Here is a 144,179-nt window from a genome sequence, read left to right as displayed (position 1 = left end):
TATACATAATAATATCTTGAAAAAATATTAAAAAACAAAAAAGTTGAAAATTGACCAAACGCAAGTTCACTTCCGATTCGGACAGGAAGTACCGGAAACACACGAAAACAACTTCGAAACAAAGACAATGTCATGATCTAATACTCCTGTAAATTTCACATCTTTACCTCAAACCGTTTCCGAGAAAAATTCCGGACAAAAGTCCATTTAAAAATTGGAAATTCGGCCGTAACTTCGGACCGGAAGTGAATTTTTCAAAAAACGGAATTTTATATAAACTTCATATATCGGCCTACTATCATGTGAAAAACTGTGAAAATCTATCCAACCATTTCTGAGTAATCGCGCTCACAAAATTTGGGAGGAATAATAATAATAATAATAATAATAATAATAAAAAGAAACAATACAATCACTATAAGTCTTCCGTTGTGAACGGAAGACTTAATAATAATAATAAAAAGAAACAATACAATCACTATAGGTCTTCCGTTGTGAACGGAAGACCTAATAATAAAAAGAAACAATACAATCACTATAAGTCTTCCGTTGTGAACGGAAGACTTAATAATAAAAAGAAACAATACAAACACTATAAGTCTTCCGTTGTGAACGGAAGACTTAAAAAGAAACAATACAATCACTATAGGTCTTCCGTTGTGAACGGAAGACCTAATAATAATAATAAGAAGAAGAAGAAACAATAGAATCACTATAAGGTCTTCCGTGGAGACGGAAGACCTTAAAAAAATCTGCTGGTGAAGAATAGCAGGGTCATAATTGATTCAGGTGAGCATTGTGGCCCATGGGCCTCTAGTTTTCGTTTACTTGGGTATTGCTCATTGCTGGAGTAAAACTACTTTGTTAAGGTTCTTGGGCTGTATTGGGAAAGGACAGACTTTTTCTTCAGACCACTCATCTCAGGGATCTAGTTCCTTAGTGACTCGATGACTATTAGAGTGTCTTGGTGAGTTTGTGTCTCTGTGACTTGTTAAAGTACAGGTGTTTTGGTGACTTTCTTAGAGTGTGTTTTTAGGTCACCTGAGTCACTCAGGTGACCTATTGCTATCTGTTTTCGTCCGTCGTCGTCCGTCGTGCGTCGTGTGTTAACATTTTCAGCTTCTTCTCTGAAACCGCTGAACCAATTTCAGCCAATTTTAGCATATGGCATCTATGTGTGAAGGGGAACAAAATTTGTGAATTTCATGGTCCCTGCCCCCCCCCCCCCGGGGCCTGAGGGGTGGGGCTAAAACCACCAAAATTAATGCAATCTTTAAAAATCTTCTTCTTTACTCCTGGACATCAAGCAGTCAAACTGTTGGCATGATTGTAATAAGCATTGAGCCCTCTACCAAAATTGTGAAATTTATGGCCCCAGGGTCAGGGGTTCTGGTGCTAGGGTGGGGCTATATAGATCATATAGTAAAAGTGCATTATTTCTTTGAAAATCTTCTTCTCTACTCCTGGGTATTATTTAAACAAATTAAATATATAGTTATGATAAGGAAGAGTAACTCTACCAAAATTGTGAAATTCATAGCCCCAGGGTCAGGGGTTCTGGTGCTAGGGCGGGGCTATATAGATCATAGAGTGAAAGTGCAATATTTCTTTGAAAATCTTCTTCTCTACTACTGGGTATTATTTAAACAAATTAAATACATAGTTATAATAAGCAAGGATGTTTCTTCCAAAATTTTGAATTTCATGGCCCAAGGATCAGGGGTACTGGTGTTAGGGCGGGGCTATATAGATCTTATAGTGAAAATGCATTTATGCTTTAAAAATCTTCTTCTCTACTCCTGGGTATTATTTAAGCAAAATAAATACATAGTTATGATAAGCAAGGATGCCTCTTCCAAAATTGTGAAATTCATGGCCCAAGGATCTGGGGTTCTGGTGTTAGGGTGGGGCTATATAGATCCTAAAGTGAAGGTGAATTATTTCTTTGAAAATTTTTTTCTCTGCCTTTGGGTATTATTTAAACAAATTAAGTATATTGTTATGATATGCAAGGATGCCTCTTCCAAAATTGTGAATTTCATGGCCCCAGGGTCAAGGGTTCTGGTGAAGAGGGGGGAGGGCTCTATTGATTATATAGTGAAAAACCAAAATTTCTTTGAAAATATTCTTTTCTGCTCCTGGTTAAAAAGCAAAGAAGCTAAGTGTATAGTTATGATGAGCAAGGTGCTTCTTCCAGAGTAGTGAATTGCATGACCCCTGGGTCAGATGTACTGGTGTAAGTCTGGGGCTCTTGATAATATAGTGAAAATGCATTAATTCTCTTAAATAATCCTGTCTGCTCTTAGTGTTAAGCAGATAAACAAAGTGATTACTTATGATGAGCAAACTTCTGGTCCCAGGGTGAGATGCTCTGGTGTTTCTCGCTGGGGAGGGGGGGGGGGCTCTATTGATAATATAGTGGATCTGTAATAAAAATGCATTATTTCTTTAAAAATCTTCTCTGCACCTGGGCATATCAGAGGCAAAAAGAGTAAAAGTTTTTTAAGGAAGAGTATTTTTACCAGATTTTTGAACATCTGGACCATTTGGTCAAGTGTTCTGGTCCTGGCCAGGGCTCTATTAATTTGTATTCTACTGAGAGGAGTTATTCCCCTTTGCCATTTACTTTTGATAATTGATCACTGTAAATAATGTACTAGAAAGGTTAATAGAATAAGAGAATTATGCAAGAATTTTTATTGTATAATAGAAAAAGTACTTTTATAGTTTTAATGATCAGGTAGACTTGTAAGTAATAGATAAATAAAAATGAGACAAAAATAACTTGTTTTTTTAAATGTTCAGCAAAGACCAAGAGAGGCCAATGTAAGAGATTTCAACAAAGAATTAAAATAGTACAGAAGCACTGATAGTTTGTTGATATACTGTATGGTGATAGTGATAAATTGGGAACAGATTAGAACCTAATTTATGAACTGTTAATGAATACGAGACTTATTATTTTGTTGATCAAGATCACCCTATTTTTCTTGCTTTTGGGCAACAAAGCTTCACCTTTCAGTTCATTTTATACTCTATGGATCCTCTAAATTGTTGTATTATACTCAGGTGACCGTTTAGGCCCTTGGGCCTCTTGTTTAAGTAGCAGTAGATTGTATCGGGAAACAACAGAAATGTTTGTTTAACCACTCATTCTGCAGCTTGAGGGACAAGGTTGGCATCTTTGGTTAAATTACAGTTGACTCTTTTGTTATAATTCTTTGTTTGACAATCATTATCCAGAAAGGACCTAGGAAAATTATTATATTCTGGGTTTTGGCTATTTTGTCATTGTTAGTGTCTCGTCTAGTTCGTACGTCTGATGGGGGTTGACGTGAGTTCGTTTTGGTTTTATATCATAAGCGTGATTCTTAGGAAGAAAATCTAAGCAAAGCCAAATTAACAACCATTTGTATGAAATAAAAAGGTTACAATATTAATTCAGTTCAAGTAATAATTAATCCCAGTTATTCTATAAATTTTAGATAGATTAAGTACATTGTACGAAAACGGCATTGAGACACCAGTTTAACATTTGATAATCCATAGCTCAGATTACAAGAGCCATTGTCAATTTTCAAGATTTGGTTCAAAACCAACTTTTATTCATGTGCGAGAAAGTATCCTTGAGGGTTTTTTTTACTTTCAAAACATTCATTTAATTGAATTTTTATGATACATATTTCCTTAGTCGCTAACATTAGTAGTCGTTGTTGGATTTCAAACTGACAAATCGTGAATAAAACTTTAACAACAGTATAATAATACATGTAGTAGATTTATAGTATTGAAAATAAATTTAATTGACTAACCTAGTTCGATTTAACTCAATGCATGAGGAATGAGCATGCAACAATATCTGAATGTCAAAATTTCTGTAAAATGAATTCTTAAGCTTCCAATATTTTTTATAAGGAAAACAACTTTGGAATACAACTGCTGTCCATTTCTTGTGTGTACCTGTTATTTACAGATGATTAATATCTTGTTTTCCTATGACGTATTTTGCCTCGGAGTTATTTCCCTTGGCTTGGTCGCCATCTTGTAGGTCAAAGCAGTGAATTTTTCTCTTTGAGCAACCAATTTTAAACATGCATGCCAGAAATGTATGGGAAAAATATTACCAATTTTGAAATTATGAATTAAAAGAGGCTTTTACAAACGTATTTTCACAAGAAAAAAGTGTTATCTTCACTTGCCCAGTATATAGCAAATTGAACTTGGTTGAATAATGAAGGGATCTGGGAATGTTGACCTACAATATGGCGGCCATGGGGAAATAATTCTTGCTTAAATCACCTCGATGGAAAACCATCTATTTCTGATGTCAACCTAATGCTGAATACTTTGCATACAGATGATCTAGAGAGTGGAGACTGGCTTGTTGTAGGTGACTTTGCTGTGTTAGAGAGAATAAGATTGAACGATGGATTAGACGAATACGTACAGCTCACCCAATGCAGCTTTTCAAAAATTTGAAGATTTATAGGTACGCTTTAACCTTACTATTATCAGGATTAAATTTTTCTTAAAAGACTAAAGAAAAGTTTCCGGAATGATGCAGAGGTTCTGAGTTAACGAAGATATTATTTTACAGGCAGATGTAGCATTTGCTTTTCAACTACGAACCCTATACATATTATGGCCACGCCTTTCTGATGGCTGACTCTAAATGTGGATTGTTACAGAAAGGATACAGCAAGCCTTTGTTACTCCTACATCCGTTGGGTGACCCAGCGTCAGTTTCTTTGTTTGGGTTCGTTATAATTTAAGCAATGTTTATTGAATCTGAATCGAGGAAACCAGAATATCTGTACAAAACAAGATATGTGGTAAAATAATGTAAATGTAAGCGCAAAATTACTGTACACCTACTTTAGCAATAAAAATATTTATGCACCTTTTGAAGCTGCTTCATGTCCGCTAATTTATGTACACACTAAAAATTGATTTAAGCATTATGGTATATTTGTCCTTTTCAAGACTCAAGTGCGCTAATTTACAATTGCGCTAATCATTGAAGAGGAAGATCGCGCTTATTTATATCGTTTTATATCCTAGACAACTGCTTCTTCAATAAATACGGAACTCGGAAACTTTTATATCTTGTGATTGGCCATTAACAAAATTGCTTTGTTAAAAATCACTATGATTCTACACATAAGTATTATGAAATTAATTATAGAAACGCCTACATGTAGATATGGCGTGTAAAACTTTACATTGTTATACTTTTTTGTTATTCCTATCCAAAATTTTGTTATTCTTATTCTAAAAAAATAATTTACGTTTTCAAATAGGAATAACAAGTTTATTGCATATAAATCAAATAATTATCTAATAAGAATGACAAAATTATTGAATAGGAATCACATATTATTCGATTATGAATAATAATATATTTTGGAAAAGGAATCATATTTCTTCCAATAGGAATAACTTATCGAATAGAAATGACAAATTATGGAATAGGAATCATATATTTGCGAATAGGGATAACACTTATCGATTAGGAATCACATTTTATAGAATAGGAATGATATGTTTAAGAATAAGAATAATAAAGTCTTTGAATAAGAAGGACAAAAAAGTACATGTATAATAATGCAACGTTTTACACGCCATACTTAAATGTACATGTAACATTTATCAAAACTAAACAAAACGAATTTTAAAAGTCACAAAAATTCAAGAAACCACAGGTTTGTCTAGAATTAAACTAATATGCTTTAAATTCAAGTGGAGGATAAATAAGAACATAGAGTGTTGTAGAAAAATTAGCACCACGACCAAGGTAAATATTAGGCTGTGTAAAGACTGATGGTGGGCACCATAGCCTTCATAAAATCTAGTGTCAAAAAAAATTGCTATATATCTCTTCGAAACTATTTATATTCAAAACCTGTCTGTACTTAAAGGTAAGTACATCAATTTGCATCGTCGCATACTTAAATAATAACTCACTGAATTGATTTACCTGCTACATGTATCGCCATGTTGGAGTTCCTCATTGACAATTAATATCTATGTATAGTCTTTGGATACCATGTTTTCCAACAAACTGTTGGAATTCCAATGGGCACTGATTGTGTTCTTTTATTACCATTTTTTTTTATTAATTCCTGTGAAGCACATTTTATTGAAAATCTTCCACATGAGAAGAAAACACTGGCAGTGGCCTTCAACTCCACATTTTATCAACGACGTTTTATCAATCAAAAATCAGTTGTTTCCATTCAGATGTCGACTCGATATTTCCCAGTGAACTCGAAATAGATACCACAGAGTCTGCAACATTTGTTTCATATTTGGATGTTTTACTGACTATAAAGGATAAGAACCAACTAACAACTAAATTGTATGACAAACGAGATGACTTAGATTTTCCATCGTCAAGGTCCATTACAGGAGGATGGACAAAGGATGATGATGCCATTTTTAGCTTTTCATTATTATATTCCTACATTGCAATCACACACTTTGGTAAGGTGTTTCAATGTTTCCAACATTTTCTTTTTTTTCTCCTAATTTATTTGATAGTTTTTAATTTATTTATAGTTTTCTATCTTAAACATTTGCACCCAGTTTATTTTCCTGCTACAAATTAAAATTATAATTTTATTTCTTTATAAGAACTTAAAAAGTGGTACATTTTCAGTGTACTATGTAGAGTATCTTTATTAATAGTGTATTTTTTTCTTTAAAAAATAGGGAAAAAAATAGCGAAAGATAACTTGCTGAAGGTCAAATTATTTTTTAAACAACGTAATATTCTGACTTAAAGAGCATCGCTTCATTAAGTTTTGTGATGTGAATTTAATATGTAATACACTAAATGTTATTTTATACATACCACATATTTTAATATTATGTTGTGATAATAAATTGGTGCTCTTTCTATTTACTGTGTAAAGTTTTCTTCTTAACGGTGTAAACTTAAAATTAATTTTGGATAAAGTAGGACTCGCTTTTTACCTCAAACCCTTTTCCCTTAGAATCTAATGTATGATCGAATCAAGAGATATATAGGTTTTTGTTTTACTCTGTCTGAGTTAATGACTGGAATTATTATTAAGACAGGTCTGTCTGAGGGTATATCACACAGTGCTTAAATTTTCTCTAACTGTAAACCAACTTATATTCGAGTGCGTGAAATAGCCGCGAGTTTCGCGACCTTCTTTAACTCGCAAATATTAATCGCCGCGAACCATTTATTTTTGCTTTGTATTTGTAGGGAATGTTTTCTTAATAGCGAAGATTTATCGTCGTGTATTGATTTCAAACTGACGAATCGCAAATAAAAGATGACGCGAATAATCGTTGGTTTACAGTATCTAGAGACGGGACTGGGTAAGGTACTACCTGCACCATGTTTCTCCCCTAGGTTCCTATTGATAGATAAGAACCAGGTGTCTCAAGCTTCTTCAAATTAACTACACCCAGAACTTAACATCAGTTCCTTAGGATATTTGTCACTGGTGTTTATAACTTTTATACTTTTATTTTGCTCTTACCCTTAAGGTTTTCCATCCTCTATCCTTAAATGTCCATGACATATATAATACTCTGATATTAATTCAAAGCATTTTACAGTAGAAAAGGGTTTACCAAGAGAAAGCTTCATAAATGTAATTAACTAAGCAGTAATTAATTAACAAAGATAGCATTGAAGTCTCTGGGGACAAGCGATTTTTAAAAAATAAAATATCAAATAATAAGAATATCAATAAATACTGTGGTAGAAAGATGCATTAAAACATTAGAAATAGGATGAATTGAAAACGATTTTTTTTTACAAGATTAGTTTTTTAAAATTTATTTTTTTATTATTTAAAAACAGAGGGAGATAACTCTTACCAAAATTCAAGGTCATAAATAAGAACACATCCCTCCCTTACATGCTAAGAGTAATGAATTGGAATTGTGTCTTAATAAACTGAGTATTCAACACCTACACATCTGTTATGTATTCAATTTCTTTGAATCCGTTGCTAGTAGGGATGGAATACCTTAACTTTCTTTATTGACGATTCAAAATCCAACTTCTTCAGCTAGCTTCTGAATGCCTGATCTTCCCAAAGCTTTGCCTTATTTACCCTTTGGTTTGGCTAGTCCATTCCAAGGGTTGTCAGGTCACCATTATTTGAAATCTTCAATGCGTTCAATCCTCAAATGCCCCTTACACCATTACACCTACATGTATATACCCTATGTATGTAAAACTTTGTCCCACTGCTTTAGCCCCGCCCTACCACCGGGGGGTCATGATTTGAACAAACTTGAATCTACACTACCTGAGGATACTTCTGTATTAATATAACTAATAATGGCTCAGCTATTCTTGAGAAGAAGATTTTTAAAGACATTTTCTTTATATTCCTATGGTAAACTTTGACACCCTGTTGTGGCCCTGCCCTACCCCCGGGGGTCATGATTTGAATAAACTTGAATCTACACTACCTGATGATACTTCCATTATAATATGACTAATCATAGCTTTGCTGTTCTCAAGAAGATCTTTAAAGACATTTCCTATATATTCCTATGTAAAACTTCGATCCCCTTTTGTGGCCCTGCCCTACCCCTGGGGGTTATGATATGACAAACTTGAATCTAGTGTATGTAATGAAGCTTTCACATAAGTTTCCTCCTCTCTTGCCCAGTGGTTCTTGAGAAGATGTTTAAAAGATGCCAATAAATTTTCACGAATTCTTAATTATCTCCACTTGATAGAGGGCGTGGCACTTCCTCTGAACAAACTTTAACCCCCTTCACCCAAAAATGCTTTGTTGCAAGTTTGGTTAAAATTGACCTCGTGGTTATTGAGAAGTCGAAAATGTGAAAAGTTTACAGACGACAGACGACGCCGGACACTCTTCGATCAGAAAGCTCACCTGAGACTTCAGCTCAAGTGAGCTAAAAAAAAAAAAACACCTCAAAACACGCCCAAATGCGTGACTTCCTACAAGGACATCCCTGTTTCATAGTAGTAGCCGCAATTGTGACCACCAATGCTTCGACAACATCGTCCATTGACTCTAACATTCCCACATCACATGCAAATCTTCATTTAGAGGAAACTACCTTACTTCCGGGAAGACGTTATTTAGTCATCCAGGGATCGTTAGCTCAATCAACACCCCTGCAGCCTGTTAATGAGAGTGTAGATGGCCTTACCCCTGTTGTTCAGTCTGTACTCACCCAGCAGACAGCGGAGGCACAGTTGCATGTACCAGAAGTTAACACTGCATCAGGCAATTCTTTTACAAGTCCTAACTTTACACCTTGATTCAACACTTCAGAACCAGTATGTGCCTTCTCAGACAGTGGCAGCACGCCCTCTAGTAGCAAAGACTGAGACTGAGAAGCACCTGTATATCTCAAAATCCTTACAGGATGCAGGTCAGTATCTTCCGACACCATACCATTAAATACAAAAGGCAAATTCTTCTTTAAGACATCAGATTCTAGCTTCACTTTTGTGTTGTTAAACTGACTACAGACAATCATACCTTGGAAAGATGGCACTGGACTTGGTTGGGCATCAGTTCTTACCAGCTTTTTCTTCTGTAATGCCCAACAATAAGACTTAATGTAACGACTCTTCTTACAATAATTATAAGTTAGGACTTGCTTTAATGTTTCACTATTCTTGTCCTTACCTTTCATATCAGAGTAGGAAAACTTTTGATGATGAATTACCTGGTTCTGGTTTCTGGTCGAGAACCATCAGAGGTGGTAATCCTCTGTTGACTAACTGGGTTTTAAAAAAAAAGATACCTTATGAGTTAGTTCATAGTCATCAGCTGCATTCTCACCTTGTTCTAGATTTTCAACTTTCTGTTCATCTAAATATTTTCTAATTTTAGGATGAATACAGTTTTTGAATTCCTCGATCAAGATTATCTTTTCAACCTTTCAAAGTTGATCCAACATTTTCAAAAGTGCACCGTCTCTCAAACATATTTTGTTTCCCTCTAGCAAATTCAACATGAGATTGTTTATTTTTGTATATAGGATTCTGATACAAGTTCATATGCTTTTAAGTTTGTTTAATAACATCATACTCTGTACTACGAGGAAGTGAGAACGCATCATAGACTTCTCTAGCTATTGCAGACATACTAGTGGCCAGAATTCCTTTGGCGATTTTAAATTCTCTGCCCTTTTCTTAAAATAAATAAACTGTCAATATCTTTCTCTTGAATTTTGGGGACAATTCTTATTACTTTGTTACACCAAAGTCAGATTTTGATCAAGTCCTAGTCTCAAGTTCTCATTCATGTTTTACTTTTGAGTCTCAAGTTCTTTTTTTTAATCTATAACTCGTGTTCTTGATCATGTACACTTCTCTCTCTTTCATATTCTCTTTTCTTCTTCACATTTTTCTCTTTCTCTTCATATACACGTCTTCCTCTCTCTTGTACAATTTCTAGTTTCTTAAGTTCTAATTCATACTCAATTTTTTTTTTTTCAATTTCAGCATGCACTAATCATCTAATATATCCTGTTTGATTAAATACTGTACCACAGCGTTCTGATCTCTACTTTACGAGCACTTTCCGAGCACTACGCTTAACATTCCAATGAAACTTTGTCACAAATTCAAACAGTTCGTCTTTTTTCGAGTTTGAAGCAAACGCGCATCTAGCACTCCGAAAAAATACTCCAGGTTAAAAACCATTTTGACTGGTGTGTACAATAGTAAAATAAAGAACTGCTAACGATAGTATTGTTCTCCCGCCTACCTCCAAGCATCCTCGCAAGCCAGGGGTCCTGATTCAACACGTTGCCGTTGGACCCCTGGCATATTTCATTCAATATTTGTGGGCTGACTGTAGCGACGTCTTTCGGAAAAATTACAAATTTTAATTGTTTTTCTTATCTCTCAACCAATCACATTAAGCCATTCTAACTTGTAACACGTGTAACACGTGCATTTGAGGTGTCAACTGAATCCTTATCTAACTATTTATGAAAGCTTTAATTTGATTGGTGCTTCTCAATGAGAGAAGCAAACCCACGAATATTGAATGAAATATGCCAGGGGTCCAACGGCAACGTGTTGACTCAGGACTCCTAGCTAGCTTGCGAGGATGACCTCCAAGTCAATTTTCAAAAGTTAACACATTTGAATGATTTTTCATATCTATATAGATATTTATATGAATTTTAATAAAACGTTACTTTTTTGGTAAAACAAAGAGAGATAACTGTAAAATTTTGGTAAAACTTGTGTTTTTCACTATAGAAATCAACGGAAAACGGAAAATATTTTTAAAACATCTCCTCCCCCCCCCCCCCCGTGAAACAAAAATTCCTTTTTACAGGTAATATGGACTGGCATTTCACAAATTCATACCAAAGCTTTTTGTGTTTCACGGGGGGGAACATATGTTTACAGACAAAAAACTACAAAAATGTTTATTTTTTCACCAATTCCAAAGGGGTTAACAACTAAAACATTGTATTTTATTAATAATATATGTTTAATTTTATATGAGTAAAACATAAAAAAAGATTCAAGGAACATTTATTCATATCCAAGAATATTTTGAAATGTGTTGATGCTTTAAGGCCCGATTTCAATGAAAAATATCGTCTACCCCCCTTATTCAAAGAGCTGGAGTTAGGGGTAATTAACTATTGAACACTGGAAATAAAATTATTAGTCAATTTCCATTGAACTGTTCTTCGCATTCAACAAAGATTTTACGGCCAAATTGCCATTAGTATTGAATTAAATGGGTGTAAAATGTAGGCGGGAATCGAGAGTTAGCGTGCGTAGTTCTTCCCAAATTTAATTTTGTGATCAAATATCTCCCGAGATATCGTTTTTGAAAATTACCCACAAAACGCCAAATGTTCGATAATCCAGGACGAGCCCCCAATTTGTAACGTGTACCGAATACATAAATCTATACTTGGCTCGAGGTGACACACTTATAACAACACCTCCAGTCAAAACAAATTATTTTTTACAGATTTTAATTATAAATACAAAAAATCACAATGAATAAACAAACACAATTTAAGACAAAATATACATTACAGACATTTTTTACTCAGCTACATGTAACTATAATAGTTTTAAAATCCAAGGTCGTCGATCAGCTCTGTGGACGTCGAGTTACGAGATTGACGGTAATAGTTGATCAGGCGCGGACATCTCCACGGTTTAACCGGGCTGGATTACGAAGTGCCCACCTATCTTGTCTCCTCTCTTAGCAAACGATCGCGTGCTTCCATTCCTGCAATCGTGACAACTGACGATCCACGAAGGGTAACGAATGACGTCACAAACTCCAAAACAGCTGAGGCACTACTACTATTTTTGCCATAGTTTCTAGTCCTCTTCCTTTGGTATAAATGTACAAGTCAGAGGTCTTGTCTGTCATCGAGCGGAACACTCACTCGTTTCTCATATAAAGAGTCGTTTCAAGTTTTATACGTCATTTAAGTTATACAGTAAACTACAGTTAAATTTATAATGAAGTCACTGCGGCCTGTAAAATCCGTAATTCGTTATATCTATATAAGGAATTTGTTAAATTTACATAGCTTGGGATCAAAAAAAAGCATTCGCTATATCCGTGAATTCGCAATATCCGTGTTCGTACTAAACGAGTAATACTGTATTTAGAGTACGAGTTTCCTACTGTATCGGAGATACAGGGTGGGGCTGAGGGCGAGAGCGATAGCTCAAGCTGGCCCCGCCCTGTATCTCCGATACGATAGGAAAGAGTATTCTAAATGACTTGTGTAATGACCTTTCTTATGTCCTCACTAATTTACATGTGAATTTTGATATATATTTATATCTATATATATCTCAACCAATCAGATATTTCTGCAGCAAGTTGAATTATAACCCCATTTTTAGCAGTCGCAAGTGAAATGCCGAGTGAGGTGGACGTGCAGTTAACAGATTGACTTTATCACTCTATAATAATTATAATTGTGAGATGCGTTACATGTATATAATCCTAGCATTGAATTTAAATTTGATTGTGTGGGGTTTTTTTTTTCTATTTTGCATTTACTCTCATTTTTATAATTAAATTTATAAATTTAGTGCAAATCATTTTGATACATAAGAATTATGTGGAAATGTATTTGAGGCAAAAATGTTTCGGGGAGATTGTATTTTGGGGTATAATCGGAGGAATTTCCGACAATGTCATCCACGGGTCGACATACATGTACAGTATTCTTGGCTCAAAACCAAACAAAATATGAAAAAAGAGGGGGGGGGGGTCATTTTACCTTCATGTTTGAAACAAAATGTAGAGTAGTACCCAAAGACGGATCAAGCACCGGCGCGCCTCAGGCACCCCCTTGTGTATTTTTTATTGCTTTCATATATTATGTTTGTTTAACTTGTATATACTTTTCAGACACGTAGTATCAGGGCTGATTCTGAACCTACCCCTCCCTCCCAGTACGATTTTCGATTTCTTTTTTTTTCTTTTCCTTTGATAAAGAAAATCATCCGTGATCACCTCCCCCAACCCCTCTCCGATTTAATTTTTTTGGATTTATTGGTAACCACTGGTAACTATACAGTTTAAAATGTTATCCTAAATTCACTTCAATTTTTTTGTAAACACTAACAGCGCTATTACGCAGTTTGAATGATTCTTATGTCTGTCTCATTTAAGATAATTATGGATACAGCTTTCCATAATCGCTAAAAATAAACCGTGCTGTATGTAGATATTTTGTAGTTATTGTATGGTTCTGCTCATTTGCATAACGAAACGCCCACAAAGTGTTCTGTATCGCAAAGATAGACTCGCCGGGTCATATTACAATCATACGGTGGCATATTTCTCCCCCCTGCATGCAAGATATATTATGTTAACATGCAAGAAAAGTATGTCAACATACAAGATAATTATGTCAACATGCAAAATAATTCTGTTGACATGTAAGTTACCAATCTTTTCTTTTTTAGGGAATCTAATTTTAATGTTGGTAGAATTACTTACTTATACATCATATAATAAGTTTGCATCAGAATTATGTTGACATGCGACTTATTCAAGTTAACATGCAAGATGATTGTGTTAACATGAAAGATATTTATGTCAACATGCGACTTATTAATGTTAACATGCAACACTATTATGTACACATATGGCTTGTTTATGTCAACATGCAAGATAATTATGTTAACATGTAACTTATTTGTGTTAACATGTGACTTATTTATGTCCACATGCGAGTTATATTTTAACATGCAAAGTATTTATGTCAACATGCAAGATAATAAGTTGCATGTTAACATACATATCTCGCATGTTAACATAATTAACTCGCATGTTAACATAATTATCTTGCATGTTGACATAAATAAGTTGCATGTTTACATAATTACCTTGCATGTTGACATAATAAGTCGCATGTGTACATAATTATCTAGCATGTTAACATAAATAAGTCGCATATCAACATAATCCTGTTGTATCTTGCTTGTATGATTTCATATAATGTCGTTAGTAAGTTAACCAAATTAAAATTAGATTCTCTAAAGAGATTGGTAACTTGCATGTCAACATATGTATTTTGCATGTTGACATAAATAAGTCGCATGTCTACATAATAATGTTGCATGTCAACATAATTTTTTTTGCATGTTCGGGGCAGAAATATGCCACCATACAATCAGGACTCAAATATTGACATATCCTGACTCATTTAAATCCCGGTACATAGCCCTGACTCATTAAAAATGCCGATAAATATTTCATGCATGCTCATATGAGTAATTTAATTTCCTTTTCCTCTTTCAAATTTCAACACGATAAAAATATATAATGTGTTAATGAATATTTATTTTTGACGTACATGATAAATTTAATGTAAATATACTACTAACTGACTATTCAGTTTTCAACATTCATACATACATGCAATCTAATAGAACAATTAATTACTTGAGCTTAATTGCTCTTTTTTTCCCAGATGTATATCAAATTGACATGTATATATGAAAACAACTTCAAAACGCCAAACACTTGAACAAACTCGACTTTCATTAATTTTTGATACTTGATACTTTTGTTCTTATTACAGGAAATATACATGTACGTATTTTGAAAGTAAGACACCCATATACAAATATAAGAATTATAACTTAAACCACAAACTAATTCCATATTTTAAGTAAAAGAATATCTTCGTACTCGCTCCTTTGCAAATTTTAGAATTTCTATGTCTTCCTGGAATATTTTAAATGCGCGTGTGCTGATGCAATTTTCCAAATTAAATTTTAAAAATCCCCGTTCAACTTTGTTTCGTAAGTGTTCTAAATCAGATTTCAGCTGACTGCAATATCTATATCCGAAATCCGCTTTGTAATCCAATAAAATTTTGACCTTGTTGGCTCTGTCTTTAGCATTTTCGTCATGAATCATTGTATACAACAAAGAGCGCACCTTTTCTTTAGTATGTGTATCATTATCATCGTCAAATAAGTAATTTTCCTCTTCACTTTCATCATATTTTTCATCATACATTGCAGTAGCAATAGGGGCATATATATTTGTATTTTGCTTGATAACCCCACCATAAGCACCAGTGTCTTCATCAGTTTTTGCATCATTAAATAAAATAAGCTGATTAGGATTTAATCCTATTGTCAGTAGCCACTTTAAATCAGCACATGATCCCGAGCTTATTATGTCCAAAAACTCGGATGGTGGAGAGTGAGGCCTTTTATTAACTGTGCATACACCATTTTTACCATATCTTTCACCAAGCACAGCGTCAGAATGCCTGAGTTCAACCAAATGTGTGAAAAGCTCTTTATTTCGTTCACATTTCTCATCTCTGGATATATTTTTCACATATTTTCGCAAAAGATTGGTATGTTTTTTCCTAAGAGCAGTTTCAGTGGGCGTAACTCCTTCTATGGTTGTACTGGAAAAATCGGCACCCTCATCAAGTAATTCTTTAAACAGCAACCAATGACCACTGAAACATGCAATATGAAGTGGGGTAACATTTTCAAGGTTACGTATATTTACACGTGCTCCTTTGGAAATTAAAAACTTAACAACATCTAATCGACCGCGTTTTGAGGCCAAGTGCAACGCAGAAAGATTGTTGTAACCCTGCTGATTAACATTCGCACCATTTTTAACTAAAACTTTAACTATTTCTAAGGACCCTTGATCCGATGCGGACATCAATGCTGCGTACTGAAAACCATCTGGTTGATATACATCGGCTCCATTTTTTAGAAGCAACTCCACAATTTCACGATGACACCTCCAGCAAGACGCTGTTAAGGGTGTTAAGCTTCTGCATGATATACCAAGAGTGTTTTTCTTTTTAATCTCCGACGTACAATTGATAGTATTTTTATATATCCAAGTTTTAGGAAAGTTATCAAGAATCAATTGCACAAGGTTTGGTTTCCCAGTACAGCACCCAAGTGTCAGAATGCGAACAAGTTCATCTTCATTTAGAGAAAAAAACAAAAAACTTGACAAATCTTGCTTAGAGAATACTTCAAAAATATACTTTTGCAGTTTTGAAAATACGTTGATACTTTCACATGCCTGATTCATGACGCTTTTGGTTTTTTTTCAGCAGATATTTGAGAATGGCTTCATGACCATAATAAACAATCCAGCTAACAACCCGTATTTTTATGACTTCTTTCTTAGAATCATCAGACATACGCAATCCAAACAACAACTCGTACTCCCATAGCTCAGCATAAATATTTTTACTCTTCGTTCTTTGTATATATGTCAGTATGTTCTCAAAGACATCTTGTTCAGTAGAGTCGATTTCAAAATTTTTTACAAATGTTTCAATTAACTCTTTTCCTGGTATTTCATAGAGCATTGTAATAAAAGCTATGAGAAATTCGGAACAATTCAAGCATCTGCTATTGAAAATATTAAACAGTTTATTAGGATCGCGAGATGAGATATCCACTTAAAAGCGTTTAACAAGCAAACTGTAGAGGGGTCTTGCAATTTTGACAGCAAAAAGAGAGTCACTGGTCATGTCTTCAAGACAAATACTGTTGCAAACATAATCCGAAGGCATATGTTTCAAAATCTGTTCTGGAAACAATGAACCATAACAGCAAGCTAGTACGTCTGCAATATCATCATGCTTGAAAACATATTCGTTTTCGCCTAGCTCTGTGACATATTCATCATTCATGCTTCGCAAAGACTGCATGGTAGAAAAATCGGTGACGGTATTTGTCTCCACGCAGCAATTTATTATGTCTGTCTTTTTGCGGTTGTTTGCATCTTTTGCAAGTATGTGGTATGTCAATTTCCTATCATCTTGCATCAACAGCAAAACCAGAGACGCAAAATGTACTGGCTTAGAATCCCTTAAGATTTTTAACTCCTCCATAAGGAAATAATATGGATTATCAAAAAAGATTTGCCCTAAAATTTGGAAATCTTTTCTTTTTGAAAACTTTTCACAGAGATATGGAAACATCTCGATATGTGAATCAAGTGAAAGTTTTGCAAATGAGTGTTCATCGACATTAAACGGTTTGCAATGGTTTTGCAATATGTTGAATTTTTCTTCAACGTTGAGAGTGTTTTCCGGGTCCTCTATATCTATACATTGAATAACTTTCCTGTCAAAAATATCATGTTGTGAGAGTTTCTGAAAGATGTTTGGTATGCATGTTATTATAACTTTTGATTTCTGTAAATGTTGCAAAATACCATGCTTTAATGAAAGAAAGGATAATATATCCTGGTTATATCTCAGGTTATTTTTAAAAACATCTTCTAATAAAAACAGTTGGTCTACGTCCCTGTCTCTATACGCCAAAACTTGTTCGAAAGATAACACCGGGACGATCTCGTACTTTTGAAAATTTCCAGAGCTAAATGTCGAGCCAATGCAGATTTACCCATGCCCTTGCCTCCAACTATCAGCAACATATCACATGACCGAAGAAGATCGAAGGCTTTGAAACAATATCTGGTTTCTGCAAAGATTTTGTCATCTTCCATCCATCTCTTTATAAGTTGAAAATGCTGGTCTGTAAAAGAGAGTATATCTAGATTTACTGTGAAATCACTTATTTTCGTGAACTATAATTTTCGTTGTTATCGAGGTATGTAGAGACCCACGAATTCATGTCCAAAACGAAATGTAATATTTCATATACCTAATTACTCATCATTTCTCAATCCCCACACATCAATATTTATTCCTCAAACATCTAAAATTTGAGTCCACGAAAATATGTGATTTTACAGTAATATACATTTTAATTATACATTGAATGACGAAAAAATAAGATTTTGCAAATAGGGGAATAATATCATATCTTCTTGTCAACTTAATAAGAATGAATATATCTTTAAAAGTATTCAAAGGAAATGGACCTTACTTCTAATTTCGGTTGGAATAACCATCTGTACTCTGGGCACAGACTTATCCAATGGAATAGCCTGATACTCAGGAAAATGTTTGTTCAGTTTTCTTCTTGAAAGTCTCGATATAGCCTATAAAATTAAAGTAACATGCAATTATTTCTTGTCTTTGAAATAAATTAATCCTGTCTTTGAAATTTACTCAAATCAATCTTGTCTTTAAAATTGAATTTCGAAAAATGTATAATAATGATATAAAAAAAAGTTCTCTTAAGAAGATAATATTCACGTGTTCACGTGTTTTACAAGTATGAATTTTTATATATAGCTTCCAAAGATATTCCAAGACTTTTCTAATGGTCTCAATTTTTGTTGTTGAGCTTTCAAATTAAATATTTATTTTATCTTATCTCTCAACGTAAAATCCATTTGCAACTACTGCTCTTCATTAATAAAAATATGTTATCTAGAAACATTTTTCTTAAAATATTTTTGAAACTCCTTTCATATAACAAAAAAGTATAGACTTCTCCACTGGTTAGCCATACTGTTAATATGTAAATCTCAAAATTGTTATGAGCTGAATAAAAATAGTGATCCTGATCCTCAACTTTGTCTTAAAAATTCTTGATTTTTTCTTATAAACTGAGGATAGTAAATTGACGAGCTGACACACGACAAGGTTGATGACCCAAATTGATTACACCTGCTTTTGCTCGACTGGTGAGTAGAGGAAAAGTAGACATTGATTTGTTGGTAAATCAAAAGGAAATTACATGTATGTATTTTTCTCCCTCAGTGCTACATGCTACATAATTTCAATAAACAGTAATTAAAAGACGGGGGAAGGGAATGCGGCAAATATATTGTGAACAAATTTTGTAGCGGTGCTGCACTTACTTTTTCCAAAGTTTTCCACATGTTTCTGAAATCGGTCTCATCTATTTCGCCTGCATTATTGTGGACGATTTTATTCCTTATTTCACGCATCCTTCTCAATTCTGCTACATCGGAGTGGTCGTTTATTTGCAACTCTTTAATCCATTCATTATCAATTTGCTTTTTGTCTTGAGATAGTTTTTTTGACAGCTGCACTACTGCTGTTATATCCAGCTCTTCGTAAATGACCACAACTGTCATAAGAAATGTCTAAAAATATATTGGCTAAAACTATCTGTATTTTTAGCTACATTCATATGTAAAATGTACACTGTATCTAATCACAACTGTTCATAATCTATTGCAAAGATTTTAAAAGCGAAAACTGTTTCATAGCATTATAGGATCCTAAGGATGTTCACCACACATTCAAGACAGACCAATAACTATTAAAACAAGAAGTCTGTGAGCTAATGCTCACTAGTAATACCCCCCGCTTTGATGTGAGTATACACTCTGATGTGAATATACACATGTTCTGTTACGGACAGACACAGGGATGAACAGGAAGTTGACATCAGATTCGTACAAAAAATGATCCCATCATATGGCATGCCTCAACAAAGAGTATGAAAAAAATTCATGCATCTGCAATGAGTAGTAGCTGAGAAAACTGCCACAAAAATTTGTTATGCATGGTACAGACAGACGCATGGATAAACAGGAAGTTGACATCGGATTCATACAAAAATGAATCCCACCATATGGCATGCCTCAACAAAGAGTGTGCTAAAATTTCAAGCATCTGCGATGAGAAGTGGCTCTCTAAAAGGATATTTTCCCTATACAATGATGCTCATTGAAGTTGTAAAATTTTCTGTTTGAATGGAACGTTTTGAGCTTTCTTTTGAATGTTAATGAGTATATAACTCATAACTTTATAACTCTCTCTCTCTCTCTTATAACTTCATAAAATCTCCATTTCAGCAAAACTCATGTTCTCACGATCCTCAACCAAGAAGGATAACTCTTAAAATTATTATTTGATTAAAAGTATCTCAACATGAAGCTTGAAATTAAAACATTTTCATGCAAGAATTTTCATGATGCATCTTAATATGATTCAAGGTTCTTTGAAGTCTAAAAAGGGCAAAAAGTAAAAAAAAAATGACATTTGTACCCTATAAAAGTCAAAAATACATACAGTTTTAGAGAAATGGGATTTTCTTAATTGTAGTTTAATTTATCAATGCTTTTTAGCATGATATGAAATTAGAAGTGATTTCTGATGACTTGCAATGATAGCACAAGATTTTTACACTATGTATTATAGCGACGTGAAGACCGGTCCTTCGGATGAGACCGTATAAACCGAGGTCCCATGTCGCAGTAGATACTGGCACGAAAAAGATCCCTCACTGCTCAATGGCCCTCAGTGCCTAGTATAGATCAAAATTTGTAGCTCTGGTGGCGTCACCATATGAGTGAAAAGCTCTCAAGAGGGACGTTAAACAACAAACAAACAAACAATGTACATGTATTATATAATAATTGAAGGAAATAGATGACCTAGAATACAAAATAAGCATAAAACACGTCACGCAAATTTCTCTGAATGCCTGGAAACCAAGAGTTCTTTAACCTAAAATTTAAATATATTTGTTGATCAATTTTCAATTAGAAAATGCATAGTTGATGTTTCTATTCGCTTTTCCTGGATATATATTGGAGATTTGATAATTTTCCCTATATAATATGATTTACTACAACTACTAACTTTGAAGAAATACTGTAGATAAATATATATTACTTTGTTGTGAACTCAGAGATATTTTCGTGAGCATTTTCGATTACTTAACTGCTGATTTTATGAACCTGAGGATCGGACTACCTTAGACAATATTAAGAATCAAAAAAATGAATTCATTAAATGACTTGAATACCAGTCTAATGGAGCATTCCTAACATTTCAGCGAATTTTGTATCGTGAGTGAATTTGTTATGTTGGACCATGTATATTTCATATTACCCTAAATGTATTTTTCTATCAATAAAATGATGCTATCATCCATCTTATCTAATATCTTCAAAAATAGTCAACGTTCAATACTCAGAAAAAAGCATCTTAAATAAGTATATTTCAGTGAACTTTAAAGTTTTAATTTACTTACTTCCCTCGGCTGATTCATGAAGAAATTTATTTTCTTGGGGCAATTTAGTCAATCCTTCCATCACCTCCTTTAGTTTTTTCTGTTTTTTCTTCAATTTTAATTTCGGGTACTTCGACTTAAACTACCTTATAGCAGCCTCATTTCCTAAACTACTGATGAAATAGCAGAGTTTCATGAAATTTGCTACTTTTTCAGATATAAGACCATGTGACCTCGTGGCGGGTTCTGGCAAACATCTATTGAACTGGCTGCCTAGTTCTTGATGATTTGTATTACTATCTGCTTTTTCATGCATTGACGGGGTCGAATCTGACGTTTCTTGATCTTCTCTTTCTGAATCTATTCTTTCTTCTAAATGGTTCTGTTTTTTGGCAGATTCTTTTTCCTTTTTTATATTAGATCTTGTTGTGTTTTTATGTTTAGGATTTTCCTCAAGTTCTTGATGAGGTAATTCCTGAGAGAATATTTCTTCCATACTTTTATTCGTTTTGATCTGATGAGGTACTCTATCTTGATTTTCTTCAGAGGAGGTATTAGAAATTCTCGTCTTCTTAGAACTTCTTGTTCTTCTGCCTTGATCTGAGCCCTCGGCTGCCCGACTATGCATTCGTTTCTTTCCTTGCTTTGGCATTTTCCTGCTGTATGTCAATAGCTTGGTAGATTATAATATTTTTTCATTTGATTTTTAGTCTTGAAAAAGCACATGTAAATATAAAAATTATACTTTGACAAAACTGCAACATAAAGTTATAAATTATACAACATACATGTATAAAAACGTGTCAAAAAAGGAAAAGTAACCTTAGCTTTGTAGTAGACATGATTTCTTTCGGTTTTAAAACTTTAATCGATGGGGTTTATTTCTTCAAAAATTTATTGCCAAAGCTTGCTGGATTTGATAGGACAAGCATGAAAATATGCTTTTGTGGATCAAATCCCATTCCTCCGATTTCAGTTTTAATATGACCTGACCAAAGTCGTATCTGCAGGAATTCAAATCAGTATGGTGCTTTATTGCAACTTAAATCATTTACATAATATTATATTATAATTCATATTATAACATTCTTTCTGCCACGTATTCATGAGTTGTTTCTGTAAGATGATTTTTCTTATCTGCCCTCTACTTTAATAGGTTAAGTAATGAATAGAAAAAGGTACTATATGAATGATGTTTCGGAAAAGTTTCTGCCTGTATATACTGTAAGGCTTTAAAACTTTATTAATAAAGAGAACAAATTGCAAACTTGATATGTAACTCATCAAGATAGACTCACATTCCAAAAATCAGTTCAGTATCTGCAAGCATGTAGAAAAAAAGTCGAGAAGACCAAGTGGAACTGACTGAAGGACAAACAGATAGAGAGAAAACTTAGAATCCACCACCCAAGTTTCACCGGTACATATAGTGAACTGATTAATGAGAGAGATTGATGAGTAATTTCACAACTTATTTTTTGTTGTTCCTGGATAAAGAGTTTTTAAAGATTTTTTTCAAATATTTCTTTATAGGACTTTGATTCCTGATAGCAATTTATGGCTTAGGAATTTTGATCTTTAATTATCTTCAAGCAGCTGGGATGCCTGCATATTAATTTGATAATTTGTATCATGTTACTTATTGAGATTTTTAAACGGATTTTTCTAATATATTAACACTACGGACTACGTAAACTTTTGGATGATCACTTCTGTCAACATACAGTCCCTGACAATATACTACACGTTTTAAAAAAAGTCTTCACTTATAATTTCTTGCCCAGCGATTTAACTCTGTTTTTTCTCTATTTCTTTTGTTCATATCTTGGTAAGGGTTTCATTTGAACAATATAACCAGATAACAGGGTTCACTGGTCATGCCAGTTGAATTTATTTATCTTGATCAAGATTTTCGCAAAATGCACAAAAATAATCTTAAGTTTTACAGTCAAGTTTACTGTTCAAGTTTTTTTTTTTTTATTTAACAGTGAAAGTTGTTCAGAAATTCTCTAAAACAAAACTACATGTTCAAACTTAAGATGTGATACATGCAATAAAAGTCCCCAGAGAAGATTTTATAACATAGAAATTTAATGGCTTTTTGAAACATTCTGTAATCGTACCCATTAATAAATAAATGAATTTTAAAACTATACATATATAGATCTGTACATGATGTTATTTATATTCTTTAATTGTAAATTACATGTACTTATCATCTAACAGGATAATGTGGTTACCTTAGACATTTTGTCGCCCGCGTCGAATGTAGTGTTTATCTAGAACGCTTGCTCTAGATTCGCGGAGTAAGGAGTCGATCCTTACGTTGTGGGTTTGAATCCCACAGCGGGACGTAGAGACCGGTCCTCCGGATGAGACCGTATAAACCGAGGTCCCGTGTCGCAGTTAGTGCTGGCATGAAAAATATCCCTCACTGCTCAAAGGTCGTAAGTGCTGAGTATAGGTCTAAATTGCAGCCCTCCACTGGCAAGTAGTGGCGTCTCAATATGAGCGAAAAATTCTCGAAGTGAAATCTTAGGCATTTTTACTATTATGACCATTTTACCCAGCCGTAGTGTGTGCAAGCTGATATTTAAAAAAATTATTATATAGTCTATAAATAGTCCCTATATAATCCATACAAACGCAAACAGTTCATAATACTACATATTCACTGGATTTGAAGCCGTATTCACCGGAGGGTTAGTGCGCGTGCAGCGGCATTGTGACGCCACAATCAATACCTTAAATAACATCGAAAACAATCGTTGCAACTACCGGAGCCAGCTGTGTAATATGAGCAGGAAAATTGTTAGGCAAGTTTATCGCAGGATTATTTTCCAAACATTTCAATGTTTTACACACAGCGAAAGGGAAACACGGAAGTTATAATTTGTAATCTGGACATTTTTTTTTTTATTTTTCTACGACAGAAGTTACATGTAGTTAATGAACATGGAATTAATATTGCCATGCAGCCTTCAGTGTCTGATTCATTCAAATCCTGACTATATAATAAAACAGTTATGGACTCTTTCGGTGGTGAATATGGTTTGTAATTCACCATATTCACCACCGAAAGAGTCCATAACTGTTTATTAGCTAGGAGATTTTAGGTAACAGACCTCCAAGTTAGTTAAAATAACCAGTTCTAGTAAATTTGTTATAAACCTCATTAAAGCAGGATGAATTAATGGATACAACATTTTGAATATTTAATATGTTTGCCAAGGTCATGCACAGAGACAAGAACTGGATTATTGAGTTTGGCTTATTTGATTTGTTAATAACAATGAGAGTTTGCGATATGCGGTGAAATTCTGATTTGGGGAGGGGGTAGGAGGGATTTGTCAAATCTCTCATGTGTTGTGGTAAGATGGACTAACAATAATTCGGAGTTGAAAGAAATTTTTAAGCAATATATTTAAACTTCTAACTTGTTTAAAAGCTACATATACTTTTTATTAGGATTTACGTAAACATGCCTACCTTTTGAAGGTTTCACTTCCTTGTCAATAAATAAGGTAGCTTGCAAGTGACAGATGAATTATATTATTTTTTGCGCATGCTCTTCTTTTTTCCCTAAGCGGGGGGCATAAATTCTCTGAATTTATTTATTGTATTAAAAGTCGCTTGGCACTATTTTTAGCACAGGAGCATGTGGAGAGTTATTACGTTAATACAGGTTGTCGGCGGACTTTATATTCTAATTACATCTATTAGAACTGTTTAGTAAAGGCTAAATTAGACAACACTAGATGAAATCCCGCGCAAGCGCGGGGAAATGAATCTATATATATACCACTACCGACAGAAAATATAATGTAGTTTCTACTGACAGCCTACAGGCTTATAGCAGGACTTTGTTCAAAATCCCGCACGAAGTTGATGTACGTCTCCACCCCCCTCCCCCCTCTTTTGTAAAAACTTTTATTGTGAAACCTGTTATACTATGTTATGGATATTGTACTTCATATGCTCTTATTTCATTTTCGTCAAGGATAAAAGCAGCGAATATGCACATTTTACTGATAAATTGATTTTTTTTTTGGGGGGGGGGGGAGGGGGTAAAAATTCATAGGTACTTGGGTCTTGGTTTATAAATAAGTTTGTACCTTATTGATATGTAAAAAAAAATGTACTTTACTTTTTTTTTACATATCAATAAGGTACATACATATTTATAAACCAATACCCAAGTACCTGTTTAAAAATTAGGTTGTAACACCCTATGAATAGGCGGAGTATTTGATACAAAATACTGTATTCAGAAAAAACAAAATAAATGTATTGATTAAAGCACAAAATTTTACATCTTTAATTGTATTTGAACAATACCTTCTTCATTAACTTTCTCTTTTCATGTAAGCAACTTTATTACGAAGTACAAATTGTACTTCGGGGTTCGTTTCCACGATGCTCTCCGTATCGAATATATACAAATTTTACCGATAAATTTATCAGGAAAACCTACTACATACATGTCTATGTAATAGTCTTTCGATATATAAATATATTCACAACTTATAGTGTTATCAATGATTTACCATTATTTCAATGACCATTCAAACACAAGTTTTTTTTTATAAAAAAAAAATATGCAGGTATAATCGGCTCGTTTTTCTTTTTAACATCGGGCTTGATGCTATATAATGTTCTAGAAGCTTCCGTCAATATTATAATTTACGTTCCGGATACTTAAAATCATAATATTGGTTCCAGGTTTTACTGTAAGTTTGGTTCCGGCCATGGCTTCAATCTTCGAATGAGATTAGAGATGCTTTGAATCGCGATATCTCACTATCTGTCAATATTATCTGCTAGTTCCCATTCTACATTGAACCATGGAAGTAGTGTTTTTCTTGAGGTTTTAGCATGTCGCAGCGGCATGCCATTTTCGTGTGGCGCAATGTTCTTTTTATACGGCGTTATCAGCCTGGTTATGCTCTTTTTATGTGCAGTCTTTTCTTTTTATTTTTATTTTTTAAAATAAATGAATAATAGCGTAGACGAAAGTTGTGAAATACGCTTTCTGGTACATGTACACCAAACAAACTGTAGTTGCATGAAAGGCTAACTCCTTTGTTTATCCAATGGATACAAATGAAGTCCATGTATTTAGTGCATGCCAAGTGTGAATTTCTCGCTTGAACAGAATTAATGACCCGGTATTTAACAGTTGAACAGGTGAAGAGGACCGAAGATAAACTAAACTGAAAACACAGAAAAGCCTAATTTGGAGAAACACAGTATCAAAGATTAATTTGATTTGTAAATTTTAATTTTATCATTTGATAAAGTAAAGAAATGGTATGTATTAACAGACAGTCATGTATTTTCCGTTCAGATGATATTACCAGGGACCTATATACTAACATAGTATATAGGTCCCTGATATTACACGTATTACAATTTCCACAATGTCGAGTTATAACTACATGGCTTCCTTTCCTCAAAGAAATTATTAAAATAGCATGAAATTATGGTTTAATCTGTTAGAAATAAACAAAAAATAATTACAAGGTTTATTTTTTTATAAATTAACCATGAATACTTTTTGAAAATATGGTTTATTCCGTAATGAAACAAACATGAATACATGACGACATGGTTTATTCGCCTATTAATAAACAAACATACATAATTAATGAAAATTAGGTGTGTTTAAGACCATAGGGAAAAAAAATTAAGGTTGAACGACGAAAATAATTTGCACATTTCCCTTTTTCATCGATTATCACAACTTATTTCTTTTATATTATTTAAATCAAGTATTGATTGAATAATTCAGTGATGACGTTTTATGAAATGAATAAACGATTAATTGCTTGTTTTCAGTTTTATTAAATATTATACAATTATGGATTCTTTTACTGGTGAATATGGTTTGTTATTCACCAGAAAAATATCAATATTGACCGAGGCGAAGCCGAGGTCAATATTGATATTTTTCTGGTGAATAACAATTCACCAGTAAAAGAGTCCATAATTGTTTTATTATATAGTCCGGATTTGAATAAATAAGACATTGGAGGCTGCATGCCGATACCTTTTTTTCATTAACGAACCTCTGTCGTAAAATAATAACAATAAAAAAAAAGCAGATTACAACTTATAACTTTCGTGATTTCATTTCGCTGTGTGTAAGATAACGAAATGTTTGGAAAAATAATCATGCGATAGGCTTGCCTAACATTTTTCCTGCTCAGACACACAGCTGGCTCCGGCCGTTGTAACCATATTGTTTTCAACGTTGGGGTATTGATTGTGACGTCACAATGCCGCTGCACGCGCACTGACCCTGAATACGGCTTCAAAACCAGTGAAAATGTAGTGTTATAAACCGTTTGCGTTTGTATAGATTATATAGGGGCTATTTATAGACTATATATTAATAATGTCAGTAACTTAGATCCGCCAACCGGAAACACCACCGTACTCACGTTTTTGCTATTTCATGGCTGTTTATAGAAAATGAAAGTAGACTTTTAATTAATGTACGATACTTACTATGCGAGTGAAATCTAAATATAGTTTACGGACATCATCTTGTATCTATTGTATTGTTAAAAGAGTAAGTAGGAACTCTGGTGTACCCATTTCGGAGTTTATTTGCAAAATTTATTAATTTATAAGTATAAATAGATGTATTGTGTAAAATTTTAACAATATCGAACGTGAACATAAATATTATATGTGACCTAATGTTTGAATTTAATCTGCTATAAAATCAAGTGTCTCCGTGGTATAGGGGTATGATGCTGGCTTAGCAAACGAAAGACCCGGGTTCAAATCCCGTACAATCCTTTTTTTATTATTTTTTTTTATTAACTAAATGATAGTATTCAACATGTGAAATGAAAAAGTTATGACGTCTGGTGTTTACAAACTCATAAAATCATTATTTCAGTGTGATAAATATTCTATATAAAACGAATCTTCTATACACATTTTAAAGAAAAAGCAATCAAATCTTTATATCCTTATTGGCATTTTTTATATGCTCCAATATAAATGTATACATTTAATAATTCTACAAATCCAGGGGGGGGGGGGTCCGACCCCCACCCCCCAGAACTGCGCATGCTCTTCTTTTTTCCCTAAGCGAGGGACACAAATTCTCTGAATTAGTTCAGTGTTTCAATTGTAGCTATCTTCAATTCATTTAGAGATAGGTTCAATTATTTGAAGATAGGTACAATTATTTGAAGATAGGTTCAAATATTTGAATATATATTAATTTGGCGTTCCATAAATCTCTGGCCGTTCTACAGAAAATCGACCTCGCCTTTTGAACCCCTTTTTATGTCTGTTTCAAATGCCGGTCTATGAATTTTTTTTAATACCGTTTTTTTTATTGTGTACATATAATTTGCCCAACCTTTGCAAAAATTCTGAACACTATGTTGGCAATCCTTTTGTTCTTTCTTTAAAAAGTAGCTAAAACGTATGCCATCATATTCTGTATTTTACCGAAATATTGTTCAAGTCTACTTTTGAGGCCTAATATATAGCTCCTACATAATTCATATTCGGAAGTAGATCAAATGGTCAAAACATTGTCAAATACGAAAGCTATATATTTCATATGAACAACGAGATATAAAATTACTTTTTATGTTCATGATCGTCAGAGTCTCATCTTATGATAATTTGTTGCAAACTTTATTTCAGTCAGACTTTAAAAAACAAATTCGTCATCATTAATTTACATTTTTCACATCTTTATAGAAGCGAAAATCCTATGAATTAAGTAGATTAGTATTAACTTATAAACAAGCCGATATAGAAAGAAAATATAAATGCGCAGAATATTTTGCACATTCTTTTTTTTTTTTTTTTTTTTTTGCTTGCTTGCTTTATGATGTCTCCAAAACCTAGAAAAATCAAAAGAAAGTTATTAGTCCCCTACCGGTGAAACCGGAGGGGACTATAGGTTTCCTCTGAGTCTGTCTGTCCGTCCGTCTGTCTGTCTGTCTGTCTGTCCGTCTGTCTGTCTGTCTGTCTGTCTGTCTGTCCCTCTGTCTGTCTGTCAGTCTGTCCCACTTAGTTTTCCGCACTTTTTTCCTAAACGCTTGCAGATATTGAGCTGATTTTTGGTATGTGAGTGTATCTTGATGAGTTACAGATCAAGTTTGCATTTCGTTCCGCTTCATTGATTTTTGACGGAATTACGGCCTTTTCAATTTTTACGGGTTTTCCGCAATTTTCTTCTAAACGCTTTCAGATATTGAGCTGATTTTTGGTAAGTCACTTTACCTTGATTAGTTATAGGTCAAGTTTGCATTTCGTCCCGCTTTATTAATTTTTGACGGAATTATGGCATTTTCAATTCTTAACGGGAACCAGATTACACTTGCCGGTAGGGGACTAGTATTGCTAATGCAATACTCTCAGAATGCTTGTTTTAAAATATATCTGTTTAACTAACAGGCTTATTTACGGAAGCGTATGTATGGGTTTTCCAGTTTTATGAAAAGATAAAGACCATCTTTGATTTCTCTCTTTTTTTTTATTGCGTAATTTTGTTAAATATTTAGCTGATTTGAAACTGTAACATTCTAGGTGGAGATGTTATATCTATCAGGTATCCTGTTTAGAGAAAAGGCATCCTGCACGGACTATTTAAAAATTACAATTTTTGTTTTAAGGCAACAGACTGTTCCCATTGTAAGTACATCAAACACTCATACATTGAGCTGATATTGTGATTCAAATAACTACAAGTTTTTTGTAGTTTTGTATAGGCCAGTAAGAAGTAATTTCAGTTTAAGGGAGGGGGGCAACCAAACATTTTCAGTTTGGGATGGGTGGGGTTAAACATATTTATTGAGGGGCACATCCATAAAGTATCTTTGTTTTCTATAGCATACTATATATCGGCAAAATTATTTGGAGCAAAGCTCCCCGTGCCCTCCTTCCTCGTTTCAAGGACTATGTTTTGTGCTTAAATTAACAGGATGAAAAGTGTATAATTTGTATCACTTCTTCCCATTATCATGAAAAAGAATTTGATGGAGGAAAACAAATCAACCAACATTCGGTTGGAGCACAATCAAGTTTCTTGCATTTCAAATCGATGATAATTAATTAATTAAGCTACCAAAATAAATATTGACAATTAATTGATACTTAATCATGCTTTCAGGAGCATCTAGGAGTTCAAATGATTCATCAGGCAATATTTGATTCAGGTGTACACATATGTACCATGATTGTTTTGCATAAAAGTTGCCGACAATTCAGGACATTTTTACCATTATCGCGTACACAACAACCAGTAAGATATATACCCCAAACGAGATACAGAAACATGCAATGTCAAAATTTTGCCTGAATCGCTCCCAGGTCATTGGTAATTGTTCCTGATCTAAGATTTCGTCATTTGGAATCCTCCCATTGGGTCGTGTTTCTCGATCATTCCTAAATATACCAGACCTAAGACCCGTTAATCTTGTTATGCGACTTATAAACTTTGGCATTTGTTCATTTTCCTTCTTGAAGAAAATCCGAAGTCCAACAATAGTGAGTATCACAATAATTCCACTTTCAAACGTCATTATCGTCAGTATGTAACACAAAATTGGAACAGGGTCGGAGTTTTTCGGGAGTGTTGCACTGAATATTGTCATAAAAACAGCAAACGAGAGTAAAACCGTCATGGCGAAGGAAACGCGTTCTCCAGATTCTGGGGGAATTAAGAACACACAAGCATTTAAGATACCCAAGCAAATGATTGGTACACATGTATTTAGCACCGAAAATTCTGACCGCCTTCTGACAGTGATCTCAAAAACACAAGAAGGAAAGACGTCAAAATAGGAGGAATATGCTTTCATGCTATGTATATCCCATTCTCCATGTTTTTCATAAATTGCAGACTTAATTCCTGTTTCCATTCTGAGCTCGTTTCCAATTCGATCAATGGTTAAAAATTTAGCGTAACATTTATGCTCATCAAAGGGGTAAAACTTAACGTTAGGCCGGCAGGTTACACTAACGGTTCCTCCCTTGATCCAAATAACTTGACCGTTTGCGTAAAGTCTAACTGGGAAAGAATCTTCCGGAAACACTGGAATTCTGTCTATTGGATTAGCCAGCGTGATAACTGGTGTCCACACGTGATCTTCGGGTACTACCAAATGTGACACGTTGCCATACTTTAAAGGGTTCCATTTCAAAAATCCGTCAATCCAACGTACATCTAGACCCATTGCAATAGACAATTGTCCGTTCACCTCATTAAATTCGCTGATTCCTCGTGGAAGAAATGTTACCTTCAATGCAAGGGTATCATTGTCGTTAAGGGTCGGAATGATTACTTTATTGTAAGACGTGTTTTTAAATAAATTATTGTATATTTGTGGACTGTATTTTTCTCCATTTACACACACAAAGACCACCAACAGTAAATACAAACGATCCATCACCACCGTAAAGTCGAATGAGCTTTTATCAATAATTATGCATGTCTGCTTTAACATATTGGTTAAAAGATACTAGAACGCTTGATAGGCAAGAAATCAAAATGTGGAAATACCCAACAGGGACGGCGGTCTCAGGCACGTTCACGCAAAACACTAAATGCTTATGATCTGTCATATTTATTTTATTCTATATGAAACATCTCATTAAATTTATCGTTTCCAAGAAAATTTGAAAAAAAACGAACCAGAATTCCCTGAAATATTTCGTAATTCTCACTGTTCTCATACTTTAATTGCTGGGGTTAAAATTTTTACAGTTATCTCTTTATCTGCAGGTGCACCATTTTAAGACAGACAATTGAAGATAAAACTGAGATGTGATGGATTCCAATCAAATCAAGCACGCCGTATCAATTTCTGTTGCAATTGTCTACACGAATCACGCAGCATGAAACTTTATATTTGAATTTGTTATTGTCTTACATAATCATATTTGATGAAAGGGAAAAAGCAAGGCTAAGGAATCACTTATGCGTCACCATATGATATTTAATAGTATAGTGTGAACCGATGCAAGAAGCTTATGCAGGTATTTCTCTAGTTTTCGTTATATATTGTAATTTATTAATTACCTGGGTCTTTTTTCATGAATGAGTTTCAAAGTTTAAGTCATGCACAATGAAAATTCCCAGCGATAGCAACTAGATGCATTATATTCAACAAGGAAATATTGATGAAGAAACAAAGGACTTACAAATTACTTGAGTAATAAGAAAACTTGTGGTAAAAGTTGATTTTCATAATATGAAACGAAACTTAAAATCACTTTTTCCCAGTCAATTTATTTTCTTTTATTACTGAATTCTGACAACCTCCTGTCATTGACTGTAGGTAAAGAACTTCTCCCAGGCATTTCTATATTTCGTGTTATACTTGCATCTTGGAAATTTCAAACCACTCCGATAATACTAAGCATGTCAGAGATCGCATTCAAACCGAACACTGCTTCATCTCACCCTTAAAAAAGACAGCACTTGCAAGATAAGGTTTAACTACAGGTTCTGAAAATCTCTGCAATACGATAGATAATTTTTACGAAGGTCACATCATTTGATATCTCTTTAAAAGCTTAGATTCTTACCGAGGGCTTGAATTTGGTCTTATCTCTAACAGGCTTTATTGCAGCTAGGTTGCAATCTGGTGAAATTTTCAAATTGAGTTATAGGGAGCTGCATTCCTCTTAAATGGTGAAACTGTTCCTGATCCATTTCATTTTGTTTTCAATGAATGTAACATAATGATCGGCGAGAAATTCATTATCAACGCGAAATCTTTTCTTCTTTACTTGTTCATATCTTAATTCTGTAGCTCTGAGTGACTTGATTTAAAACAAAAAAAGAAAAAAAACCGAAATAACAAATAAAGGGGACGAAAAAAAAGAATTATTCAATAGTTACATGTAAAATGAACCACAGCTGTTAGAACTAGATCTAACACGACATGCATGTATACAAGCAATAACCCACCCGTTTTCAACTTTACATTTTGATTACAGGACCAGTTTTAAATGGATCTTTGTTTGTAGTGGAATATCTTAATTTTTAACATAATTGGAAATAAAATATAGTAAGTACAAGAAGCAATTTCTTTATATTTTTAATTACTAGTACTCAAAGTATTCCCTGTTAACCTTAATACATGTCTAAAGTTTTTATACCTATGACCTGAAAACCTCAGCATGCTCATCTTTGGGATGCGCAAAAGACACTGATGAATAGCACTCTCAATGACATACATTAAATTGTAAAGTCGTCTTTTGATTGTTTTCTTGAGTTTTTGAATTTAGAAAAAATCTCACAATTACTAATATTTCGCGAATACGAGGATGGCTAAGATGTGTAAATGTTCTTTTCTTCAAAATTTCATTTACATCTCCAGGGTTATTTGCAGTGCTCAGCGTTGTAAGACGCAAGGAAATTAACCCCAGGACCGGTATTTGGACTTCCCTCACAGAAAAAACTGAAGAATTTTCCTCAATGCAATTTTAACATGAAACAACCATTGATTTTCCTTCCTTTGGGTGTAGGTTCATGTAATACTGGACCTCTTGACTAAAGAGAAAACCTGTATAAGAAATGTTTGGAGCTCTGGCTTTTCTTTGCAATAATAAAACGACAGCTTTCTCTCTGTTTCCACTTTTTGTAATTGTTCTTCCTTTTTGGCTGTAAAAAATGTACCAATGTTTTAAAATTCATAACCCAAATTAGCATACCTTTTTTGTAATAATATTTATTTTTTACTAGACCTTTGGCGCAATTAACAGGCATCTGTAAGGAAATAAGGCACCCATCTGATAAAGAAATATTTCTAGATACATTTTTCCTTTGTCAGAAATCTATAAACTGTGATGATGAATTGTTTAGTGTCTTAGCAATTTCTTTCACTGTAAATCTTTGGTGTTCCTACAGATTTTGATCAACCAGTTCAACTGCAATCTTGTAATACTCCATTTCCATTTTTGGATTTCTTAATCCATCTCAACACTGTCTAGTTTTAAGGCTTGTCTTTCCAGATATCAAAACCATATCTTTCATATTGGTTCTTCAGCGATATTTGTAACGAATCGCAGTTTTTACATACGCCCTCATGTCATCTTCTTCAAGTAGACCATTTTTAAACGGTTTTCAGCTCAGAATAGTGACCATGCATACTTTAAAAATGAATTTCTTTGCAAAGGGAGTAGGAAAAAGCATACGGTTTTGGTGATTGTGAGATTTTAAATAGTACTTCTCGACTGTGAAAAAATAAAATTAATTGCTTCTACATTTATTATGATAAACCGTATGTTGCATTACTTACTGAACGACCCTCGTATCATCATCTTTAAACTTATAAATTTTACTTCACTTATCACATTTGACATTTTTACATAGTAAAAATCACTCGCATCGATTTAATACTTTAAATTCCACAACGTATATACATGTATTTAAAACATTAACGACTTCTTTGTCATGCAGGTTGTTTTTCATGATGTTATACTTGAATGAATTAATTAAAGAAAGTGATTTTATTTAGAGAGTTTTACTTGAAAAATTCAAACAACTGTTTAATAAAATTTAAATGATTATTAAAACACTGTGAAAAAATAATGCACATTTATATAAATGTCACTACTGAACGGGAAAACTTTGCACGAAATACATGTATATTGATGTTTTCAAAGGCTTTTGGCTAAATGGCACAAATTCCATCCATGTTTTAAAAGAGGAATTTATCAAATTTTGTTGCCACTAGTCCTAATTGATGAACATTCCCCATTTTGAACCATTATTATATGAGTTTTACAAAATTCTGTGCATATAGTACTTCAGATATTCTATGCAAACTTTCTAGACAACGTAACAATTTTTAGGTCTGACTGCTTTGAAACAAACGTTTTTAAAAGAACATGTACATAGAGCTAGCTTTGTGAGTGCAGCAATGATGGTATTCCTCCTCCAGCTTATCTCAACAATACACCATAGTTATATCATTAATATTTATTTATTATACCCCCGCTTGAAAAGCGGGGAATATATATAGGTATGGGAGTGCCCATCGATACGACCTTCTATACGTCCAACCGTACGTCCGTAACACTTGGAGGTACCCATCTCTAATCCGCAACTCCTCCTATAACACTTAATTGAATTCAATGAGACTTCCAAAAATCTTTACTATATAGTGCCATTGTGCACCTCCTCCTTTATATGTTTGATAGGACGGATATTTTGGGTTTCCCATAGCAGAACAAAGACACTGACATTCTTTCTATAACTTTAGGGGGTATCCAATTAAAATTATAGCCAATTCCTCCTATACCACTAATTAACATTTAATGAAACTTTCACAGAATCTTTATTTACATGGTGCCATTGTGCACCTCCTATTTTTCGTGTCGATCAGACAAATATTTGAGGTTTTCCATACTAAAACAATGGACACTGCCATTCTTTCTCTATTGTGCCATTGTGCACCTTCTATTGACAGATATGTGAGGTTTCCCATAGGAAAGAAATGGGACTTTGTCATTATACTCATATGGAAGCGGGGGTATCATTTTGTAAGCGCTGTGCTTACAACACCTCTAGCTTATAGTTTATTTATATTTTTCTATTTATCCATTATGATTATTTTATGTTAAACTAAAACATTGCAGACTCCGGAACTTCGAATATGGAGATAAATTAATAGAGGATATTCAATGTTTTGTAGATGAATATGGAATTTATTTCACGAGTGGGACGAGTGAAAATATCAAAAAATCCTGTCTCACGAGTGAAATAAAATCCATATTCATCTACAAAACATTGAATTTTCTGTTTATTACATTTTCTTTGATTTTCCCTTTGACTCTGTCTTTTCGCAACAGGGTGTCATAGGCTGTGACGTCATAGTTGACCGATTGAGACGTCATATGATAGCTATAAGCGATTGCGAGATTGGAAAACGGATTTTAACAACATATTTGGAGAAACTTTGGCAGTTTTAGTCTCTATCATGACGGTTTAGTTACTATCTCTATCTTATGACAGGCCAGAAATTATCTTTTTACCTACTTTGATATCCTTTCACACTGTGAGAGAATATCACTTTGGTATCCTTTCACACTGTGAGAGAATATCACTTTTATTCAATAAATAAATCACAGTATTTCATTATTGAAAATGTAATAATACAAGTTATCTCTCTTTGTCCGTACTTAACAATTCAAGCAATGATTGCCATCTGAAGCAGAATAGGTATGCGTTAACCAATCTGATAAAATTAACACGTATACAAACTTTACCCTTTATGTGTAAATGAAATTTTTGCGAAGAGTTCAAACTGTGTGTAAATCAGTATAAAGTAGGTAATTTACAGGCATTCTGTTAAATATTTTAGGGGTATTTTTTTTTAATTGTCTGATCACATTTCGTCTGGCGTCCGTCTGTCTAGCTGTCTGTCCTTCTGTCTGTCCGTCTGTAAACTTTTCACATTTTCGACTTCTTCTCAAGAACCACTGAGCCAATTTCGACCAAACTAGCCAAAAAGCATCCTTGGGTGAAGGGGATTTAAGTTTTGTTCAAATAAAGGACCACGCTTTCTTTCAGGGGAGATAATTAAGAATTAGTAAAAAATTTTGCGTCATCTTTCAAAAATCTTCAAGTTTGTTCAAATCATGACCCCTGGGGATAGGGTGGGGCCACAATGGGAATCAAAGTTTTACATACATGTAGGATTATACACTAGACAAAATCGCTAACGCACCACTTGATATTCTTGTATGTGAATTGAACATTTGCCTAACTGGTACTAGTATGTCTTATTTGCTATCTTTCCCAATACAGTGGAATTGACAAATGCATTGGTGTCATGACAAGACCCTTAAATGACCTTCTTGCCCGAAAACCAATTTCCCGACGTGCACCGCACACCGTTTTTTGCCCAGATATGAAGTTGGTGACCATCGATGGTGGTCCCGAGAGGATGCACCAGAAGCAGTCTCCCGGTTAGAAATCAACTAATATACAGCAATTGACTATCATATAGCCTAGTATCCATCCAGTGCCTTGGTGTCCATACCCAGTCCACCCAACTTCCGGTTGCCCCAATTTTGTGGAACAATCTAGAAATTGCCGTGTGGTGCTTACGTAATGCCGTGACTATCTATAATAAACATTTTTGTTTGTTAATCTATTTGCAACAACTTTTTACTAGAGGCATGCATATTTTTTTAATTGTTTCAAATTTTTACAAAATTATCCGAAGGATCCCCTGAAGATACCATACTGATTGCTTTAGCACGCTCTTCAAGGGTCAAACACCGCATACAGTGGAATATTTTTTCTGAGTTTTTAATTAGTACACAGATAAATAACACAAACAAAAAGAATAAAATAGAAATTTATTCCTCCAAAAAGGTATGGACACGATTTTCATTTTTTCTATGAAATGATTACGCTTCAATTAACATTGAAGTTATTTATCAGTTAACATATTTTAATGCTTCATTTTGTACTGAGGTACCATTATTATACATCAAATACATCATTAACAAGTCTAAAAAGTAAAATATTAATTTTCTTTGGTGGTGCGTTAGCAATTTTGTCTAGTGTATATGAAAAAAACTTTAAAAATCTTCTTCTCAAAATTTTACAAAGGAATACATAGGAATTTTTTTTGCAAAATCTTCTAAAGAACAGCAAAACCATGATTAGTCATTTTGATATGGAAGCATCCTCAGATAGTATAGATTCACGTTTGTTCAAATCATGACCCCGGGGATAGGGTAGGATCACAATGGGGGATCAAAGTTTTACATAGAGATATATAGGGAAAAAAACTAAAAATTCTCTTCATATTCTCTAAAACTGCAAAGCCATTACATGTATTAGTCATTTTGATATGGAAGCATACTCAGGTAGTGTAGATTCATGTTTATTCAAATCATGATCCCCGGGGGTAGGGTGGGGCCACAATGGGGGATCAAAGTTTTACATAGGAATATAAAGGAAAAAAATCTTCTCGAGAACAGAAAAGCCATGTTTAGTCATATTGATTTGGAATCATCATCAGGTAGTGTAGATTCAAGTTTGTTTAAATCATGACCCCCGGGGGGTGGGGCCACAATGGGGGATCAAAGTTTTACATAGGAATATATCTTTTAGGAAAAAATCTTCTTCTCAAGAACAGAAATACCATGTTTAGTCTAATTTATATGAAAGCATCCTCGGGTAGTGTTGATTCATTTTTTTCAAATGATGAACCCCGGGGATAGGGAGGGGCCACAATGGGGGATAAAAATATACAAAGGGAAAACATTTTCTGCTCAAGAACAGCAAAGCCATTTGTTATGCTGATATGGAAGCATCCTCAGGTAGTTTAAGATTCAAGTCCCCATCCTGTAAACTTTTCAATATTTAACTGATTTATGCTTTTTCCTAGCCAATGTGCTCAGGTGAGCGATGTGGCCCATATACCTCTTGTTTTTTTCTAATGCATACATATGTACTAAGAACAACGTTTGTTTGTTCATCTAATTTTCGCCATTTCTAATTTAAGTTATATTTGAACTGCTCTTTCTATTATATGAAAGGGTGCAATTTTTAACCTTTTAATGCAACATTTTTTTTTTAGACAATTTCAATATCTGCACGAGTGTAAATATTGCTAAGCTTTCACATGGTTGAATGGAAATACATCAGGAGTAAATTAATACTCATATGCTTAAAAGTTAATTTTCACCTAGTCTGACTAGATGTAAATTTTGCACTAGGAGTAAAATAGACATGTGCAAATCTTGGGTACGTACCCTCCTTTCACATGCCCCAAAATACACCTGGCTGCACAATTTGTGTACATGTACAGGAATATATCACATTTGTACACTTCAAATGTATAAAAAAAAATCATAATCAATCTGTGAATTTAGCATTAACTCATACTATAGCACAATTTTTCGATATGAGTGGGTCTTTGCTCTATTTTTTCGAAGGATTGTCCTCAGGAGCTGCGTAGCGTAGTACCGGTAGTTAGCGTGTTACTCTCGAAGGAAAATGTTACTCAGGATTTTTATTGCTAGGCTTCGAATCCACAAATACCGCATTATTTTTTAATAACATAATAATTTTGCCAAGAAAATTTTCCTCAGAAAAGTTTTGTTTTTCTTTACTAGTATTTCATTTTCAATATTGAGAACTTAACTCTAAATGCGTGCTAAATTCACACATTGAATATGATTTTTATATATATGAAGCTATATGCATTCCATACGCCTTGTTCACCCATCTCCTTTTACAAATTCGCATTTTGCACCTATTTGTATTTACACACATGTGCAGATTTTTGAATTGCACCATTTCTTGATAAATTGCATCCAGATCTATATTACAAGGAGAACCAGCCCTCTGCTTCGTCAGTATATTATACATTTTAAGTAGAAGTTGAATAAAAACGGCGAGGAGAACGGGAACTACAAGGACAGTTGAAGAAACAAATATTCCCCAGGTACATGGGAAGAACATGGCATTGAAGAAAAAAAGTAGAAAAGTCCAAAACAAAATCTACAGAAATGCATGGAAATTGCTAACTTGATACTGATTTACACAGTTTGCTAGTGTATGTGAACTCATCTAATGAAATATGGAGGTAACGAACATTACCTCAGGTCATAGTCCATCAAAACGAAACAAATCGGGAGCAGAGCAAACACGGATCTCCAAAAACATCAGAGGCGCGATCAGATGCCATGGAGAAGTAAGCACCCTCTGTCGACCGGTCACATCCATAAGGTGCTCCTTGTCATGATCGCGTAAAGGGAAAAATCCGTAAAAAAAATCCAGTGTGTAAATAATGACCTAACAATTGCATGTAACATGACAAACGTCAGTCAGCATTTGACCTATAATGATAGATTGTATTTGCTGATAAGGTCATTGTATCGACCATAGAACTTGCAAAATGATGACTTCAAACGAGACTGTTGAAATCCTTGTTTCATCAACTTGTTAGTTAATAGCTTGCTCCGTTTTAAAAATTGATCGTACGTAGATTATTCTCTTGCGTATCGAATCAACTGGGAGACATAAACCCCATTATGCAGAATGATGATAAGGGTATGTTGCTACATAAGTAAGGGAAGTTGACTATAGAAAAGTTGAAGTAATCACGTTTATCATAAAGTTTTGTTGTTCGTTTAACCATGAACGTCTTTTTTAAAGTAAAATATCCAAATATGAAACAGATGTGTCAGACTCTGTTATATTCTTTATTTCAAGTTCACTAGGATATATCGAATCGACTTGTGAATGAAAGTAACTATTGTTAATTGATAATACTCGAAAAAAAATCTCATTTGTACACCAGGAGTTAAATGTGCATACATTTAAAAAAATATAAAATTTACACCTGCATGTGAGTAAATAGGGGGCTTTATTTTTCATTTTTAGAACTCTAAATAAGACAAAATACATGTATAATGTTTATCCATAATTCACAAATTTACATAAATTATTAAAATACAGAGAGGGAAAAATATGTCATAACAGCAGATGATTCATTCACTAATCTGCAGGCACTGAATTTAATTCTTATATATATTATGCAATAACTATTGAATTATGTAATTCTGCATTTATTCCGTACTTAAATGCAAGTACGAAATGGTATAATATTGGATAAAAAGGCAATGACTGGTATTGTCTGCTTATTCTAATTCTGGTAAATTAAAAGAATTAAATGTAGATATTTATCATTGAAAACAGGATGAAATAAGCCACAGCTTTCAATAATCTAATCACAGACGGCGTTCGTGCACTTTCTGTAAACATAGAAAAAAAATTTTGTGTATCAAGTAGCACGTTGTGGTTGGAGCGTTAAATTAAGGAACTTGACTGATAGGTTCATATTAAATCGAGATGAGAATCTATCGGAGGGATTTCTTCTCCCGAATTATTTTAATCTTTATGTTTATTTGTTTGTACGCGAAGGCTTCGCCTGATGCTAAAAGACTCGTAGATGATCTGTTTAAAGGCTACAGCAACATGATTATGCCAATAAGCCAACACAATGATGTCTTGAATGTAACGGTGCGGTTTATACCAAGGGGGATAACTGAATTTAATGAAGTGACGAGTCAAATTTCCATAGCAATGGGAGTAGATGTTCGATGGACGGATATATATTTACATTGGAATCCAAAAAAATATGGCAATGTGACTCACCTTGTGGTTCCCGAGGATAAAGTGTGGACCCCCGACATCTCTCTAGCTAACCCGACAGACCGCATTCCAATTTTTCCTGAGGACTTATTTTCCGTCAGAATTTATTACAATGGTCTAGCTATTTGGCTTAAAGGAGGAACTGTTAGAAGCACGTGCAAACCAAACTTACGGTATTACCCATTTGATGTACACACTTGTTATGTGAAGTTTATTACTCTCGATCATGTGTTCAAAGAAATTAACCTTATAGCTGAATTAAAATTAAATGTTTATGCCAATTTTGGAGAATGGGATATTTTTGATAATTCGGCATATTCTGAGCCATTTGATTTTTCAAGTGCTGTCTATAAATTCAAAATCAAGAGGCGCCCCGAGTTTTCGATTTTAAGTATATGCATTCCGATTCTGTGTTTAGGGTTGCTGAACGCTTGTGCATTTCTGATCCCTCCAGAATGTGGGGAGCGGATCTCATTCGCCATAACGGTCCTCCTCTCATTTGCGGTTTTCATGACAATTGTGAGTGCAACGATGCCGAAAAATACCGCCCCTGTTCCGATTCTCTGCTACATCCTCATGCTGATGTTGTTAGAGAGCGGGATAATTGTTGTGGTGTCCATTCTGGGACTTCGTCTTTACTATAAGCCTGACCACCTAAAACCCCCAGACTGGCTAAAAGGAGTCGTGAAAACTCTTGCTGGTTCTAAAAGAAGAAGCGCGCCCCCTTCGTCAACATATAGGGAAGTTATTGACAACAATCAAACGTTATCTGTTCAAGAGAACATGGAATATGAACATATAAAATGGGTTGACGTTGGACATGCTTTTGACTATTTTTGCTTTACTGTATCGTTCTTTGCATTTATCATAACTGTCTGTGCATATGCAATCATTGTTATGGCTAACTAGTGTTTGTTAGAACATATACTTTATTGTGTTATGTTATGATTTGCCTAAGAAACAACTTTATAATGTTTCCCATTTGTTTCATATGTGCATAGTTTTAATTGCATGGTTTATGTACATTTAGCATATACACTATTTTATGTTCTTTATTAGAAAATTAATTTCCTTTTGTTTGGAAATTTAAAATGATTAATTTTGGTGTCTTTTATTTACCGTTAATCAATCAAATTCTGCAATATGACTACTGTAATTATTTGATGAAATAAAATCTACATTCAGAACATCAGTACAAGTACTAATTTCTGGAGAGAAAAATATTTTCCCAAAACCAAATTAAAAATCAATTTTCACGAAAAAAGTTACATGTGTATATGAATAGCTATTTAGTATACATTCAATTTGTTTTTGTGTATATCAATTGTACGATTGATAGAAACCAGATTTTCCTCCTACAAGAGTGTGTTATACTGTATATGAAAACTGTATTTGCTTCTTCTGTTTATAAATTTCCCTTTCCACCGGGAGATAAAGACCGAGATATGTGGCAGCAGATTTACTTATTCACCAAATACTCAGTGAACGAATAACAAGGGTCTGAATTAACGTTTTCCAATGCTAAACACAATGTTCTGTCTTAAAGCTCTTGTCACTTTGTTGTTTTGCGTTAAAGTGTCAAAGTCGGAATATTCTACTGCAGATGCACTTTATCTAAGACAGACCGCCAATTTACAGGACGTTTTGCTGAATAGAAGTGACGAAAGGTCAAGTTACAGAAAGAATATTCCACCATCTATAATGGTAACCATTGGACTTTATTTTGAATTGTTGAGTCTCAACGAATTTGATGAAATACGGGGTCGATTTGAATGTAACGGGATGCTTCGGTTAAATTGGTCTGATAGACGTTTATCCTGGGACCCACTGAAGTTTAATAATACAATGCTGATACCTTTTACGTCGTCAGAAGTCTGAAAGCCCCAAATATCACTTTTAAATACTTTCTCTAAATTCATCATCATCAACGACAAAAAGGAAGAATTTGCCATTTGGTACACAAATGATGGAACTGCTAATTTGCTTATCGCCGGAGTGTTTGACGTCACGTGTGATCCGAACGTAAAATATTTTCCATTCGATTCCCACGAGTGTGTTCTTCTATTCATTCCATTTGAAAATTTTCTGTTTCCGGAATATGCCTCGCCATTTACGATAGATATAATGAAGGATCCCATTATCAAAGAAAACTTCGAAGAAAGAGATGACGACGGAAAGTGGACGTACCGGACAACGAATCCGTGCATAGTCAAAATACCAAATCGGGAACTGTTTGCTGTGGCATTTCCTGTTACAATACATCGACGATCTACCTTTGCCCTCGTGAACATTATTCTTCCAGTGATGATGCTTGGGTTTCTTAATCTTACCGTTTTCTTCCAGCCTGTCCAGGCAGGGGAAAGAGTTTCTTTCTCAATAACAGTTCTCCTGTCTTTCACGGTATTTATGGTTTATATAGGGGAGATAATTCCTGAAACTTCAAACCCAATGCCGTTGCTAAGTTACGTACTTGTTTTTAAACTGGGATGTAGCACCTGCATAGTAATAGCCGTTACCATAGTGACGCGTCTTTTCCACAGAGAAAAAAGAAAAGTGTCGCCATGTGTACAAAAACTTGTGTCTAAATTTTTGAACATAGGTTCACCTTTTTCTTGCAAAAAAAGAGATGATGATTTGTCAAACATAACAGACAGACAGAATACGTCACGTGACGATGACCGTGGAAGCTGTGATGTGACACAAAGTTTAGACGAACCAAAGGACGATTGGGGCAGAATGTGTTTGGCCCTAGATAAACTCTTTTTCTTAGTCTTTCTTGTTCTTCTGCTAATGGAATCCGTCTCTTACGTCATAGCTTATCTTGTGATGTCAGGAGAGAGAGGAAATAAAGATATGACCTCTCAGACGTGTACCAGTGGAATTGAATAATTTGTAATAAACGTGTTCTTCGGATGCTTCATACGTGTACTAGTATATTAAGGATGTCCTACCCTTAACCAGGAACAGTAACTATTGAAATTATTATTTATTTATTTAAATAAGTCTGAAAATGATTCATTCATGCTGCTTAATAATGATCCAAAGATAGTATGAGGTTTAACTTTTTGAAACAGTCTTGTAAATAGTTAAAAGGTGCTTCCTTAAAAAAGGACAATCAATTGACAATTTCAGAGACATCCTTTAAGCTTGCCTTATATACCAATGCTTATTGGTATGAAATTGATTTGGAAGTTATTTGTAGTATCTTGTTTTTTTTTTTGTTTTTTTTTTAATTTGTTTGTTTTAATAAACTGATAAAATGTTTGTTAATCAGTTTTCAACAGGAAATGTTTAATTTATGTGTTTAGTGATATTTCCTTAAATATTATTTGTGATTTTTTTCTGTATGAATATTGATACATTTAATTATGTTGCTGCGAAAAAAATGGCATGGGTAGATACACATTCCTTTGTGAATTCAATCACTTTTTGGTGAGCATTTTCAGTTACTTCACTGCTGATTTTTAGAACCCGAAGGATGGACAAGCTAATGAAAGTAAAGAGATTCATCGAATGTTGACTAAATTGTGAAAGGTACATGACACATCTGTACATTATAGGGTGAGTTTAATGTACAGCACTTCAGTTGGAATATATCTGCGTACGTATAGACTTACAGAATGCATGTACCTTAATTAATTTTTTTTTTTAAAGTTTGTTTAATTTATTCTTGTTAATTATTTCCTCTGTGAAGGTAATTCCTTTGTAATTCAATGTAATTGTTGTCAATATATAGCTGTGATAAAAGCAGTGTTGCTATACTTAACTAGTTTATATGCTGCTTTAAGTGAAACTTTGCAAGCAGTTTTAGGTACAATCAGAATATATGTACAAAAAGTTATATATCACCTCTCGAATCTCTGATTATTTCCACAATGGTTATAAAAATAACTTTTCCTTACATTTGCATTGGGAAATATTAACCAAAGCCTATGCACTTTATTTGTCAGTATGCAAAAAAATTACTTTCGTGTATATGTTTAGATGAAATTTACTTTTGTAAAACAAATAATTCGACAATAAGCATGTGTGGAAATGAAGTATAGGTCACCATTCCACAATCTGAAATTGTTGAAGTAATTGTTCATAAATATATATCACCAATTGCAATAATTGATCAATCTTTAGTCTGAAATAACGTGATGATGAAAATAATTCAGGGAGCCATTTGAGGACACGCACACAGAAGCTGATTGTGAACGCCGTCAGAGGAAAAAAAATTAAGTGTGCAACTGAAAAGCTGTTCGTTTTGTATTAAAATTTTACTTTTTAAGGTATTACTGGGATTAAATTTTTGAACTTGAAACATGAGAAAACTATTGATTTGATGAATATTTCTTAAAGAATATTTTACCAGTAAATCAGTTTGAGTAAAATATAAAATGGTGCTTGGCACATGGAATTTGAAAGGGAATATATTTAAGAAATATTTTAATATTATCTGTTTACAGACTGCAATAAATAAAGTCTTATATCTTCACATTAACTCGGCTTCGTATGATCAGTGTCAACAGTTCGTAATTGTATATTTTGTATATTTACAGACCGTATAAGTATTATTACAAATACCAACGCGTTTTCTTTGCAAAGTATATTCATAGAAAAATTGTAAATTCTAATAACTTTGTTCAAATTTCTGCCTCTGACACTGTTCATAGCAGTGCCACTTTTGTGCTTACTTTGCTGATTAGTGATTTCTATATAACAAAAAAAGTTGAAAAGGGGGGGGGTTACGACATGGATCCCTGGTTCAAATGTTAACTGTTTAAATACGTGATCAAATCTACATACAAGCCTCCCTCCTCTTAAGTTAAAATCCTTAATGGTGAGCATCTTTAACGTGAGCGAAACGTTTTAATTGACACCTCGTGACCATTTCACTCTTTTATTTAATATTCTTCTGCCACATAATATTAAAATTTATGGTTTTAAATTTACTTTCACCACATTTTAACACTGCGACGCAACCTTTAAAAAATAAACGCCACTTCTTGGTGATGTGAATATCTGTTCATTCTGTCTTGACTGTGTATATGTGCTTATCTGATGAGGAATATTTTTGAAACAGGTTTGAAGCTGCTGATGCTAGTGTAGAAAGCTTTAAGTGATAATTTGTTTGTATGGGGGTCTCAAAAAACTTTTTTCCCTAGAAACATATGACTGCTTCTGACTTTTCCTGTGCATGTTCATCCATTTTTGAAACTAATTGTTCTATCTACATAGTTTTGAAAATAAATTATCTGTTCCTGATTCAGCAGAAGAAATAAGTTGATCTCCATAATACATACTCCTATTATTAAGTGTACTTGTTGAGTGATTGCAATTTTTTTCGGCAACTTTTAGTTATTCATAAATTTTAGGCATGTCACTATTTCAAAAATCTTTTACCTTTTTTTTTGAAAAAAAATGTGCATAATTGACGTTAATAATACTTTTCATACATGTAGTAATAATTTGGTCTAAAAAAATTAGTATTTCTTCGTGAAATAACCTTTTTGAATATAGTTAAGATTTTCTAGTTTTGAATAAAAAAAAAAAACAAATGCTGTTCTTCAGAGTACAACAATTGGTGGCAGCAGATATGATTTTAGGAGAGATCTTTCATTTAAGCGGATAATTCATTCTGGCACAGGCATACAGTACATCAATCATTTTTCAGTTAAATTTTCTAAAACAGAATCTTCCTCTTGCTGAGCATTGCGTATTTGACAAAAAATCTAGAAATATATAAGTATGTATGAAGAATCAGTTCTATTCATCTACAGTGTTTCTCAAATAAGAGTACATTTTAAGCCTTCTTGAATCGATTCTTCACACGCAGCGAGCAATGCCTGGTACATGTATCTACACTACATCAGCAACTGGGTTAAAAACTGGAATGCTTTTAATATAAATATTTTTCTGAACATTAATAAGCTTTTCATCGAAAATTCATGTATATATCTATGCCTAAACATATTTTTGGGAGGAAAAACTGTTAACTGTCCCACAACCTCCCTATCTTATCTTATGGAAAGCCCACCAAAATACCAAACCAAATTTCACTGGAAGTTATTATAAAGTTTATATTATATATATTTTAGTTTGTTAATGACATTAGAAGGAAAGACAGGTTTGTGGAACAAAGGAAGTGACATACAGTAATTGCATGTATGTGCATGGCTAGATAAATAAATTGAAAGAGGTTTAATTAAATTCCACGAACTACAATTACTAGAAAGATAATGTTAGAAATGTTAATAGTAATATGCTTAGTATTTTTTGTTTTGGAATTACATAGAGAAGACCGATCCGATCGTTTGATGTTAAGTAAAGAAATTTAAATGGAAAGAGTACCATATTTGTATTAATATTAGCGGATCAAAATTTCGATAAAGAGACTTGGGCTTCCCCGATAAAATGAATCCCCATAAAAAATGTTAAAAAAGAATGTGTTAGGGAGCGGGTGTACAACAAACATTAATTTGAAATTTTAAGGAAGGGAGTTTGTCCATTCATCATTTACTCTGTCTTGCCATACTCCATACTGTCTACGCAAGTTTCAGAATAAAACTGATATATTTTAGGTCATCACATGTAAATGCCTGCATGGAGTTCAGTTACCCTATTGAGAAAACATGGGAATTGGACCCAGAAAAAAATCTTGATCCTATCTTTACCTTGAATTTTGAGAAGGTATTAATTTTTGTCCATCCATCATTGTTCAACGGAAAGAGCCTTAGACAAGCATCCATAGATGCAAGATTTTGAAGTTTTATCGTATCTTGTATAGGAAGTACTTTTATTATGGTGGCATATTACTGCAATTACCACTTGTCAAATGTTTGCGTTGACTTGTGAGATGTTTATGTTGACTTTTCAGAGAAAAATATCGACTTGTCAAAGTTTTTTGTTGACATGCCCTGTTTAAAAATTCAACATGAAAACGAGTTCATGCCCATTTTGTCTTCTGCCACCACATGTCAGATAACTTTGTCGACTTGTCAGATCATTATGTCGACTTGTCAGATCATTATCTCAGATAATTATGTTGACTTGTCAGTTTTTTGTTGTTGTTGTTGTTTTTTTTTTGGTTGATTTGTCATTTATTCACGTGTCTTAAAATTCAACAAGAAAATGTGTCCATGGCAAGCTTGTACCATCCAGTTGACATCTTATTTTACTGACAAGTCGACAATAGGAACTGACAAATCATCATAACTATCTGACAAGTCGACATAAAAATACGACAGGTCAACATATTTATCTGACAAGTTGACGAAACATTCGACAAGTTGACATCCTTATCCGACAAGTCGACTTAACATCTGACAAGTCGACGTGTCAGAAAATTATGATGATTTATCAGAAAATTATATCGACTTGTCAGATGTTATGATATGAAATAGATGTCAGTTAGCGGCATTATCAAGCTTTAATATCAAGATACCGAGTTCCTAATCATGAGGATTATTATCTGTCAAGTCAACATAAATGTGTGACAAGTTGACTTAAGAATCTAACAAGTTGACATAAAGATCTGACAAGTCGTCATAATTATCTGATAAGTGGTTGGAGAAATAAGCCACCAAATTTCATGTCTTGACCAAGCAAACTCTATACATGCATGTACATTAAAAACCCTTTGTCTAGAAAAACTGCCAGCTTTGGATAATTTTCTGGACTTACTGAATTGTTTAACATCTTTGGTAACTTACTTGGACCTTCTTTTTTTATTATTAAACTTGTTAAACTACTCTGTGTGAATTCTCAATTGATCCTATAAAACTTTGAATAAATTTATGTTAATTATATACTAAACGATCAATTGGATTTATTCCACTTTGGATAAACTTAGACATGATTAAACATATCTTTACTTAAACCGTGTAACAATTTCTTAACTCTCTGCACGTAACGATATTTAAGACTTTAATTTTCAATCTGCACTCTTTTTCGAGACGGTCATATTGATATTTTCCCATCAAATAGATCACAGGTTTACCGCTTTTTCTCCTCAGTACATACAAGTAAGCACTTCATGGCAATTTCCCAAAACATCATGCCCTTAACTCAAGCACTTTAGAATGTTTGAACGATTTAATGAGGAACCAACACATTTGATAGGAAATTACCACCAAGAACGCAGTGATAAATCATAATTTATTAGATTTTTATTGCACGATCGCTTTTTTATTCAAAATAGCTGTTCTAAGTCATTTGATTGAAACATTTAAAGATTCGACAACCCATCAAGTCATTTTATGAATATGTGCTTACTTAATCGATTGAATTGATTTAAAAGATATTTGTCTTGGTGGGTTCAGTTTAAAATTCAGCATTCTGGTTCCTATTTGTGACAAAAGGATATTTAAAGGAAAACTGTGTGTATTCAAAACTTATCTCGGGAGGAAATGTAAACAGTATATATCAATAAATAAGTAATAGAATTTTAAAACGCAAAATAAAAACAGAACAAAGGGAAAAGTTGTCCCTTATAGTGCATAGGGATTATTTAGGAATTGCCATGAGCGAAGTGAAATTGTACATTCAGTCAAAGGAAGACGCCGTAGATTTCAGCGATTCGGATTTTTCGGATGATGACGATCTAGGGTTAGATTTAGACTTGGAGGAACATGATATACCGTACATAACCTCCCCTGTGTTTCCGGCCATGCCGAAATTGAAGGACGGAAGTACTCCCTGGAAAGTGAATGCGAATGGAATTCAAATCTGTGATGTTGGTGTCGGCAATGATTTCGATTTTGCAGAGATGAAAGAAATTGGTGTGCAAATCAGTTGCAGAAACTCGCGAGAAAATTCTGCGGAACTGAGAGAAGCAGACGATCAGTTATGTTTGAATGTTCTTGAAGTGAACTCAGTGGAAAATAAATCATTTCAGGAAGGAGATGTCAGTAAAGAAACTAACGACGAACTAGATGAAGGGTGTTCTAAAGCGAAGACTACGGATAAGGACAATGATTTAATCCAACAGGTATATGTAGAGAATATAGATCCAAATAATTCTCTTGCTTCTCAAGGACTGCAGAAAAATTCGAACAGTTTTGGAATAAGTGATGATTCTGAGAATTCTTTATCAGAGACAGATTTAGAATATGACGAGGATTCGTCAGAAGATGAATTCTGGCCACAGCATGAAACAGACAGAAGCCGTTGGATTGGGGTGTCGCCTGCAAAGTTCAGATTACTTCGCAAATGGTTTTATGACTAACTCCCCGCGAAGTAAGGCATTGGAAGTTGTGATATCTCCCAAGTCTTTAATTCTTCAAAGAACTAAAACGAATTTTTACACATACAGTATCTTTTGAACTAAAAAAAAAAGCCATAAGATCATCGTAAATTCCTGTTACTAATTAGGAAGACTGTGAATATATATACCTGCAAAACAAAAAATATTTTACATGGCTGTATATCTTAAAATGTATGCAAATCTAGCTTTGTCTGAATTTATCATTTCATGTTCGAAAGTATTTTCATTTACACAGTTCGTTTCATCAAATATGAGTAAATAATTAGTGATCTTTCGTTCATGAGGACTTATAAAATCTAATAAGTAAAATCACTCAAGAATTAATTAAACTACTAGTATTTATAATCATAAAAAATAACTTACACCAATCATTAATATCACGAATCGTGTTTCAATGAAATGTTTTGTCAAAATTATTAAAGTTCCATCTACATGTAATGTTACATGTATATTAAAGTTCATCGACCCTCTTCAGTGTATAAGCGAGATAACTCTCACTGGCATAACGACTTCTAGTCTCGTATAAAATTGTCACGTGAAAATGCCATATATAATAACAATTTTGCCGTATATGGTATTGTCATGTTCTAAATTTTGAATTTAACGGATGTGAGAGTTTTAATACATGTACAAAATTTAGAACATGACAACTAATTCTGTACATGTATTTACTCACACGCGGTAAATTTAAAATTTAGAACATGACAGTTTGCTGAAATTCATCTTCGCTAGGCAAGGATTTCTCACAAACGATTTTGAGAAGAAAAGCGGATCAGAAACCCTTGGCTAGCCAAGATGGTTGAAATTGTGTTTAATATAATTACAAATGAATTTCTTTTAGAAAATCAGAAGCATTCAACAAAATTTTGAGTGAACTTACGGATGATGAACCTTAAAGTAGGTACATGTAATTGAAGTATGGGATTTTAGCAAAGGATGCGATATTGAAAATGTTAATATGATGTTTAAAAAAGATGATTAAAGAAAAATATCAGTAATTTAGCGTGTTTCTTTTGAGTCAGGTAGATTTTCTTGGCATAATTTTAAGGGAAAATATATGAAATATTGGTTATATTTTTCAACAACCAAAAAAAAAAAAAGAAAGAAAGAAAGAAATAAGATTATTGTATTCTTAAAACGAGTAATGAAGAAATGATACAGGAAAATAACGATTGGATTGTAAATACTAGTATTAGAACAGAAGTGGATAAATTAGGATTTTGGGGGAAAAAAAATTGGTGTATACAAATTACAAAGAAAAGGATAATGTGCTTTCAACCTTATCGAACATGTATATTCAAGAATTGAGAGCAGAAATAGACACTATGCCTTAAGCTGAATATATTAATCTATATACACAAGTAGAAAGTAGACCTTTCAGTTAAAGCTGAAAAGCAGCTTTCAGTGATTTTTCAGTGGCAATTCAGTTCCTGAATGGCAGCTATATTTCAGTGACCTTTCAGCCACAATTCAGGCACCTTTAAGGCTGGGGCAGGCTAAGATATAGTCATAATGTAAAGAAAAATATAATAAATGTACGAATAAGATCCAAAAACTACAAGAATCTCATATTTTCAGATGACTTGTGTCGGTTTTTCATCTTATTTAATTGCCAACAGAGCACAGGAAATAAAATTACCCCAAAAGTATAATACTTCTACTTACTATCGGGTAGACTTTAATTACGGAAACAAATGCCTGCATAGGCACAAGAGGAAAGCTTGCATATCTAAGTCCACAAAAATACATTCTTATTTTCATAGTTAAAGATATGAACCGACTTTCTTAAAATTACTCAACAGCTCAAGCCACTATATTCAAGTATTTCACATTTCTGTTATATTCATAAAAATCAATAACAATATTCGATTACTGTGAGGATAACAATTTATTAAATCCGATTAAATACCACAGCTAGATTATAAATAATACACAATATCTAACAGTAGAGTAAATATTAAGTTCTATCTTAGTGTAACAGACTGGACATTTTCTCTGACCCCTCTATCTACTGCACGTCATAGACCTAGAGAAGTGTTGTGTTGCTTTAACATACTCTCAGGAATGACATGCAGTTGGTAGAGAAACCAGGAAAATGGCTGCCACACCATATGAACAGTCCAAATACCATACAAGGAAACGGTGCTACAAGATATAAAATGGAGGCGTTGTCCATCTCCACCAGTCAAAGCTAAACTGGTACCCAGCCATCAATACATCCCCTTGTTAACACGTCTTAATTAATTGCCTCTTCCTCTCCCATTTAAATAGAAGTCAAAATGGTTGAGGTCTAGCAATTTAATAGATTATGAACATATTATAATGCTTTATTTATGTGTTTATATGATAATAATAAAATTTAATATAGCACTAATCATAAGTACAATGGGGATGTAGCTTGGTTGTTAATACCTAGGCTAGCCCAGCCAGTGAAGGACATGAAAACAGTCCCATTGCAAATTATCAAAATCTAAACTTCTCCAAGTGTCTCATCTTACCACTGCACTCCAATGTACAATCTTTTAGTATATAATAGATAAATTAAAAAAAAGTTTCACTACACAAAAGGTAAAAGAATGCACTGTTCCCTTTCAAACTAGTCCAAGTGCAAAGCATATTTTATATGCAGATTACATATACTATTCAAGCCATCACAGCACTATATAAGTCATTAAGCATTACAAACACAAAGGGGCAAAAATTGTTACAGTAAACAAAAATATTGCATTTTTTTTTTTACAAACATCACTTAAGTTTTAATGCTATTGATTAATAACTGACTGAACATCATGACATTTGTTCAAGAATGATTGTCCAACAAAGGGAAAACTTTTGCAGTTTTGTAAATAAAAGTTCTTTAGGTCTTATACATAATCTTAAATTGAAATGTTCATTGAATAAAAAATTATTTACAGCAAGGGGAGCAGGCCTACTTAAGACTTGACAAACACAATAAGCAATAAAATAGCTAAACCTTCTACTGGTGTCTAACTTTTGGTTACAATATATACAATTTAATTACCAACACATATGACTTGAAAATCAAAGCTCAGATGTCAATCAAAATTTACAGACATCCTCACTTTGTTCTACTTAAAAGAAAAAAAAGTAGCACTGTCTGCAATTATTTACATAAAAGTAGTTTGACAGCTTAATAATAGGAGAAAGGGGTCAGTGGAAGAAAACTTATAGGCTCATTTCATGTCCATTTTATTATCAATCTACAAAATTTTTCATTCCCCTAATTTTTCATAACTCTTGTAAACATATATGCTACCTTTAATTAAATTTGATAAAACTTGGTCCTTCAAAACATTTCTAATTTAAAGGAACAGGATGGTGGTGGAGGGGATTGTTGACTGTCAAACTTATAACGTTACAAACACTCAAATTAAAATAGCACAAAATTTACAGATATGTAAAGTTAAAATCAATTTTATGTAACAATCTAAGATTATAGGAAACTTTTCTATAAATATTCAATTTTTAAACTATACATTAGTAATAAAATAACAATTTATTTTTGCTAATTTTTACAAGTCCATATTTAATTTTTACACCAAATCAAGATATGTGTTGGAAGAAATTGCAAAGCACACAATATATATGTATATAATAATAAAGAGAATATGCACCACTTCAACATGAGAATGAATTTTTCATAAAAAAATAAATATTAACCATTTAAGGCAGTAACAGTCTTGGTTTCAATGTAAACTTTTCTAATCTACCAGCAAGCAGCATTGCTACTTAGTAAAATCAGTGTTCTTGAGACAAATATCAGCAACTCTAAAATCTAATCACTAAAAAATAAGTTCACAGAATTAGTGAACAGAACTTGATTTAAGAGAAATACTTGTATGTTCTTTGACTTTCTGCAGATGCATTGATGTTCAAGTTTCTCAAAATGCCCAGTGGGTCTGTATCTATTTCTGTGCCGGGAGTTGTAAATCCTAAAGGGGTGTGTGGTGTTTGGGGCTCCAGTAGACTGGGGTCAATATCGCCTTGAGCTGAGGGCAATCTTCGCCTTAGGACACCAGCATAGGTGGGTTTCTGATCTCCAGAGGGTGGACTGCCTGAGGGTGGGGATGAGGAAGCTGAGCCTCCCATCACTATCTCCTGCTGCTGTGGGATGTTCAGGTACAGTCGCCCCGATGTGTTTTTATGTGCAGCAAATGACTGGTGGGATAAATTGTTTGCCTCTTGATCATCAATGTCGTCAATCATTTTGACCAAATTTGTGATTTCTGTTGGAGTGGTAATATCTTCACTAAACTGGCGACTAAATCCAGTGGCAGATTGTAAATCCAGTTTTGATGGCTTTTTGTCATTCTTCTCCATTCCTCCTGCCCCATTCTGCAGTGTGGCACTGCTACTCCTGTTATTAGCCATCATATTCTGGTAGTGTGAATTTGTGGTCATTCTTTGACTGCTGTGGGATGTCATAGCTTCAAGTTCTTCTCTGATGTACCCTTGTCTTTGAGAAATTACCCTAGCAAGAGGACTCTGTGCTGAGGCTCTTCTCTCCTGCAAGTCCAGTTTTGGACTAACAGACTTCAGGTAATCATGCTCCAGACTAGCCCTTACCTCTTCACCTGCTTTTTCAGTTGCTGGTGAGTCTCTTCCACCCAGGGGTGTGCTTGACCTAGAGTTACTGCCGGAACTCCCTGGCTTGGGATAAAGATGTGCTGGTATGTGCTTCACATTAGGAAGTATCTGATAATGGCCACTTGCCACAGCTGCAGCAACAGAGTTGGGAGACAGAGCAGGAGACTGTGATCTTGGAGGTCTTTGAGGCCCTGGGGACAGAGAATGACTTCTCTGAGAATTGGGACTTCTCTCCCCAGGTGATGGAGTGTTCTCAGGGGAGACCTGAGAAGCTGCTCGAATGGCAGGACCTATGTAGGGACCTGCTGGGTATGGGTGTGGATACACTTGAGGTGGAATACCCTGTGCAACATAAGGATACCTTGAATGGGCTTGAGCTAACCTTGGGTCCTCAGGTAGGTAATAATATCCTGGATAAGGCTGGTATGGATAGTACATAGCTGGATAAGGTGCAGGTATTCGAGGAACATACACCATTGGCCTGCTCCTTGAGGAGTGACTTTTCTTGCTTGACCCATGACCTTGGGGGGACTCAGTATTTCTTGTTATATCTGGGCTGGCCACTCTTTCACCATCTGAACCAGAAGACTTAGCAGGGGATGAAGACTTTGGGGAAGAACCACTCACTGGTACCTGTCTAGGGTAGATAACTCTGGCTGGAACTCGACCTCTACCTCCCATTCCTCCTCCAACAAATGGGGACATATAGGGTCTGTACATAACTGGGGGATAGTAGCCTTGATACGGCACAGGTACATACATCTATAAAATTAAAACGTTAAATGTAGAATCTATAAAATTAAAACTTAAAATGTAAAATTTTGTTTCTTGTTTTATAAAAATATATTTGTTCCAACTTTTTCTTATTTTAAAAAAATTAAAACACAAATAATGCTATTCAAATAATCGTAATCTAGATTTGTCTAGTTAGATTAGAGGAGACTTTCTCCATTATTTAATACCCGTAAATCACAAAAGACACATAGGCCACAATGCTCATCTGTGTCACAATTCTCTTCCTTTCTATCAATGAAAACCTTAACTGTAGCTCTTAACTGTACTCCAAGTTTACCTCATGATTTCAATAATCTTAATTTATTAAAAGTATACTGATGCTTGATATCAAAGAGCTAAATCCACGAAGGGGCTAAATCGGCCTATTTTTTCAGGAAAATTAAACTGAGGGGAAGAAGAAAATTAACAAGAGAAATATTATCCTTAAGTATCAAACTTAAAAAGTGTATGCAGATTTTTTTATTTGATGACGTCATATTTGTACAGAAAACGTCTAAACATGTGCACTTTCATACTTTTTATCAAAATAAAGCATTTTTTCCGTCTTTAGTTCAATTTTTTGCTGTGGCCACACCCTTCGAACAAAATTAAATTTATACCATTAAAAAGAGAATTAAAATATGAATAAGTAGAGCATATTTTAATTTTGTTCGAGGGGTGTGGCCAAATCGAAATTTTTACTTTTAGTTCGATTCCAATCTCTAAGCACCGACTACCACAGTGGAAATTACGGGGCATACCTCACATAAATTAAAAAGCAAAAGATTTTGTATTGTTTTTGTAAATACAAAAAAGTTTAGAAATGCAAATGTTCTGTCTATAATATGTTATTTTGTGTGTTGTGGTGCAAAAAAGTACAAAAACCTCTTGTTAAACGAGACCGCATGCAGATGCAATAATGTCGACTTTTTGTACTTGTGTGTACTACCTGCCTCAGTCCTGACCCAAGACTTTTTCTTCACGTAGCTGATCTCTATTTAACTCATCAATATGCTGAAATATTTAAAATAATAATTCCTAGTCTATTTATTTGTATTTTGGTTTTTTGCAACTACCGACTCCTCGTCACCATGGTCACTATGTAATCAAAGGGAGATCACCCGAAAAACGTGTACATCAGTGGCGGAGTGGAAATAGCTATGATACAAGTTGATTACATCAGATGCAACTTCCAGGACGTACATATAATGATTGTTTCACCACTTTACAAAACATAAATCATGTTTGTCGAGAAGTTTGTATCAACCATATTCGCTATCTAAGGGACTCTCGGATCAGAGACGCTTGGCTAGCGAAGCTAAGATGAGCATCGAGAGGCATCACAAATGTCATAAACATGGTTAACGTTGGATTATAAGACCGCGGAACATTAACTGGCAAAATTGGAAATATGCAGCTTACGTCATTTCCATCTGTTACAGCCAAAACATTTAATGATAGACAATGAAATGGGCAGGTACAATTTGACACAGACGTCAGAGAAAACACTGGATTGAAATTCTAGTTTGAAATTCATTTTCAATCCACCTCAGCTACGCTAGAACGCACGGTGTTACTGATTGACCCAGAAGACAAATAATTTGAAATATATATACCCGGTAAATCAGAATTTTCTATCCCATGTTTTTAAAGAAATATAAAGGGACAAATATTTGATTTCTGTTTGGTATGTGTATGTGTGTGTGTGTGTGTGTTGGGGGGGGGGGGGTAGGAGTGGGCTGAACGATCTTGGAAATGAATAAGAAAGTTTTCTTCTAGTTTGGACAACCCCTCCCTGTTTTTGTTTGTCAAACATTTTTTTCAGAGAAGAAAAACCTAAAAAATAAAAGCTCTTGTCATCCTTGTCACCCCCCTTCTAAAATCAAATGGCCGTCCCCTGAAAAAATAATCTCTGTCTTCTATAACTCTGACGTGCCCTTAAAATTATAGGCTAAAAAACTCATATAAATATGAATTTCAAACAATATGTATTTGGGAATTGAATTTATTTGTCTTTTGGATCATACATTCACACTTAAGGTTTGAGAACAGCTCAGGTGGATTGAAATTGAATTTTAATTTTTTTTTTCAGTGAAGAAGTCACTTTTGTAATCCTACAAATAATAATATATTCTTTTATGTGAGGCATAATCATACATGTAAATAATCTGATTCCACCATTAATTAACCTCCATTGATTAATTTTTAACTATACGTATCTGGGAACTGAAATTATATGTCGTTTGGATCACACATTATAACTTTGCCAAAAACAGCTCAGGTGGATTGAAAATGAATTTTGAATTGCAATTTCAATCCAATGTTTTCGCAGACGTCCGTGTCAAATTGTACCCGCCCATTTCATTGTATATCATCAAGTGTTTGACTGCGACAGATGGATATGACGTAAGCTGCATATTTCCAATTTTGTCAGTTAATGTTCCATGGTCTTATTCCATACTAACATGAGATTACAGAACCTAGAAAATTCGAGTTGACATCAAATAAACAAAATAGATTGATTTTAAATCTAGACTACGATTTTACAGATCGTGTGTACTTGTAATTTTTGTGATAGGCCTTTATAAAACAAATACATTGTACTAACGAATAACTTACTATCAAGGTAGTGACAACTCTTTAAGCATCGCCTGCATTCTGTGACTTAGCCAGCATATGAAAAAAAATCAAAGGGAGGCTACTTGCTACCCCTTTTGATTTGAGTTACTCCTCTTAAATGTAGCAGGTCTAAAGGAGAGAGGGCAACCAAGCTTAGCAAGCATGGTAATGTAAATTCATAAAAGGGGGGGGGGGGGGCTATTACAAAAATAAGACAGTGGTAAGGTGAGGGGGGGATTCAGGATTCCCACCCTTACTCATTTTCAATCGCAGTTTTGAATTTTTTTTTTCAATCTGTATGATAAAAATGTATACATGTATGTCCCGAATGTATTATTGTAATTTTTTTTCTCTCCAATTTTCAGACAATACGAAATACCTGTGAACAATGCAATAATGTGCTACTCATTATAGACAATTAATGCTCTGGACGGTAGTTTTACTTCCTTTGAATTAAATAAGTAATCTACGGATTGTAATGATAGTCATTCACTACTGCCGGTAGCTGTTTCCGTGGTTTTTTTTTTTTTTTTTTTTTTTTTTTTTTGTTTGGTTTTTTTTTTGGTTTTGTTTTGTTTTGTTTTTTTTTTGTTTACAAAAAAGTCCCGATCAGAAAAAGTACGAGTTAAAAATCTCATACGCCATATGTATACAATATTATGATTATTTCATCATCTTCTATACTCACTATTGCCTATCTATTTGTGGTTGTGTTAGAAAGTGCACATGGAGACACGAAACGTTATTAGCAGCTCGACAGAATAATTTCTTAATATATATGAAAATTATGAGTAAATTAAAACTGGCTTTGAACTATATAAAAGTCTGAGTTGTTGAGATTATGTTTCAATTCATTACTTTATGATTTTATTAAAAGGGTTTACAATAGGTACTCCCCAATAGGGGAGTGTGTGAGATATGAAAGTGAATCATTTTCATTTCAGTGGATGTGAATTACAGTGCCAAAATTCATAAATAAAAATCAGTCCTTTCAAAAAAATTGTTTTATATATGCTGTAGCTGTAATTGACGCTAAGATATTTTTTTTCTACACTTCACATTTACTGTTTTGTCTGTTATCGCGATGTGCAGCATAGTCTGCAGAAATCATCGGCATGATCCAAGTTATTATCACATGGAAAGGTTATCCTCTTTGTCATTTGGAGATCTCGTATATAAGATTAATTTTTCACTTTGATGATATAACATATTGATCATTAATTAGTGAATTTTATTTTGATTAAGTAATTTAAATTGAATAAAGTGGTATACATGCCATTTCGTTTTTTTTTTAACTTCATGTTCCGTTTTGAAATTCAAATACTTCAGAAATCTTGTGTTTTCTTTGGCCTCTTACTTGTAAAAAAATTAAAATGCATTTTTTTTGCTGCCGATTTGATGCTTTGCATCAATCTTAACTTGTTCAAAGTCTGTAGTGGCTTCTTTCCTAAACATACTGCCTTGTGGAAAGCCCTAAAACGTCATTACTTTTCGTGTATTTCATGTACATGTATTTTAATACAAATTCATTTCAAATGTCCGGGAAATGCTTTAAATTACGAAAGTGCAGCGAAATCTTCAGAATGACAATATAATAGATGGTCACTTCAAACATAATTCATTTTTAATGCAACTTTTTTTTTAATTTTATGTATTCGTTATTAAAGAGCACTAAGTCTTGTGCATTCTTTTATAAAACCTCTTTTTTTGTTTGTACGCCATAGGACCATACTACAACACATTTAAGAACGATAAAATCCTTATCCATGGCTACAAGTATATATTTTACTACAAAATCCAGTTCAACTTAAATATGATAGATTAACACTTGCTGTAATTTTCAGCTTAATATGTCCCCTGTTTTCATTTAAATCGTATTACATATAACCACGATTTTACGAGACAAATGTTGTAAATAAATATTTCGTTAAAATACAAACAGCTTCAATTTAAATATAAACCCAAAAGTTTTCAAAACTTCTTGAAAAATTCATAATTAAATTTTCCTAAAATTTTAAAGATCATATTTTGGTGAATTTTATTCCATTAACGTACATGTGTTACTTTGTTATAAAAAATGTCAACGTCACAGCGTTAAAATATGTAACGTCAATGTAATGATGTGATAGTTTTGATAAGAAAAACAATACTAAGTTTAAACGTCTTTAAAAAGAAAACCAGAAAAGATATTGTTAAAAAATAAATTGTTTTACAACATACAAATCTTAGAGTATTATGTTTGAAAGTTTCATTCATTTTGATGACTGGGCCGATTTTGGCACTTCGTGGATTTAGCTCTTTAAAATTTACAATGTATAAGTCTTGGTGTTCTGATCCAAATAAATTAATATAAAACTCTGTATTGTTTCAAATACCTGGGGGACATTAATAGAATATATCTAATCCTAAGCCACATAAATATCCTTGAATATTTATTTGACTAATTATGAATGGACTATTTTTCAGAAGAAAATTCTAAAGACAGCACTTAATACTTTTGGCTATGTTTTTTCTTTAATCCCCTTCTTTGTTGCCACAACTTAGCCACATGGATCATAACTTAAATATTAAAAACTGTTGCCCTGGTGTTCAAGAGTTGAAGATTTTGATAGATTTTTCTTGAATATTCTCATGTGCAACTAATTCCTCCTATTCTGACCCTCCTTAGCCAGGGATCATGATTTGAAGATCTTCACTTCACGAGGATGTTTGCATACTAGAACATGAATAAATTTTGTCTTTTGTAGCAAAGTACATGTAGTTCTTGAGAGGACTATACAACTTCCTGATTATCTACCCTTGAACAGGTTCACCTTCCTTTATACGAAGAACACAATTCCCCAATACCCAACAGTGCTTTGTTATAATTTCAACTGATTCTGAAGAGGATTTAAATGTAGGCCTAAAACGCTTACAATAATTCACATAAGCATGATAAAAGACAGACAAAAGACTTTCCATCTGAATAGCCCACTTAACCTTCTGGCTCAGGTGAGCTTTAAACAAAGCAGTGATTTCTGAAATTCTCTGTCAGAGATTGGCACCATGAAAATTTTGCCCATTTATCCTCTTTCAAAAATTTGATAAAAGTGTTAGCAACAAGATACTGACAGAGTCATTCATCAATACCCTACCTGCTGGGGATATGGAGCTCCTGGGTACATCATTCTCTGACCCACAAAATACCCGGGATTTGCTGGATTGTGTCCTCCTGCTCCTCCAGTAGTCATGTGGTTCTGACTCGTCACATGGTACAAACGATTGGGGACAAACTCAGGAGCTAGTGGGTTGAGGACATATGTTTTCCTCAGCTCTGCACTGTTTAACTGAGCCTTCAGGACACTGAACTTCATTCCAAAAAAGCTCTTCTGTTCATTACATGTCTCTAAAAAGTACTCCCACACTTTTCTGAAAAATAAATTTGGTTTCACAATTAGAAAATTAGAAAATTCTAAATGAATTTACTTCTATGGAATAAGTTTTAAAAATACGCAAAAGGCATTTATGTATACTCATGAACATTGATACGAGCATTACCTTAATAATTAAAATGAAAATGCTTGCAAAACTTATTCGATCTATAAATACCACAACCTTTAACTACTTAACTACTCAAGAATCTGTTGACCAAAACAATAAACAATAAATTATGGCAAATCGTGGTTATTTACATCAACGTAAGTACACCAGTGTTCATATGTCACAGTTTTGAAATTCTGATACAAGTCCTTTCATCATCAAGGAACCAATTCACATTCAAAATAATTATTAAAAACATTCAAAGTTACCTGCATTTTCCTACAAGACAGAGAGACAGAGGGTCCCCTACAACAACAACAATAGACTGGGCTCGGGTCAGAGCTGTGTTTAGCAGTTTAACGTTGGACAGGAAGCCATAGTCGTACACGTCCTCTTGAGACGAGTCAGAGCTACAGGTGTGTCGAGTCCGAACAGTACTCAAGATTATAGCTCGAAACTGCTTCCCTGAGAATACAATGGCACACATTGTAAAAACTTTACCACTGAAGGATAGTAATGGTTCACTCAACTATTTATAAATATTTTCAATGTTTCAAGTGTTATCATGAATAAAGCACTATACAGAAAAAAAAAATCAGTTGATGCTTTATAATGTAAACAAACTACATGTACATGTATTATCTGCTACAACTTTTATTCACAATTTTTAGTTTGAAATCTATATCTTCACTGATTAATTTTTGTGACTGAGGAATTATTCTTCAGATATACATAAATAAATGGTATGTGGCAAGAAAAAATTGTGTGTAAAAAAGGTAGTAAAATTTGTGGACATTTCTCACACAAATTAAAAGTAATTACAGTATTTCAGCACCCTAATAAAATCAACTTCTGAAGTTCAAATACCTATTTGTCACATGGTGTTAAGAGTCTTTTACATGTATACTGACGGCGTCTCCATATGAGTGAAAAATTCTCGAGAGGGCCGTTAAACAACATACAAACAAACAAACATGTATACTGACACAATGAGTTTCACTTACCTTGTACATTAAACACTCTTTCTACACTGACATTCATCATTTTTCTTTTCCGCAGCTCACAACGAATTCGAAACACCTAGAAAAAAGAAGTCAATAACAAATCAAATTAGAGAAATTTTGATGTTTAAACAAAAGATCCTGGAAAAACTTGCTAATAAACATTTCAATTGATTTTTTTTCCCTTTTGAACACTAAATGTTGTTGACCCCTTGCATCCTCATTTAAAATGATTTATCCTAGGATGTACCTGATCAGAATATGGCGCTACTACTCCAATGTTGCCCTCAATCTCACCCCACTCTGGAGGCCAATTTTTCTGAAGATCATCCACTCTGTCCACAACTTCATGGACCTTACAAAGAAATTTTTGAAAATTATGATTTACCTGTATTCCATATATGCATGAACTTTATCTGTCAGAAATTTACATCAAACAGACGGTCAGAGTAACTAATAATATTTTTTTTATTAGAGAGAAATAATTTATAGGACCTTTAAGTGAGGTTTAATTACCTCAGCAATGTTATAAAATCCTGTACAGTTCTCATGTTGTAGGTCTTCCCCGCGGGTAGAGAAAAATGTCAGTGGGTAGTAGTTAGGATGTGCTGGCTGGTTCCCACTAGATATCAGTTTACCATCGTAGAACAGGTCAGAGGTAAAGTCAATGATAGCCTCGTGTGATCGGTAGTTCTCGCACAACATGATCTTACATGGGCAGTCATCTGGGTAGAGTTCGTAAAGTCTGTCAAGCATTGACTTCTGGAAGCCTTGCTGCTTAGCAAAGTCTGAGTACACTTCTGGATTCAACTACAAAACAAAGAGAAAACCTGATTTCAAAATTGAATTTGTTTTTGAGAAGTTAATTGTTGAACTTGACTCATGACTGCATGATAATCTGTCTTCAATCTTAATAATAAATTGTTTTAAGAGTCGATAAAGTTTTAATGCATCTGTTTCATTTAATGTGCTAATGAAGGGAAGTTACTCTACTTCAGAAATTGCATTGCTGACTTTTGCATATTGGAAACAATACTTAATAGACTCCAGTAATAAAGTGTCATAACATACCTGCATATGGTCCCCTGCCAGGATGATTTTAGTGGTCCTGCCAGCAAGAGATAGAGGAATCAGAGTCTCACTTTCCAGTGCTTGTGCTGCTTCATCCACAAATATATGACTAAAGTACCCTAAAACAAGCAAAAAACACCTAAAAATCTACAATTTTCACATCTACAAGTTATCAAAAACTATTATATCAATTTTAAAACAAATTCATTAACTATTCCCTATTACTTTCTTAACTTCAGTGTTTCCCCTTTAAAGGTGAAAAAAAATTAAAAATGAACAGAATATTTCAAAAAGACTATAGATACTGTGGCAATGACCACTGACCTTGAGGGAGGTCAAGGTCACATAAATATCGGGCAGTTTTTAGTGTGGTGATGATGATGCGATGTCTGTCCACCTCCTCTCTGGATGGCATCCTGAAGTTACCCTGGGAAGCAGACATTTCTAGGAGGCAGTACTGTAACACCACATCAGGAACAGTCTGCACCCATCGATGACGGTAGTAAATACGTAGGGGCACAGCATCCATGTGGCCCTCTTTTACAATGGGGTGAATAAAATCTTTGATGTATAAATCAGCAGCACTGTCAAAAATAAAAGATTATTTTAAAGGTACATGCATATAATACAGTACAATTCTATTGAAAGGAATTGTATGTCTGCAGAGCAACCCATGGTCACTACAATTCAGATGAGAGGGAATTGTTTTGTCAAAGTTAAATATCAGGAGAGGACTGACCACAAATTAACTTACAGCAAGCAAAAATTACCACATAAAATAATGAACCCATTCACTAAAATAACCTCCAAAAATTTATGGAGAATTCAAGAGACAAAGTGTTTGAGATTCAAGAGATGACAATTGGTTATATTTCCTTCATCCATGTCACCTGACTAGTGACCTTTTTGTACTGTACCTGTTGGAGTGAGTACAGATCAGAATCCTGTTGTCCTCCACTTCCAATGCATGCTTTGCTGCCTGAGCTAGAGTGTATGTCTTGCCTGTCCCCCAGGGTCCTACCAGCAGTAGCGGGGGTAGACATTTGTCTCCTGCTGCAGTAATGCCCCTAATGGCTGCCTTTTGTTTCTCATTCAGTCTTTCACTCACTGTTTCACTGAACTCCATGCTAAAATGATGCATTTGCATTAATGATGAACTCAGCAATGAACCTCTGGAGAAGTTTTAAATATTTGCATGATTGTATTTTTCCTTTAAAACCACCTTTTCTTGAGAAAATAATTACAAGATATACAGTTGAACTTCGATATCTCGAACACCGATATCTCGAATACTAAGGATACATTATCAAGTCCAAACCACTTTTTCTCTATGCATTTTACTCTCAATATCTCAAATCCTTGGATATCTCAGTTTTTCCACAGTCCCATCAAGTTAAGATAATGAAGTTTCACGGTACATTTCTTTTGGCTAGTAATTCCTATTGCTGATGCTGGAAGCTTGTTTTAGTTTTTCTAGTTCTAATGATTATTTTAGGAATGACTCTAATTCTTGGCCAAATTATTCGAGTATAACCTGGTTTGGGTCAGTTTACGCTTTATAATCTGCAAAGCGGACTGGAAATGAGAGGATTGTTTGGATACAGATGATTCAGCTGGTTGTCGGGGGGTGGGGGTGGGGGGGGGATGTCCCCATACCAAACCAGGTTATACAGAAATAATTTGTGTTCCTTTTTGGATATTAACCAATCAGAGGCTAGAATACAAACAAAATTAAATTATATATAAATACAATGTAAGTTATTCCTCAAAAGTTGCGAAATTCCATTTAGACACATGACTTACTCTTCAGGGTACCAGGGTGAAGTGGGAATTCTCTGGAGAGGGGGAAATACTAGATCTAATGTAGGAAGTTGATCAATGGCTGAGTGCATCTCACACATGGGCACTCTATTCAGCTGGAACTGTATCTAGAATCGTAAAAAATAGACAACTTCAAAATCCATCATGTCACAGAAACAAAGAACACATTTTAAGTATAGTATTAGAAAATTCTGAGAGTATTTTACAAACATGGTTGAATACTTCATTTCAATGTAAATATTTTCAAAAAACAAATTGTATCACACTTTTCATACAGAAACTGTCTCCAGAATATAAACAACAAAAACAATAACTTACCTCTGCATGGAACTCCTGGTCACAGGTTAAGTTTAGCTCTGAAACACACTTCTCTGGAAGCCGTAAAAATATAAAGTTCTTTCCCTTGTCTTCTAGGAGCACCTGATAAACCTAAAATCACGAGTTAGTGATAGCATTAAATATCAATTAATTGCTAAAATTACAGTTTCTTAAACAAAATTACATTCAAAATGCCAAAAAGATTTATAAACAGTTTGAACATTTACATGAGAATTCAAATATAAACTTAATTTTATATAAAACTAAATACAAAGTCCTGATTTCCTGTCCTCAAGTTTTTACCTTTTTATTCTGCTTCGAGTTCATCTTATCATCAGGGTTGTAGGGGGCCAGCCATGCTACATTAGAACTCATCAGAATCAGACGACCCCCAGCAGAGTCCTCAGACAACTCATCATCTAGTTTCATGCGAGCAAATAGTTCCCCTCCTTGGGCATACTTAGCCCCACTCAGGGCCCCTGGTACAAGCAGAAAGCGGTTCACAAGCTGCAATGAAGTCTTTATGTTGTATCTGAAAAAGGAATGCTTTACATATGACCTGATTCAAATCATCACAACTTGTACTTTGATATAAATTTATACTGAAAGGTATTGAGCTTTTTCTCCATCAAAAACAATCTTTCACAAGAAAATTTATCTACATGTATACTTCATAGGTCCTTTTACTAGACCTGGATGCAAGGGTTAAGCCCTGGAACTCCTACCTAGAGATATGATCCATCTGGGCCCATTCCTCAATATAAAGCATCTCATGCATCCAAATCCTGTAGGTTTCCTTAGAGGGTGGATGCATCAGATGCTCTGATAGACGGAACTTGTCTGCCTCAGGCAAACTGTACTTGGATAAAAGTTGCTTTTCTTCCTCAGTTTCAGGTACTGGCCTTGAAGAGAATAAATAAAATTTTAAAGCTACAGTGTAACTTCATTGAAGGTCATGTAACTTTCCTCTGATTATGTTTTTTTGACATAAAATTTTTTTTAACGTTAATAACACTTTAATTCATAATTTGTTTAGGCTTCCTCATTTATTTAACTAAAACATTTCTCATACAGGTATATATATATATATATATATATATATATATATATATATATATATATATATATATATATATATATATATATGTACATATACATGTACAAATAAAACCATAAATTCAGTATGAAAAATTCAAAAAAAAATTATATTGTGTGTGACCTTGACTTTTAATATGACCTTGAACAGAGCATTGCATCTCACTTCAATACTTCATACAAGAGAGTTCTGCTGACTTGTATAAATGTATTAATTTTCCAAGAAAGCAAGGCAAACAAGATAAAGTAAACCTTCTGTGTCTGTCAAGTAGATAACACAAACATGTACATGTATATCAACATGACATGAACTACATGACAACTTTATTTAAAGACTGAACTTACTTATTTTCAAAACGAACAAGATCTACACTCTCCACTTTCCAGCGCCCTTGTTCACTGAGTACCAGGTCCTTGCTGAGTTTTTCTATGTCTGTAATGGGTGCTGATTCTATCTGCATCTCTCTGCTGAGAACCGGCTCCAACCCAAAATCATAAACCAGGGTTTGTCGGAAAGTCCCATAAATGTCAGTCTTGAAAACAACCTGGACCATAAAGAAAGAAACAATGATGAAACAGGATGATGGATTTCCTAGTGAAAGTCATGTTAAATTATAAGGCTTTTTATGATATTCAAAATACCAGTATATAAGAATGTTCATGTATGGGTGCTGTTTTTATGTCTAAAATTTAGAGCTTATAATAAATGTGCATGTTCAATAAAATAAATGACCTTAATGTTTGCTTGTATGGATGATTCAAAATAATTGTTTCCAATAAAAATTAATGCATTACACTTTTAAGAATACATGGATTGTATCAAATGCCACAATAACTCATTTAAGGTTCATCGATACTCTGATATAAGAGAGATAACTCTTAATAACATGAATGTCTACTATTCCTTCAGTTTATAAATTTGTCAACAAAATGTCTATTTTGGCCAATTTTGTCCTGAAGCTATGCTATAATTGTTTGTATTTTACTTAACAAATATATTTCTTTTGGAAAATCATATGAGTTAAAGGAACATTTTATTTGAGTGAGCAGAGGATTTATGAACCTTAAAGCAAGTTCTGAGGACCTGTGATTTTACTTCCCTATACTTGTATCCATTATAAGTTATATCTGTATAACAAATTCCTTAATTTAAACATAGCAAATTCCCAGTAAAGATTTTTTTTCATTCAAGTATGACTATCAAATGTATAGGAAAGTACAAAATACAAAATTTACCTTGGAATTCAAAAATTTTCTTATGAATTGAGTTTCAAATATAAATACTTATAAAACTAATGTCAGTTCATTTTCAATTAAAAAATTTAGGTCTTTGAAAATTTGCTATAAAAGATGTAAATTTCATTATTTTTAACTTCTAGGGAACACAAAATCAGTTCGCTATAGCCATAAATTCACTACATCCAAGATCATTTTCTCCATAAAATTTACAAGGCATTGTTAAAAATTTCACCAGGGATTTAAAAAAACATCACTGTTTCTGTAAATTCGCTATATCATTGTTAGTACTTATAAACAAGTTTTACTGTATGTTGTAGAACCTTTGGATAATTGGAGAAATTTAAAAAAGTTTTATTTAAATCTGACCTTGACCCTGTAGACGTATTCTCCGGTGTGTCGTGTGGTGTAGTCTGGGTTGACCCATTCCTGGCAGTGGGTCTCTAGGTTCTGGTATTTCTGGGTCTTCTTTGGTCCCACGGATATACTAGCTATGTAGAAGTATGTGCGGTTTGTGTCGTCCAGTAAGGTTACTCGGTGCAGGCTTCTCTGTAATGACAGAAAATCAAAACACACTGAACATTATCAAACAAGCTTTTCAGACTATCTGGGGGTACAATTATTTAATTCCTTGTGACCAGGATTCCTTAGAAGCAAGGAAGTACTAGCTAGGTCTTTAATTTTATTTATAAGATAATTCTACATGTAAATGATCATTTCATAAACAATAAATCAAACAGGTCTCTTAAAATAAATTTTAATTTATAAATGTAATCATTTTATGTATTATATATCAATGATAAGGCATGTACATGTATAAATATCCAGTACTTGTCCACTATAATATTTAACTTAGCACTGCTGTGTACAGGTATCATACTTCTTAAAAAAATAAAACCTGCACTCGATGAATTTCACCTTTCTTCTTGCTTACCTTGCTGGTGATCGTGAATGTCCAAGCATTTGTGCATTTCTTTGTGGTCATATTTACTTTCAACTCTGAATTTACATGGACCTTAGCATATTCAACATTTTGTATCATCTGTCAAAAAGAATACAATCTAATAGAATACACATTTTAATGATTTATAATCTGAATGAGTAAATAAAGGAATAAATCTAATAGCTACCCAAATTATTCTGTATAACCTGGGTTGGGGCAGTGTATGCTTTATAAACTGTTCCAACCCAGGTTACATAAGTATGATGACTAGGGTAGCTATTAGAATTATTCCTTATAATCAAATTTTCTATCAATAAGTATAAAAAAAAATGAAGACAATTTCGCTTCAAAAATGCTTTCAGATTGTACAAATTTTACATATAACATCAAGTGAACTGATATGTTTTTATGTTAGTTATATAGGCAACACAGTTATACAATATAAACTAATTCAAATGACACTTTACAACCATAATTAAATTACTGACAAAAATCCAATGACAAAGTTGCATTAAATCTGAATATACAATTTTCTGTTGGAAATGCTTTCTTTAAATCCACTTCTCTATCCCAAAAGCTAATAAGTATACAGACATGTAAGTTTTAGTTTAAAGCAATCCAGAGTTTTTGTTCATCCCAGATAATTATTTAGGAATACATGATTTGTTTTTCAAAAAATTTGTTTGCATACTATACTAACCACAGACTTAGAATTTTCAGCATTGACCAGTTTTTCCATCAGCTGTTCTGCATATGTGTTACCATGGAGATGTTTGTCACGGGCACGCTTGATTTGCTGTGTCCGGAACTTGAAGCGTTCCTTCCATTCCTGAAGCTCTTCCTTAGAGTGTGCCTGAGTACATTTGTCCCCAAATGTGCACTTTCTGGTTTCTTCATAACTAGAAAAGTAAAATGTTAATTATTCTAAAGAATGTAAAAAAAAATTAACTATATTTTCAACGTTCTGATGTTGACTTCAATAATTGATAAATGCAAAATATTAATGATATTTTCTAAAATCATACCAATGATAATTAATATCTATCAATTGATTAAGTGCATTCCACAGTTCCATGTCCATTCCATATCATTTATATATGTCATCAAATTTATAAATAGGCAATCATGCTACTGTACATATCATAACTCATGTTTTCTGACATTTACACACTGCAGTTTTTCTAGATGTACCTATACTCACCCATTATATGAAATATTTTGTCTTTAAAAAGCAATGCACAAACAACAATAAATGAACAATGTTTGCCAGTTCAAAATGGTAAATTTGTCTATGACCTTGAACCTCTTTTTGACCATGACTTGACCTGTTGATCAATTACTGAAATCTGTTGAATAAAGTTTAAATTTATAGACAGTGTGTAATAAGCAGACAGGCAAACAGACTGACCAATCTTAACCTATCAAAATATGAAGTTAGAAAAAGTGGCATAAAACACTGAAAACTCTACGAAACTTACTTGAAAACATTAAATCAAATATTCAAAAACAGTTTAATTTGTAAACAAATTTAAGCCATCTCTTATAATTTGGAAAAATAAAATTTTATGGCATGTCAAAACTATTAAATATATTCATCAATAACACTGAGTTACTGATTAAGCCAATGAACAATGATAATTACTGAGGATTAGAAATGACCAATCTCTCCCCAGGACTGCCATTTCCTGTTACTCATATAAACACTGATGTTATTGTCAGCAAAGTAGTCCATCACAATTACAACTTGTGTACTTGTTTTACAAGATTCATACATTCTACACAATTACTGAAGTGTATATGAATGACAATATGAGTTAAGATTGGAAAATGGCATAAAAATTAACTTAAACAAAATTCCTTACAACCAGGTAGCTATAGCTTTCTCAAGTTAACTCAAGATTCAAAATCCAGTTTGAAATATTGTGTTTACAAAAACAAACTTGTGGTCCTTAAACTCTCTCTCTCTCTCATAAAAAATTAAACAAAAACTAATCAGTAAATTGTAACAAATTAGATATAAATTGCATTCTATATGAAAAAAATTAAAAATCAAACTGAGAAAAACTAAAGAAAATGAAAATAAATGAATATGAATCATCTCACCTAAGAACGGAGTCTGACAACAGCTAAAAACATGCAATAACGTGCTTAAAAATAGTGACACTGGTTTCTTTGTTAGTAGAACTTATAATAGGATATTTAGCTCACCGATTTGAGTCAGCGTCTAAAACACTATAAGCCAGCTAAAATCAAACATCTACCACTACACAACTACACTTTCCTGTTACACAATAACAGGGTAACCTTAATTTAATATTGAATGTCTAAAAAAAATTGGATTACTAATTTCACTATCGAAAAACTACGTTTCCTTCATCTCTCTTTTATTTAACCTAAAAAAGTTTTTAAATTTTAACTTTTCCAATGAAATTGCTCCAATTTCTAAATGCCCCGTAACTTTTCTTCAATCATAGTTACTACACAGTAGTTTGGATTAAATTACAAAATACTGATTTTTAAAATTTTACTCAAAGTAAACATGGCTATCATTGCCATGTTGAATTCCTTGTAAGATGTTGGTCACTTTCATGAATATAACTAACAATTTATCAGATATTCCCAACTATGCCTAAACGAAACAAAATAACAGGATGAGAACAAATGATAGAATCAGATCTAGATGATGTCAAATTAAAGAATTATCTAAATGATAGAAAAAGAGTATATTTTCATGTATCAAAATGTTATGTTGATGTGTTAAATAAATGTAAATTTATATTATGATGGTAAGCATTTAAGATTTCTAAAACTTTGCTCATTACCTGCGACAAATCGTGAATTCTTCACTGGTCAAATTTCTGGGCGGAACTCGATATTTCCAGTTCTGATCTTCGTCTGAGGTGATTCGTTTTTTGTGTAGGTCACTCCGACAGTGAGTCTCCAGTTCACTGGCAGATACGAACTTGATGTCACAAAATGTGCAGCTAAAATCTTCATCATCTGAAAGAATTGTCATATATATATATGTGACAAATATACATGTTTTAATGAAGTCTCTCTTCAAGCACCTTCCTCAAGCAAACAACTCCATGGACTAAAACTTAGTGAGCTGAGATGGATTTAGAAAGAAACATCATTCTTTTAATTTTTTGTCTTTGTAAAAGAAATTTAACTCTGGAGAGTAATCATAATTGTCACCTGTGGAATTTTTAGTATTTCAACAAATCACTATAAGAATGAGTGAATGTTAAGTTACGTGTATCAATCTCTACATTCATATGAGTTTGATAACAATTTTCAGGTCTGTTCTTTACCCTTTTCATCATTCAGAGCACAAGCTCCTTCGTTCTCTAACTTTTGTGTGGGTGCTGGGGGTGCAGGTAAAGTGGGTGTAGGTTCTGTCTGGGTGGGGTTTGTGGGTGGAGTTGTTACAGGGGGAGGGGTGCTTTCTTCTCCCTCCTCATCCTCTTCTTCTTCTGAATCCTGGGAGGAAAAATAAGAGGACATCATAAAATTACAAATTATCAAGAAAAAGGACAAAAATATAACATAAAAGAATAAAGAACAAGGTTCACTTAAGCCTTTTTTGGCCCTGTGAATTTCTGAAAAAGTGAAACTGCTTAGTTTTGACAATGCATTAACTATCATTTAGATCATCAGTGACTGTGTATCTATCAAAAATGACGTAATTTTCTGGCTAGTCAATGCACTAGTGTAACATACATGAAATACCAATTGCTGAAGTTTTTTTCAATATACCGTAATAACAGTATTAGCTCACATGGATAAATTCATTTAGAGAAATAAAAGCAATTAAACTTCATTTCAAGTATTCATTTTCAGTACTAGGTGGCATAAAAAATAAACTCTAAAAATAAAGTTGCTGAGTTATTTCAATTGTACGCATTCTATACCGTGTCACTCATTTTGCTTCCTTACCTGATCTCGTAAAACTTGAATGACCTTTTTCAATTTTTTAAATTCCTTAGTGGCCACAGCATTCTGCAATAAAACAACATTGACATTTGAAACAACATTTGCAACATAAACATCATTTGTAATGTCAACAAATTCATCATAATTAAGGTGGCTTCTCTTACTCTGAAAAATATTTTTGACACATCATTAAAGAAGAATGACCTTATGAGATCTAATTTACAAAATTTGACAATATTGCACTACTTTTATTTGTTTTACTCCACTCCATTTTAAATATATTAACAACAAGACTGTATCAAAAGAAAATTACAGTGCCAAGGGTAACATTTTTCACACAAAAAATGGCTGTAAAACCATTGACATAGGAAAAAGTAGGGGATTTTATTTTAAGATTCAATTATTCCATGGTCATGTATAAACTCAAAGTACCCGGTAGCTCTACATCTTACCATTACAGAAACAATTTTTAAGTGCAAAATAAACTCCCATATTAAAATCAATCACTGAATTTCAAACCTGTGGTTCGGCTTCTCTCCAGTTCTTGGCCAAGTCAAATGCCTCCTCAAACTTTCCCTGATGACACAGGATTTTGATCTTCTTTTCTTGTAATTTTTCATTGTTTTTGTATTTAGCTAAGGCTGAAAAAAGAATAAAAAAAACATTCCCATAATTTCAAGATTATATACATAGCAGACAGGACATTTACCTCTGCAAATCTAAAAATAACTTTTAAATTTGACATGCATGCATGTACTTCTGCAAGATATTTTTTTCTTTGGTTGATGAAAAAAAAGGAGCTCGACTCTGGGCTTGGTGCCTCTAAGGTATTCAGTCAGATAAGATTTCACAATTATTCATTTGAGGGAAGACTAGCAAAGACACTGCACTTAGCAACAAAGTGAGGAGTCTATATTCTGCATCAGTTACTGATTCTAAATATAATCGTGACTACGATTAATGCATAAAATTAAATCAATAAAACTGAATGAAAAAAGATTCATATACATGTGTCATTGTCTTATTTCAGAAATCAAGGTGCATTGATCTTTTTTTAAATAACAACAATTGTTAAAAATTATGATCTAGCTTCAAATACAGAATTGTTTAAGAATGACGTCCTTAGACCAAAATTAACTTATCTATCCTGGGCTTATAACGTCAGGTAAAAGCAAAGAAGGAAGCCTTCAGAGGCTGTCAAGTTATTAAATCAATGTAATTACATGTATATATATAGAGACAATATTAATTATGAAGTTCATTCAACCTTTAGAACAAATGGTAAAGTCAAGAAGCATAAAGGTAACTGACTTGACTTAACAACAGTCATACTCTTATAGCCATTATTACTATTAAAGGTTATGAACATAGATCAATTATACATTGAAATATTCTGTACAGGAGCCTTCTCTGTAAACAAGCAACATCCTATATAAAAAAGGAAACGCGTTCTTCGAGAACTTCTCAATAATCATATGAAAATATCAAATTGGCAAAATAATACATTGATTTTTGCAGCTTCAGGCTGAATTTTATTGATTTTTCAATTAAGCTATTGTTGGGAGTATTTTAATGGTAATGCTAAACTGCAGTTAACTATGTACTTTGTGCACTAGCTGTTTGAAATCTGCAAACTCCAGCATAAAAATTCTGTCCCTGAAATTATCAGATATACCCACTGATTCAGAATACTTCCTAGCATACAAGAAAGATTCTGAGAAAGGAATTACACTTCCTTAGAAAAGAAGTATAACCAAATATGGAACAAAAACATTAACATGTAAATTGAGTGGCAAATTCACAACAACTCAAGAAAAAAAAAAGAAGAAAGAAAAACTTTCATTGATGTAAATCAAATAATAGTTGTTGTTTTTTTTCTCTTCCATCTCCATCTTTGAACAAAGTCGTATCAAAATAATTTAAATAAAAAAAAACTTCAAAAATATTCTTACTGTCATTTTCAAAATCATTTTCCATTTAAAAGAACATTCAGATTGCAGGGAGTTCCAAAAAATGAAAAACTCCTTTCAAATTGGGAAAGTGCATTAAAAAAAACATCCTAAAAATCCCTTTTTTCCGAAGAGACTATCACTGAAATTTCTGTGAACACATGCACAATAAAGTACTGCTTCCTTCCTCTTTGAGCAATACTGGACAATCTTAAATGAAGTGTGTTATGTACACGTAAAATGGAGCTTCCTGCTTTATGAAAATACACAATGTCACCATGCTTCATTGCATGATATCTCATCTTCAATAAAAAAAATTTACTTAAGCTATGATATCTGCACAATTCAAGTTTGCATATATAGCCTAGCTGACGTACGTGTCAAAGGTATAATGGACATCTAATTTCAGGGGGGGGGGGGGGGGGGGGGGGTTCCTGTTACTTTGCTCCTAGCATATATTTTTGTTATCTAAATATTTGTTTCTTTGGGATAATTTAATTATTTAACAATGTTAAATGTTTATGATAGATCAAGACTGAACATCACAATACAAAAACACATGATGGGCAAATATTGATTTCCAATATTAAAGTACGAAAAAATATGAATATCAGTGTCATTTCAAATGCAAATAAAAAGGATAAAATTATCTATCACCTCTTTTCCAGCAATCATTAAAAAAAATCAAGGTTACAAATAATGAGAGTATTTCCCAGCTGAGACATAACAAATTGTCACCTGTCTTTCTCTTTGTTAAGACACGCCAGTTGTTGGTTTTTCCTATTGGTACATGCAACGATGAGCACGTAAAAGAAGCTAGTTTTAGCAACTCCCAGGCAAGAGATAATAGACAGACCTTAAAAACTGTGCTTGCTTCAACTTTTATTTACCTCTGATTGTAAACAATTAAAGTTCTCTGATTCCCACACTGATTAAACTGTTGTTTCACATAGTCTAGCTTACATATATAGTTTAGTCCCCCCAACAATTTATTTTATATGTTTTTAAAATCTTCAAAAATATTTGTCAAATTTTAACATGCAACTTCATACTATTTATAAATTTTTGTTAACAAGCACACACACATGCACACCAAAAAAAACCAAAAACAAACAAACAACAAGAGGCCCATGGGCCACATCGCTCACCTGAGTAACTTTGGCCATGCTGTTCATTACCAGACTCCCCCCTTGTAATACCTATTGTGGCCCCACCCTCCCCCCAGGGGCCATGATTTGAACAATTTAGAATCTACACTACCCCAGGATGCTTCCACATAAGTTTCAGTTTTTCTGGTCCAGTGGTTCTTGAGAAGATTTTTAAAGATTTTTCCTATATATTTCAATGTAAAACTTGGGATTCCCCCTATTGTGGCCCCGCCCTATCCCCTGGGTCATGATTTGAACAATTTAGAGTGTACACTACTTGAGGATGCTTCCACATAAGTTTCAGCTTTTCTGGCCCAGTGGTTCTTGAGAAGAAGATTTTTAAAGATTTTTCCTATATATATTTCAATGTAAAACTTGTATTTCCTATTGTGGCCCCGCCCTACCCCTGGGGGTCATGATTTGAACAATTTAGAATCTACACTACCCCAGGATGCTTCCACATAAGTTTCAGCTTTTCTGGCCCAGTGGTTCTTGAGAAGAAGATTTTTAAAGATTTTTCCTATATATTTCAATGTAAAACTTGGATTCCCTATTGTGGCCCCGCCCTACCCCCGGGGGTCATGATTTTTACAACTTAGAATCTACACTATCCCAGGATGCTTCCACATAAGTTTCAGCTTTTCTGGCCCAGTTGTTCTTGAGAAGAAGGTTTTTAAAAGATTTTTCCTATATATTTCTATGTAAAACATTGATTCCACATTGTGGCCCCGCCCTACCCCCGGGGGTCATGATTTGAACAATTTAGAATCTACATTACCCCAGGATGCTTCCATATAAGTTTCAGCTTTACTGGCCCTGTGGTTCTTGAGAAGAAGATTTTTTAATGACCCCACCCTATTTTTGTCTTCTCTTGATTATCTCCCCTTGTGAGGGGACTTGGCCCTTCATTTTAACAATTTAAATTCCCCTTTACCCAAGGATGCTTTGTACCAAGTTTGGTCAAAATTGGCCCAGTGGTTCTTGAGAAGAAGTCAAAAATGTGAAAAGTTTACAGACGGACGGACAGACAGACGGACAGACGGACGGACGGACGACGGACAAAATGTGATCAGAAAAGCTCACTTGAGCCTTCGGCTCAGGTGAGCTAAAAAACTAAATTAACTGACTACATCATGCACATAGATCAACACCGGCTGCATCCTAAGAGGTTGAATACCTGTTTGCAACCTCCTCCCCCCGCAACACCACCCATCCCGTGGTAATCATTATGATTGTGGTTGAAATCAGCAAATGGGCTGAATGCATTTCATAAATAAGCCATGAAGAGGGTACATAATAGTTCAATGTGTGGATTTTCCTCATTCACATCTCTATATTTAAATTTCCAATGTCTTTGTCCGAGATAAAATTACAAATTGTAAAAATACTTTATTTCTACATAAATCTACTGGTTCATCGATAGGCGCAGTTAAAAAAAATCATGTGCGGGGCGGGACAAATAGAGACAGAAGCGGGGCTATTAGCACGGGAATTTGCAGAATCAAAAGCATGTAAATATAAGGAATAACTGTAAGATTTTTTGGATTCATGATGATGATCAATCGATTGGCTTGCATGATAATTTTATGCATAAACGCCTTCGGTGTTTATGCAAATTATCACACAAGCCACTCGATTGATCACATCATGAATCCAAAAAATCTTACAGTTATTCCTTAAATATTTAGTATATATATATTTGGTAAAAGATATTCATTCACATATGCTGATGCACATGAAAATAACCTGATCCAGTTAAGATACATGCACTACAACTGTAAAAGTGTGAATGTTTTTCACACATGAAAAATTTAATTATGCATTTTCCCAAAATACACACTTAAGCAATGAAATCTTTCAGCTCAGTTTTATCATGAAACATAAGTTTTATACACCTGTACTTGGTTGACAAGCACAACAAATTCTACAAATTCAATGACACAAAAATAGATCATATAACTTACCAGTGTTTGTGTGTTCTAAAGCATCTTGAAAGTTTTTCTGAAATTACAAATAAGTATTTTATTTTAAATAATCTGAAAACTGAAATATAAGCCATTTAGAAACAAATCTCACAATTATGAAGATACCATATTAATTTAACACAGACTACTTCCGAATGCCACAGGTTTTTAAATGTGGAACTTCTTTGAGCAGTCCATCTTATGATCTTCAAACCCTAACCCTAGAAAATTTCTTTAACTTCTTGAATTCAGACCTCCTAAAATAACTTGCTTGTAACCAGTTACATATCAAAAGTCTATCTTGAAATAGAATTTCATAACTACAGATGAAGCCGGTACATATTCCTATGTAAGCCTATGTAGTATCTACTCTTACTTTGGCCACATCTTGGGCTTGGGGGGGACAAATCTGAATTAGATGGGGATACCTGCATATTAACTAAGCTGCAGATCTGTAGCTCCTTGGTCTGAAAAAATTGGCAAGGACAGTCCGAGAGCTACAGATCCGCCCGTGGGGGAAAAAGTGTACATGTATATTTACTGCACACAAAAAGTGCCTGTTTCTCAATTTATATTTCCTTATATTTAAGTTTTCAAAATATTACTAACCTTGGCTGTCCATCCCATTTTTTTTAAATTCAGACTAGTGAACTACAGACCTGCAGCTACATACTACTTTGACTCATTTTGAGCTTGATGTTCTTGAGATGAAATTTAAAATTTTCATCCATATGTTCCTATTTAAACTTTGATCCTATATGTGACCTCATGCACCCTTAGAGCCTCAGACCAAGTTTTACCACACAACATGGGGCTACTTGCATGATAATTAAAATCATTGTGGTCTTTTTCTTGAGAAGATTTTAAAATTTTTGCTATACATTCCTATATAAAGCACATTCTTTTTTTTTTTTTTTTTTTTTTTAAAAAAACTGTGTCACACATGGATATTTGAAGTCTTCCAGAGACAAATGTTGCCCTGTAAAAGTGGGGAGAAGGCCTCCCTAACCCCCCCCCCCCCCCCCCCCCCCCCAAATACTACTGGCCTGCAAGTGAAATCAATAGATTTAAGATTTCATTCAAAATCAGACGAAATAAGTAGGAGCTTTTTATACCTAGTGACAACATTGAGCACCCTTTAAAAATGAATTGAATTTCCTCAAATATACATTTGTACTTTAGAAAGCATCTACGACAGTTTTGTCTTTACTAGCTAAGTGGTTCACAATTTGCTGATTGAAATGGGGCTTCCATTTACCCATGGGTAATTTTTGGGTGTTTCCAGAGATGAAGGAAAAAATGTGAAAAGTTTACAGATTATTCACAGAAAACAAAACACACAACAGATACAAGACACTTTTTGAGAAGTATAGCTCACTTGCATCTATGGCTCAGGTGAGCTAAAAAACTAAACATTAACTCAATCACCTTGGCTGAGGCAGTATCACTTTATCTGTATTCCACAGATGAAATGTACTATAAATTTTGACTAAATTTATCCAACTTACTGGCAAATTACATTTTCATTGTATGTACACTAATAAAATATCTAGTAAAAGTAAAGTCAAATTATCAAATTATATTTTAACATTTCAACATATAAACCTAAACAAGACATTTATCAACAGAAACAATCAACTATAAACATATATATACTAATTACCTCTTTGACTAAACTGTTTATGAGCGTCAGTACGTGGTCTATACTCGGTGGCTGGTCATGCCTTTGTTTGTCTGATGGTATATCTTTATCCATCCTCCATCACTTGTAATATCATCGGGAATCCAATTAGGGACACTGAAACACAGAGACAATGTACAATCAAGCTTATTTATGCAGAAACTTGGTTAATACACTGATTTCTGGGTTTTTACAATTACTAACATCAAATCCATACATCCATACATTTCAAATTTAATAAAATCATAATTTCAGTTTATGAATCATTCCTAATACTGATTGAGGCTCACTGTCAAAATTACTATATGTGTATTTTACTGGGGATATTCCTTTCTGGCAGAGAGAACAGAAGAAAGGCTACTAAATCACTTTATCTCATTTGCAAAAAAATTTCAAACCTGAATTGCTTTAACTTTGATTTCTGCAGTCGGTAGTCTTGGAGAGCAATATATGCCTCCCCCACATTTGAGATCAACATAACCATGATAACACTAAGTAAAATTTACTGTGGGCGAGTAAGTTGTCCAGAACCAGTTGCATCACACAGAAATACTGTGTTTGGCTATATTTGTATTTTATAAAAGTTTTTATTACCACATGTAGTAATTTAAAAGAAATGACGTTGTTTTTAATAAAGAGGTTTTAAAACCTCCAATCTAATTAAAATCAGAGGTTCCCAATCTGCTACCACTTCTCAAATGTTGAGAAGCGGTAGCGAATTCGGAACATCTATTTTAATCAGTTTGAGAAGCGGTAGCGGATTCGGAACATCTAATTTTAATTAGATTGTAAAACCTCTAAACCAGATGCAGTTGACAAATAATACACATTGTCAAGATTATTTCAATCAATTTGTTTATACATGACAGAATCCTAGAGATCATTTTCAGTGAAGTTAAGCTAGAAAGCTAGCCATTCAGTTACCAAGCAGTAACGATGGTATAATTGTGACCTAAAAAAATTTACAATCAAAATCCAATTCTCCACCAGGAATACCTTTTGTTCAATTTTGACATCATATTTAACTTCAAGAGGATAATAAAAAAGGTATTATATTAAAAATTAACACATGTAAAGACATTTTAGTCAATATACCTATTAGCAGAAATCCTGATTCCAAGAATTAATACACAAATAACTTTATCATTTTTCATATATGACTTAGAATAAAATGTTGTTCTTTACGTCAAAATCAAGATATGTACAGATGTATTTAATAGCCTACTACCATTACGAATTAATAAGCATGATAAGTACATGCAATTCTCAGAACACTGATGGATCATGAAGTATATGAAAGTCAAACAACAGATAAATTTAACAGATATACTCACAAAAAAAAGAAATGCTATAGTAATCACACTGATAGTATATACATAAATTTTTCTTCAAAGATTTTTAAATTAACAAAAATATCAAAAATTTTCGTTTTTAAATGTATGTACGGGATTTTAAGAAATAAATCAATATTTTCCATAACCATTTTTACTTTTTTTAAATGTGTCTAGAGGAACAAAGAAATGAAAATATGGAAATCGGAAAATATCAATTGCTTGTCAACTCCGTCACGATATTTGACAATCCTCTCTCATCCTAGTATCCTGTCACCTAGCTCCTCCAATAAATGACATCATAGAATACAATGATAAGGAAAAGATGCAATAATTCCTCAGTAATTCGAGAACTATATAAGATCTTATCACACAAATGTAAAAAATTTTACAATAACTTTCCAATATTAGATTACTCTAAACCATAAACACCCACCTACAATAGGAAATGATTTATCCTGATATTTAATATTAACAAAGACGAACTTAAAGATATATATATTGATATATATATATGTATATACATACTTTTTTACAGATTTCCTTTTTTCTTGTGAGAACATAGCTGACTTTGTTAAAGAAAACTTCCACACTTATTAGGAAGTACATGCAAGTCACGTTATATAATTTGATATGAAAATGTATGTGTGAGAGTTATACCACATCCTAAATATGCCTCAAATACTTCACCTACTCATAATTAAACTTCCGGCAGATTTTATGAGAAAACTATCTTTTGTATTATAACCCAGCACAATGTGGGATTTTGATGGCAGAAATGGATGCAAATGTCTTCTTATTCCATTTTTTTTTCATGATTAAATAAGCACAAGTCCCATAAATTCTGTCTCTAAGACATTTAATGAACACAGGTACCATTGGAGTTGCTATTTTTTTCTCCTGGTCAGATTTATTAGTCTGTCAGCATGAAGAAGCATATTACATACATTGTATTAATAGATAAGTTAAACTATCCAAAAAAAAATCTTCATTCACATGCAGTCGACCTGGAGATAAAAATAAGAATGAGCGTTTAAGTAAAGTTGGTAATTGCTTATATCAATTAAAAATATAATCAGCATACTAGCAAGTAAACTGTATAAATAGATCACTACAATGTATATCATATGCCATGATTTGATAATACTTTACATGCTCAACTTTTTAAAACTTTTCAAGAATTATTCTCTTTTTTTTTTTTTTAAGTAACATCACTTAAGGACATTTTGAAAAATCTTAAAAATCAATAATAGATTTTTAAAAACTCAATACTTCAGGAATCTTGTAACTTTGTTTAAGGACCTCCATATAAAATTTACCTCAAACTATGTATTAAGAATGTAAGATGTATCTTTGCACTTATTTTTTATTTGCATGTACATGCTTTAGCCTTGAATGGGGACCTTTACCAATGAACGACATAGGTGTCATAAGATCTTGTTTTTTCTTATTAAGTAAGTATTAGTATTCCTCTGAATGTCCACCTTTACTACCAACAAAGGATTCACCTATGATGAGGCCTAGGGATGGGTATCGGCAAAAGTTTCGTATAGTGATATATCACGATTTTTTCCCAAAAATATCACGATAAATCGTGATATTTTTACACACAATTTTTACTACAATTTCAAATGAATTTCCATCATATTTCTTAAAAATATGCTATAAAAACATAACTTTACTTTTTAAATTTTCATTCATTTAATAATATAGCATATTTTGATGCCATTGTTTAACTGTTTTCAACCTTTTTTACACTTCCTATAATTGTCATTCAATAGTTTGAAAAAATAAATGAATAATTTCCGGAATTTATAGTTATGTATCAAATACCGGTATTTTAGTCTCCGTATCACGATATGTATCATGCAATGAAAAATCGCGATATACCGACATACCAAAAAATTGCGCATCCCTAATGAGGCCTAGGTGCTTTTACTGAAGCATACCATGCAAGCAATACAGTTTGGAAGACATTGAATAGACTTAAAGAATTGCACATCACAGATCGAATTATTACATTACTAAGAGAGATTTTGACCATTGTGAATAAGAATTATGGAATTGTAAATCCCAAGTAAAATGTTACCATGTTGCACACTATGATGCTAAAGAACTGGTTTTGTAAGTTTTCCATGAAAGTTTGAATGTTACAATTATCTATAAACACTCACTGTCAGAAAAAAAATTAATACAGTAACTTACTCCCCTCACAAAAATGACACTATTCTTGAGAAGTACACCTTATTAAAGATCTCAAAAAAATTAATCTCAAGAACGTTTACATATGATCATATTGACATACAGTCAAACTTCATTATCCTGAACTCCATGGAACTGAGAAAAAGCTTCAAGATATCCGAGGATTAGAGATAATGAGGTTAAATACTTAAAGAAAGAGTATAGTACTTTCACATGACTTGGACATATCCATGGTATTTGAAATATCCATGTTTGAGACAATTAAGTTCAACAGTATCTTGAGTTTACGATATATGAATGTCAAATCAATGACATTTCTTATAATATTTGTAGTCTGCATGTTCAATTTCTTTCCAAAATAATGGGCTAATGACTTAGATATAATCATCTTCTAACTTCACGTGTAGGTAAACCATGTTGACAAAGAGATATAATTGCAACATGGCCTTCACAGATTACCTCCATTTTCCACTTCATTAATGAAAATGCCATTAGCATGATCAGTAGCATTGATAAATAATTTTAATAGGCTGAATGATAATTTCCAGTCACCTATTGTCCATGGAATTAGAAATCTGTATTTAAAATTTGTTTAACTCAGCTAAATCACAGATTAAGATTTCAGTGAAGTCTCTCATGTGTCTATTATGTTCTTTGTCGAGTAGGAAATTTCATGTTTATCAAGAAATAAGAATGTTACATTTATCCTATTGTAAATCCTGAGTTTCATGTATATCCCCCCAAAAAAAGCACTGTAACATCAGGGACAGTCCCTACCAATCAGAGTAGATCACAGTTTATCTCCCCATACTTTGCTATTCAAATACACTGGTCAAATAATTGTATTCAAGATAGTATCACAAACACTATTATTTTGACTGAAAAACTCAAGTCTTCAGATGACGTAATCTGCATCATGTTTTAATAGCAAATGCAGCAAGAAGTGCTGCTCACACTGTGAGCTCTTACTGCAATGCCGGGGGGGGGGGGGGGGGGGGGGGGGGAATTCAAAATGTCTGAACATTGATTCAACTGATTTTTTTCTGCAGTATACTCAGTACCCAGAATCCTCTTTAAATTGTATATTGCTGCCATGCAAACAAAAGCTAACAAATCAAAAAAAAAAAACTTGCCTTGTTAAGGAAATATTGTAGATAGATTAGTAGATTAAACATTCTTTGTTAAAAATTTGCATATGGAAATGCAACTATCATTCAAATGATGTGACTTTCCAGTCTAGACTGTCAGAGTAACCTTCAACTTCCAAATTACCAAATTATCATGCAGTTTGAGGAGCCAGATCTAAGCTTGAAAAAGGTTGGGAAAAATCACCCAAATGGGATATAATAGCCTGTTTGGGATATATCCCAAATGGGAAATAAATTTACATTGAGAAAAAAAAAATAAATTTTCATCTGGCTATAATTATAAATATTATAAATCAACATCAAAATACTTAAAAAGCAATAACTTATAAAAGAGGTACCAGGACTTTTTATTAAAAGTGTAATTAACAAAGCCCTCAGTATATTAGAAGTATACTGGTATAGGACTCAATATTGGATTTAGTGGATCCTCGAGTATTTAGTAAGGTTACTCAACATGCTCAAGTAACATATTGATATCTAATTGTAAATAGCCATATAATAGTTTATTGCTGTCATGTTGTTAAATTCAAAGGTTTCCAGTATAAGAGGTGTATCTGTTCATTGTTTATTATCATCTCCACAGTAATTCATTCATATGCTCCCATTGACCCCTATCAGCTGTGAGAAAGGGCACGCACACAGTAGAAGTACCAGGAAAAGCTAAAATATTGATTTTGTCACTCTCTAGTAAACACAGAAATAAACAATACTTGTCTTTAAATACACTATCATCTACTTGAATTTCCTTAAAACTAAGCTCTATAAATAAATAAAAGTCGCGAGGTCACTTTCAAAATGAACTTTCCGGAAGGCACCGTGTTGAAAGGCAGGCTGTCTCGCCATATTAAATGTTTGAAGCAGATATTTCGATTATTGTGTTTCATTCTGCAGCTACTTAAAAAACCAAACGAAGCAGTAATTATCTCAAATTGATTAAAAATACGACACTCACCTGTTTCGACTTCCTGCGCCATGTCATTATGATGTCACTCAAAACAAAAATCGGAATTGTCAATATTTTGCATCCCGTTCTCGATCGAATTTCCATCAAGTTTTTCGCGCTAAATATAAAATGTCTTTTGCGAGTACAAACTGTGTCTAATAAAAACGTGAATAATATTAATCTACTGATCAGTTAAAAATAATCAGATACATATATAACATTGGTCGTAGGAACGGGGGGGGGGGGGGAGGGGGGTTAGAAGAAGGTAAGAAATAAATGTCTTCATAGGCCCTAAATTGCCGGGGGTGTTTCCGAGATCATCTTCAATCTAATCCAACAATTTTTAAATCTTTCAAGGTTGATAATAACCAAATAGAATAGACATAATGATTTATATTGATAAAGTGTAAACTACAAAATTACACATTTAAGACGAACAAACACTGGATACTGGCTGCATCCAAAAAGCCCATGAAAAGCCTGGCTTATATAAATATTTCAGTTTTCCGGGCAAGAATAATTTACAAGTAAGGCTTTACAATATGTAGTCATTTTACAAATGAAATTATTTTTTTGAAATTATTTAGATTGATGTAACCTTTATTTTTTTAATAGCAGCTGGCGGAAATAAAACTCTCAACACCATGAGGCCAGTGATGTAACAGCTTGTATGTGGGGGACATGGATTCCAGAAACAGAAACGCAACAATCGCGTGGATAGGACAAAGGAACGAATAAATAAAATGTGATATGGAAATGCACTTTAAATAACATTCCAATGCTAGATCTACCATGGTGGCATCTTTTTGCCCGGCCCTGTATGCAATGCAACTTAATTACTGTATTTTTCTAAAGACTTTGTTGACATGCAAGATAATTATGTCAACATGCAATGTACAAATATCTCAACATGCAGCATAACAAGAAAAAAAATGTAATGAATTAAGAAAACTTTCCAAAATTACATGTATCAGATATCACCTTATGTGACTTCCAACATGCTAGATGCAACTTATTTATCTTCACGTGCAACTTATTTATGTTGACATGCAGATAAATACGTTGACAAGCAACATACCGGTATTTATGTCAGCATGCAACTTATTTATATCAGCATGCAATTAACTTATTTATGTTGAAATGCGAGAATTACATATATTAACATACAACATATTTATGTCGACATGCAACTTATTTTGTTGGCATGCGAAATAAATATGTTGGCGTGATCACATACAATATGATATATTTTATATTGCAGAAACGTAAGAAACATTTTTGCGGAAAAGTAAAAAAAATGAATTTTTTCGATATTTGTGGAAATGTTTCTAAGCACTACGTTCCGCAATTTACCCGTCGCAATGAGCTCTTCCCGGGAAATTACTTCATAGGTGTGTTGGAAATACTCAAACAACAACATATATCCAAATCAAATATCTTACAGCATCATCATCAGTGCGAAAGAGTAACAATTAAAGAAAAACTCGAACGTTTCAATAAAGAATAAACCAAAAATATATCTAAGAAAAAAAAAACAGCAAGATTCCCAGGATTGAATTCTTAACTTAAAGGCCGGACTGTCGGGTACACATCTGGTGCCTGGACAAACATGCAAGATGATGTTCTGGCATAAACTTTATATCTGAAGACGGCTGTTATATTAACTTTAATGCAAACATATGCATGTAGTACATTTTTGTAACGGTATGTACTAGAGTTACGTGTGCATAATGTAAATAAGTTGCATGTTAACATAAATAAATTGCGTGTCAACATAAATATGATGCATGTCGACATAACTAAGTTGCATATTGACATATTTACCTCGCATGTCAGCATTAAATATATTTATCCCATGTTTACCCCTTTATCCCGTGGATATGAATTTTTCATAATCCACAGTTAAGTGCAGTTGTGACGTCACAATGGTTTTTGCGTTAGCGTGATGAAGTAAAATAAAGTGGAGTCCTATATACATTGGTTGTGAAGTATTAAACAAGGGATAAAAAGAATCTCCCATGATTTGTAGTTGGATATGAATTTTATCCAACTCGTTGTGTGTTTTTATCCCCTCGCCAAGGCTCGGGGATAAAAAACACACAACGAGTTGGATAAAAATCATATCCAACTACAAATCATGGGAGATCCTATACTTATCTGGCATGTCAATATAAATAAGTTGCATCTAGCATGTTGGTTCACTGGTACACTAATGTTGCATGGTTGCATGTTGCACTGTCTGTAGTTTGTTTGACTTCTCTTTTTTTTCTATGGAATTATATATGTAATAAGAGTTTGTAGAGTAAGCTTTCACCTCTAAAATCTTTCCCTCAGAAGAATGGCTCTAGAGTAGAATTTCCCCCCTAAAATAAGCTCTGGAGTAGGATTTCCCCCGCGGAAAAATGATTCTTGAGTAGGATTTCGATCCCCTACGGAAATCCCACACCAGATTCAATTTTCCGGAGAGGGAGGAGGGAGGATCCTACTCTTTGTAGTAGTTATAGAGTGCGATTTCCCCCCCAGAGCCAATTTTCCCCCAATAGAATACAATGGCTGTACTTATGTTATGAGGGGGAAGGGGGAGGCGACACATTGTTACAAGTGTCCCTTCTTCAAAATGGTGACCAGATATATTGAAAAATTAAAATTTTAAATCTCATTTTTTTCTCAGCAACTGTCCAACCAATTTTTTGAAAGCATTAAAATCTTATTCTTTTTATCTGGTCTCTGAGTAAGGAAATAAATAGAATCGAGTTGATAAAATGTTAGCAGCAGAACTGTAGCGTTATGGTTTTCTTTTGACCATAACGCTATGTACATGTACATATCCCGTAATGTAAATATGGTGCATTTACGGCGCATGATTTTCTACGCACGGTTGAGGATGTATTTCTCCACTTTCCAACATGGTCAATTAACTACCTTTCATTCCCTAATTCTAGACATATTCTATTACCAACCTGTATATTTTATCCACCTCCCAACCCTTTCTAGTCATCTCTACAGACCAGTAAACTCACTTGTTTTGAATTTTCTGCCATACAATAAAAAAAATCATAATACAAGGCATTTTACTCCATGTGAAAACAGTTGATCTTAGGCAAGGAAGCAATTTCATTGCCGTGGGGGGGGGGGGGGGGGCACAACCCAACATAAATCCTTTGACAAGGAATAAAAAAAGGTCACAGGCGTCCCTATTGAGGGAGCACTACTGTATAGTTCATATTGGAAATTTAGTGGGGACCCCCCCCCCACCTTCACCACCACGAATGTTTAAACAGATCTAACATATTAGCCATTAAAACGATTTAAATAAGGCACATATAAAAATTCCCAAATACAGGTACTTTTCATTGGGTAAAAAGAAATACTGAAAGATATTCCAAGATATTTTACACTGGGCAAAAGTTATGTTATCATGATTTTCAGTTATATTTCTAGAATAAATATATATTACCAACAAATATTACTCAAGACGCTACTAAAAGTTTGTTCTTTTGTCGTATGTGACACCCCCCTCCCCCACTTAACCCCCCCCCCCCGCGTCAAAAAAGCTATCGAATTATTTGCCTGCAAGGAAATGTGGGAATTAAAGAGGCTGGGGGGTTGTGGCCATTTTTAGACTATATTGATCTCCTTAAGAAGAAGAGCTCAATATGAAAATATAGAAAATGATCAAATTTTAAAACTAAAATTTTTGAAATTTTTCTTTGCCAAATGATAGTTGACAGCTTAAGATATCAGATCTAAAAAATTTAGTTAAATCTGGTGGTTAATTTGTGGTTAATTTGTTGACCCCCCAGCCTCCTTAAATGATTTGTTTTTAAAAGGAAATACTCCTTCTTCCGATTTACTCCTTCCTCGCCTTTACAGTTTAAAAATTCCTAAATCCGCCAATTTTTTGTAATTATTGTAAGAACTACGCACGCTAACTCTCGATTTCCGCCTACATTTTACATCCATTTAATTCAATATAATTGGCAATTTGGCCATTAAAACTTGTTTGAATGCAAAGAAAAGTTTATTAGTAATGGATTGATAATTTTAAAAACCAGTGTCTAAAAGTTAACTGCTCTTATTTACAACTCCTTTCATTTACAATAAGGGGTTAGAAACATTTATCAGTTGAAATCAGGTCGAAAACATTAGCGGATTTTCAGATACTCATGGAAATGGATAAATGACTCTTAAATCTCTCCGTATGTTTAACTTATGTAAAATTCAACATATCAGATTGATAAAGTACATTTTTAATTTGTTATCTCCTTTCATTCGAAATTGGTAATAAAATGACCATTTTCCTGTTTTTAGTCTTTAACAACAACCCCCACCCCATCGTAAAACATAAGTTTTACCAAATTAAAGACTTATATCTCTTCGTTTCCCCAAATAAGTAATTTTCTTTGGAAATTCATATAAATTTCTCCATAAATATGAAAATTCATTAAAATATTTATGTGGCAGTTGGCAATAAGAAGTGAGCAGTTTGCAGTAAGCAGTGAGCAATTTGCAGTAAGCAGTTGGCTGTCTTATATGGAATTCCAAGGAGTTTAGTTTTTTTTTTTTTTTGTTTTTTTGTTTTGTTTTGTTTGTTTTGTTTTTGGCTTGTCAAGAAATTTCTGGGTTGGAAATTTTTTTCGACTGGGGTAGACTCCCCCTGCAAAAAAGAAAAAAAAAATCCTGGATCCGCGCCTGTAAAACTACCACCTGAGCTCACTGAACGGGGCAAAGTATTGGGGGTGAGGGCATGACCCTCCCCTCTTTCCGGTTTGTACTCTCATGGATGACGTGCATTTCTTAAGATTGTTAGCTTTATAACACTTATACTAAAGAGTTTTTAGCTAAAATCTATAGAACACAGGCTTTGATCACCAGTTCTAGCCACACCCTACCCAAAGGGGTCATGTTTTGAACGAAATTGAATCTACACTATCTGAAGATACTTCCATATTCGTATGACTAATCATGGCTTTGCTGTTCTTGAAAACAGAATTTTAATGATGTCTTCCACCCTACCCCGGGGAGGGGGCATGGTTTGAACAAACTTAAATCTACACTACCTGGGGATGCTTCCATGTCAATATGAATGATCATGGCTTTGTTGTTTATGAGAAGAAGATTTTTAAAGATTTTTCCCTATATTTATTCATATGTAAAACTTTGATCCCCTGTTATGGCTCCACCCTACTACTGGAAGATGACCTCAACAAACTTGAATCAACAATACCTGGGTATGCTTCCATATCAATATGACTAATCATGGCTTTGTTCTTGAAAATATTTTTAAAGATTTTTCCCATATGTTCCTATGTAAAACTTTGATCCCCCATGGTGGCCCCATGGTACCCCAGGGATTATGATTTGAACAAATTTAATTCTACACTATCTGAGGATGCTTCCATATCAATATGCCTAATCAAGGTTTTGTTGTTCTTGAGAAGAAGATTTTTAAAAGTATTTTCTTATATATTCTGAGTAAAAAATTGACCTCCAATTGTGGACCCATCCTACTCCCGGGGGTCATGATTTTGAACAAATTTGATTCTACACTACCTAAGGATGCTTTCATATCAAGAAGTCTAACTGTGGCTTTGTTGTTCTTGAAAAGAAGATTTTCAAACAAGAGGCCCATGGGCTACCACGCACACCTGAGCACGTTGGCTAGGAGTTCAGTATTTTATGAGTGGTATCAACCTATCCCTAAAGGGAGGGGGGCATGATTGAATAAACTTGAATCTACACTAACTGAGGATTCTAACATATTTCTTTGACAAATCATGGCTTTAGAAGTTTTTAAAAATATTTTTTTTCCTGTAAGTTTTATCTTCTATTGTAGTCCCACCCTACTCCCGGGGTCATAATTTGAAAAAAACTTGAATCTACACTACATGAGGATGTTTCCATATAAGTTTCATCTTTCCTGGCCCAGTGGTTCTTGAGAAGAAGATTTTTTAAAAGATGCCATTAATTTATCACTAATTTGTAATTATCTAGCCTTGGAAGAAGGCATGTCCCTTCATTTGAACAAACTTGAATCCCCTTTACCCAAGGATACTCTGTGGCAAGTTTGGTTGAAATTGGCCTAGTGGTTCTTGATAAGAACAAAAATGTTAAAAGTTTACAGACGGACGGACAGCTAGACGGACAGACAGACAGATGGAAGCCGGACAAAATGTGATCAGAAAATCTCACTTGATCTTTCAGCTCAGGTGAGGTAAGAATTTTTCATATATTCCTATGTAAAACTATGATCACCCATTGTGGCCCCATCCTACCCCCCGGGGTCATAATTTGAATCTACACTACCCGAGGATACTTCCATATCAATATGAATAAACATGGGTTTGTTCTTGAGAAGAAAAGTTTTTACTTATATATTCCTATGTAAAACTCTGATCCCCCATTGTGGCCCCACCCTACCCCAAGGGGTCATGATTTGAAAAAAAAAATTGAATCTACACTATGTAATGAAGGTTTCTTTTAAGTTTCAACTTTTCTGCCCAATGGTTCTGAGAAGAAGATTTTTAAAAGATGACACCAAATTTTCACCAATTCTTAATTATCTCCACTCGAAACAGGGTGTGGCCCTTCATTTGAACAAACTTGAACTCCCTTCACGCAAAGATGCCTTGTGGCAAGTTTGGTCAAAATTGGCCCAGTGGTTCTTGAGAAGAAATCGAAAATGTGAATAGTTTACAGACGGACAAACAGATAGACACCAGACAAAATGTGATCAGAAAAGCTTACTTGTGCTTTTAGCTGAGGTGAGCTAATAAGGAATAACTGTCTGGGCTTTTTTATTTATATGTATGATGTACATTGTAATCATAGGCATGTAGTATTGGGGGGACATTGCACCCCTTTTCCAAAGCTTATTTTTTTACTGTTAATTTAGTATAATATTGATCACTGAAAGGCCAATCCCCCTCCCAGTTTCTATTACAATATAATCAAAAACTCCCATATTGATATGTTAAAAAATCCTTGTACTAAGTTAAACCCTTCCCCTACCCTCACCCCCAAGATTTGAAAGATTTCAGAGTAAAGGAGGGTTTGTCATAAATCCTTAAAGACATCTTTGACTGCCTTTAGACTCAGTGAGAACTCAACAAGTTTAATTGCATGACAAAGAAATAGTTTATTTTAAACTGAATCATAAATTTTAACTGAGAGCACGGCATTATGTATAACAATGGGAATTTTTTTTTACAATTATTGCATTACTTGTCATGCTTATGAGGAAAAACTAGAGAAAAAAATGAATCTCTCAAAAACCTATCTCTACTACTTGTGTACTTAGTTGCACATGGTGCATAACATTAAAATGTACAAAACAAAGTATATACAGCATTATCAATAAATTCTTTTGTAATAAAAAAAAAACTGTGTAGAGAGAACCCAAAACTGTTACATAAAAAGATAAAAATAATAAGTACATTAAGGCCTGCTGTACAAATCAAAGAGAAAAAAAGAGAGAATATAGTAAGAACTCAGATTTGGTTTATCGGAATGTTTATGTTGAAACATATAAAAGGGTAATAATGTAACTGAGAGATCACTGTATTTTTTTTTCAAGAATCTGCAGAGAACTTTTTTTAAAATGTATTGGCATATCAAAAAGTGATTTAAAATATGAGGGCAATGAAACTTGAGCTGATGACTCTATCTTAAAAACAATCGCAGGCCTTTTGACCTTGAGGTCAATGGTTAAAAATCAAGATAAAAAATTCAGTTCTTTGATGTAAAACATGTCTTGGTTACACTGCTCTATAAAAATTTCAAACTCATGGACAGTCTTACAATGTACAAACCCTCTCCTACATTAATGTAAATATACAATAAGGCTCATAATTTATATGTGTTTCTGAATACAATTAAAAATGCAAATAATACATGTACATGCATCTTGGATTCAATTAACCCTATGCACAACTTCAAAATTTACAGCTTTAATGAGGAATACAGTATACAACTTATCAATATGAATAAAATTGCCAATTAATATTTTACTAATAGTGGATAAAATGAAAGAAAAAATGAAAAGGTAATTATGTTGACTTAAATATATCAACAACATTATCAATATCAAATTCTTATGCAGTCAGAAATAATTCAGATATGTGAAGTTGCTAATATTTTGTTTATCTGATGTTATAAAGTACTAATTAAATATTGCTTATACTATTAAGTTAATGAAAAAGGTAATGGATGTCTTTATACAAAGACATAAGCAGAGGGAGGGAGGGAAGTTTTTCACTTCATGTATATATTTCTCAAACATGAAATTAAAACTTATGCCTGAAACAATGAATTGCTAATATATTGAATGGAAGTGGGAAAAAAGTTAAAGAGAAAAGAGGAGTTTTGAGGCATAAAATTTATACTTTGCTACCTTTGAAAATAAAAAGAGAAGAAAATGTCCTAGAATATCTAACTTGTAAAAAAAAATGTATTTCTACATGTATGTGCAATATAATGGGTATAATTTTTCTTGATTATCTGATTTTCGAAGGTTTTTGTAAAGTTATTTAAAAATACATTTCAATATCAAAATAAATATTGCTGTCTGAAATGAACTTGACATAAAATGAAAATGAAACTGCAGAAACTTAAATCTACTGATACTGCCATTCATTGAGTTATAATTACAAGAAAATAAAAGAATTTAAAAATATATTACGATAAGCTCCTCAAGCTAAAAACTTGAAGGTGACTTCTTTTTTCATTCAAAATAGGTCAAACTTTTTTAATTTCATAGATGTATGAATGTATATAATGCTGTATGAATCAATAAATATCAAAATAAAAATGAGTTAGGGGAAAAATCAAAACGAAGCAAAATTGAGTTTGGGGTGAGACATACATGTACTCTTGGAGATATTCCCTGCCATTTTGTTTCTCTAAATGTGAAAAGAGAAGAGACTGATCAGTCTTTTCAAGAGAAAAATAGAAAAGAGAACTAGCTTTATTACAAATATCTGATTTTTCAAACAATTTAATTAAGTTTTCAAATTCATATCAAAAGAAAGAGAATACTAGTATTCTTCTTAGCTAAAAAAAAAAGGAAAGAGAAATGTACAGTATTGATAACAAAGAAATGCTGCATAATAGGTCATTTATCCTTTTTTCAAATTCTTACTTTATGTAAAAATAAAAAAAAAAATAATAGCAAAATACTAGAAGTATTGCTCTATGAAATGAAATGAAATTGCAAATTCAAACTTATAGCCTTTTATATGGATATAATAAATAAATATATGTTATATAATAAAATATACATTTACTTCAAACTACATGTATGTGCTTTATGAGGGAAAATTTTGCAAGAACGTGACTTCTTTTTATTTAAAAAGAAGTAAAAAAAAATGTCATACTATTAATCAATTTGAAGGAGAGGAAGGGAACTGATCAATTTTCTTTTCACAAAACTACCTAGGGAGAAAAATATAACTCTGTCTGAATTTAAAAGAAAAAGAGAGAGAGAGTATATAAATCAAATTATGGACTTTCCAACAACAACAACAAAAACAACAAAAATGGAAGGAAAAAAGAATACATTGAAGGAATAACAGTAACTGAAAGGAAAATTACTAAAAGCTAACTCAGAAAGCTCATTTCTGTGCTTTTCAATTTTTGCACGATTTTGGCATTTTGAACAAAAATTGAAAAATTAAATAACATTGTCTATTAATGTTCAAATAGCAACATATATTTACTGTTTAAAATGAATTTTAAAAAAAATGAAATAGCAAATATTTTGAACAATAGAAATTGTCAATAAGATGCCTATATTTAATATACGAAAAGAATATATACTTTTTATGACATATTTTCATATTTAAATTTTGAATGAAGATACTTTCCTTATAAATCAGAAAGAAGTAAATTTTTTGAATGATCATTAAAAAAAATCAATATTAAAGTAAAAATGAGTTAATATGAGTGAGATTATATCTCAAAAGGTATTTCATGTTATCTGTTCTCTGAATGTAAAAAAGGTGGGGACTGATCAGTCCTATCTTCAGCATTGTTAAAAAAATCTTTCTGCTGAAATTGTCATTCAAATAAACAATAAAATTGTTTTAGGTTAGATTTGAAAAAAAAAGAAAACATTACTTATTGTGATGAATAAATTAAAGTAAGTGGATTAAAAATATTTTTCTCTAAATATATTTTAAGCCAAGAAAAAAAGGTAATTAACTGCAATGAATAGTCCAATGTAATTGTTTGAAAAACATGACACCTTGACTTCAAAATACATTGTATTTAAAAATAAATTATTAGAGAGCTTACAAATTTGGTTGCAACTAGTATTTGAGGGAAAATAGAATATTATTGTCCTATTTGGTTATGTTTCAAAAAAAAAAAAAACCCAAAAAACAAAAAAAAAAACTTTTTTACACTGAATAAATAATGAAAAGAAAAAAATTTCTTTTTTAATGCCTCTTGTTTAAACATGGATAAAAATACCTATCTTGCTTTTAATCTTAAATATTCAGACAATCACTGATTAAATATTACGTCCCTTGTTTTTTTTAAAGCTTAAATAACTGATCATTAAAAAATCTTCATAAGAAAATAAAAAGAACAGAGTCCGAGAGAAAATCACTTATAAACAGACAGACAAAAGTTAAGTAACAATCAGCCCTTTCTTCCATAGAATATCTTGTGATTTAATGCCTTTATAATATGAATTTCACAGAGTCAAGTTCTTAATCCATAGTGAACTGCATGCTGTTGATGTCATGAGTAATCCTTTGTTTTCCAATAAAATCAAATGTTGACTGATATTTTTTATACAATTGTTAAGCCATCATTTGATTACTCCTAGTCTGTTATTTCATAAAAATTTCCAACATGATTATGAAACTATTTTGTAATGTTTTCACTTCACATCCCATGCAGTTGTTGACGATCAATAATTGCAAGCATGTGTCATGAACTTAAAAATTAAGTCCAACAGGTTTCTAGTCTGTCCCTGATCTCTGTATGCCTGTCAGAAATTATTCAGTTACATCTGATGTGGTGGTGCAGGTGGTACATGATATATGGAGATAACAAACAGTAATCAAGCTCAACAGATCATTAAAACAATACAAATCGGGAGCAGAGCATACATCCATAAAGGTCAGGTAAAGTTTGTTGTTAATGTACTCAGCACTGTCCATTGAATAATGTGAGTTTGGCTGTTCAGTGTGTCCATCTCTTCGTTATAACAATGTATTCAGCACTGTCCATTGAATTCTGTGAGTTTAGCTGTTTAGTGTGTCCATCACTTTGTTATATAACAATGTACTCAGCACCGTCCATGGAAATCTGTGAGTTTAGCTATTTATTGTACTCAGCACTGTCCATTGAATTCTGTGAGTTTAGCTGTTCAGTGTGTCCATCACTTTGCTATAAAACAATGTACTCAGCACCGTCCATGGAAATCTGTGAGTTTAGCTATTTATTGTACTCAGCACTGTCCATTGAATTCAGTAAGTTTAGCTGTTCAGTGTGTCCATCACTTTGTTATAACAATGAACTCTGCACCGTCCATTGAATTCTGTGAGTTTATCTGGTTAGTCCATCTATCACTTTGTTAATAACAATGTACTCATGCAGCACTGTCCATTGAAATCTGTGAGTTTATAGCTATTTCGTGTCCAGCTTTTTAGTGTACTCAGCACTGTCCATTGAAATCTGTGAGTTTAGCAGTTCAGTGTGTCCATCACTTTGTCATAACAATGAACTCAGCACCATCCATTGAATTCTGTGAGTTTAGCTGTTCAGTGTGTCCATCACTTTCTTAATAAATGTATTCAGCACTGTCCATTGAATTCTGTGAGTTTGGCTTTTTATTGTGTCCATCCCTTTGTTAATAACAATGTACTCAGCACTGTCCATTAAATTCTGTGAGTTTAGCTGTTAAGTGTGTCCATCCCTTTGTTAATAACAATGTATTCAGCACTGTCCATTGAATTCTGTGAGTTTGGCTTTTTATTGTGTCCATTCCTTTGTTAATAACAATGTACTCAGCACCGTTCATTGAATTCTGTGAATTTAGCTAGTATTTAGAATGTCCATCACTTTGTTATAACAATGTACTTAGCACTGTTCACTGACTTCTGTGAGTTTAGCTATTTAGTGTGTCCATCACTTTTTCAATGACAATGTTCTCAGCACCATTAATTAATTGAAATCTGTGAGTTTAGCTGTTCAGTGTGTCCATCACTTTGCTAATAACAATGTACTTAGCATTGCAAATTGAGTTCTTTGAGTTAAGCTATTTATAGTGTGTCCAATTTGAAAAAAAAGGTGACAAATGGATCCTTCTTGTCCTGAGATTTTGGATCAGGTGATCCATCCTCTACATTCTCAATAGATGGTGGCATAATTAGTTTCCTCTTGGCTAATTTTCTGTAAATGAAAAAAAAAATTAAGACAATGCAAATGAATGACATTAAATAAAATTTGAAGACATTTTAAAAGTTATCTATCTCTTATATTCTTTTGTACATATATTCATTTTTGCCACAAAGAGCTGAATAATAGGAGATAAGTCTGCCTTGCAGACTGTAGAATTGAAGGCTAAATATCTAGTCAAATTCATCAACAGTATCATAGATTAACTAAGATGGTCACCTGAGTTCTATGAATTTTTCAGACCATGATGACTAAAAAAACCCCAAACAGAACTAGAATTCTAGCACTTGTGACAAAAAAGTTATTTGTAGAGTTCCCTGTCCTGAGGGTCATGATAAACAATATTTTGGTAGAAAGTTTCAAGCTCTTCCTAACCATGCACCAAGTTTCTTCCAGATTTGCAGAAAAGATGAAAAATTTCTAAAATTATGTTCATTTTCACTATATGACAATTTTGACCCTACCAAAGAGGCAGAATCCATCTTAAGGTTCATCAATTTTTAAGACCTTATACATCTTCACTGTCTATATAACATTCTGTTCTGGAGGTAAAACCTCAGCCCTTTGGGTCAAGATTTTCCCCCCAAATTAATAGAAGACTTAACCATTCATTCAGTTTTTTAAAGACGTGTAATGGTAATTTTTTTTTGAAATTTTATTTAATTTTAGCAGTTTTTGCCCCTTTCCTGAAATCCCAGAGATGATTAAGAAGAAAACAATTTATATTCATCTTATCCCTATGCTTTAAATCAAAGTTGGATAAAATCGGACAGAAAGTATTTAAGAAGTTAAAAATACAGTAAAACATACTTATTGGGATGGGTAAAATTTGCTTCATTATAAATGTTATTTCTGTGTAGTTCACAATATGTTTAAAATCATAGGGATTTAAAATCACTTCACTATAACCATGAATTTATTATAAGCAAACCTGTTATAAGTTTGTTCTACTGTATTGAATTGTTATTATGTAATGGACAACAGATAATGCATAAAACATCATGACGGACAAAAATGAATGGCAAAATGTCAACTGATAGACTGAGGTGACCTTAAAAGTCTCATCATGTGAAAGGTGTGCAGCTGGCCCCTTACCATCACTTCCAGGTTAGGCTGCAGTCCATCCTTACTCTCTGCACTCTTGTTGATGCATATTTGTCTGCTCTTAGAAACAATATTGATGCCAGTCTGCCTGTAAAGAAACAGTCTGGAGGGGTCATCAAAAATATTAATAAAACTTCAACAAATGAAAGAGCTAATATAATTTCACAGAATAGAAGGAGTTTGTAGAGCTCATGTCTTACCTTAATTTTCAGCTCAGCACTCGTTGATCTCTTTGAACTCTCCCTGAATCATGGCAACCTTCTCTTCGAATCAGGATCAATGCTAGCAAAATCACCTGTCTATGAAAAAAAGACACTAGGAATTCAAGAAAAGAGAAAGACTCATAAAATCTAATGTACATAATGAAATGCCTAGAGCTAGTGTCTTACCATCAATTTATGGTTAGGCAGCAGTTGATCCTTATTCTCCCAAGCCTATTGTAGATGATGGTCTTATCCATGGGACTGAGGTCTGCCTCATCTTCTGCCTGTTAATAAAGAACATCCAAAGATCATTTAAAAAGAACAAGAGGCCCTTGTGCCACAATGCTCGCCCGAGTAACCTTGGCCTTGTTATCAGAAGGAAAATTCTTAATTCATATTTTTTTGCCCACCCTATCCCCAAGGGTTTATAATGTTACCTAATTTGAATCAACAAACTCTGGGGTTGCTTCAACATTATTGCAAATAACATGGTCTTGCTGTTCTGCAACAGAAGTAAATCCCCCTTGGACCATGATTTGAACAAATTTGAATCTAAAATAAGTCAGGATTAATCTTCAATATAAGTTTCATCTTTTCTGAGAGGTTGAACAGAAGATTTGTTAACTTTTTTCCTTGTGTCTTCCTATGTAAACATTTCAGCCCTTATTGTAGCCTCACCCTACCCCTGAGGATCATGATTTGAATAAACTTGAAACTCAATCTACCAGGGAGTTTTCAAATAAGTATAGTTTTTCCCCTTGCTCAGTTCTAATGCAGAGGATTTATTTTGAAAAATGTTCCCATTAACATTTGTAAACATTTGATCCCTTATTGTGCCCAATTCCTACTACTGGGATAATTTAAATTAACTTGAATCTTCACATCAGGAAGCTTCAATATGTTTTTTTTGTATCTTGAATAACTGTTCATGAGAAGATGATATTTAACTGACTCAACCCAATATTGACTATTTCTTAATTATCCCCCTTGAATTACAATTTAGCCCTTCTCCTTTTTCTCAAGTACCACCCCTTGACTCAGGGTGTAGCTCTTCATTTGAATAAACTTGAATCCCCTTTTTACAGATGTGGTTGAAATTGGACCAGTGGATCTGGAGAAGAAAATAAAATTGTGTTAAGTTTACAACAACACTCATGATGACACACAACAGACAAACTTCAATCTAAAAGTTAACTTGTGCTCAGGTGATCTAAAAAAAAGAAATCAACACAGTACAGGTGCTCAAACTTGAATCTGACAAATAATGGATTTCTACCTTGCAGTGAGATTGAGGTTTACTTAACCATTCCTCTTAAAATACAAGAGGCCCATGGGCCACAATGCTTACCTGAGTAACTGTGACCCCTCATCTTCATCAAAAGATTCTTTTTCCTATGTATTCCCAGGTTTAACTTGATCACCCCATTGTAGCCCCACCCCATCCCTGGGTGGGGGTAGGGGGTCATGATTTAAGCAAACTTGAATCTACACTATCTAAGGATGCTTCTTTATAAATATGAGTAAACATGACTTTGATGTTCCTGGGAAGAAGTTTTTAAAGATTTTTTTCTGTTTATTCTTATGTAGAACCTTGATTGTCCATTGTGGCACTTCCCTACCCCCTGGGGTCATGATTTAAATAAGAGGCCCATGGGCCACAATGCTCACCTGAGTTACTTTGGCCCTGCTGTTCTTCACCAGATTTTCCCCTTGTAATGATACTTATTGTTGACCCCAGGGGTCATGATTTGAATAATTTAAAATCAACACTACCCTAGGATGCTTCCACATAAGTTTCAGCTATTGTGGCCCAGTGGTTTTTGAGGAGAAGATTTTTGAAATTTTTTCTATATATTTCAATATAAAAATTGGATTCACTATTGTGGCCCTGCCCTACCATAGGGGGCCATGATTTGAACGATTTAGAATCTACACTACCCTAGGATGCTTCCACATAAGTTTCAGCTTTTCTGGCCTAGTGGTTCTTCAGAAGAAGATTTTTAAAGACTTTTTCTATATATTTCAATGTAAAACTTGGATTCCGTATTGTGGCCCAACCCTACCCCCGGGGTCATGATTTGAGCAATCTAGAATTTTCACTATCCCAGGATGCTTCTACATAATTTTCAGCTTTTCTGGCCTAGTGAAAGATTTTGAAAGATTTTTTCTATATATTTCAACGTTAAAATTGGATTCCCTTTTGTGGCCCAGCCCTACCCCCGGGGGTCATGATTTTAACAATTTAGAATCTACACAACCCAAGGATGCTTCAACATAAGTTTCAGCTTTTCTGACCTAATAGTTCTTAAGATGAAGATTTTTTCTATATATTTCAATGTAAAAATGAATTCCCTATTGTGGCCCCACCCTATCCCCAGGGGTCATGATTTTAACAATTTAGAATCTACACTACCCAAGGATGCTTCCACATAAGTTTTAGCTTTTCTGGCCCGGTGGTTCTTGAGAAGATTTTTTAATGACCCTACCCTATTTTTGTCTTTTCTTGATTACGTCTCCTTGTAAAGGGCTTGGCCCTCCATTTTAACAGTTTAAACTCTCCTTTACCCAAGGATGCTTTGTACCAAGTTTGGTTAAAATTGGCCCAGTGGTTCTTAAGAAGAAGCTGAAAATGTGAAAAGTTTACAGACAGATGGACGACGGACAAAGGGTCGGTGATCAGAAAAGCTCACTTCAACTTTCAACTCAGGTGAGCTAACAAATTTGAATATACATTACTTGTGGATGCTTCCATGTTAATTTGACTAAACATAGTTTTTCTGTTAATAAAGAGAAGATTTTTACAGATTTTTTTTTTGTATTTCTATGTAAAACTTTAATTGCCCACAGTGTCCCCCCCCTCCCTCCCACCCACGGGTCATAACCTGAAATTTCACTATCTGTGAATGCTTACATATAAAAATATGACTGATCATGGCTTTGCTGTTCTTCATCATCAGATTTCTTAAAGATTTTTTCTCCCCACTGTAGCTCCACTCTACCTCCAGGGGCCATGATTTGGACAAACTTGAATTTACACTTTGTAAGAATGTTTTAGAATAAATATGACAGACAATGCATTTGCTGTTCTTGAGAGGAAAACTGTTAAAGTTTTTTCCAGTTTTTTCCCTATCAAAACCCATGTAAAACTTTGCCCATTGAAGTCCCCCCCCCCCCCCCCCCCCCCGGTCATGATTTTGAACAAACTTGAATTTACACTACCTGAAGATGCTTCCATATAAATATGATTTGTCATGCTTTTTCTTTTCTTGAGAAAAAGATATTTAAAGATTTTTTCCAACATATACCCATGTTTTATCACCCACAGTGGCCCCTCCCTGCCCCCAGGTTTCATGAATTGAACAAATTTGAATCTGAACTACCGTAAATCTGGAAAATTTTGCTGTAGATAAATTTTTAGCAAATTTGTGCATGCATTGCATTCGCAAAAATATTTTTCTTAAAAATAAATCAACAACAAAAAATGTTTTTATCTAAAGACTACTTAAAGATTACATCGCCATATATATTTTATGTACATGTGTGATTTATGAAAGTTATGAAAACTTTCAACACGTTGGATGATTTATCTTTTCTAATATTTTTATCTGATTATTGAACGTTGGCGTAGTTTAATATTGTATATTTATTCGTAATTTATTGTATGTACATGCATAACTTACAAACGTTTAAGAAAATTTTAAGAGCTTTTTATATCTTAGTTCAAATGACGATTCGCAAAAATTTTAAACGTAAAAATTAATCAACAGACTTTTGACCCAGATTCGCAAAAATAAATCGACGTAAAAATTTCCAGATTTACGGTATGTCAGGAAGTTTTCACATAAGTTTTATCTTTTCTGCCTTAGTGGTACTTAAGAAGAAGATTTTTTTTTAATAACCCAACCTAATTTTTATTTTTTCTTAATTATCTTCCCTTGGAAGAGGGTGTGGCCCTTCATTTGACCATGCTTGAATTCCATTCACCCAAGGATACATTTTACCAAGTTTGGTTGAAATTGGCCTAGTGGTTCTGCATGAATTTGCAAAAAGTTTATGAAGACAATGACAAAGAAGATAACAACAATGACAGAAAATGGATAAATTTTTATCAGAAAAGCTCACACGAGGCTTTGGTTCAGGCCAGCTAATAAAAATTGAAGAGCTTAAAGCAGAAAAGTAAAATAAAAACAGAGACCTAAAAGTACAAGAAAAATAAAGATATCAGAGAGGGAACAAGACTTTAAATCAAGTAAGAAAGATTCAAAAAACTCACTAAGTGCTAGAAAAATTTGAAAATTGCAAAAAAAGCATTTTACTTACTCCTTCGCTAATGATGACTGCTGGACAGAACTGGGCAATACACTCCTCTTCTTCTGTTCAACTGCTCTGGTCCTCCCCCTTCATTTCTCATCCTTGAAAATATACGATGAAGAAAAGATTAGTAATGATTCAATGCATTGTAAAAATCACAGATATACAAGTAAACATAATCATTAAACATTTTTAGTTGGATAATCAAAAAAAAAAAAAACCCAAGAAGGTTGATAAGGATAAGATAGGAATCGGATGGGGAATAGGATGAATTGGATGGTAAGTTATGTTAGAGTAGGGAGTAGATAGGAGAAAAAAAAAGAGTCAGAAAGGATTTTTAAAAAAGTACTTCATATAAGATCCTGGCTGTTAAAGTAGGTCCTGATGATGTTAATATAAGGTGAAGTAGAGCCTGAATCTTACCATGCATTCTACTCATGGAGGCAGTTGAATGGAAGAGGGACTACTCCTCACTTCTGGATCCTGGTCAGCCAACACATTCTTCTGCTAACAAAGAAAAAACAGACACAACAAAGAAGGAAAACTTGCATTTCTTATCAAGTGAGAAGTTTAATTAAAGAAAAAGCAGCTTGTTGCTTACCACTTCCGGCAAGGTTGGCTGCTATAGCTGGGAAATGGACTTAATTTGTCTGTTGCTCGGCCTTGGTCCTTCTTCCTTCATCCTCTTCTGAGCCCCTGAAAATATACAACTGACAGAAGATTAGTAGAAATTCTAAACAATGCAGCAAATCACAGAAATTCAAGTAAAAAAAATCATTACAACAAAATGAGTTGAAAAATCAGTTAGCAAACAATGACAGTTAATGTGGGGGAAAGGGCAGGATAGTGGTTAGTTATGTTAGAGTAGGGAGGGGGACAGGACAAAGAGAAGAGAGAGAAGGAAAAAAAATCAAAAAATACTTCCATATAAGCTTCCATGGCTCTTGATGTGGCTCCTGGTGATGTTCCTTCTGAACTGCATCAGCATCTCTGCATCCTGTCAATTGAAGGTCAAGAGGTCAAAGCCTGATACAGCCAACATCAATTGGCATGCAAAAGCTCTGGAAAGGATGCAACAAGTCCGAATCTTACCGTGCATTCTGCTTCATGTCTGCAGTTGAATGGGAGAGGGACTACTCCTCACTTCAGGATGTTGGCTGCCCTTGATCCTACTTCCTTCATCCTCTTCTGAGCCCCTGAAAATATACAACTGACAGAAGATTAGTAGAAATTCTAAACAATGCAGCAAATCACAGAAATTCAAGTAAAAAAAATCATTACAACAAAATGAGTTGAAAAATCAGTTAGCAAACAATGACAGTTAATGTGGGGGAAAGGGGAGGAGGGTGGTTAGTTATGTTAGAATAGGGAGGGGGACAGGACAAAGAGAAGAGAGAGAAGGAAAAAAAATCAAAAAATACTTCCATATAAGCTTCCATGGCTCTTGATGTGGCTCCTGGTGATGTTCCTTCTGAACTGCATCAGCATCTCTGCATCCTGTCAATTGAAGGTCAAGAGGTCAAAGCCTGATACAGCCAACATCAATTGGCATGCAAAAGCTCAGAAAAGGATGCAACAAGTCCGAATCTTACCGTGCATTCTGCTTCATGTCTGCAGTTGAATGGGAGAGGGACTACTCCTCACTTCAGGATGTTGGCTGCCCTTGATCCTACTTCCTTCATCCTCTTCTGAGGCCCTGAAAATATACAACTGACAGAAGATTAGTAGAAATTCTAAACAATGCAGCAAATCACAGAAATTCAAGTAAAAAAAATCATTACAACAAAATGAGTTGAAAAATCAGTTAGCAAACAATGACAGTTAATGTGGGGGAAAGGGGAGGAGGGTGGTTAGTTATGTTAGAATAGGAAGGGGGACAGGACAAAGAGAAGAGAGAGAAGGAAAAAAAATCAAAAAATACTTCCATATAAGCTTCCATGGCTCTTGATGTGGCTCCTGGTGATGTTCCTTCTGAACTGCATCAGCATCTCTGCATCCTGTCAATTGAAGGTCAAGAGGTCAAAGCCTGATACAGCCAACATCAATTGGCATGCAAAAGCTCAGAAAAGGATGCAACAAGTCCGAATCTTACCGTGCATTCTGCTTCATGTCTGCAGTTGAATGGGAGAGGGACTACTCCTCACTTCAGGATGTTGGCTGCCCTTGATCCTACTTCCTTCTTCCTCTTCTGAGGCCCTGAAAATATACAACTGACAGAAGATTAGTAGAAATTCTAAACAATGCAGCAAATCACAGAAATTCAAGTAAAAAAAATCATTACAACAAAATGAGTTGAAAAATCAGTTAGCAAACAATGACAGTTAAGTCAGGGAGAGGAATGTAGGGGAAAGGGGAGGAGGGTGGTTAGTTATGTTAGAATAGGGAGGGGGATAGGACAAAGAGAAGAGAGGGAAGGGAAAAAAATCAAAAAAATACTTCCATATAAGCTTCCATGGCTCTTGATGTGGCTCCTGGTGATGTTCCTTCTGAACTGCATCAGCATCTCTGCATCCTGTCAATTGAAGGTCAAGAGGTCAAAGCCTGATACAGCCAACATCAATTGGCATGCAAAAGCTCAGGAAAGGAGGCAACAAGTCCGAATCTTTCCGTGCATTCTGCTTCATGTCTGCAGTTGAATGGGAGAGGGACTACTCCTCACTTCAGGATGTTGGCTGCCCTTGATCCTACTTCCTTCATCCTCTTCTGAGGCCCTGAAAATATACAACTGACAGAAGATTAGTAGAAATTCTAAACAATGCAGCAAATCACAGAAATTCAAGTAAAAAAAATCATTACAACAAAATGAGTTGAAAAATCAGTTAGTAAACAATGACAGTTAATGTGGGGGAAAGGGGAGGAGGGTGGTTAGTTATGTTAGAATAGGGAGGGGGACAGGACAAAGAGAAGAGAGAGAAGGAAAAAAAATCAAAAAAATACTTCCATATAAGCTTCCATGGCTCTTGATGTGGCTCCTGGTGATGTTCCTTCTGAACTGCATCAGCATCTCTGCATCCTGTCAATTGAAGGTCAAGAGGTCAAAGCCTGATACAGCCAACATCAATTGGCATGCAAAAGCTCAGAAAAGGATGCAACAAGTCCGAATCTTACCGTGCATTCTGCTTCATGTCTGCAGTTGAATGGGAGAAAGACTACTCCTCACTTCAGGATGTTGGCTGCCCTTGATCCTACTTCCTTCTTCCTCTTCTGAGCCCCTGAAAATATACAACTGACAGAAGATTAGTAGAAATTCTAAACAATGCAGCAAATCACAGAAATTCAAGTAAAAAAAATCATTACAACAAAATGAGTTGAAAAATCAGTTAGCAAACGATGACAGTTAAGTCAGGGAGAGGAATGTAGGGGAAAGGGGAGGAGGGTGGTTAGTTATGTTAGAATAGGGAGGGGGATAGGACAAAGAGAAGAGAGGGAAGGGAAAAAAATCAAAAAAATACTTCCATATAAGCTTCCATGGCTCTTGATGTGGCTCCTGGTGATGTTCCTTCTGAACTGCATCAGCATCTCTGCATCCTGTCAATTGAAGGTCAAGAGGTCAAAGCCTGATACAGCCAACATCAATTGGCATGCAAAAGCTCAGAAAAGGATGCAACAAGTCCGAATCTTACCGTGCATTCTGCTTCATGTCTGCAGTTGAATGGGAGAAAGACTACTCCTCACTTCAGGATGTTGGCTGCCCTTGATCCTACTTCCTTCATCCTCTTCTGAGCCCCTGAAAATATACAACTGACAGAAGATTAGTAGAAATTCTAAACAATGCAGCAAATCACAGAAATTCAAGTAAAAAAAATCATTACAACAAAATGAGTTGAAAAATCAGTTACCAAACAATGACAGTTAAGTCAGGGAGAGGAATGTAGGGGAAAGGGGAGGAGGGTGGTTAGTTATGTTAGAATAGGGAGGGGGATAGGACAAAGAGAAGAGAGGGAAGGGAAAAAAATCAAAAAAATACTTCCATATAAGCTTCCATGGCTCTTGATGTGGCTCCTGGTGATGTTCCTTCTGAACTGCATCAGCATCTCTGCATCCTGTCAATTGAAGGTCAAGAGGTCAAAGCCTGATACAGCCAACATCAATTGGCATGCAAAAGCTCAGGAAAGGATGCAACAAGTCCGAATCTTACCGTGCATTCTGCTTCATGTCTGTAGTTGAATGGGAGAGGGACTACTCCTCACTTCAGGATGTTGGCTGCCCTTGATCCTACTTCCTTCATCCTCTTCTGAGGCCCTGAAAATATACAACTGACAGAAGATTAGTAGAAATTCTAAACAATGCAGCAAATCACAGAAATTCAAGTAAAAAAAATCATTACAACAAAATGAGTTGAAAAATCAGTTAGTAAACAATGACAGTTAATGTGGGGGAAAGGGGAGGAGGGTGGTTAGTTATGTTAGAATAGGGAGGGGGACAGGACAAAGAGAAGAGAGAGAAGGAAAAAAAATCAAAAAAATACTTCCATATAAGCTTCCATGGCTCTTGATGTGGCTCCTGGTGATGTTCCTTCTGAACTGCATCAGCATCTCTGCATCCTGTCAATTGAAGGTCAAGAGGTCAAAGCCTGATACAGCCAACATCAATTGGCATGCAAAAGCTCAGAAAAGGATGCAACAAGTCCGAATCTTACCGTGCATTCTGCTTCATGTCTGCAGTTGAATGGGAGAAAGACTACTCCTCACTTCAGGATGTTGGCTGCCCTTGATCCTACTTCCTTCATCCTCTTCTGAGGCCCTGAAAATATACAACTGACAGAAGATTAGTAGAAATTCTAAACAATGCAGCAAATCACAGAAATTCAAGTAAAAAAAATCATTACAACAAAATGAGTTGAAAAATCAGTTAGCAAACGATGACAGTTAAGTCAGGGAGAGGAATGTAGGGGAAAGGGGAGGAGGGTGGTTAGTTATGTTAGAATAGGGAGGGGGATAGGACAAAGAGAAGAGAGGGAAGGGAAAAAAATCAAAAAAATACTTCCATATAAGCTTCCATGGCTCTTGATGTGGCTCCTGGTGATGTTCCTTCTGAACTGCATCAGCATCTCTGCATCCTGTCAATTGAAGGTCAAGAGGTCAAAGCCTGATACAGCCAACATCAATTGGCATGCAAAAGCTCAGAAAAGGATGCAACAAGTCCGAATCTTACCGTGCATTCTGCTTCATGTCTGCAGTTGAATGGGAGAGGGACTACTCCTCACTTCAGGATGTTGGCTGCCCTTGATCCTACTTCCTTCATCCTCTTCTGAGCCCCTGAAAATATACAACTGACAGAAGATTAGTAGAAATTCTAAACAATGCAGCAAATCACAGAAATTCAAGTAAAAAAAATCATTACAACAAAATGAGTTGAAAAATCAGTTACCAAACAATGACAGTTAAGTCAGGGAGAGGAATGTAGGGGAAAGGGGAGGAGGGTGGTTAGTTATGTTAGAATAGGGAGGGGGATAGGACAAAGAGAAGAGAGGGAAGGGAAAAAAAATCAAAAAAATACTTCCATATAAGCTTCCATGGCTCTTGATGTGGCTCCTGGTGATGTTCCTTCTGAACTGCATCAGCATCTCTGCATCCTGTCAATTGAAGGTCAAGAGGTCAAAGCCTGATACAGCCAACATCAATTGGCATGCAAAAGCTCAGGAAAGGATGCAACAAGTCCGAATCTTACCGTGCATTCTGCTTCATGTCTGCAGTTGAATGGGAGAGGGACTACTCCTCACTTCAGGATGTTGGCTGCCCTTGATCCTACTTCCTTCATCCTCTTCTGAGGCCCTGAAAATATACAACTGACAGAAGATTAGTAGAAATTCTAAACAATGCAGCAAATCACAGAAATTCAAGTAAAAAAAATCATTACAACAAAATGAGTTGAAAAATCAGTTAGTAAACAATGACAGTTAATGTGGGGGAAAGGGGAGGAGGGTGGTTAGTTATGTTAGAATAGGGAGGGGGACAGGACAAAGAGAAGAGAGAGAAGGAAAAAAAATCAAAAAAATACTTCCATATAAGCTTCCATGGCTCTTGATGTGGCTCCTGGTGATGTTCCTTCTGAACTGCATCAGCATCTCTGCATCCTGTCAATTGAAGGTCAAGAGGTCAAAGCCTGATACAGCCAACATCAATTGGCATGCAAAAGCTCAGAAAAGGATGCAACAAGTCCGAATCTTACCGTGCATTCTGCTTCATGTCTGCAGTTGAATGGGAGAAAGACTACTCCTCACTTCAGGATGTTGGCTGCCCTTGATCCTACTTCCTTCATCCTCTTCTGAGGCCCTGAAAATATACAACTGACAGAAGATTAGTAGAAATTCTAAACAATGCAGCAAATCACAGAAATTCAAGTAAAAAAAATCATTACAACAAAATGAGTTGAAAAATCAGTTAGCAAACGATGACAGTTAAGTCAGGGAGAGGAATGTAGGGGAAAGGGGAGGAGGGTGGTTAGTTATGTTAGAATAGGGAGGGGGATAGGACAAAGAGAAGAGAGGGAAGGGAAAAAAATCAAAAAAATACTTCCATATAAGCTTCCATGGCTCTTGATGTGGCTCCTGGTGATGTTCCTTCTGAACTGCATCAGCATCTCTGCATCCTGTCAATTGAAGGTCAAGAGGTCAAAGCCTGATACAGCCAACATCAATTGGCATGCAAAAGCTCAGAAAAGGATGCAACAAGTCCGAATCTTACCGTGCATTCTGCTTCATGTCTGCAGTTGAATGGGAGAGGGACTACTCCTCACTTCAGGATGTTGGCTGCCCTTGATCCTACTTCCTTCATCCTCTTCTGAGCCCCTGAAAATATACAACTGACAGAAGATTAGTAGAAATTCTAAACAATGCAGCAAATCACAGAAATTCAAGTAAAAAAAATCATTACAACAAAATGAGTTGAAAAATCAGTTACCAAACAATGACAGTTAAGTCAGGGAGAGGAATGTAGGGGAAAGGGGAGGAGGGTGGTTAGTTATGTTAGAATAGGGAGGGGGATAGGACAAAGAGAAGAGAGGGAAGGGAAAAAAAATCAAAAAAATACTTCCATATAAGCTTCCATGGCTCTTGATGTGGCTCCTGGTGATGTTCCTTCTGAACTGCATCAGCATCTCTGCATCCTGTCAATTGAAGGTCAAGAGGTCAAAGCCTGATACAGCCAACATCAATTGGCATGCAAAAGCTCAGGAAAGGATGCAACAAGTCCGAATCTTACCGTGCATTCTGCTTCATGTCTGCAGTTGAATGGGAGAGGGACTACTCCTCACTTCAGGATGTTGGCTGCCCTTGATCCTACTTCCTTCATCCTCTTCTGAGGCCCTGAAAATATACAACTGACAGAAGATTAGTAGAAATTCTAAACAATGCAGCAAATCACAGAAATTCAAGTAAAAAAAATCATTACAACAAAATGAGTTGAAAAATCAGTTAGCAAACAATGACAGTTAATGTGGGGGAAAGGGGAGGAGTGTGGTTAGTTATGTTAGAATAGGGAGGGGGACAGGACAAAGAGAAGAGAGAGAAGGAAAAAAAATCAAAAAATACTTCCATATAAGCTTCCATGGCTCTTGATGTGGCTCCTGGTGATGTTCCTTCTGAACTGCATCAGCATCTCTGCATCCTGTCAATTGAAGGTCAAGAGGTCAAAGCCTGATACAGCCAACATCAATTGGCATGCAAAAGCTCAGGAAAGGAGACAACAAGTCCGAATCTTACCGTGCATTCTGCTTCATGTCTGCAGTTGAATGGGAGAGGGACTACTCCTCACTTCAGGATGTTGGCTGCCCTTGATCCTACTTCCTTCATCCTCTTCTGAGGCCCTGAAAATACACAACTGACAGAAGATTAGTAGAAATTCTAAACAATGCAGCAAATCACAGAAATTCAAGTAAAAAAAATCATTACAACAAAATGAGTTGAAAAATCAGTTAGTAAACAATGACAGTTAATGTGGGGGAAAGGGGAGGAGGGTGGTTAGTTATGTTAGAATAGGGAGGGGGACAGGACAAAGAGAAGAGAGAGAAGGAAAAAAAATCAAAAAAATACTTCCATATAAGCTTCCATGGCTCTTGATGTGGCTCCTGGTGATGTTCCTTCTGAACTGCATCAGCATCTCTGCATCCTGTCAATTGAAGGTCAAGAGGTCAAAGCCTGATACAGCCAACATCAATTGGCATGCAAAAGCTCAGAAAAGGATGCAACAAGTCCGAATCTTACCGTGCATTCTGCTTCATGTCTGCAGTTGAATGGGAGAGGGACTACTCCTCACTTCAGGATGTTGGCTGCCCTTGATCCTACTTCCTTCATCCTCTTCTGAGCCCCTGAAAATATACAACTGACAGAAGATTAGTAGAAATTCTAAACAATGCAGCAAATCACAGAAATTCAAGTAAAAAAAATCATTACAACAAAATGAGTTGAAAAATCAGTTAGCAAACAATAACAGTTAAGTCAGGGAGAGGAATGTAGGGGAAAGGGGAGGAGGGTGGTTAGTTATGTTAGAATAGGGAGGGGGATAGGACAAAGAGAAGAGAGGGAAGGGAAAAAAATCAAAAAATACTTCCATATAAGCTTCCATGGCTCTTGATGTGGCTCCTGGTGATGTTCCTTCTGAACTGCATCAGCATCTCTGCATCCTGTCAATTGAAGGTCAAGAGGTCAAAGCCTGATACAGCCAACATCAATTGGCATGCAAAAGCTCAGAAAAGGATGCAACAAGTCCGAATCTTACCGTGCATTCTGCTTCATGTCTGCAGTTGAATGGGAGAAAGACTACTCCTCACTTCAGGATGTTGAGTGCCCTTGATCCTACTTCCTTCTTCCTCTTCTGAGCCCCTGAAAATATACAACTGACAGAAGATTAGTAGAAATTCTAAACAATGCAGCAAATCACAGAAATTCAAGTAAAAAAAATCATTACAACAAAATGAGTTGAAAAATCAGTTAGCAAACGATGACAGTTAAGTCAGGGAGAGGAATGTAGGGGAAAGGGGAGGAGGGTGGTTAGTTATGTTAGAATAGGGAGGGGGATAGGACAAAGAGAAGAGAGGGAAGGGAAAAAAATCAAAAAAATACTTCCATATAAGCTTCCATGGCTCTTGATGTGGCTCCTGGTGATGTTCCTTCTGAACTGCATCAGCATCTCTGCATCCTGTCAATTGAAGGTCAAGAGGTCAAAGCCTGATACAGCCAACATCAATTGGCATGCAAAAGCTCAGAAAAGGATGCAACAAGTCCGAATCTTACCGTGCATTCTGCTTCATGTCTGCAGTTGAATGGGAGAGGGACTACTCCTCACTTCAGGATGTTGGCTGCCCTTGATCCTACTTCCTTCATCCTCTTCTGAGCCCCTGAAAATATACAACTGACAGAAGATTAGTAGAAATTCTAAACAATGCAGCAAATCACAGAAATTCAAGTAAAAAAAATCATTACAACAAAATGAGTTGAAAAATCAGTTAGTAAACAATGACAGTTAATGTGGGGGAAAGGGGAGGAGGGTGGTTAGTTATGTTAGAATAGGGAGGGGGACAGGACAAAGAGAAGAGAGAGAAGGAAAAAAAATCAAAAAATACTTCCATATAAGCTTCCATGGCTCTTGATGTGGCTCCTGGTGATGTTCCTTCTGAACTGCATCAGCATCTCTGCATCCTGTCAATTGAAGGTCAAGAGGTCAAAGCCTGATACAGCCAACATCAATTGGCATGCAAAAGCTCAGGAAAGGAGACAACAAGTCCGAATCTTACCGTGCATTCTGCTTCATGTCTGCAGTTGAATGGGAGAGGGACTACTCCTCACTTCAGGATGTTGGCTGCCCTTGATCCTACTTCCTTCATCCTCTTCTGAGGCCCTGAAAATATACAACTGACAGAAGATTAGTAGAAATTCTAAACAATGCAGCAAATCACAGAAATTCAAGTAAAAAAAATCATTACAACAAAATGAGTTGAAAAATCAGTTAGTAAACAATGACAGTTAATGTGGGGGAAAGGGGAGGAGGGTGGTTAGTTATGTTAGAATAGGGAGGGGGACAGGACAAAGAGAAGAGAGAGAAGGAAAAAAAATCAAAAAATACTTCCATATAAGCTTCCATGGCTCTTGATGTGGCTCCTGGTGATGTTCCTTCTGAACTGCATCAGCATCTCTGCATCCTGTCAATTGAAGGTCAAGAGGTCAAAGCCTGATACAGCCAACATCAATTGGCATGCAAAAGCTCAGGAAAGGAGACAACAAGTCCGAATCTTACCGTGCATTCTGCTTCATGTCTGCAGTTGAATGGGAGAGGGACTACTCCTCACTTCAGGATGTTGGCTGCCCTTGATCCTACTTCCTTCATCCTCTTCTGAGGCCCTGAAAATATACAACTGACAGAAGATTAGTAGAAATTCTAAACAATGCAGCAAATCACAGAAATTCAAGTAAAAAAAATCATTACAACAAAATGAGTTGAAAAATCAGTTAGTAAACAATGACAGTTAATGTGGGGGAAAGGGGAGGAGGGTGGTTAGTTATGTTAGAATAGGGAGGGGGACAGGACAAAGAGAAGAGAGAGAAGGAAAAAAAATCAAAAAATACTTCCATATAAGCTTCCATGGCTCTTGATGTGGCTCCTGGTGATGTTCCTTCTGAAGTGCATCAGCATCTCTGCATCCTGTCAATTGAAGGTCAAGAGGTCAAAGCCTGATACAGCCAACATCAATTGGCATGCAAAAGCTCAGAAAAGGATGCAACAAGTCCGAATCTTACCGTGCATTCTGCTTCATGTCTGCAGTTGAATGGGAGAGGGACTACTCCTCACTTCAGGATGTTGGCTGCCCTTGATCCTACTTCCTTCTTCCTCTTCTGAGGCCCTGAAAATATACAACTGACAGAAGATTAGTAGAAATTCTAAACAATGCAGCAAATCACAGAAATTCAAGTAAAAAAAATCATTACAACAAAATGAGTTGAAAAATCAGTTAGCAAACAATGACAGTTAAGTCAGGGAGAGGAATGTAGGGGAAAGGGGAGGAGGGTGGTTAGTTATGTTAGAATAGGGAGGGGGATAGGACAAAGAGAAGAGAGGGAAGGGAAAAAAATCAAAAAAATACTTCCATATAAGCTTCCATGGCTCTTGATGTGGCTCCTGGTGATGTTCCTTCTGAACTGCATCAGCATCTCTGCATCCTGTCAATTGAAGGTCAAGAGGTCAAAGCCTGATACAGCCAACATCAATTGGCATGCAAAAGCTCAGGAAAGGATGCAACAAGTCCGAATCTTTCCGTGCATTCTGCTTCATGTCTGCAGTTGAATGGGAGAGGGACTACTCCTCACTTCAGGATGTTGGCTGCCCTTGATCCTACTTCCTTCATCCTCTTCTGAGCCCCTGAAAATATACAACTGACAGAAGATTAGTAGAAATTCTAAACAATGCAGCAAATCACAGAAATTCAAGTAAAAAAAATCATTACAACAAAATGAGTTGAAAAATCAGTTACCAAACAATGACAGTTAAGTCAGGGAGAGGAATGTAGGGGAAAGGGGAGGAGGGTGGTTAGTTATGTTAGAATAGGGAGGGGGATAGGACAAAGAGAAGAGAGGGAAGGGAAAAAAATCAAAAAAATACTTCCATATAAGCTTCCATGGCTCTTGATGTGGCTCCTGGTGATGTTCCTTCTGAACTGCATCAGCATCTCTGCATCCTGTCAATTGAAGGTCAAGAGGTCAAAGCCTGATACAGCCAACATCAATTGGCATGCAAAAGCTCAGGAAAGGATGCAACAAGTCCGAATCTTACCGTGCATTCTGCTTCATGTCTGTAGTTGAATGGGAGAGGGACTACTCCTCACTTCAGGATGTTGGCTGCCCTTGATCCTACTTCCTTCATCCTCTTCTGAGGCCCTGAAAATATACAACTGACAGAAGATTAGTAGAAATTCTAAACAATGCAGCAAATCACAGAAATTCAAGTAAAAAAAATCATTACAACAAAATGAGTTGAAAAATCAGTTAGTAAACAATGACAGTTAATGTGGGGGAAAGGGGAGGAGGGTGGTTAGTTATGTTAGAATAGGGAGGGGGACAGGACAAAGAGAAGAGAGAGAAGGAAAAAAAATCAAAAAAATACTTCCATATAAGCTTCCATGGCTCTTGATGTGGCTCCTGGTGATGTTCCTTCTGAACTGCATCAGCATCTCTGCATCCTGTCAATTGAAGGTCAAGAGGTCAAAGCCTGATACAGCCAACATCAATTGGCATGCAAAAGCTCAGAAAAGGATGCAACAAGTCCGAATCTTACCGTGCATTCTGCTTCATGTCTGCAGTTGAATGGGAGAAAGACTACTCCTCACTTCAGGATGTTGGCTGCCCTTGATCCTACTTCCTTCATCCTCTTCTGAGGCCCTGAAAATATACAACTGACAGAAGATTAGTAGAAATTCTAAACAATGCAGCAAATCACAGAAATTCAAGTAAAAAAAATCATTACAACAAAATGAGTTGAAAAATCAGTTAGCAAACGATGACAGTTAAGTCAGGGAGAGGAATGTAGGGGAAAGGGGAGGAGGGTGGTTAGTTATGTTAGAATAGGGAGGGGGATAGGACAAAGAGAAGAGAGGGAAGGGAAAAAAATCAAAAAAATACTTCCATATAAGCTTCCATGGCTCTTGATGTGGCTCCTGGTGATGTTCCTTCTGAACTGCATCAGCATCTCTGCATCCTGTCAATTGAAGGTCAAGAGGTCAAAGCCTGATACAGCCAACATCAATTGGCATGCAAAAGCTCAGGAAAGGATGCAACAAGTCCGAATCTTACCGTGCATTCTGCTTCATGTCTGCAGTTGAATGGGAGAGGGACTACTCCTCACTTCAGGATGTTGGCTGCCCTTGATCCTACTTCCTTCATCCTCTTCTGAGGCCCTGAAAATATACAACTGACAGAAGATTAGTAGAAATTCTAAACAATGCAGCAAATCACAGAAATTCAAGTAAAAAAAATCATTACAACAAAATGAGTTGAAAAATCAGTTAGCAAACAATGACAGTTAATGTGGGGGAAAGGGGAGGAGTGTGGTTAGTTATGTTAGAATAGGGAGGGGGACAGGACAAAGAGAAGAGAGAGAAGGAAAAAAAATCAAAAAATACTTCCATATAAGCTTCCATGGCTCTTGATGTGGCTCCTGGTGATGTTCCTTCTGAACTGCATCAGCATCTCTGCATCCTGTCAATTGAAGGTCAAGAGGTCAAAGCCTGATACAGCCAACATCAATTGGCATGCAAAAGCTCAGGAAAGGATGCAACAAGTCCGAATCTTACCGTGCATTCTGCTTCATGTCTGCAGTTGAATGGGAGAGGGACTACTCCTCACTTCAGGATGTTGGCTGCCCTTGATCCTACTTCCTTCATCCTCTTCTGAGGCCCTGAAAATACACAACTGACAGAAGATTAGTAGAAATTCTAAACAATGCAGCAAATCACAGAAATTCAAGTAAAAAAAATCATTACAACAAAATGAGTTGAAAAATCAGTTAGTAAACAATGACAGTTAATGTGGGGGAAAGGGGAGGAGGGTGGTTAGTTATGTTAGAATAGGGAGGGGGACAGGACAAAGAGAAGAGAGAGAAGGAAAAAAAATCAAAAAAATACTTCCATATAAGCTTCCATGGCTCTTGATGTGGCTCCTGGTGATGTTCCTTCTGAACTGCATCAGCATCTCTGCATCCTGTCAATTGAAGGTCAAGAGGTCAAAGCCTGATACAGCCAACATCAATTGGCATGCAAAAGCTCAGAAAAGGATGCAACAAGTCCGAATCTTACCGTGCATTCTGCTTCATGTCTGCAGTTGAATGGGAGAGGGACTACTCCTCACTTCAGGATGTTGGCTGCCCTTGATCCTACTTCCTTCATCCTCTTCTGAGCCCCTGAAAATATACAACTGACAGAAGATTAGTAGAAATTCTAAACAATGCAGCAAATCACAGAAATTCAAGTAAAAAAAATCATTACAACAAAATGAGTTGAAAAATCAGTTAGCAAACAATAACAGTTAAGTCAGGGAGAGGAATGTAGGGGAAAGGGGAGGAGGGTGGTTAGTTATGTTAGAATAGGGAGGGGGATAGGACAAAGAGAAGAGAGGGAAGGGAAAAAAATCAAAAAATACTTCCATATAAGCTTCCATGGCTCTTGATGTGGCTCCTGGTGATGTTCCTTCTGAACTGCATCAGCATCTCTGCATCCTGTCAATTGAAGGTCAAGAGGTCAAAGCCTGATACAGCCAACATCAATTGGCATGCAAAAGCTCAGAAAAGGATGCAACAAGTCCGAATCTTACCGTGCATTCTGCTTCATGTCTGCAGTTGAATGGGAGAAAGACTACTCCTCACTTCAGGATGTTGAGTGCCCTTGATCCTACTTCCTTCTTCCTCTTCTGAGCCCCTGAAAATATACAACTGACAGAAGATTAGTAGAAATTCTAAACAATGCAGCAAATCACAGAAATTCAAGTAAAAAAAATCATTACAACAAAATGAGTTGAAAAATCAGTTAGCAAACGATGACAGTTAAGTCAGGGAGAGGAATGTAGGGGAAAGGGGAGGAGGGTGGTTAGTTATGTTAGAATAGGGAGGGGGATAGGACAAAGAGAAGAGAGGGAAGGGAAAAAAATCAAAAAAATACTTCCATATAAGCTTCCATGGCTCTTGATGTGGCTCCTGGTGATGTTCCTTCTGAACTGCATCAGCATCTCTGCATCCTGTCAATTGAAGGTCAAGAGGTCAAAGCCTGATACAGCCAACATCAATTGGCATGCAAAAGCTCAGAAAAGGATGCAACAAGTCCGAATCTTACCGTGCATTCTGCTTCATGTCTGCAGTTGAATGGGAGAGGGACTACTCCTCACTTCAGGATGTTGGCTGCCCTTGATCCTACTTCCTTCATCCTCTTCTGAGGCCCTGAAAATATACAACTGACAGAAGATTAGTAGAAATTCTAAACAATGCAGCAAATCACAGAAATTCAAGTAAAAAAAATCATTACAACAAAATGAGTTGAAAAATCAGTTAGTAAACAATGACAGTTAATGTGGGGGAAAGGGGAGGAGGGTGGTTAGTTATGTTAGAATAGGGAGGGGGACAGGACAAAGAGAAGAGAGAGAAGGAAAAAAAATCAAAAAATACTTCCATATAAGCTTCCATGGCTCTTGATGTGGCTCCTGGTGATGTTCCTTCTGAACTGCATCAGCATCTCTGCATCCTGTCAATTGAAGGTCAAGAGGTCAAAGCCTGATACAGCCAACATCAATTGGCATGCAAAAGCTCAGGAAAGGAGACAACAAGTCCGAATCTTACCGTGCATTCTGCTTCATGTCTGTAGTTGAATGGGAGAGGGACTACTCCTCACTTCAGGATGTTGGCTGCCCTTGATCCTACTTCCTTCATCCTCTTCTGAGGCCCTGAAAATATACAACTGACAGAAGATTAGTAGAAATTCTAAACAATGCAGCAAATCACAGAAATTCAAGTAAAAAAAATCATTACAACAAAATGAGTTGAAAAATCAGTTAGTAAACAATGACAGTTAATGTGGGGGAAAGGGGAGGAGGGTGGTTAGTTATGTTAGAATAGGGAGGGGGACAGGACAAAGAGAAGAGAGAGAAGGAAAAAAAATCAAAAAATACTTCCATATAAGCTTCCATGGCTCTTGATGTGGCTCCTGGTGATGTTCCTTCTGAACTGCATCAGCATCTCTGCATCCTGTCAATTGAAGGTCAAGAGGTCAAAGCCTGATACAGCCAACATCAATTGGCATGCAAAAGCTCAGGAAAGGAGACAACAAGTCCGAATCTTACCGTGCATTCTGCTTCATGTCTGCAGTTGAATGGGAGAGGGACTACTCCTCACTTCAGGATGTTGGCTGCCCTTGATCCTACTTCCTTCATCCTCTTCTGAGGCCCTGAAAATATACAACTGACAGAAGATTAGTAGAAATTCTAAACAATGCAGCAAATCACAGAAATTCAAGTAAAAAAAATCATTACAACAAAATGAGTTGAAAAATCAGTTAGTAAACAATGACAGTTAATGTGGGGGAAAGGGGAGGAGGGTGGTTAGTTATGTTAGAATAGGGAGGGGGACAGGACAAAGAGAAGAGAGAGAAGGAAAAAAAATCAAAAAATACTTCCATATAAGCTTCCATGGCTCTTGATGTGGCTCCTGGTGATGTTCCTTCTGAACTGCATCAGCATCTCTGCATCCTGTCAATTGAAGGTCAAGAGGTCAAAGCCTGATACAGCCAACATCAATTGGCATGCAAAAGCTCAGAAAAGGATGCAACAAGTCCGAATCTTACCGTGCATTCTGCTTCATGTCTGCAGTTGAATGGGAGAGAGACTACTCCTCACTTCAGGATGTTGGCTGCCCTTGATCCTACTTCCTTCATCCTCTTCTGAGCCCCTGAAAATATACAACTGACAGAAGATTAGTAGAAATTCTAAACAATGCAGCAAATCACAGAAATTCAAGTAAAAAAAATCATTACAACAAAATGAGTTGAAAAATCAGTTAGCAAACAATAACAGTTAAGTCAGGGAGAGGAATGTAGGGGAAAGGGGAGGAGGGTGGTTAGTTATGTTAGAATAGGGAGGGGGATAGGACAAAGAGAAGAGAGGGAAGGGAAAAAAATCAAAAAATACTTCCATATAAGCTTCCATGGCTCTTGATGTGGCTCCTGGTGATGTTCCTTCTGAACTGCATCAGCATCTCTGCATCCTGTCAATTGAAGGTCAAGAGGTCAAAGCCTGATACAGCCAACATCAATTGGCATGCAAAAGCTAAGAAAAGGAGGCAACAAGTCCGAATCTTACCGTGCATTCTGCTTCATGTCTGCAGTTGAATGGGAGAGGGACTACTCCTCACTTCAGGATGTTGGCTGCCCTTGATCCTACTTCCTTCTTCCTCTTCTGAGCCCCTGAAAATATACAACTGACAGAAGATTAGTAGAAATTCTAAACAATGCAGCAAATCACAGAAATTCAAGTAAAAAAAATCATTACAACAAAATGAGTTGAAAAATCAGTTAGCAAACAATAACAGTTAAGTCAGGGAGAGGAATGTAGGGGAAAGGGGAGGAGGGTGGTTAGTTATGTTAGAATAGGGAGGGGGATAGGACAAAGAGAAGAGAGGGAAGGGAAAAAAATCAAAAAATACTTCCATATAAGCTTCCATGGCTCTTGATGTGGCTCCTGGTGATGTTCCTTCTGAACTGCATCAGCATCTCTGCATCCTGTCAATTGAAGGTCAAGAGGTCAAAGCCTGATACAGCCAACATCAATTGGCATGCAAAAGCTAAGAAAAGGATGCAACAAGTCCGAATCTTACCGTGCATTCTGCTTCATGTCTGCAGTTGAATGGGAGAGGGACTACTCCTCACTTCAGGATGTTGGCTGCCCTTGATCCTACTTCCTTCTTCCTCTTCTGAGCCCCTGAAAATATACAACTGACAGAAGATTAGTAGAAATTCTAAACAATGCAGCAAATCACAGAAATTCAAGTAAAAAAAATCATTACAACAAAATGAGTTGAAAAATCAGTTAGCAAACAACGACAGTTAAGTCAGGGAGAGGATGTAGGGGAAAGGGGAGGAGGGTGGTTAGTTATGTTAGAATAGGGAGGGGGATAGGACAAAGAGAAGAGAGGGAAGGGAAAAAAATCAAAAAAATACTTCCATATAAGCTTCCATGGCTCTTGATGTGGCTCCTGGTGATGTTCCTTCTGAACTGCATCAGCATCTCTGCATCCTGTCAATTGAAGGTCAAGAGGTCAAAGCCTGATACAGCCAACATCAATTGGCATGCAAAAGCTCAGAAAAGGAGACAACAAGTCCGAATCTTACCGTGCATTCTGCTTCATGTCTGCAGTTGAATGGGAGAGGGACTACTCCTCACTTCAGGATGTTGGCTGCCCTTGATCCTACTTCCTTCATCCTCTTCTGAGGCCCTGAAAATATACAACTGACAGAAGATTAGTAGAAATTCTAAACAATACAGCAAATCACAGAAATTCAAGTAAAAAAAATCATTACAACAAAATGAGTTGAAAAATCAGTTAGCAAACAATGACAGTTAATGTGGGGGAAAGGGGAGGAGGGTGGTTAGTTATGTTAGAATAGGGAGGGGGACAGGACAAAGAGAAGAGAGAGAAGGAAAAAAAATCAAAAAATACTTCCATATAAGCTTCCATGGCTCTTGATGTGGCTCCTGGTGATGTTCCTTCTGAACTGCATCAGCATCTCTGCATCCTGTCAATTGAAGGTCAAGAGGTCAAAGCCTGATACAGCCAACATCAATTGGCATGCAAAAGCTCAGGAAAGGAGACAACAAGTCCGAATCTTACCGTGCATTCTGCTTCATGTCTGCAGTTGAATGGGAGAGGGACTACTCCTCACTTCAGGATGTTGGCTGCCCTTGATCCTACTTCCTTCTTCCTCTTCTGAGGCCCTGAAAATATACAACTGACAGAAGATTAGTAGAAATTCTAAACAATGCAGCAAATCACAGAAATTCAAGTAAAAAAAACCATTACAACAAAATGAGTTGAAAAATCAGTTAGTGAACAATGACAGTTAATGTGGGGGAAAGGGGAGGAGGGTGGTTAGTTATGTTAGAATAGGGAGGGGGATAGGACAAAGAGAAGAGAGGGAAGGGAAAAAAATCAAAAAATACTTCCATATAAGCTTCCATGGCTCTTGATGTGGCTCCTGGTGATGTTCCTTCTGAACTGCATCAGCATCTCTGCATCCTGTCAATTGAAGGTCAAGAGGTCAAAGCCTGATACAGCCAACATCAATTGGCATGCAAAAGCTAAAAAAAGGATGCAACAAGTTCGAATCTTACCGTGCATTCTGCTTCATGTCTGCAGTTGAATGGGAGAGGGACTACTCCTCACTTCAGGATGTTGGCTGCCCTTGATCCTACTTCCTTCATCCTCTTCTGAGCCCCTGAAAATATACAACTGACAGAAGATTAGTAGAAATTCTAAACAATGCAGCAAATCACAGAAATTCAAGTAAAAAAAATCATTACAACAAAATGAGTTGGAAAATCAGTTAGCAAACAATGACAGTAAAGTCAGGGAGAGGAATGTAGGGGAAAGGGGAGGAGGGTGGTTAGTTATGTTAGAATAGGGAGGGGGATAGGACAAAGAGAAGAGAGGGAAGGGAAAAAAATCAAAAAAATACTTCCATATAAGCTTCCATGGCTCTTGATGTGGCTCCTGGTGATGTTCCTTCTGAACTGCATCAGCATCTCTGCATCCTGTCAATTGAAGGTCAAGAGGTCAAAGCCTGATACAGCCAACATCAATTGGCATGCAAAAGCTCAGGAAAGGAGGCAACAAGTCCGAATCTTACCGTGCATTCTGCTTCATGTCTGCAGTTGAATGGGAGAGGGACTACTCCTCACTTCAGGATGTTGGCTGCCCTTGATCCTACTTCCTTCATCCTCTTCTGAGGCCCTGAAAATATACAACTGACAGAAGATTAGTAGAAATTCTAAACAATGCAGCAAATCACAGAAATTCAAGTAAAAAAAATCATTACAACAAAATGAGTTGAAAAATCAGTTAGCAAACAATAACAGTTAAGTCAGGGAGAGGAATGTAGGGGAAAGGGGAGGAGGGTGGTTAGTTATGTTAGAATAGGGAGGGGGATAGGACAAAGAGAAGAGAGGGAAGGGAAAAAAATCAAAAAATACTTCCATATAAGCTTCCATGGCTCTTGATGTGGCTCCTGGTGATGTTCCTTCTGAACTGCATCAGCATCTCTGCATCCTGTCAATTGAAGGTCAAGAGGTCAAAGCCTGATACAGCCAACATCAATTGGCATGCAAAAGCTCAGGAAAGGATGCAACAAGTCCGAATCTTACCGTGCATTCTGCTTCATGTCTGCAGTTGAATGGGAGAGGGACTACTCCTCACTTCAGGATGTTGGCTGCCCTTGATCCTACTTCCTTCTTCCTCTTCTGAGCCCCTGAAAATATACAACTGACAGAAGATTAGTAGAAATTCTAAACAATGCAGCAAATCACAGAAATTCAAGTAAAAAAAATCATTACAACAAAATGAGTTGAAAAATCAGTTAGCAAACAATGACAGTTAAGTCAGGGAGAGGAATGTAGGGGAAAGGGGAGGAGGGTGGTTAGTTATGTTAGAATAGGGAGGGGGATAGGACAAAGAGAAGAGAGGGAAGGGAAAAAAATCAAAAAAATACTTCCATATAAGCTTCCATGGCTCTTGATGTGGCTCCTGGTGATGTTCCTTCTGAACTGCATCAGCATCTCTGCATCCTGTCAATTGAAGGTCAAGAGGTCAAAGCCTGATACAGCCAACATCAATTGGCATGCAAAAGCTCAGGAAAGGAGGCAACAAGTCCGAATCTTACCGTGCATTCTGCTTCATGTCTGCAGTTGAATGGGAGAGGGACTACTCCTCACTTCAGGATGTTGGCTGCCCTTGATCCTACTTCCTTCATCCTCTTCTGAGGCCCTGAAAATATACAACTGACAGAAGATTAGTAGAAATTCTAAACAATGCAGCAAATCACAGAAATTCAAGTAAAAAAAATCATTACAACAAAATGAGTTGAAAAATCAGTTAGCAAACAATAACAGTTAAGTCAGGGAGAGGAATGTAGGGGAAAGGGGAGGAGGGTGGTTAGTTATGTTAGAATAGGGAGGGGGATAGGACAAAGAGAAGAGAGGGAAGGGAAAAAAATCAAAAAATACTTCCATATAAGCTTCCATGGCTCTTGATGTGGCTCCTGGTGATGTTCCTTCTGAACTGCATCAGCATCTCTGCATCCTGTCAATTGAAGGTCAAGAGGTCAAAGCCTGATACAGCCAACATCAATTGGCATGCAAAAGCTCAGGAAAGGATGCAACAAGTCCGAATCTTACCGTGCATTCTGCTTCATGTCTGCAGTTGAATGGGAGAGGGACTACTCCTCACTTCAGGATGTTGGCTGCCCTTGATCCTACTTCCTTCTTCCTCTTCTGAGCCCCTGAAAATATACAACTGACAGAAGATTAGTAGAAATTCTAAACAATGCAGAAAATCACAGAAATTCAAGTAAAAAAAATCATTACAACAAAATGAGTTGAAAAATCAGTTAGCAAACAATGACAGTTAAGTCAGGGAGAGGAATGTAGGGGAAAGGGGAGGAGGGTGGTTAGTTATGTTAGAATAGGGAGGGGGATAGGACAAAGAGAAGAGAGGGAAGGGAAAAAAATCAAAAAAATACTTCCATATAAGCTTCCATGGCTCTTGATGTGGCTCCTGGTGATGTTCCTTCTGAACTGCATCAGCATCTCTGCATCCTGTCAATTGAAGGTCAAGAGGTCAAAGCCTGATACAGCCAACATCAATTGGCATGCAAAAGCTCAGGAAAGGAGGCAACAAGTCCGAATCTTACCGTGCATTCTGCTTCATGTCTGCAGTTGAATGGGAGAGGGACTACTCCTCACTTCAGGATGTTGGCTGCCCTTGATCCTACTTCCTTCATCCTCTTCTGAGGCCCTGAAAATATACAACTGACAGAAGATTAGTAGAAATTCTAAACAATGCAGCAAATCACAGAAATTCAAGTAAAAAAAATCATTACAACAAAATGAGTTGAAAAATCAGTTAGCAAACAATGACAGTTAATGTGGGGGAAAGGGGAGGAGGGTGGTTAGTTATGTTAGAATAGGGAGGGGGACAGGACAAAGAGAAGAGAGAGAAGGAAAAAAAATCAAAAAATACTTCCATATAAGCTTCCATGGCTCTTGATGTGGCTCCTGGTGATGTTCCTTCTGAACTGCATCAGCATCTCTGCATCCTGTCAATTGAAGGTCAAGAGGTCAAAGCCTGATACAGCCAACATCAATTGGCATGCAAAAGCTCAGGAAAGGAGACAACAAGTCCGAATCTTACCGTGCATTCTGCTTCATGTCTGCAGTTGAATGGGAGAAAGACTACTCCTCACTTCAGGATGTTGGCTGCCCTTGATCCTACTTCCTTCATCCTCTTCTGAGGCCCTGAAAATATACAACTGACAGAAGATTAGTAGAAATTCTAAACAATGCAGCAAATCACAGAAATTCAAGTAAAAAAAATCATTACAACAAAATGAGTTGAAAAATCAGTTAGCAAACGATGACAGTTAAGTCAGGGAGAGGAATGTAGGGGAAAGGGGAGGAGGGTGGTTAGTTATGTTAGAATAGGGAGGGGGATAGGACAAAGAGAAGAGAGGGAAGGGAAAAAAATCAAAAAAATACTTCCATATAAGCTTCCATGGCTCTTGATGTGGCTCCTGGTGATGTTCCTTCTGAACTGCATCAGCATCTCTGCATCCTGTCAATTGAAGGTCAAGAGGTCAAAGCCTGATACAGCCAACATCAATTGGCATGCAAAAGCTCAGGAAAGGAGGCAACAAGTCCGAATCTTACCGTGCATTCTGCTTCATGTCTGCAGTTGAATGGGAGAGGGACTACTCCTCACTTCAGGATGTTGGCTGCCCTTGATCCTACTTCCTTCATCCTCTTCTGAGCCCCTGAAAATATACAACTGACAGAAGATTAGTAGAAATTCTAAACAATGCAGCAAATCACAGAAATTCAAGTAAAACAAATCATTACAACAAAATGAGTTGAAAAATCAGTTAGCAAACAATGACAGTTAATGTGGGGGAGAGGGGAGGAGGGTGGTTAGTTATGTTAGAATAGGGAGGGGGACAGGACAAAGAGAAGAGAGAGAAGGAAAAAAAATCAAAAAATACTTCCATATAAGCTTCCATGGCTCTTGATGTGGCTCCTGGTGATGTTCCTTCTGAACTGCATCAGCATCTCTGCATCCTGTCAATTGAAGGTCAAGAGGTCAAAGCCTGATACAGCCAACATCAATTGGCATGCAAAAGCTCAGGAAAGGAGACAACAAGTCCGAATCTTACCGTGCATTCTGCTTCATGTCTGCAGTTGAATGGGAGAAAGACTACTCCTCACTTCAGGATGTTGGCTGCCCTTGATCCTACTTCCTTCATCCTCTTCTGAGGCCCTGAAAATATACAACTGACAGAAGATTAGTAGAAATTCTAAACAATGCAGCAAATCACAGAAATTCAAGTAAAAAAAATCATTACAACAAAATGAGTTGAAAAATCAGTTAGCAAACGATGACAGTTAAGTCAGGGAGAGGAATGTAGGGGAAAGGGGAGGAGGGTGGTTAGTTATGTTAGAATAGGGAGGGGGATAGGACAAAGAGAAGAGAGGGAAGGGAAAAAAATCAAAAAAATACTTCCATATAAGCTTCCATGGCTCTTGATGTGGCTCCTGGTGATGTTCCTTCTGAACTGCATCAGCATCTCTGCATCCTGTCAATTGAAGGTCAAGAGGTCAAAGCCTGATACAGCCAACATCAATTGGCATGCAAAAGCTCAGGAAAGGATGCAACAAGTCCGAATCTTACCGTGCATTCTGCTTCATGTCTGCAGTTGAATGGGAGAGGGACTACTCCTCACTTCAGGATGTTGGCTGCCCTTGATCCTACTTCCTTCATCCTCTTCTGAGGCCCTGAAAATATACAACTGACAGAAGATTAGTAGAAATTCTAAACAATGCAGCAAATCACAGAAATTCAAGTAAAAAAAATCATTACAACAAAATGAGTTGAAAAATCAGTTAGTAAACAATGACAGTTAATGTGGGGGAAAGGGGAGGAAGGTGGTTAGTTATGTTAGAATAGGGAGGGGGACAGGACAAAGAGAAGAGAGAGAAGGAAAAAAAATCAAAAAAATACTTCCATATAAGCTTCCATGGCTCTTGATGTGGCTCCTGGTGATGTTCCTTCTGAACTGCATCAGCATCTCTGCATCCTGTCAATTGAAGGTCAAGAGGTCAAAGCCTGATACAGCCAACATCAATTGGCATGCAAAAGCTCAGGAAAGGAGGCAACAAGTCCGAATCTTACCGTGCATTCTGCTTCATGTCTGCAGTTGAACGGGAGAAAGACTACTCCTCACTTCAGGATGTTGGCTGCCCTTGATCCTACTTCCTTCTTCCTCTTCTGAGCCCCTGAAAATATACAACTGACAGAAGATTAGTAGAAATTCTAAACAATGCAGCAAATCACAGAAATTCAAGTAAAAAAAATCATTACAACAAAATGAGTTGAAAAATCAGTTAGTAAACGATGACAGTTAAGTCAGGGAGAGGAATGTAGGGGAAAGGGGAGGAGGGTGGTTAGTTATGTTAGAATAGGGAGGGGGATAGGACAAAGAGAAGAGAGGGAAGGGAAAAAAATCAAAAAAATACTTCCATATAAGCTTCCATGGCTCTTGATGTGGCTCCTGGTGATGTTCCTTCTGAACTGCATCAGCATCTCTGCATCCTGTCAATTGAAGGTCAAGAGGTCAAAGCCTGATACAGCCAACATCAATTGGCATGCAAAAGCTCAGAAAAGGATGCAACAAGTCCGAATCTTACCGTGCATTCTGCTTCATGTCTGCAGTTGAATGGGAGAGGGACTACTCCTCACTTCAGGATGTTGGCTGCCCTTGATCCTACTTCCTTCATCCTCTTCTGAGGCCCTGAAAATATACAACTGACAGAAGATTAGTAGAAATTCTAAACAATGCAGCAAATCACAGAAATTCAAGTAAAACAAATCATTACAACAAAATGAGTTGAAAAATCAGTTAGCAAACAATGACAGTTAATGTGGGGGAGAGGGGAGGAGGGTGGTTAGTTATGTTAGAATAGGGAGGGGGACAGGACAAAGAGAAGAGAGAGAAGGAAAAAAAATCAAAAAATACTTCCATATAAGCTTCCATGGCTCTTGATGTGGCTCCTGGTGATGTTCCTTCTGAACTGCATCAGCATCTCTGCATCCTGTCAATTGAAGGTCAAGAGGTCAAAGCCTGATACAGCCAACATCAATTGGCATGCAAAAGCTCAGGAAAGGAGACAACAAGTCCGAATCTTACCGTGCATTCTGCTTCATGTCTGCAGTTGAATGGGAGAGGGACTACTCCTCACTTCAGGATGTTGGCTGCCCTTGATCCTACTTCCTTCATCCTCTTCTGAGGCCTTGAAAATATACAACTGACAGAAGATTAGTAGAAATTCTAAACAATGCAGCAAATCACAGAAATTCAAGTAAAACAAATCATTACAACAAAATGAGTTGAAAAATCAGTTAGTAAACAATGACAGTTAATGTGGGGGAAAGGGGAGGAGGGTGGTTAGTTATGTTAGAATAGGGAGGGGGACAGGACAAAGAGAAGAGAGAGAAGGAAAAAAAATCAAAAAATACTTCCATATAAGCTTCCATGGCTCTTGATGTGGCTCCTGGTGATGTTCCTTCTGAACTGCATCAGCATCTCTGCATCCTGTCAATTGAAGGTCAAGAGGTCAAAGCCTGATACAGCCAACATCAATTGGCATGCAAAAGCTCAGAAAAGGAGGCAACAAGTCCGAATCTTACCGTACATTCTGCTTCATGTCTGCAGTTGAATGGGAGAAAGACTACTCCTCACTTCAGGATGTTGGCTGCCCTTGATCCTACTTCCTTCTTCCTCTTCTGAGCCCCTGAAAATATACAACTGACAGAAGATTAGTAGAAATTCTAAACAATGCAGCAAATCACAGAAATTCAAGTAAAAAAAATCATTACAACAAAATGAGTTGAAAAATCAGTTAGCAAACGATGACAGTTAAGTCAGGGAGAGGAATGTAGGGGAAAGGGGAGGAGGGTGGTTAGTTATGTTAGAATAGGGAGGGGGATAGGACAAAGAGAAGAGAGGGAAGGGAAAAAAATCAAAAAAATACTTCCATATAAGCTTCCATGGCTCTTGATGTGGCTCCTGGTGATGTTCCTTCTGAACTGCATCAGCATCTCTGCATCCTGCCAATTGAAGGTCAAGAGGTCAAAGCCTGATACAGCCAACATCAATTGGCATGCAAAAGCTCAGAAAAGGATGCAACAAGTCCGAATCTTACCGTGCATTCTGCTTCATGTCTGCAGTTGAATGGGAGAGGGACTACTCCTCACTTCAGGATGTTGGCTGCCCTTGATCCTACTTCCTTCATCCTCTTCTGAGGCCCTGAAAATATACAACTGACAGAAGATTAGTAGAAATTCTAAACAATGCAGCAAATCACAGAAATTCAAGTAAAACAAATCATTACAACAAAATGAGTTGAAAAATCAGTTAGCAAATAATGACAGTTAATGTGGGGGAGAGGGGAGGAGGGTGGTTAGTTATGTTAGAATAGGGAGGGGGACAGGACAAAGAGAAGAGAGAGAAGGAAAAAAAATCAAAAAATACTTCCATATAAGCTTCCATGGCTCTTGATGTGGCTCCTGGTGATGTTCCTTCTGAACTGCATCAGCATCTCTGCATCCTGTCAATTGAAGGTCAAGAGGTCAAAGCCTGATACAGCCAACATCAATTGGCATGCAAAAGCTCAGGAAAGGAGACAACAAGTCCGAATCTTACCGTGCATTCTGCTTCATGTCTGCAGTTGAATGGGAGAGGGACTACTCCTCACTTCAGGATGTTGGCTGCCCTTGATCCTACTTCCTTCATCCTCTTCTGAGGCCCTGAAAATATACAACTGACAGAAGATTAGTAGAAATTCTAAACAATGCAGCAAATCACAGAAATTCAAGTAAAACAAATCATTACAACAAAATGAGTTGAAAAATCAGTTAGTAAACAATGACAGTTAATGTGGGGGAAAGGGGAGGAGGGTGGTTAGTTATGTTAGAATAGGGAGGGGGACAGGACAAAGAGAAGAGAGAGAAGGAAAAAAAATCAAAAAATACTTCCATATAAGCTTCCATGGCTCTTGATGTGGCTCCTGGTGATGTTCCTTCTGAACTGCATCAGCATCTCTGCATCCTGTCAATTGAAGGTCAAGAGGTCAAAGCCTGATACAGCCAACATCAATTGGCATGCAAAAGCTCAGAAAAGGATGCAACAAGTCCGAATCTTACCGTGCATTCTGCTTCATGTCTGCAGTTGAATGGGAGAGGGACTACTCCTCACTTCAGGATGTTGGCTGCCCTTGATCCTACTTCCTTCATCCTCTTCTGAGGCCCTGAAAATATACAACTGACAGAAGATTAGTAGAAATTCTAAACAATGCAGCAAATCACAGAAATTCAAGTAAAACAAATCATTACAACAAAATGAGTTGAAAAATCAGTTAGCAAACAATGACAGTTAATGTGGGGGAGAGGGGAGGAGGGTGGTTAGTTATGTTAGAATAGGGAAGGGGATAGGACAAAGAGATGAGAGGGAAGGGAAAAAAATCAAAAAAATACTTCCATATAAGCTTCCATGGCTCTTGATGTGGCTCCTGGTGATGTTCCTTCTGAACTGCATCAGCATCTCTGCATCCTGCCAATTGAAGGTCAAGAGGTCAAAGCCTGATACAGCCAACATCAATTGGCATGCAAAAGCTCAGGAAAGGATGCAACAAGTCCGAATCTTACCGTGCATTCTGCTTCATGTCTGCAGTTGAATGGGAGAGGGACTACTCCTCACTTCAGGATGTTGGCTGCCCTTGATCCTACTTCCTTCTTCCTCTTCTGAGCCCCTGAAAATATACAACTGACAGAAGATTAGTAGAAATTCTAAACAATGCAGCAAATCACAGAAATTCAAGTAAAAAAAATCATTACAACAAAATGAGTTGAAAAATCAGTTAGCAAACAATGACAGTTAATGTGGGGGAAAGGGGAGGAGGGTGGTTAGTTATGTTAGAATAGGGAGGGGGACAGGACAAAGAGAAGAGAGAGAAGGAAAAAAAATCAAAAAATACTTCCATATAAGCTTCCATGGCTCTTGATGTGGCTCCTGGTGATGTTCCTTCTGAACTGCATCAGCATCTCTGCATCCTGTCAATTGAAGGTCAAGAGGTCAAAGCCTGATACAGCCAACATCAATTGGCATGCAAAAGCTCAGGAAAGGATGCGACAAGTCCGAATCTTACCGTGCATTCTGCTTCATGTCTGCAGTTGAATGGGAGAGGGACTACTCCTCACTTCAGGATGTTGGCTGCCCTTGATCCTACTTCCTTCATCCTCTTCTGAGGCCCTGAAAATATACAACTGACAGAAGATTAGTAGAAATTCTAAACAATGCAGAAAATCACAGAAATTCAAGTAAAAAAAATCATTACAACAAAATGAGTTGAAAAATCAGTTAGCAAACAATGACAGTTAAGTCAGGGAGAGGAATGTAGGGGAAAGGGGAGGAGGGTGGTTAGTTATGTTAGAATAGGGAGGGGGATAGGACAAAGAGAAGAGAGGGAAGGGAAAAAAATCAAAAAAATACTTCCATATAAGCTTCCATGGCTCTTGATGTGGCTCCTGGTGATGTTCCTTCTGAACTGCATCAGCATCTCTGCATCCTGTCAATTGAAGGTCAAGAGGTCAAAGCCTGATACAGCCAACATCAATTGGCATGCAAAAGCTCAGGAAAGGATGCAACAAGTCCGAATCTTACCGTGCATTCTGCTTCATGTCTGCAGTTGAATGGGAGAGGGACTACTCCTCACTTCAGGATGTTGGCTGCCCTTGATCCTACTTCCTTCATCCTCTTCTGAGGCCCTGAAAATATACAACTGACAGAAGATTAGTAGAAATTCTAAACAATGCAGCAAATCACAGAAATTCAAGTAAAAAAAATCATTACAACAAAATGAGTTGAAAAATCAGTTAGCAAACAATGACAGTTAATGTGGGGGAAAGGGGAGGAGGGTGGTTAGTTATGTTAGAATAGGGAGGGGGACAGGACAAAGAGAAGAGAGAGAAGGAAAAAAAATCAAAAAATACTTCCATATAAGCTTCCATGGCTCTTGATGTGGCTCCTGGTGATGTTCCTTCTGAACTGCATCAGCATCTCTGCATCCTGTCAATTGAAGGTCAAGAGGTCAAAGCCTGATACAGCCAACATCAATTGGCATGCAAAAGCTCAGAAAAGGATGCAACAAGTCCGAATCTTACCGTGCATTCTGCTTCATGTCTGCAGTTGAATGGGAGAGGGACTACTCCTCACTTCAGGATGTTGGCTGCCCTTGATCCTACTTCCTTCATCCTCTTCTGAGGCCCTGAAAATATACAACTGACAGAAGATTAGTAGAAATTCTAAACAATGCAGCAAATCACAGAAATTCAAGTAAAAAAAATCATTACAACAAAATGAGTTGAAAAATCAGTTAGCAAACAATGACAGTTAATGTGGGGGAAAGGGGAGGAGGGTGGTTAGTTATGTTAGAATAGGGAGGGGGATCGGACAAAGAGAAGAGAGAGAAGGAAAAAAAATCAAAAAAATACTTCCATATAAGCTTCCATGGCTCTTGATGTGGCTCCTGGTGATGTTCCTTCTGAACTGCATCAGCATCTCTGCATCCTGTCAATTGAAGGTCAAGAGGTCAAAGCCTGATACAGCCAACATCAATTGGCATGCAAAAGCTCAGGAAAGGAGACAACAAGTCCGAATCTTACCGTGCATTCTGCTTCATGTCTGCAGTTGAATGGGAGAGGGACTACTCCTCACTTCAGGATGTTGGCTGCCCTTGATCCTACTTCCTTCATCCTCTTCTGAGCCCCTGAAAATATACAACTGACAGAAGATTAGTAGAAATTCTAAACAATGCAGCAAATCACAGAAATTCAAGTAAAAAAAATCATTACAACAAAATGAGTTGAAAAATCAGTTACCAAACAATGACAGTTAAGTCAGGGAGAGGAATGTAGGGGAAAGGGGAGGAGGGTGGTTAGTTATGTTAGAATAGGGAGGGGGATAGGACAAAGAGAAGAGAGGGAAGGGAAAAAAAATCAAAAAAATACTTCCATATAAGCTTCCATGGCTCTTGATGTGGCTCCTGGTGATGTTCCTTCTGAACTGCATCAGCATCTCTGCATCCTGTCAATTGAAGGTCAAGAGGTCAAAGCCTGATACAGCCAACATCAATTGGCATGCAAAAGCTCAGAAAAGGATGCAACAAGTCCGAATCTTACCGTGCATTCTGCTTCATGTCTGCAGTTGAATGGGAGAGGGACTACTCCTCACTTCAGGATGTTGGCTGCCCTTGATCCTACTTCTTTCTTCCTCTTCTGAGCCCCTGAAAATATACAACTGACAGAAGATTAGTAGAAATTCTAAACAATGCAGCAAATCACAGAAATTCAAGTAAAAAAATCATTACAACAAAATGAGTTGAAAAATCAGTTAGCAAACAATGACAGTTAAGTCAGGAAGAGGAATTAAGGGGGGGGGGGGGGGGAGGACAGGATGGTGGTTAGTTATGTTAGAGTAGGGAGGGGTATAGGAGAAAGAAAAGATAGAGAAGGAAAAAAATCAAAAATACTTCCATATAAGCTTCCATGGCTGTTGATGTGGCTCCTGATGATGTTCCTTCTGAACTGCCTCAGTGTCTCTGCATCCTGTCAATTGAAGGTCAAGAGGGTCAAAACCTGATACAGTCAACATCAGTTGGCAAGCAAAATATCAGGAAAGGATGCAAGAAGTAAAGTCAGAATCTAACAGTGCATGCTTCCAATCTTGAATCTACACTACCTGAGGATGCTTCCATATCAATGTGACTAAACATGGCTTTTCTGTTCTTGAGAAGATCTTTTTTCCCTATATATTCCTATGGAAAACTTTGATCCCCCATTGTGGCCCTACCCTACCCCCTGTGGTCATCATTTGAACAAACTTGAATCTACACTACCTGAGAATGCTTCCATATCAATATGACTAAACAATGCTTTGCTGTTTGTGAAAGGAAGATTTTTAAAGATTTTTTCATACATATTCCTATGTAAAACTTTGATCCCCCATTGTGACCCCACCCTACCCTTGGAGGTCATGATTTTAACAAACTTGAATCCACACTACCTGAGGATTCTTCCATATCAATATGACTAATCATAGCTTTGCTGTTCTTGAGCAGAAGATTTTTAAAGTTTTTCCCCTATATATTCCTATGTGAAACTTTGATCCCCCATTGTGACCCCACCCTACTCCCAGGGATCATCATTTGAACACATCTGAATCTACACTATGTAAAGATGATTTCCTATAAGTTTCAACATTTTCAGCCCATTGGTTCTTGAGAAGAAGATTTTTAAAACATGCCACCAAATTTTCACTATTTCTTAATTATTTCCCCTTGAATGAGAACGTGGCCCTTTATTTGAACAAACTTGAATCCCCTTCACCCAAGGATGCTTTGTGGCAAGTTTGATTGAAATTGGCCCAGTGGTTCTGGAGAAGAAGTCGAAAATAAGAAAAGTTTACAGACGGATGGATGGACGGACAGACAGATGGACTACAGAGAAAATGTGATCAGAAAAGCTCACTTGAACTTTTAGCTCAGGTGAGCTAAAAAAGGCAGGCGGGGGAGGTTGGGAAGGGGGGTCCTGGGATTTTCATTTATAATTATTGTTTTGCTTGTCAAAAACGTTGAGAGTCATATTTTTTGAATTAGTGTAAATCCCCTCCCCCCTCGGAGAAAAATTCCTGGAACCGCGCATGAAAGGACTACTGATTTTCTTTGATTTTCTCTGACCTTGTGTGTCAAAAACCATAGCGCATGGGGGCTTGATAAAAATAGAAAACTCAAAATGACTTAATAGAAAAAAATGGAGAAACATTTGAAAGAGAAAGCTACTTGATGTTTTTTTTCTTTACAAGACAGAGAGTACAAAGTGAGAAAAAAAGAAATAGAATGAGGAATCACAGATATGTATGAGGATATGTATGCCTGTGTCAATTTTATATTAAAAATTAGGGCTGGGACGATACAACTTTTTCTATACTGATACGTATCATGATATTTGAGCCACGATATGATATGTATCACGATATGTTGAAATGGTTATAAAGTCTTTTTTTGTATTGAAATGAACAAAACATTTCTTCACAAATAAGAATAATGTATTCAAAGAAGTTGTATATCTGTTGTAAAAGAAAATTATTTTACACAAGTGGTGTTAATTATTATGTATTTCATATTTATATTTAGCATATTTATTTCATATATTACACCCAAAATATTAAGTAAACAAAGAAAAACATAATTCAGATTTTTTTTGCAATATATCGGTATTTCTTCGTACACATCGATATGTGTATCGTCCTCACACAGAATTGATATTATCGATATCTCGATATATCATCCCAGCCCTATTAAAAATCTTACAATTTATTTATAAGATTGTAAGATTTCTTAGTGTAAATCTTAATATTTTCATCCAAGATTCAAACATTGAAAATTTTGTGCCCTGTTATTTTAATTAAAAAAAAAAATCACATTAAACAACTAAAATTTGCAACTATAATGTTTAAAACATTGTAACAACGTTATGACTTTAATAACGTTATTTTAACGTAATGTCAATGTGTACCAAGACCATGCGCAATGTCAAAACAAATGGGCTACCGAGTCAAATTTCAATTGGAAACATGTTTATGCAAACTTTAAATTGATAACAAAAGACTCAGGACTTATGTGGTTTAATTATAGAATTATTCATAGAATATTAGGAACAAATAAGTACTTATATTTGTCTAAAATTAAAAATACACCACTTTGTTCAATATGTAAATTACAACCAGAATCAATTAAGCATATATTTTTCTACTGTCCACAGGTTTCTATGATTTAGCTAGCATTGTCAGATTGGTTTTTTCAAGTCTGGTAAAAGAATTGAATTTAATGTGAAAACTAGTGGTTATTTTTGGTTATCTGGAAAAAGATCACATGGTAATAAAATTGATAATCCTGTTTGTGAAGAAATACTTATTTCAACAATCAAGAAAAAAACAATAATATTGTTTTTAATGATATTTCAAAGTATTTATATAATTACTATAATTTAGAAGAAAAAATGTCAGAAAATACATTTTATAAAAATAGATGGTCCAAGTAGAAATGTCTTTTTAATGTGTCTATCAGTAACTCTTAATATTAAGAATGAAGTTGTGTTGTATATTGGGTATTTATGCACATATATATTTATTATTTTTCTCTATTGTTGCCAGCTATCTGATTGGCTCAAACTATATCACATGATCAAGTATAAAAAGTCTTATAAACTGGGTGTTTCTATTTTAAGCCTTTAAAAAAATTCATAAACCTGCTGTTTCTAAAATTGGAAACGTTCTTTTATGAAGCAACAATAGCACTGACAATAGTCTATATAAAGAATTGTAACCTTTTGATTCGGTACAATCCCTAGATTATAGACCTTAGAGAAAGTATATCTATCTATCTATCTATCTATATATGCATGTGTGTGTATTTGTCAAAGAGGTATGAGAGTGGGAGAGAGAGGTGTATATGTTTTGCAATTACATAAAAATTTTTTTTTTAAAAATGTTAGGAAAGTTGAATAGCTCTCATCAGTATGTATCAGAATATATGGGTTTGATAAAAATATCTTTAATAGTTTTTTTCTGAAACTGAGCTGACATACATTTTTTATCTTAGGTCAAGATCAACGGAAAGGTCAAGGTCAAAAAATGTTGATGCAGTTGAATAACTCTCATCTATATGTATCAGCATATGAATTTGATAAAAATAACTTGAATAGTTTCTTTGACATTGAGCTAATTGCAAAGTGTGATGGAAGGACAAATGGAAGGAGAAAATTGGATATGACAAATACTATATGTCTATATAGGCCATATTCATGGTGAGGCATAAAAATATTAACGATACAGACACAGTTGTGTGTTTAATTTGTACAAAAACTCTGTTTCTTAGTTCAAACAAAATGTATAAACAAAGCATTATCTGTCAGTTGTTGTTTTTTTTTATCATTGCATCATTTTATTTTACCTTTATCTTGGTAAATCTCTCTGCAACTATAATTGCTTCTGTTTCCAGTGATTTTGAGTCTAAAAGAAATGGTTAAAATGCTTACTGCATATCAGTGCTGATTTGTCATAACTTAAATAAATTTATGCAAGTCAAATGCCTAGCTATAAAATTTTCTTCTTGGAAAAAAATGTTTCTGCCCTTGAAAAGAATATTCATGGCCAATATTTTGTGACACTTAGAACCTCTCCTTAAACCAATACAAGAGGCCGAAGGTGTCTGTCACTGAGTATCAAGAGTTTCTCATAATATGACTAACTAATCCCACCCTGGAACTCATAAGGGCAGCTGAGCTTCAGTTAACCATGGGGTCTGAAGAATTTTACAACTTTGGTAGAGGATTAGCTCCTCATTATAATTATACAATTTATTTGTTTACCTTCTAAATTTCCATAATGAAGATGGACCTGAACCCAGAGACAGTGAATTTTAAAGTACAGTATTGGTAAAGGATAGGTATATTATGTGAACAATTTACCAGTAAACAGGTCTAGAGGGCTCCGTTTTTATAGGATAGCCAAAATTCAAAATGGTGGACAAATTATCTCCATGTATGGAAAATTGAAATGCATTGTGGGATAGCTTATCCTCCGATTTTGAAGGATAACAAAGGCAATTTTCAAACTTCTTGTGCCTACCTTTAGTGGAAAAGTGCATGCACCAAAGTACATTTAAATAAAAGTTCGTGCATTAAAGCATCGAATGTATGTGTAGATTTGAGATTCTATGTCTAGATCTTTTACAAATTTTTTTTAAAGTTGGAACTTTTTGCACTCTCTTATCACAGTAAATTTCTTTTGCTTTATTATTATTTTTTCACTATATTTTAAAAACAAACAAAAAGGCACCTTGAAATTACTTTTCATATTTTCATATTTTCTTTTAATTTTAAAAAGAATGAAATAGAAATACAGAGGGAAATGTATTTAATTGCAAAATACAGCCCTATAAGAAAAATTGATAAAAGATAAATGAATGATTTTATTTGTTTTGGTTGAGATATAATTGTACAGTTTATGAATCATTTTAAAATATGCATGAATTATTGTTGATTGTTTGATTAAGGGTTAACTGCCCTTTGTTTTGAAAAGTCTGGTAGGTAGCAAGACCCCTATCCTTCGTTTTCTGAGGATAAACCCTATCCTCCAAACACAGAGGTGCCTAGACCTGTTAAATGCTTCATGTCAAAGTGAAAAGAAAACCATACCAACAAATTTCAACTTTGAAGTCAAGCGGTAAAGAACTTTAAGAAGATTATTAAATATTTTCAACGTATAACATTATACAGTGTTATATGCATTTTCACTACCAAAGACAGTAACAGAGTAAATCTATTTTTGTTACCCGATTCACCATTTGGCGATAAGCAGTCTTTTTCCACGGCTTAAAAATACTTTGTCTAAAACACCATCAATTTATGCATCTGACTCCAACGCATATCTTTTCATGGAAGGCTTTTTCAGGAAATTCAACAAGCTCCTCTGGTCCAATTTGCTGTTCGCGCCACACGTCAGAATTTTAGACTCATAATTTCGATCCCGATGCAAATTTGACGGAAAATATACAAATAAAAAATATTAATTCCTTTGCCCCTCCAATTATAGACAATTTCTGCAATTAACCTAGAATATGTTCTGCCTCTAAACTGCTAAAGAGGATACAAATATTCATGCCTCAAGACCGTCTTGCTATATAAGGGTAAGTTTCTGGGATGGGGTGCGGGGAGTATCTGAGCTAGACTTTTTTTTAATGGGTGCCATTTTGATGGATTCTGATGCATTTTTAGTCATTTTGTTCACATTTTAAATTAATAAAATCAAGCAGCATACCGGTACCTTAAAACAGAAAATTAATCTCAAAAATCGATTTTTTTTTTCTATAAGGATCAGATTGTTAACGGTTTTCTTTTAAGAAACGTAACTAATTCGCAAGTATTATTCATTTAAACGTTTACCTTAATGTTTGTTTATCTGGAGGCTCCCGTAAAGCATTTTCCATATAAAATTGTATATAAATTATTCTGCAGCGTTAAGTTGCCTGGTATTGTTGCATGCATGGTTAAGTACTGCTTTGTGAATTCAGTAGTGAATAATGGTCCAAGATCAAGCTCACGTGATTTAAGTACTATTCAGGCCCGTAGGAAGCAATTTCAGTTTGGGGGGGGGGGGGGGGGCACAGCCATACATCTTCAGTTGAGGGGGCACTATCAACCAAAATTCCTTGACAAGCAAAAAAAAAAAAAAAAAAAAAAAAAGAAAAAAAGAAAAAAAAAGTCATCAGGCGTTTTTATTGAGGGGGCACAAGCATATAGTAGTTCTTTTTTCTATAGTAATCACTGGTAATCTATATATCGGCAAAATTATTGGGGGGGCACGGCCCCCTCCGTGCCCCCCCCCGGTTCCTACGGCCATGCTATTCATTATCTCCTGTGGTCATTGAGTGTAAAATAGTGAAGTAAAGAGTACACAAACAAATCTTTTGTTTTATAGTGAATTTCAACTGAGATTCAGGTTTATTTTCGTATTATTATGTTTAATTTTTCGGCATTTACATGGTAGTAGTATACGTAAACGAATCTTGCAGGTATTTTAATAAATTACTTTAAATTACACTAAAAAATTACAAAATTTTTCAAGTTATTAATTTTATAGCCAAAGAATGACCTTAAACCTCCATAGAAAACAAGGACACATAGTAAATTGGTATGGAAAGTCACAGATATGAAGGAAAACGACTTGTCCTATAATTATCCCGAAATGAAAAAAAATTAGATAGATAGATAGATAGATAGATAGATAGATAGATAGATAGATAGATAGATAGATAGATAGATAGATAGATAGATAGATAGATGCGCGGATCCAGAAAGGGGTCCAGAACCCCATGGGATTTTGGAGTTATATCTGAAGAAAATTGACTTGGAAAGTGGCTTGTCCTACACTCCCATCACCCCCAATTTAGTTGTTTTAGGTTTGGGCAAGTTGTTTATGTTTTTATATTTCCATATTTTCCAAAGAAAATTCCGGTATACTGTTGTTATCCTGTTCCGTCCGTCCGCCCATCTGTCAAACCATCCTCTTCCTCAAACTACTCCTACATTTTAATTAAGCAGTAATCAACTCATCCTTTGGAATGATCAGGTGTTGCCCTGTACAGGTGCAAAAAGATTTGGAAATTTTTCATGTTCATCCTTGGAAACATATTCACATTCTGGAATATTATTTCAAATGTCCTCTAGATGTGCAGTAAGTTTTTGGAATTTTCATTTCACCCGGTAAGAAGGGTGGGGTGGGGTGCGGATCAAAATGCGACATTTTTTCCCCTGAACTCCTCTTACATTTTCCGCAGTAACCCATTCATGTTTGGAATAAGTTGTGTCTGTAGATGTGCACCAAGGTTTCGAAATTTTCATTTTGACACGGGGGGGGGGGGGTAAAAAATTGCGATTTTTTTCTACAAAAAACCTTGATCCCTATACTCCTGGTTTATTCAAAGTTTTCTAAATGACTTATACGATTTCCTGAATGCATCCAATAATTAAAGGTTTATCAGCTATATCACAGATGTTTGAGAATTCAGTTTAATTTTTTTTGTCATGTTGTAAATTTTGAATTTACCGGGTGGCAGTAAATACTGCCACCCGGTAAATTCAAAATTTACAACATGACATTTATTTTTTATTTTATTTTTTTTTTATTTATTATTTTTTTTTTTTTTTTTTTTTTACAAATTATTTGCAATTCTGTATGCAGATTGCACTGGTGGCAGGATCTTCTGATGAATTACAAAAACAACTAGATATATAGTTTCTATAAGTATTGCAAAAAATAGAATTTAAAAATAAATACTGATGAATCGAAAATATTAGTATTTAGTAAAGGTAAACGTACAGAAACATTACAGTTGCGAAATGATCATGGTAAGTTGATTGAGGTAGTAACAGAACTTAACTATTTGTGAGTCGTCTTAAGGATATCCGATCCTCAGCCAGGAAGGATAACTCTTTAATTTTTTATTTAATTCAAAAAGTCTCTAAATGAAGCTTAAATATGAAATATTTTCATGCAACAATTTCCATTTTATGCATCTCAATGTGATTCAAGGTTCGATGAAGTTTTAGAAACAGTCTTTAAACATTAATATTTTTACCCTATATAGATATGTTAAAAATACAGATTTAAAGAAATTGACTTTTCCTTTAATTTAGCCCTAGATACCAATGCTAATTAGCATGATATGAAATTAGAAATGATTTATTATGTTTTGCAATGTTAGGAAACACTTTTTAAATTATGCATTATAAAATAATTGAAGTACACAGAAGAAACTAAAGTATTGAAGAAATATGACAATCATGCAATTTTCTTCAAATGCCAGGATACCTATAGTTTTTTATCCTAAAATGTATTTGTTGATCAATTTCCAATTAGAAAATGCATAGTAGGTGTCTTTATTCGCATTTCCTGAAAATTTATTTGAGATTTACGAATTTTTCCTATATAATATGATTAACTTTAATAATAAATTTTGAACAATTACCGTAGGTAAATTCACATTACTTTGAGAATTCAGAGACATTTTTGTGAGCATTTTCAATTATTCAATGCCAGATTTTCAGAACCTAAGGATCGGACTACCTTAAATAAATCCGGCTCTTTTGAAATAGAAAAAAAGAGAAGAAAAAAAGCTGAAAAGGCAACAAAAGCAATATATTAAGTAATAAAGCAAAGGAAGATTACATAATTTATCGGTTCAGTGTGAACTTTTTTGTTTGACATTAATTATTATTCAACCTATATTTTTATGTGGAGTTTGGGGTTTTCAAATAATGCAATTTTAGAAAGGGATCGCCTAAAAAAAATTAAATTTTTATACTCATTTTAAAAGATTCAACTCCAGAATTCATGATTTATGGTGAACTTGGTCGATACCCCATTGAAATTCAGATAAATACATGTACACACATGGTATCTTACTGGTCGAAATTAATTACTGGAAGGAAACAAAAATGGCAAATTCATGCTATAAATTAGGATTTATTAAAAATCAAAGAAATAGTAGGAAAATCGGTTGGAAATATTTTGAATAATAGTGGACTATTTAATATTTGGCCCGAATAAAGCTCAAGTAATATAAAATGGTTATAAGGGCGAAAGTCAAATACAATAATTGATCAATCAATGCAAAACAAGGTTAATTGGCAATCAATTATTCAAACCTCACCTAAAGACTTAATTCATAGAATATACAAAGACTCATTAAAGTTTGAAAATTATTTTAATATTACAAATATACACATAAAATTTAAGAATATAATTAGTTTTTAACATATTATGAATAGTAATAAACACTGCTTTCTGAGAAAATTGTGGCTCGTTTATAAAGAAAAATAAATCATAAATGTGCTCCCGATATATAGAATTCCCATACTTAACATTTATAGTAACGTACTAAGTTTTGTATTTTATTCTTCATGCATGCCTTTTTTATCTATTACTTTGTATTAATCATCTACATGTTCTTGTAATCTCTATATATAATTGTAAAATGGTGATGAGATTCAAATAAATGAATGAATGTAGTGACATACGTAAACAGGTATATATGTTAGCATAAAAAAGATCGCTCATTTTTGGTAAGCAGCCTTATCAAAATCACTTAAAAACTGGTTCAAATGTCATGATATAATATTATAAGTTCCAAATAATTTTAAATTAATATGTATAAATTGTGGATATCTTGGAAAACAATTTTCAATAGATATACATGACAGGCCCCTAGGAAGCAATTTCAGTTGGGGGGGGGGGGCATAACCATACATTTTTCAGTTGACAGTTGAGGGGGCACTACCAAAAATTTTCTGACAAGCAAAAAATAGGGCATTTACTACCAAAATTCTTTGACAAGCAAAAAAAAAAAAAAAGGCATCAGACGTTTTTATTGAGGGGGCACAAGCATATAGCATCTATGTTTACTATAGTAATCTATATATCAGCAAAATTATGGGGGGGGGGGCACAGCCCCCCGTGACCCCCCCCCCCCGGTTCCTACGGCCATGCATGAATGAAGAAACATAGGTAAGAGTTACCGCCTTTTGCACGTACATTTAATATACTCAACAACAAATATTTCTAGTC

General features: G+C 35.1%; 4 protein-coding genes across 5 annotated transcripts; 2 read left to right on the top strand and 2 right to left on the bottom strand.

The window, feature by feature from the left end:
* Positions 1-29,926: 29,926 nt before the first annotated feature.
* LOC133190895 (acetylcholine receptor subunit alpha-like 2) lies at positions 29,927-31,920 on the bottom strand. Its single transcript, XM_061326576.1, has one exon. It carries the CDS (start codon positions 31,885-31,887, stop codon positions 30,646-30,648), a length of 1,242 nt encoding a protein of 413 aa, XP_061182560.1. The 5' UTR covers positions 31,888-31,920; the 3' UTR covers positions 29,927-30,645.
* Positions 31,921-41,233: 9,313 nt separating this feature from the next.
* LOC133190894 (acetylcholine receptor subunit alpha-like 2) lies at positions 41,234-42,765 on the top strand. The gene has a single exon (XM_061326575.1). It carries the CDS (start codon positions 41,271-41,273, stop codon positions 42,480-42,482), a length of 1,212 nt encoding a protein of 403 aa, XP_061182559.1. The 5' UTR covers positions 41,234-41,270; the 3' UTR covers positions 42,483-42,765.
* Positions 42,766-43,697: 932 nt separating this feature from the next.
* Positions 43,698-44,462, top strand: LOC133190705 (acetylcholine receptor subunit alpha-like). The gene has a single exon (XM_061326392.1). It carries the CDS (start codon positions 43,698-43,700, stop codon positions 44,460-44,462), a length of 765 nt encoding a protein of 254 aa, XP_061182376.1.
* Positions 44,463-52,692: 8,230 nt separating this feature from the next.
* Positions 52,693-86,222, bottom strand: LOC133190395 (probable helicase with zinc finger domain). 2 transcript variants are annotated; one of them, XM_061326002.1, is made up of 25 exons: positions 86,140-86,222; positions 80,489-80,623; positions 78,826-78,862; positions 74,284-74,405; positions 73,768-73,830; positions 73,143-73,311; positions 72,651-72,828; positions 72,037-72,060; positions 70,529-70,727; positions 69,820-69,927; positions 69,255-69,434; positions 67,995-68,194; positions 67,280-67,456; positions 66,858-67,086; positions 66,555-66,665; positions 66,219-66,343; positions 65,333-65,542; positions 64,740-64,999; positions 64,416-64,534; positions 63,861-64,154; positions 63,595-63,699; positions 63,348-63,423; positions 62,613-62,808; positions 61,959-62,232; positions 52,693-56,193 (listed from the first exon to the last, which is right to left on the bottom strand). In XM_061326002.1, exons 2-25 carry the CDS (start codon positions 80,579-80,581, stop codon positions 54,667-54,669), a joined length of 5,076 nt encoding a protein of 1,691 aa, XP_061181986.1. In that variant the 5' UTR covers positions 80,582-80,623; positions 86,140-86,222; the 3' UTR covers positions 52,693-54,666. The 2 variants fall into 2 exon arrangements, with proteins under 2 accessions (XP_061181986.1, XP_061181987.1); XM_061326003.1 differs by lacking the exon at positions 72,037-72,060.
* Between the last annotated feature and the right edge of the window lie 57,957 nt (positions 86,223-144,179).

This window comes from Saccostrea echinata, unplaced genomic scaffold, assembly GCF_033153115.1.
Source record: "Saccostrea echinata isolate AGI-Se365-2 ecotype Australia unplaced genomic scaffold, CSIRO_AGI_Sech_v1 ptg000022l, whole genome shotgun sequence".
Lineage (NCBI taxonomy): Eukaryota > Metazoa > Mollusca > Bivalvia > Ostreida > Ostreidae > Saccostrea > Saccostrea echinata.
This window is presented reverse-complemented; position numbering and strand designations above follow the sequence as displayed.

Coding starts and splice junctions, on each gene's coding strand:
- LOC133190395 (XM_061326002.1), bottom strand. CDS start 80,581: ATGGATAAAGATATACCATCAGACAAACAAAGGCATGACCAGCCACCG. Junction 74,406..78,825: donor TTTAGAACACACAAACACTG/GTAAGTTATATG, acceptor TTCTTTTTTCAG/CCTTAGCTAAATACAAAAAC. Junction 72,829..73,142: donor TGCTCTGAATGATGAAAAGG/GTAAAGAACAGA, acceptor CAATTCTTTCAG/ATGATGAAGATTTTAGCTGC.
- LOC133190895 (XM_061326576.1), bottom strand. CDS start 31,887: ATGTTAAAGCAGACATGCATAATTATTGATAAAAGCTCATTCGACTTT.
- LOC133190894 (XM_061326575.1), top strand. CDS start 41,271: ATGAGAATCTATCGGAGGGATTTCTTCTCCCGAATTATTTTAATCTTT.
- LOC133190705 (XM_061326392.1), top strand. CDS start 43,698: ATGAAGGATCCCATTATCAAAGAAAACTTCGAAGAAAGAGATGACGAC.